Source organism: Panicum virgatum, chromosome 3K (genome assembly GCF_016808335.1).
Source record: "Panicum virgatum strain AP13 chromosome 3K, P.virgatum_v5, whole genome shotgun sequence".
In the NCBI taxonomy this organism is placed as follows: Eukaryota; Viridiplantae; Streptophyta; class Magnoliopsida; order Poales; family Poaceae; genus Panicum; species Panicum virgatum.
Genome location: NC_053138.1, coordinates 18,510,746 through 18,652,190, shown reverse-complemented (window position 1 = coordinate 18,652,190; position 141,445 = coordinate 18,510,746). Strand labels below are relative to the sequence as shown.

The 141,445-nt window shown below is 48.8% G+C and overlaps 8 protein-coding genes, 1 long non-coding RNA gene, 1 other non-coding gene and 1 pseudogene across 16 annotated transcripts in view; 6 read left to right on the top strand and 5 right to left on the bottom strand.

Annotated features, from left to right (window-relative positions):
- The window catches only part of LOC120698089 (GATA transcription factor 12-like), a 2,073-nt gene extending 934 nt beyond the window's left edge, over nucleotides 1-1,139 (top strand). The window contains exon 2 of the mRNA XM_039981570.1: nucleotides 1-1,139. This exon is cut by the window's left edge and continues 64 nt beyond it. Within this exon, the coding sequence (XP_039837504.1) occupies nucleotides 1-782 (782 nt within the window). The 3' untranslated portion in view covers nucleotides 783-1,139.
- Nucleotides 1,140-5,797: 4,658 nt separating this feature from the next.
- Nucleotides 5,798-7,623, bottom strand: LOC120698088. Of its 2 annotated transcripts, none has more exons than XR_005684713.1 (3): nucleotides 7,361-7,623; nucleotides 6,830-7,277; nucleotides 5,798-6,738 (listed from the first exon to the last, which is right to left on the bottom strand). It is a non-coding gene; the product is annotated as an uncharacterized LOC120698088 (long non-coding RNA). The 2 variants fall into 2 exon arrangements; XR_005684712.1 differs by having other exon boundaries at nucleotides 7,379-7,623.
- A 409-nt stretch (nucleotides 7,624-8,032) lies between these two features.
- LOC120700680 lies at nucleotides 8,033-8,799 on the top strand. The gene is made up of 2 exons (XM_039984926.1): nucleotides 8,033-8,071; nucleotides 8,225-8,799. Exons 1-2 carry the CDS (start codon nucleotides 8,033-8,035, stop codon nucleotides 8,663-8,665), a joined length of 480 nt encoding a protein of 159 aa, XP_039840860.1. The 3' UTR covers nucleotides 8,666-8,799.
- A 15,394-nt stretch (nucleotides 8,800-24,193) lies between these two features.
- On the top strand, nucleotides 24,194-27,168 carry LOC120698087. 2 transcript variants are annotated; one of them, XM_039981569.1, is made up of 2 exons: nucleotides 24,194-25,060; nucleotides 26,815-27,168. In XM_039981569.1, exons 1-2 carry the CDS (start codon nucleotides 24,332-24,334, stop codon nucleotides 26,845-26,847), a joined length of 762 nt encoding a protein of 253 aa, XP_039837503.1. In that variant the 5' UTR covers nucleotides 24,194-24,331; the 3' UTR covers nucleotides 26,848-27,168. The 2 variants fall into 2 exon arrangements, with proteins under 2 accessions (XP_039837503.1, XP_039837501.1); XM_039981567.1 differs by lacking the exon at nucleotides 26,815-27,168 and having other exon boundaries at nucleotides 24,197-25,512.
- Nucleotides 27,169-29,996: 2,828 nt separating this feature from the next.
- Nucleotides 29,997-30,069, bottom strand: TRNAK-CUU. Its single transcript has one exon. It is a non-coding gene; the product is annotated as a tRNA-Lys (tRNA).
- A 1,732-nt stretch (nucleotides 30,070-31,801) lies between these two features.
- LOC120698086 (kinesin-like protein KIN-14K) lies at nucleotides 31,802-39,050 on the bottom strand. Its single transcript, XM_039981566.1, has 21 exons — nucleotides 38,797-39,050; nucleotides 38,263-38,417; nucleotides 38,053-38,166; nucleotides 37,244-37,481; nucleotides 36,887-36,984; nucleotides 36,712-36,795; nucleotides 36,556-36,633; nucleotides 36,383-36,475; nucleotides 36,262-36,291; nucleotides 35,623-35,964; nucleotides 35,463-35,544; nucleotides 35,278-35,373; nucleotides 35,013-35,192; nucleotides 34,800-34,906; nucleotides 34,530-34,705; nucleotides 34,244-34,408; nucleotides 33,915-34,168; nucleotides 33,630-33,793; nucleotides 32,514-32,875; nucleotides 32,274-32,374; nucleotides 31,802-32,187 (listed from the first exon to the last, which is right to left on the bottom strand). The coding sequence occupies exons 1-21, from the start codon at nucleotides 38,834-38,836 to the stop codon at nucleotides 32,099-32,101; spliced, it is 3,048 nt and encodes a 1,015-aa protein (XP_039837500.1). The 5' UTR covers nucleotides 38,837-39,050; the 3' UTR covers nucleotides 31,802-32,098.
- Nucleotides 39,051-43,221: 4,171 nt separating this feature from the next.
- LOC120698084 (pseudo histidine-containing phosphotransfer protein 5-like) lies at nucleotides 43,222-48,928 on the bottom strand. Of its 2 annotated transcripts, XM_039981564.1 has the most exons (6): nucleotides 45,967-48,927; nucleotides 45,306-45,436; nucleotides 45,167-45,235; nucleotides 44,285-44,356; nucleotides 43,739-43,811; nucleotides 43,222-43,642 (listed from the first exon to the last, which is right to left on the bottom strand). In XM_039981564.1, the coding sequence occupies exons 1-6, from the start codon at nucleotides 46,024-46,026 to the stop codon at nucleotides 43,589-43,591; spliced, it is 459 nt and encodes a 152-aa protein (XP_039837498.1). In that variant the 5' UTR covers nucleotides 46,027-48,927; the 3' UTR covers nucleotides 43,222-43,588. The 2 variants fall into 2 exon arrangements, with proteins under 2 accessions (XP_039837498.1, XP_039837499.1); XM_039981565.1 differs by lacking the exon at nucleotides 44,285-44,356 and having other exon boundaries at nucleotides 45,967-48,928.
- Nucleotides 48,929-61,667: 12,739 nt separating this feature from the next.
- On the top strand, nucleotides 61,668-66,454 carry LOC120698083 (annotated as a pseudogene).
- A 775-nt stretch (nucleotides 66,455-67,229) lies between these two features.
- LOC120698082 (proteasome subunit alpha type-1-like) lies at nucleotides 67,230-79,396 on the top strand. Its single transcript, XM_039981563.1, has 2 exons — nucleotides 67,230-67,738; nucleotides 78,710-79,396. Exons 1-2 carry the CDS (start codon nucleotides 67,388-67,390, stop codon nucleotides 79,157-79,159), a joined length of 801 nt encoding a protein of 266 aa, XP_039837497.1. The 5' UTR covers nucleotides 67,230-67,387; the 3' UTR covers nucleotides 79,160-79,396.
- Nucleotides 79,397-80,415: 1,019 nt separating this feature from the next.
- LOC120698081 (probable pectinesterase 53) lies at nucleotides 80,416-86,861 on the top strand. The gene is made up of 5 exons (XM_039981562.1): nucleotides 80,416-81,235; nucleotides 81,330-81,519; nucleotides 81,623-81,829; nucleotides 86,211-86,446; nucleotides 86,576-86,861. The coding sequence occupies exons 1-5, from the start codon at nucleotides 80,808-80,810 to the stop codon at nucleotides 86,721-86,723; spliced, it is 1,209 nt and encodes a 402-aa protein (XP_039837496.1). The 5' UTR covers nucleotides 80,416-80,807; the 3' UTR covers nucleotides 86,724-86,861.
- Nucleotides 86,862-88,397: 1,536 nt separating this feature from the next.
- Nucleotides 88,398-91,626, bottom strand: LOC120698080 (protein IQ-DOMAIN 14-like). Of its 4 annotated transcripts, none has more exons than XM_039981561.1 (4): nucleotides 91,288-91,626; nucleotides 90,022-90,373; nucleotides 89,343-89,501; nucleotides 88,398-89,256 (listed from the first exon to the last, which is right to left on the bottom strand). In XM_039981561.1, exons 2-4 carry the CDS (start codon nucleotides 90,313-90,315, stop codon nucleotides 88,642-88,644), a joined length of 1,068 nt encoding a protein of 355 aa, XP_039837495.1. In that variant the 5' UTR covers nucleotides 90,316-90,373; nucleotides 91,288-91,626; the 3' UTR covers nucleotides 88,398-88,641. The 4 variants fall into 4 exon arrangements, with proteins under 4 accessions (XP_039837495.1, XP_039837494.1, XP_039837493.1 ...); XM_039981560.1 differs by lacking the exon at nucleotides 91,288-91,626 and adding an exon at nucleotides 91,018-91,281; XM_039981559.1 differs by lacking the exon at nucleotides 91,288-91,626 and adding an exon at nucleotides 90,670-91,011.
- Nucleotides 91,627-141,445: the final 49,819 nt, after the last annotated feature.

Here is a 141,445-nt window from a genome sequence, read left to right as displayed (position 1 = left end):
AGGACCTCAAGAAGCTGCAGCTCATCACCGGCATCCCGCCGGCCTCCGCCTCCGCCTCCGCCGCCACGGCCTTCGCTCCCACCCCCGCTCCCGCGGCCGCAGCGGCGCAGCCCGGCGGCGGCGTGTTGCCACCGGAGGCGCCCGTGCCAGGCAAGGCGCGCAGCAAGCGCTCCCGCGTCGCGCCATGCAGCTGGGCCTCCCGCCTGCTCGTGCTCCCGCCCACTCCCGCCTCGCCGCCATCCCCGGCGTCCGCGGCCATCTCGCCGTCCGAGTCCGGCACCGCCGCACCGGCGTTCCCGGCCAAGAAACCGTCGAAGCCCACCAAGAAGAAAGAAGCGCCGAAGGCCCCGGCGCCGAACGCCGCGGCGTCGGGCGGGGAGGGGAGGAGGTGCCTGCACTGCGAGACCGACAAGACGCCGCAGTGGAGGACGGGGCCGCTGGGCCCCAAGACGCTGTGCAACGCGTGCGGCGTGCGGTACAAGTCCGGGCGCCTCGTGCCGGAGTACCGCCCGGCGGCAAGCCCGACCTTCGTGGTGTCGAAGCACTCCAACTCCCACCGCAAGGTGCTCGAGCTGCGCCGCCAGAAGGAGGCGCACCTGCACCCGCACCACCAGTACCAGCCGCAGCCGCAGGCGCTGGGGCAGCACGTCGGCGCCGGGGCCGCCGGCGGGCTGATGTACGCGCCAGGCCCGCTGCTGTTCGACGGGCCGGCGGGGCCGCTCATCGGCGACGACTTCTTGATCCACAACCGCATAGGGCCGGACTTCCGTCAGCTCATCTAGGGACGTCGCCGCCGCCTTTGTTTTGCTCTAGAGTTGATCCAATAGACCAGGAATAATGCAGCAAAACCAGAAACTAATCCTGTTTAGGAGGGGTTTTTCTTCAGTTTTAATTATCTGCCAGCCTTTTTTGGAACCCTGCTTATTTTTGTTTCTCTCCATTTCTCGGTTTTTCGAGGTTTTTTAGACTCTTCTCAGTTCTTGAGTTTCTAACCCCTTAGAAAATAATTCTAGGGAGTTACTAGTTTCTTAGCCTTTTTTTTTCCTTTTTTCTCTTTGTTAGCATCTTTTGATTTGTATAATGCGGAGCTCCTAGAGGAAGAGTAAACAAGCAGTTTTTAAGTTCAAACTCCAAAGCTAGCATGAGACTTCTACTTGTTTATGTGAATCCCAATCTTGTCTGCATTTCGGCGAGCAAGATGATTCGCTCGCGCCGGTGAACCGGCCGGTGGTAACTGGCATGATAAGGTTCGCACAAGCTGTCACACAATTCACAGGTATGGTGTGTGCGGCCGAGCCAAAGTACGGAGCACTCCTTGTAGCTGGCTAGGGTGAGAAAGGCGCACATGACCATCAGAATCTTGCAGAACACAAAACACATCTCATGCTGAATTTCCCTTTTGCTCAGCCTTTTTTTTTCACAAAAGTCATCACCGTGACCCGCCGGGGTTTGCTTAGGGCCCACATGTCAGCCAGCCGCATACGCGGTGGTGAAAAAAGCATCGCTGCACCTGCAGCAGTGTGCTATTGTGTTGTCCATGTGCATGTGGGGCTGGATACGGTTGCAGGGCAGAGCACTCGCCATTCAGCATTGGATCCAACCCAACTCCAAGCACTTGGCTGTGAAAAAAGTTTGGTCGGGCTCCGTTGGATTGATCCTCCTCGTTTGGGCCCATTTTTGGGGTGATCGGCCGGTACGTACCTGACCACCGAAAGCTTCGAATTACCTGCTGGATGGATGCTGCATTGCTATCTACCCTCTGGAATTCTGGACGCGATGACGATCAGCGCTTCTACCTGCTTTGCCAAAGGCCTGACACTTGTGCGCAGAGCGCCCACACGACCATGGCAAAGAGCCAGCTGCCCAGGACATGCATGTCCTGACGCCGAGGGGTCGACGTCTGATGGATTTCGCCTGAAGCAAAGGCACTCATCAGTCGTCACTCTACTGCTTCTATGGTGAGAATTTGCTTTACTTTTTTTTCCAAAAAAATGAAAATAATTTGCTTTGCTCAATTCAAGATAGATACAAGCAGGACACTGCAGTCTTGAGACTTGAGAGTACTCCTACTCCTAGTCCTAGTTAGTAAAGATGGTCTAACACGGTATGATTGTACACCCGGTACATGTTAGGAAAGACCGCTAGGTCCTTATCGTACAAGAGAAGAAACCCTAGCGAGTGTCCTGGGTATACCCTTCGTGGCAGCTACTAACTTCATTGTCAGGGCAGTTGCGAGAATGCACCATGGTCTTGTTTGGTTGTGCTACGTAGCGCATTAGGAATAGTAACAACTTTGACCACTAATTATGGTGTCAAATAAAGTTAGTTTATAAAACCAATTTTAGAACCCCGCGCTAGTGACCCTGAAGAATCTAATAAGGCCTTTGACCGCGCGATTAGAGGATGATTACTGTAGCATCACTATAGCTAATTATCAATTAATTACTATCATTAGATTCGTCGCGAAAAATTACACCAATCCCTAAAAAAGTTTTGCAAATTGACTTCATTTAGTACAACAGCATCGGTTTCCTGAAACCGATGGTGGGTGCTCACTCTATGACCAAAGATGCAGAGAGCTTTCAGAAGTTTGACGCCACCATTAATCGTCAGGGTTCAGAGTTGAGATAGTTGGGTGAAGTATTGAAGTTGCTACCACAAGTTGTATGTGGCATCTTGAATTTCCGGTAGCCATCGTTGCCATGCAGTGGTGATGCAGGTACGGTGATAGCTGTATGCCTGTATGCAGCAGGCTGGAGAGATAGATAGCTACGTGCAGGACTGCAGGAGGCTCCGCTAGAGTCACTCGGTGTGACCCAAATTTAGTCCTCGTCCCAGCAACGGAAGATGGTTGACGCCCTTGCCCCGATGTGACACCAGGCGCGATGTTATGGTCAGACCGCGGCGGCGAAAGATGGAGCGCCTGCTTTCTGTGAAGCCGAAGGCACCGGTCCCCCGTCGCGCCTCACATGCATCGGGAGCCAGCGCCCCCGCGGCGCCCGTGGTGGGTCTGGGAGACGGCAGGTCGGCCGCGCGGCCGGCACGCGACGCGAGCCCCGCCCAGGCGCCCGCGTCCCCTGTTTCGCCTCGCGAGCTTTTGGTCGCCGCCCGGACGAGGGAAATTTCCTCCCACCGGCGATCAGGTTCAGATCGAGGCAGGCCCGCGGCAGCAGCTTTGCGAGGAGCCCGACGACCCTGAGCACGTGCGGGCACGTGACGACGCGCTCGGGCCCCGCCTTTCGTCGGCGGCGGTGTGGCCAGCGGAAGCACCCGCACCGCGCTGCCCCTGGGGGGAGGCCGGGAGGGCGAGCGAGAAGCCCATGAGCTACGCACGCACGGCACGCGACCAACGCCGCCTAGCAGCAGGCAGCAGCCTAGCAACTAGCGACAGGGCGCCGCGAATTGCAGGAGCCAGCCCAGCCCAGGCGTCCTTCCATGGCGGCGGGCCGGCAGCTTTCCCGTGACGCGCGCCTTTAACCGTCCCGTGCGGCCGTGCCTGTGTACGCATCGAGGACACCTGCGAACGACGTGTGTTCACTGAAACCGGGGGCTAGCGCGCTGCCTGCGACCTGCGTGCGTGAATGGCCCTGCTGCCGCGGAATACTTTCGGTTACTTCAGCCAGCGGGAGCAGGAAACCAAGCAAAGCCTGAAAACCGGGCAAGGTTACTCTACCAGGAACGCTCCCAGCAGTTCCATTAGCTCGAGGCGTCAGTTGGTCGCGATTTTCAAGGGTGGAATCGGTTTCCACTCCTTTTATGGAGAGATGAGCAGAAATTTGGTGCAGGAAAAGCTTCTTGCAATTTTTTTTTGATAAGATCTGAACAAATTTGGCCCATATTTCAATTCTGAAATTTTGGTTCATGGAGGGGCTAAAAGGGCACGCAATGTTGGTAGTTGTGTGTAGTAGTTGTTGTTGTTGTTTTGAGAAAAGTTGTGTGTTGCTGTTCATACAGCAGCCCGTCGGCTGCTACTTTCGGCCCAAGAGAAAAGGCCTATTAGCGCATTATCTTGGTGTTTTCTATTCAATCTATGTGCTGGAATCAAGGAAAAAAAATTCGGACGGTAAATCCGGTTTACCGGAAAATTTACCGTTACCGGTTGTGTCCGAGAAACGAATTCCGGCGAAATTTCGAATTTTTTGGTTTCAAAATTCAAAAAAATTCATAAAAAACGAAAACCGGATTTTCCGACCGGATTTCGTTGCTTTCCGGTCGGAAAACATTGTTTTAGCAATGTAAAAAAATATTTTGGTATATATGGTATTGCAAAGGAACTATTACACATGTATATATAATTTAAACACGAAATATCCATTCAAATTCCGTAAAAACAATATATCCCTCACATGACTAAACACATATAGATCCGTATATGAAATAGAAATGTAAACTCTTAATAAGTATCCCTCACATGACTAAACACACATAGATTCCGTAAAAATAATATATTCCTCACATGACTATTACACATGTTGGGTTTATTTAGCAAAACATGTCCTATATATGATCAGCTTGTATAACTTGGACAATGGACTTGGTATTGTATTATTGCAATGAACCTATGGCTTGTATGACTAGGACAATGGACTTGGTATTGCATTATATTGGATTTAGATTGTGTGTCTTGTATGGACAATTGGACATACATGTTTTAGGTGAATCCTATTAATATTTGGTGTGTGAAATATTTATTATGCTTTGTGAACTGTTATATATGCAAAATTAGACGAAGTGCTGTAAAATTTTTAATTTTTCCTCACTGATTTTACAATTTCCGATCACCAACAACATTTTCCGGTCGGAAAACACCGAAATCCGGTCGGAAAATGTCGAAAACCGAAATTTGAATTTCAAATCATTTTCAGATCGGAAAATCCGGAAAAAAACGGAAAACCGGTAATTTCTCGTTTCCGGGAACGTCCGGAAAATCATTTTCCGTCGGAAAAGTAAACCCTGGCTGGAATGAGGAGTGAACAGAGTACGCAATTTCACTGCCAGCAGTTTTTTCCTTTCTACAGTTGAGTTGTAGCATCGGTGTAGGTGGGTGAAGCACAAGATATCTCATGACACTCCAAATAAAGTGGAAAAAGTGAGCGTAAAGAGGATCATATTTATCGCTAGATACATCTCGTGAGTCTTGTCCTCCACTTTATTATGAGTTGTACGTCGAAGCAAGAACGCGTTGCGTATTCCTGTAGTACAGGGACATAAATTTATTATGATGTAGGCACCTGAAAAATTTACACCTTGTCACAAGTATACCTATCCAATGTTTCATAAGTGTTTGTCGCATGATTATTAGGTTGAAGAAGTTCTCATGGAACTACATTGTGTTACCTGTGTGGAATCTAAAGCTGACCCACTCGTGCCTTGACCATTGGTTCAATACAACATTGATCGCTTTTCTCATGCTTTTTATAACTACTAGGAGTCTAGGACAACTACTTCTAGGACCATCGAGATTCGATGCAATCTGTCCACTTTTGTCATGCTTTCTGTAGCTACTATGAGTCTATAGTACAACTACTTTTAAGGATATGGAGATACCATGGGCGCTACGCCAGAAAGACGGTAAGCTTTATAGAAGTGGTTTTCCTTTCCACTCATGTATATTTTGATGTTTACGTGACAAGTGTTGTGTTTATTCTGTTCCCAGCTCTCTTATAATCTTATTAGCTTGCACATAAGTCCACATCACTAAATAATTAGCAGGTCTTAGACAACGAGATATGAAAATTGAACAAACTTGAAGGCTCTGCGAGTGCTAGAAAACTGTTTAAATATGCAGACACAAAACTAAGGAAACTTCACTGTAATATTTTCATTTCAAGTACGGATCTGTATACTTTATGTAAGCACATTAATTCCAACCACTGTAGTCAAGTGTCAATTGCTGTTTACCTCAATAAAGAAATTGCAAAGCTGTTGGTGAATAATGGACTGATCACCTATATGTTTTAATTTCCAGTACACATTGGTAGCTCTAATTTCTGCTAACTATTGCTGTCCATTGCTATTGTTCAAGATCAGTCCTGCCTTATAACTTTCCTAGCCATTCAAATTTGTTATAGAAACGTCAAAGAATGTTATACACTACAATCAACACCCCTTTAATCTCATTCTATTGAGTGCTATCAGACTGTCAATTTCTATACGGTTTTTCCGCGGGTTCGGGGGGTTTTTTCTGCGGTCGGAGAAGCCGTGGTCGCTTCCTCTTAATGAAATACGGTGAGGGCCGTTTCACCTCCTCCGGCCGCGTTTTTAGACTGTCAATTTCCCTTCAAAATTTTCTCTCGAGCTCCACATGTCATTGAGGGTTGCTGCACTTCTTTACCAAAAGACTATGCAAAGGTGAGAACAAAATAGCCGTGGAGCTGCTTCAAACTTGTTCTAATAGTACCAGCTAATGTAATGACTAATAATGCCTAATAATACACGAGCATCTGGGTGGTAGGTTCAAGTTGTGATGAGAAATATGTTTAGGGATGCAAGTGGCTATTCGCCCTTAAAAGACGCAATGATGTTGTCATACAAGCTTAGTTAACTGTGATATGGCTGGTGTATGACGACATGGTTGCCCGTCCATGCATGTACAGCTAGCCTCCCGTCCGATCGGTTTTCCTCGTGTTTTTATCATTTCCCATGCCTTGTTGCCATGTGATTCCAAAGGACGGGTGTTGTTTGAGTCTGCAGATGGTGGGTGTGCTTTCCCTGTTGCTCCTTGCTGGATGGCGTGATCTGCATAAAACAAGCGCTCATCATGCGCGATGGGACGCACCGCGGCCCCGAAAGAAGCAATGGACCATCGATCACCTGCTACAGTAATTACCAATTGCATGCAGGAGACACCAAGAAAGCACTACAGCAGGAGGTCAGAGAGACTCGGAGCTCCACTTGATCGGGGTCACTTGCTCTGACACCCAGCTCCTCCTGCAGTCCTGCCTGCCTGCCTGCTCTGTTCGGGTATCTATCGTAGGTGAGTCGTCACCCTGGCCCCGGCGAAAGCCTCGTCTCGGCGAGGGCACAGTATAGCACAGATGAGCGAGGACGGCAAGAGTGATGATCAGAAAAGGAAAAAGAAAAGGAACGGGGCAGGGAAAAAGGCTCCTACTCATCGTCCAGCGGGGGAGATGAGGTTAGGCGATGAAGCTCTGTCATGGCAAGAGACCCCCCCGCCGCCGATGCGCATCCCGTGAGGCGCTTGCTGCGGTCACAGGCGCGCGATCTGCCGATCTCGACACCCCCTCCTGCTTGGATGCTCCACGCATCCACCATGCCTGCGAATGGGAAAGCCAATGAGCGCAACCTTAAGCTCACGATTAAGAGATTAATCATCAAAATCCCAGGTAAAGAATGATACAGTTAGCCTGGGGCTGACTCCAGTAAACAGTGTCCGCAACCGACGAGACAGAGATTGAAGCCAGCATCAGGCTCCAAGCCTATAGCTAGCTACTAGCTGATCAGCTAGTCAGAGGCTCAGAGCGAGCTCGATCGAAAAGATCTAGCAAGCACGACGACCGTGCGCTTCTTTTTCTCCCTCTGTAAGAGACGAGGAGGAGGAGGACGAACAGTCACAGAGCAAAGACGGCTGAACAGGATATTTTCGGATCCCGTGGAAAAGAGACGTACGCTTTTCGGGTAACAATTGCCTGGCCCAAGTTGCTCGAGATCGCCGGGAGAGGAGACGATAGATGGAGAGGTTCGTCCGTTCCTCCTCCGCTTTTGCGCCGCACAGGATTTCCGCTTTCCCGGGGGATGGATCTGCCTGCGACGCGATGCTGTGGGCGGGGCCGGGCAACAGACCCCGCCGCCGCCGCCGCGCGCGCCTATAAATAGGGCCCCCCGGGGAGACGTCGCCAGCCACAGCCGGCCAGCCCGTGCGCGCAACAGTGCAAGTGCAAGTGTGCAGAGGTGAGGTGACTGATCGGCCAGGCTAACTAACTACCTCGCGGTAGCAGGCCGTGTAACAGTGTTGGTTGGTTGGTTAAAGAAGCTTCGAGAGGTCGAGTCCGTTCCGTCGTTGGCCGCCGCAATGCCGTGGCGCCTAGCGAGGCAGACCGAGACCCCCACGGTAACGCTCTTCGATCACCTGCTTAATTACGTCGCGCTGGATCGAGCGATCTGCTTGATGAATTGATTGGGAAGAATATATAATAATTTGCACCACGTATACGTGTGTACTGACCTGGACGAGGTGTGCGTGCTCTTGCTTTGTTCTTCGCAGCGGTGGGGCTCGTCGGAGGGCGGCGACCCGGGGGCGGACGGCGGCGGCGCGGAGGCGCGGAGCGTGCGGTGCGAGTGCTGCGGGATGGCGGAGGAGTGCACGCCCACGTACATCGGGCGCGTCCGGGAGCGGTTCCAGGGGACGTGGGTGTGCGGGCTGTGCGCCGCGGCCGTCACGGAGCGGCAGGCGCGGGAGCCCGCGCTGTCCGTGGCCGGCGCCGTGGAGGCGCACGCGGCCATGTGCGAGCGCTTCAACTCCACCGTCCGCCTCAACCCCAAGCTGTCCCTCGCCAGCTCCATGCGCGACATCGCGCGCAAGAGCGGCCAGCACCGGAGGAGGAGCATCGACGGCGCCGGCGCCGCCACCGCGACCGCGCCGTCCGCATGCGGCGGCGACAAGCTGGCCCGCGCCGCCAGCACCTGCGCGCTGCCCTACGTCTGACGACGCAGGAGCACGGTCGACGACGGGCGCGCCCGCTCGCTCGGCCTCCTGCGCTCGCCTTGCCGTGATATATATAGTATGTGTATATATATATACTACTGGCTGGCACGCAACATGCATGTGCATGTGTATATGTAGTGTATGCCGGGGGGGGGGGGGGGGGATGCATGTAGTAGCCGGTAAGTATACTGTTGCTTTGAGAGGTCTTTATACATGGCGCATACATACGTTGTAGTTGTACGTGCAGTACTATACGATCGTGTGGCCTGCGTGCTGCCAGCGTCAGGTTAGCTAGCTGTAGTAGGTAGCATGCTCACATCCATCCATACTATTGTATACTTTACTCCCTCCATCCCACAATAAATGCATTTATTTGACTTGCACACATTGTGTTTGATCATTCGTGTCGGTACCCCAGGACTGGGGTACCCCCTCTTGCTGTGTCTAGGCAAGGATCTTGTAGTTATCCTTAACTACATCCAAACAGCCGGACCCCTGCGGTCCGGAATCCTGTTCTCCCAGCAACGCTCTGGACCGTTCCACAGTTGGGAAAGGTCCGGAGACACCACGTGTCCCGGAAGAGGCAGGAACTCGTGTGCAAGCAGCCGAGGCTCCGGACCTCCCACGGAGACCGGACCCCCGCGGGGTCCCGGACCGTCATGGGGTCCCGGACCCCCTGTATAATAACCGGACCCTCGCTAAGGGAAAAGATCGACGCCCCGCGTCGGGGTGGTCCGGGGCCGCCACGTGTCTGCAAGACATGGCCGTTTGGGTTTCCATACCAATGTTCACCCACCATTGCATTTATTGCGGTAGGTGAACGTCTGCATTGATATAGCAGAAGCTGAGGCGTTTTATTGACCAGGGGATACTATTGATCGCGTATTACCGAGGCAGTGGAGCCGCTGGCGCCGCCCATACTGCGCCTGCCAGTCTGCCGTAACAGATGGATACGACGGCTCAGCTTCGCCCATTATGACGCTGCATAATAGCCTCAGTAGGCCACGCCGCAAGCTACGCTACTCCAACGGGCGCCTAGCTGACGGGACAAGAAAAGACCCCCCTGAGTCAGAAGAGCATCAGTGTGCATATCGGAGGAAAGATTCGCTACCACTGTAGCCACAGTCACGTTGGGCCCACCTGTCGGGGCACCAACATCCTATGTATCCGCTCCCCCTTTGATCTATAAAAGGGGGGGCGCCGCTAGAGAACCTCAGGCTGAGCAAGAGCCAAGGCCAGCAGAGGATAGGTTCATACACACAACCAAGAACAATACATCTCACAGTGGACGTAGGGTATTACGCTCCGGCGGCCCGAACCACTCTAAATCCTGTGTTCTTGAGCCCTTATCCCAGCGTAGATTCAGCCTCATCGCCTAGTTCTTCCCCGAGTACTCCCTCACTGGGAATAGGCGGGTGCATTCCGCCACCCGGCTGTGGGTACCCCTAGAATCCCCACGACATTTTGGCGCCGTCCGTGGGGAAGATAGGCGTTGGCTGGATTTTCGGGCTTCTGGGCCGTGTTCATCCTCTGCAACGACGAGCGAGAAGATGAAGCAAGGCAGCGCCACACTCACTTCACATGCCATGGCACCGGCGCTCCAACGCCCTCGGTGCGGCGGCGCACGGCAGCGACGCCTGCTATGCGTCGCCACTGCGACACCTCAGAGCCGGCGTGGCAGCGCACAGCGGAGGCGCCGCTGCGCGCTGCCGCCCCTACGTCGACTCAAGGTTTTCTCTCAGGCAACGGCCACGCCTCCTCTGCGGTGGCATGGCGTCGGCTCAAGGCTTTCTCTCAACATGGAGCCTGGAGCCGACGGCCATCCCGGAGGAAGTTGACCGTGTCGTCCTGCCGTCTCCAGCGCCGGAGATCCACCTCAGCGTTGCTCGGCGCTGCTGCAGACAGGACCCCGCCTCCTCGTGCGGGGGCCCCTGGCGCTAGCACCAAGGACAAGCCGGCGATCGACCGCACTTCTCCACGCGTCGCGCCGGTCCATCTGCTGCGCAAGCGCTCTGGTTTCCATCGGCAACGGCGACGCCAGGGGGAGGGGGCCTCTTCCATTCAAAGCCAAAGAATTTGTCTCATGCCATGTAAGCATGCGACAGCTCTTAGGCAAGAAGGGGTCCCCCGAGCTCCCGAAGTGATGCTGGATGATGCGGTTCAGGCACGTCCAGGGCGCCTTCACCTCCGAAGAACACGCTGTATAGCATGCAGCCGTAGGTTACTTCTAAGAAAAGACTAAGAGAATTCCTCCTTTGTAATAAGCGTGGCATCTACGTGTGTGTCCAGAGCGGTCAAGGTCCGACCTTGTAAACCCGACCTCTGGCCCTATCACACAAACAGGCAAAAGCGGTCCGGAGCGGTGGAGGTCCGACCTCGTAATCCTGACCTCCGATGTATACCGTGACAACCACAATAATAGAGGAGACTTTCTTTCTCAGTTTTACCTAGGCTCCACCCTGATTATATCTATTCGCCTTGGTTTAACTATTCTTTCCTCTTGACCGGATTTTTCCTTATTGCTAACAATCCAAGTTAAGTTGCTGGCTTGTGGTCAGGTGAAGACACCCCTTCTAGCTGGAAGGCGGTCCGGACCCCTAGGGACCTGCTCTGGGGAAGTGGTATTTGTATCCTGGGGTAGAGAAGCTCCGCGTGGCTTAGCCTGGTAATATACCCTAAAGTTTACGTACTTCACTACCCTGTTACAAGTACCCTAGTATCCAAGACTGCTGTCTTTAGAGGTCCCGGGCTCTCTTCTAGTATAAGGCTTGGTTTCTTTGCACCTTACTATGAGGTCCGGTAACATGCTTCATCGGATTGTCAGCAAACGGTCGCTCCAAAGCCAGGTCCGGGAAGCAGTGCTTGCTCCCTGGGCGATCCGAAGTCTGTATAGCCGCTTAGCTTGGTTCCGTACCCTAAGCCTACACCTTCGTCGCCCCATGGAGAGCACTCTAGTACCTAAACCTAGCAACAGGCGTACCGGCCTCAGAGGTCCGGGATGCCCGCACTCTCCATGAGCACACCAACGCAATCAACTTGCGTAGGAGCTCATCACGATGGTGGCCCCACCTGCGGGTTCGTACCTCACCCGAGGTGGGCCCGGGGGCCACTGTCGGTACCCCAGGACTGGGGTACCCCCTCTTGCTGTGTCTAGGCAAGGATCTTGTAGTTATCCTTAACTACATCCAAACAGCCGGACCCCTGCGGTCCGGAATCCTGTTCTCCCAGCAACGCTCTGGACCGTTCCACAGTTGGGAAAGGTCCGGAGACACCACGTGTCCCGGAAGAGGCAGGAACTCGTGTGCAAGCAGACGAGGCTCCGGACCTCCCACGGAGACCGGACCCCCGCGGGGTCCCGGACCGTCATGGGGTCCCGGACCCCCTGTATAATAACCGGACCCTCGCTAAGGGAAAAGATCGACGCCCCGCGTCGGGGTGGTCCGGGGCCGCCACGTGTCTGCAAGACATGGCCGTTTGAGTTTCCATACCAACGTTCACCCACCATTGCATTTATTGCGGTAGGTGAACGTCTGCATTGATATAGCAGAAGCTGAGGCGTTTTATTGACCAGGGGATACTATTGATCGCGTATTACCGAGGCAGTGGAGCCGCTGGCACCGCCCATACTGCGCCTGCCAGTCTGCCGTAACAGATGGATACGACGGCTCAGCTTCGCCCATTATGACGCTGCATAATAGCCTCAGTAGGCCACGCCGCAAGCTACGCTACTCCAACGGGCGCCTAGCTGACGGGACAAGAAAAGACCCCCCTGAGTCAGAAGAGCATCAGTGTGCATATCGGAGGAAAGATTCGCTACCACTGTAGCCACAGTCACGTTGGGCCCACCTGTCGGGGCACCAACATCCTATGTATCCGCTCCCCCTTTGATCTATAAAAGGGGGGGGGGCCGCTAGAGAACCTCAGACTGAGCAAGAGCCAAGGCCAGCAGAGGATAGGTTCATACACACAACCAAGAACAATACATCTCACAGTGGACGTAGGGTATTACGCTCCGGCGGCCCGAACCACTCTAAATCCTGTGTTCTTGAGCCCTTATCCCAGCGTAGATTCAACCTCATCGCCTAGTTCTTCCCCGAGTACTCCCTCACTGGGGAATAGGCGGGTGCATTCCGCCACCCGGCTGTGGGTACCCCTAGAATCCCCACGACATTTTAAATGTCGTGGTGCGACAAACCACAGCCGGGTGGCGGAAGGCACCCGCCCTAGCCCAGAGGGTGTGTACTCGGGGGTTAGCTAGTCTTAGATCAATCTTCCTCAAGAACACGATGAACACAGCAGGATTTAGAGTGGTTCGGGCCGCCGGAGCGTAATACCCTACGTCCACTGTGTGTTGTATTGCCTTCCCACGAGAGTGAGAAGTTCGCTAGAGCTTGAGTCTGGATTGTGGAGATGATGTGTGAACCTCCTTGTGTTCTAGCGGGTGTGCTCTCCCTTTTATATGTCCAAGGGGAGCACGTACACTGAGCGGGGCTCCGACATGTGGACCCGGCGATGTATTATAAACTACACTTTGGCCTTCAATGGCTCAGATCCGGAGATCTTGTCGTCGGCTTCTGTGCGTAGCTTCTGACCAGGGATGGTCTTGAGTTGTCCTGTCAGAGTAGAGTCTAGCCTTTGCAGTCGCGCGTCGAGGTCACGATGAAGCGCCGAACTACTGACTCAGTCCACTGTAGCAGCGTGCACTGTTGCTTCAGTCAGTAGCTGGTCATCATGACTCGTCGCTCATGCGCGCAGCGCTGAGTCTTTAATGCTTGTCTCGGTATCTGGCGATCCACAGTGTGGACTGACAAAAGCTGCCCCGTGCCCAGAGGCAGCAGATCCCGCCTCAACCACTCGCACTTAATGCGGGTGGGTGAGGGAGCTTCCAGCGGAAGGCTGGCGCCCGCGCCCGCGTCTGCGTGACACGTGGCGGCTCCGGACCCCACCCGAGCAGCTTGCTGAGCCGAGAGCTCACGGGGGTCCGGGTAGGCACGTGGAGGTCCCGGACCTGCCTGCGGGAGTCCGGATGACACGTGGAGGTCCCGGACCCGCCTGCGGGGGTCCGGGTCCGCGGCCACAGGTGCTGAGCATTTCCACCTCTGGGACACGTGGTGACACCGGGCCCGTCCCCAAACGGGAAGCGGGTCCGGGACCGTTGGTCCGGTGAGATGGAGTCGGAACCCAGGAGTCCGGCTGCTCAGCTCCTTAGGGCGTAGTTACGGATAACTACGCGAGTCTTGGCACAGTAGGAGTGGGTACCCCAGTTGTAGGGTACCGACAGTGGCCCCCGGGCCCGCCTCGGGAGAGGCAACGAACCCGCAGGTGGGGCCACTACTGTGAGCAACTTGGCTGCTTCTGGCACCCAGCGGTGCGCGCCGCAAGGGTCTTGCCCTGCATCGTCCATCCCTTGGGTCACCTGCTGCATCATCACGTTTGGACCTGCACATGACTCAAGGTAGATGCTTAGTAGCGTGCCCACGGGTCCCAAATCCTGTTGGCTGTAATCCTTTGAGATGGATAGCTAGGTTCAGTGAACGAAGCTCAAGGGGCCGGCCTTTAGGTTAAGAGAAAGTCCGGACCTCCAGGTTCCCAGTCCTAGGTACTACGGCACTCATTCACAGGAGGTGGTGCGTGTAGGCTTAGGGTACGGAACCAGGCTAAGCGGCTACACGGCTCCGGACCTCCCCGGAGAATGAGTGCGCTTCCCTGAACCTGCAGGTTCCCAGGGGTCCGAACCCCTCTCTTCCATGAGGGGTCTCGAGCTAAGTCACTAACTAGCCAACTCAATTCGGACCACAATCACCGCACAAGAGTAAGAAGCCACGTGGGGGTTAGCGCAAACAGAATGCGTAGATCGAAATTGGAATGTAACATCCTTAGAGGCGAACTGAGAATAAACTTTTCCTTTATAACTAGATGTACATGAGATGTGCGATGTAAGCCAGAACACGGGTTTATGAGGCCGGAGCTGTCCGGACCTCCGGGCCCCCAGTCTTAGGTACTACGGTACTCACCCTAGGGAGGTAGAGCATGCAGGCTTAGGGTACGGAACCAGGCTAAGCGGCTACACGGCTCCGGACCTCCCCGGAGGGTGAATACGCTTCCCTGAACCTGGTTCGCAGAGGTCCGGACCCCTCCACGGGGGAGGCTCACCGGACTGGACCACACGGAAGTACTACATAGTTACAAAGGAAAAGATTTTATTCCCTGCTGGGCCTCTAAGAGTAGGACTTACAGAGATGTAGAGTCGGGGGTACGACCGGAGTCGGCTTTCCGCCGGAGAGAGCCACTAGAGCCGGCTTTCCGCCGGAGCGGGCTTGGTGCGACCGGAGTCGGCTTTCCGCCGGAGCGGCTTGGTGCGACCGGAGTCGGCTTTCCGCCGGAGCGGGCTTGGTGCGACCGGAGTCGGCAGTCCGCCGGAGCGGGCTTGGTGCGACCGGAGTCGGCTTTCCGCCGGAGCGGGCTTCCTCTCATGAGTGAGGTATGCTGTGAGCTGGGATTTGTCGCTCCGCCGCTCGCAGCTTGTGAGGGGGCCCTTGACGGGTGCCCTGACTCTTGCCGGCGGGCGGCGCGCGCCGCCGCCAACGGTGGCTGCTCCACAGGCACAGTTGCCCCTGGAGCAGGAACGCGAGAGGCATGTGGCGTGGAGGACGCCACCCCCTCCGTCATCTCCACGTCGTCCACGCGAACCATGGGGACGAAGAAGATGATGAAATGCGACCAGCTAGCGCCCCTACCTGGCGCGCCAAATGTCGTGGTGCGACAAACCACAGCCGGGTGGCGGAAGGCACCCGCCCTAGCCCAGAGGGTGTGTACTCGGGGGTTAGCTAGTCTTAGATCAATCTTCCTCAAGAACACGATGAACACAGCAGGATTTAGAGTGGTTCGGGCCGCCGGAGCGTAATACCCTACGTCCACTGTGTGTTGTATTGCCTTCCCACGAGAGTGAGAAGTTCGCTAGAGCTTGAGTCTGGATTGTGGAGATGATGTGTGAACCTCCTTGTGTTCTAGCGGGTGTGCTCTCCCTTTTATATGTCCAAGGGGAGCACGTACACTGAGCGGGGCCCCGACATGTGGACCCGGCGATGTATTATAAACTACACTTTGGCCTTCAATGGCTCAGATCCGGAGATCTTGTCGTCGGCTTCTGTGCGTAGCTTCTGACCAGGGATGGTCTTGAGTTGTCCTGTCAGAGTAGAGTCTAGCCTTTGCAGTCGCGCGTCGAGGTCACGATGAAGCGCCGAACTACTGACTCAGTCCACTGTAGCAGCGTGCACTGTTGCTTCAGTCAGTAGCTGGTCATCATGACTCGTCGCTCATGCGCGCAGCGCTGAGTCTTTAATGCTTGTCTCGGTATCTGGCGATCCACAGTGTGGACTGACAAAAGCTGCCCCGTGCCCAGAGGCAGCAGATCCCGCCTCAACCACTCGCACTTAATGCGGGTGGGTGAGGGAGCTTCCAGCGGAAGGCTGGCGCCCGCGCCCGCGTCTGCGTGACACGTGGCGGCTCCGGACCCCACCCGAGCAGCTTGCTGAGCCGAGAGCTCACGGGGGTCCGGGTAGGCACGTGGAGGTCCCGGACCTGCCTGCGGGAGTCCGGATGGCACGTGGAGGTCCCGGACCCGCCTGCGGGGGTCCGGGTCCGCGGCCACAGGTGCTGAGCATTTCCACCTCTGGGACACGTGGTGACACCGGGCCCGTCCCCAAACGGGAAGCGGGTCCGGGACCGTTGGTCCGGTGAGATGGAGTCGGAACCCAGGAGTCCGGCTGCTCAGCTCCTTAGGGCGTAGTTACGGATAACTACGCGAGTCTTGTTACAGTAGGAGTGGGTACCCCAGTTGTAGGGTACCGACAGTGGCCCCCGGGCCCGCCTCGGGAGAGGCAACGAACCCGCAGGTGGGGCCACTACTGTGAGCAACTTGGCTGCTTCTGGCACCCAGCGGTGCGCGCCGCAAGGGTCTTGCCCTGCATCGTCCATCCCTTGGGTCACCTGCTGCATCATCACGTTTGGACCTGCACATGACTCAAGGTAGATGCTTAGTAGCGTGCCCACGGGTCCCAAATCCTGTTGGCTGTAATCCTTTGAGATGGATAGCTAGGTTCAGTGAACGAAGCTCAAGGGGCCGGCCTTTAGGTTAAGAGAAAGTCCGGACCTCCAGGTTCCCAGTCCTAGGTACTACGGCACTCATTCACAGGAGGTGGTGCGTGCAGGCTTAGGGTACGGAACCAGGCTAAGCGGCTACACGGCTCCGGACCTCCCCGGAGAATGAGTGCGCTTCCCTGAACCTGCAGGTTCCCAGGGGTCCGAACCCCTCTCTTCCATGAGGGGTCTCGAGCTAAGTCACTAACTAGCCAACTCAATTCGGACCACAATCACCGCACAATAGTAAGAAGCCACGTGGCGGTTAGCGCAAACAGAATGCGTAGATCGAAATTGGAATGTAACATCCTTAGAGGCGAACTGAGAATAAACTTTTCCTTTATAACTAGATGTACATGAGATGTGCGATGTAAGCCAGAACACGGGTTTATGAGGCCGGAGCTGTCCGGACCTCCGGGCCCCCAGTCTTAGGTACTACGGTACTCACCCTAGGGAGGTAGAGCATGCAGGCTTAGGGTACGGAACCAGGCTAAGCGGCTACACGGCTCCGGACCTCCCCGGAGGGTGAATACGCTTCCCTGAACCTGGTTCGCAGAGGTCCGGACCCCTCCACGGGGGAGGCTCACCGGACTGGACCACACGGAAGTACTACATAGTTACAAAGGAAAAGATTTTATTCCCTGCTGGGCCTCTAAGAGTAGGACTTACAGAGATGTAGAGTCGGGGGTACGACCGGAGTCGGCTTTCCGCCGGAGAGAGCCACTAGAGCCGGCTTTCCGCCGGAGCGGGCTTGGTGCGACCGGAGTCGGCTTTCCGCCGGAGTGGCTTGGTGCGACCGGAGTCGGCTTTCCGCCGGAGCGGGCTTGGTGCGACCGGAGTCGGCAGTCCGCCGGAGCGGGCTTGGTGCGACCGGAGTCGGCTTTCCGCCGGAGCGGGCTTCCTCTCATGAGTGAGGTATGCTGTGAGCTGGGATTTGTCGCTCCGCCGCTCGCAGCTTGTGAGGGGGCCCTTGACGGGTGCCCTGACTCTTGCCGGCGGGCGGCGCGCGCCGCCGCCAACGGTGGCTGCTCCACAGGCACAGTTGCCCCTGGAGCAGGAACGCGAGAGGCATGTGGCGTGGAGGACGCCACCCCCTCCGTCATCTCCACGTCGTCCACGCGAACCATGGGGACGAAGAAGATGATGAAATGCGACCAGCTAGCGCCCCTACCTGGCGCGCCAAATGTCGTGGTGCGACAAACCACAGCCGGGTGGCGGAAGGCACCCGCCCTAGCCCAGAGGGTGTGTACTCGGGGGTTAGCTAGTCTTAGATCAATCTTCCTCAAGAACACGATGAACACAGCAGGATTTAGAGTGGTTCGGGCCGCCGGAGCGTAATACCCTACGTCCACTGTGTGTTGTATTGCCTTCCCACGAGAGTGAGAAGTTCGCTAGAGCTTGAGTCTGGATTGTGGAGATGATGTGTGAACCTCCTTGTGTTCTAGCGGGTGTGCTCTCCCTTTTATATGTCCAAGGGGAGCACGTACACTGAGCGGGGCCCCGACATGTGGACCCGGCGATGTATTATAAACTACACTTTGGCCTTCAATGGCTCAGATCCGGAGATCTTGTCGTCGGCTTCTGTGCGTAGCTTCTGACCAGGGATGGTCTTGAGTTGTCCTGTCAGAGTAGAGTCTAGCCTTTGCAGTCGCGCGTCGAGGTCACGATGAAGCGCCGAACTACTGACTCAGTCCACTGTAGCAGCGTGCACTGTTGCTTCAGTCAGTAGCTGGTCATCATGACTCGTCGCTCATGCGCGCAGCGCTGAGTCTTTAATGCTTGTCTCGGTATCTGGCGATCCACAGTGTGGACTGACAAAAGCTGCCCCGTGCCCAGAGGCAGCAGATCCCGCCTCAACCACTCGCACTTAATGCGGGTGGGTGAGGGAGCTTCCAGCGGAAGGCTGGCGCCCGCGCCCGCGTCTGCGTGACACGTGGCGGCTCCGGACCCCACCCGAGCAGCTTGCTGAGCCGAGAGCTCACGGGGGTCCGGGTAGGCACGTGGAGGTCCCGGACCTGCCTGCGGGAGTCCGGATGGCACGTGGAGGTCCCGGACCCGCCTGCGGGGGTCCGGGTCCGCGGCCACAGGTGCTGAGCATTTCCACCTCTGGGACACGTGGTGACACCGGGCCCGTCCCCAAACGGGAAGCGGGTCCGGGACCGTTGGTCCGGTGAGATGGAGTCGGAACCCAGGAGTCCGGCTGCTCAGCTCCTTAGGGCGTAGTTACGGATAACTACGCGAGTCTTGGCACAGTAGGAGTGGGTACCCCAGTTGTAGGGTACCGACAATTCGTCTTATTCAAAAATTTTATATAAATATTATCTATTTTGTTATGATTTATTACAATACTAAAGATACTTTAATACTAAGTTATTTATTTTATAATTTATATAAAAATTTAAATAAGACGAATAGTCAAACACGATATGTACAAGTCAAAAAAATGCGCTTATTGCGGGACGGAGGGAGTATATTTGTATGTGAAAAAAAATAGTTGTATACCTAAGTTCAGTTTGGTTCACATCCATCAGGTGTTCGTGCCTTTGTACGTACGACACCACACGTGATACCTGTGGTATCCGTGTCTCTCTGTCGTTCAGCTGTCAGTCACGTTGTGTTGACTCGCAGTTGGTGCGGAATCAAGCCCGGCTCTGCATACGGCCCGTTGTCTAAGAGGCTGGGTTCGAAAAGGATAACTGGGTTGGGCTAATTATCGGGCCAATTTTTTTCTCCTCCGGTGGGCCTCCTAGATTTTTTCCCCCTCTCCGGCAAAGAATAAGGGATGAAGATGGTGTATCTTTCGTGGTCTGGTTCGTAATTCAAGCCGTTAAACATTTGACGTGCACATGCGCGAAATGGCGCATAAATTTCAGAGATTAACAGGTGTCCACAAAGCCCTCGTGGGAAAAAAAGGTGTCACAACACAAAGGAAGGAGAGATAAAGGGTGCGAGCACCTCAAACTTTACGCAGGGAACGAAAATGACACAAAGTTCGAGCTCATGTTTACAATCCTTAAGAGGCTGGAAAAGACAAGTTTAAGTATTACGGGGGGGGGGGTCAAAAAACTTTGCTTCTATCAACCGGATCCGACTGTCCGAGTATTTTTCTCAAACCCTTCTATATATCTCGTGCATTTTTAGGCCGGCCATACCACTTTGAGGCTAGTAGCAACTAACCAACGCAGTCGTCGTATGGCATTTCCGGCAAACAAAATTAGTTGCCCAACAAGAAGAGACTAATAGGTTATAGCCGAGATATAGGATCAGCCAAACTTGGCTTATTTTTGGTAATACTGAACGAAGCCTCCTGAACAATCTGCAGTTGATCAGTCAGCACCCGGGCACCAGTCCCCGTTACGGGTCTAGAATCATCAGGGGCGGAGCCCAATAGTGGCCCGTGGGTGCCCAGGCACCCCTCTATTTGTAAAAATTATTTAGAAACTCTATAATTCGGCCCTATTAGCACCCCCAAGCCCAAGACGAGGCACCCCCAGCCCATCCAGCCCAAAAAGCAAACACAGGCAAAAGCCAACAGCGAGCTTCCTTCCAGTCGAAGACTCCCCAACCGTCGCAGGATCGCACGCGTCTCTCCGAATCCCCGTCGTACACGGCACGCTCGTGGCCTGGGCGCTCCGCCGTTCGCCCGTCCGCGACTCCCCCCGCCGGCGGCGCGGCGCCGCGGCCCCGCCAGCCGGTCCACCACGCCAACTCCAAGCCACCAGTCCACCCCTACGCCAGCGCGAGGCGCCCAGCGCGGCGCCCAGGCAGGAGGCCGCCGGCCGCCCGACGCACCTGCCACGCATCTCCACTCTACGACAATCCTATATTTTCTTTACTAAATAATTAACCTATTTGTTCTTTCTTTCTTTAGGTTCGACCATATATTTTGCTTTATGGAACATCTTTTGTCAACATTTTAGGCTTTCTAAAGTGATCAATGCCATATTTATTTAATTATTTTGCTATAGACTACAGAATGTGACCGGTGAGTATTATTTACTAGCATCTACTAGTTTGCATATCGTATGTATTGACTGTTGACTAAATTGACATTGGCATTATTAAAACACATTGTCCTTTATTTGAATATCATATGAGTCTTGATGAAGTTGGGCAGCCCCACCCATTAGCTCTAGCTTAGCCCCGGGTCTAGATCGAGATAGACTTGAACGAGCCGATTCAGAAATATCTAGCTGAAGCGTACAGATACCCTCGGGAAGGGGATCAAGGTGGTCGAAGCGTACGCATTTTACATGCTTGGCATTGAAGAGGTACTAATGGTCGGCGTTGCTGCATTTTTGTAGAGTTGGTTACATGTATACAGAACTTTCAGCAAGAATCTGAGGGGCCGTTTAGTTCCCAAAAATTTTCACCCAAAAATTTTCACCTCCCCTTTGAACACATATATAGAGCACTAAATGTAATTAAATAACAAAACTAATTACACAGTTTGGATGTACACGGCGAGACGAATTTTTTGAGTCTAATTAGGGCATGATTAGCCATAAGTGCTACAATAACCCGTATGTGCTAATGATGCGGTCAAAGGGCTCAAAACATTCGTCTCGCGGTTTCCAAGTGACTTCTGAAATTAGTTTTTTAATTAGTGTTAGAAAAATCCTCCCGACATCCGGTCAAAGATCGACATGACACCCAAAAATTTTTGGGTTTGGGAACTAAACGGGCTCTGAATCACTGCTTCAGTCTCGAACGAACTGTGGAAAAAAAAAACTCCGACTGTACACGAACTCAGACACAATGCGAGATACTGCTTGAATCCAATTGGTAGGCTGCTTATATAGATAAATAAAGAGTAATCGAAATCAAACCTGTATACCGTGGGAATAGGTGCATGCTCTTGGTCATTATATTATTATATTGCTCATCGGCTGTTGATTTGAGCTGGCCATTGGCTCTGGCTGTGTGGTGGGGTGCTATTAAATTTGGGCAGTGATTGTTATGGAGCTTAATGCTTTTGCGGTAGTGTCTATGGTCAGTGGCTCATAGGTGCTGTAACGCCTCCCAATACCTCCAAAGTTAAAATAAATTAGAAATTCATGGCAAATTTAATAGCACCCCACCACATTTTAGTAATTATTCTTACTACAAATAAACCCGTAGTGCATAAAATCTCTGAATGAATTAGTAAAGAACAACGGTTTTAGTACTACAGCTGGATCCATTATATTTTTCCAGGTGGTGAGTGGTGGCATCAAATCCTAACATAAACTCATAATTCGTGGAAGGGAGGAACATACCACATTTATTCATTTTTCTTTATGAGTATTTCTAAATATAAATTGGGTTTAAAGATCCAGTGAGACCCTGGTATGTCGTTTTGGCATTGACATCCTTCAACTATTAAGATCCTCATAAAAGTGCTTATCGCTACATATGTCTCCTGAAGAATGTCCTTTTTTTGAAGGGATCCTGAGGAATGTCCTTATTCTCATAGATCTGTATAGGGTCTAACCATGAACATTCATCATGGTGATCTCGACCGCATCGGCTGGCCACATCGGTAGCTCACGGGTACAAATGTCAACGGTAGCTAGGTCTCTTAGCACAGGGTGCTCTCTGGTTGTAATCTACGGCCGTATAGCCCTCTTCTAGTTTTGGTTGAGGTGTGCGTGCGCCCCTTTTGGACCCGCATTTTAAATTTTGAACAATCTTTTCTTCTTAGTGAAATGATACGTAGCCCTCCTGCGTATTCTCGGAAAAAAAAAAGATCTCGACCGCATGGACTAATCACACTACTAGCAATGAAAAGCTCAAGAGCCCTTTTCGCCACATTCCTATCAACGGGCCCAAATGGTCGATGACTTTCTAGCCGCTTCACCTCGATCCTGTGCTCGCTCGACGAGAACTCAGAAATACACTCATTGTCTTGACCCCAAGTAAGATGATGGAGAAACCGACACCATAGGAACGGAGGGCTCCTATATACGGAGGTAGTATTCCATTTCTTTCGATCAACCTCCAGAATATTTGGAAGCATCTAGTCAGAACAAGATTGCTTACTTCATCGTCAGAAAATCAATAGGATATATATATACACTAGCTCTGCTCCCGTCATGTTTTGGATATCGACGAACGAACATATCCAAAAAACATACGACAACACGCGCTCATATACTGATTACAAAAGATATAGTCGTATTAAAGCACTTACGAAAAAAAAACTACCAGAATCATTTATTTTTGTTCCAAAAATCCATACGTTTGGCCAATCTGCGTTTAATTTTTTAAATATAGTATTTAGTATTTTGACAACAAACTTTACTAGCTAACACGTGCAAGAAAGTTAATAACAGTACAAACACGTTTGTTCATTGTTAGTTGAAAACATTGCTCAAATATTGGATCAAATTAATATATTTTGGTAGCATTGCGTTGGCACAAAAGTATGTTGCTTGAGCCCACATCTCGAAATGACTGCTGGTTAAGAACCTAATGGCTCCTGATTCCTTAACATCTTCGTTTGAACAGATACGCAAGCTCCAGCGAAGCGATAGCCTTGCCGGATCCTATCTCAATCATGAAAAAAACAAATTGAACACAAAGAGGAACAATACAAAAGAACATTTTATATTATTGTGTTAATTTTTTTAGCTTACGCAGTACAACTCAGACAAAATGCACACACACTTACATCTATAAACGAAGATTGAACCGGCGAAACTCTCGAAATTGCTTTAATTATTTGGCCTGCATTAAAGCCAAAATCGATCGATCTGACCATCTTACTGTCCACCACTCAACAGCGTGGACCAGATGAATGCTCATAGTTCATATAACTATATTTTTAGAATTTACTAATATACTAAAAACTAAATAGAAAGGTATTAGTTTCGTAAATTGATGATATTCAAAATTAAAATGGCAAGCTGTCATGTCTTGAAAATGCGAGCTCTGAAATGTCGTGGTAATACAGGCTTAAAAAATAACTCTATTCCATGTGACTTTGAGAATAATTTACAATATTGATAAATGCTCTATTTTTATAACATATTTAGCAATTCTTGAGTTAAAATATAACGAAGATCATTATAGACAATTATGAGTATTATGGACTCTAAAAGATATTTTGAAAGAAGCTTACAGTAGGTACATAAACAAGATATCGCAAAAAAAAAGGTACATAAACAAGACTTTCTTGTTTATGGGTGAGATAATGGATTTGAATTGTTGTGAGAGGGTATTTTAGTTGTAACAAACTTGCAGAAACATGTCTTACTTGACCTAACTTATCTTTCTTGTTCCGGGAGACAGATATGGTACATGCGCTGCTTCTCTGAGCAATCAAATCCAGATGTTCCAAAAAGAAAAATTAAAAAAAGAAAAGAAAAGGGAGACGACAGATGCCCAACCCAACGTCCAACGCTAATTTCGCCCCTGCCTTTAAATACCTGTCACCTCGTCTGCTCTCCTCTCTCCTGTCATACACACGAGACAACCATTCCTGCGAGACAAATCCCAAGATCGCCGGGATTTTTCCAAGACGAGAAAAGAAACAAGGCGAGATCGATGATGAGCAGCGGCCATTCGTCCCCGATGGAGTCAAGCGGTGCCCCCCAATGCCGTCATGGCGACGGCGCCCCAGCGGTGAGCGCCAAGAAGCTGTGGCACGCGATGCAAGCCGTGTACCTCGTCGTCGTCAAGAAGCACCAGCCCAAGCTCGCCGCGCTCGGCGTCCACCTGCACCACCTCCTCTCCAGCAGCAGGCGCGACCGCCGCCGGCGCAGCAGCCTCGCCGCGGCGCGGGAGCAGCACCCGGCGCTGACGTACCTGTCCTCGCTGTCGTGCCGGTCCATGGAGCCGGACGCCGCGGTGGTGCACCCGTACCCGCGCGGGCGCGGCCACGGTCGCCGCCGCGCGTCGTCGAGGCCCGCGGCCCCTACCCTCTCGTGCCGGTCCATGGACCCCGCCGCCGCCGTGCGCCAGTACCAGTACCGCCCGCGCGAGGTCGAGTTCAGCTGCAAGAGCACGCCAATGCACAAGCGCCGCCGCCGCGAGCGGCGCCTCCTCCGCCTGCAGGACCGCGCCGCCGCCGACCAGGGACAGGGACAGGGACGCGACCACTGGTCGGAGCCGGAGTACTACTACGGCTCGACCGTCGCGGTGACGAGGCTGTTCGAGCTGATGGACGTCGAGGAGGCGGCCAGGGCGACGGACCTCGCGGATTACGACGACGGCGACGGCGACCTCCACATCGAAGCGAAGGCGGCGCTGACTCTGGGGCTGGCGCCGCGGCAGGTGCGGATCACGGACTCGCCCTACCTGTTGTGGGATGACGACGGCGACGAGGGGTGGGCCGCGGTGGACAGGCGCGCCGACGAGTTCATCTCGAGCTTCTACGAGCAGCTGCGCACGCAGCAGCCGCGCAGCACGACGCGCTACTTGGCCAAATAGATAGATAGGTTAGGGGTGCAGAAGCAGAGTTCTGCCTCTTGGTCTTGTGAATAGTTCATGCATCCATCAATGCATGGATTAGGTTACATCATCCCTAGAAGATCGATGCGCGATCATCATACTTTTACCTACCTTTTTGACAGTTGGTGTGTGAGTTGCAGTGCTTGATTTTTGTTGCCTTGAGGCTTGAACATAATACTTGCTGAACTTGTTCGTTGCTTCTTTTCAGTCCCCGTCTTAAACTAGGCTATGTTAATTTTAAGTATTCTTAGTTGGGGGATCAATTTTCGTTGAAATTGATGCTGCGTGTTTAGACTCTCCTGAGGATTTCAGTGAGTTTGTCTTTGTGGTTTGCACTTTGCAGTCAATTCTCGCCTATAAATTTCGATGTTACAGCAGTGACATCAGGAAAAGGAAGTAGGGAGAGACTCGATGAATGCTCTGAGGCTTCTGATCTTTTCTGAATGAAAACGTGCTTCGGAGTTAATACTGGGTTTACTGCTGCATCGATTTGTCATCGCAAAATTTGCACTGAATTTGTAGTATCAACGTATGCTTTTTTTTAAGAAGTAACGACATGCGTCAAGGTGCGCTGATCTGCAACGCATAATACCAAGTAAATTAAACAATGTAGAGAGGGCCTCGTGATCACGTGGTACATACATAGTCACAGGATTCGGGGTCGATGCCTCGTCCCTCGACCCGGGAACGTCGTTCCGATTCGAGGGTCGGGGTCGAAGAGGGTCAGTGTCCCATTCAAGGTTGGATCGTGTCCCGGTTTGAAAGGGGTCGCAGCCCCATTGCTAGCAGATTTAATTGGGATAAGGAGGTTAAGGACAGTGGATTGATGTGGTTTTTGTTAGACAATGAGCTGAGTACGTGTAGCATGGTCTAAATGTACTCTTTTATATGTTTCTTATATGCTTGTGCAGATTAGTTTCTTCATTAGTAGCATATATATAGTTTTTGTCTTTATCGACCCGAAGATATCGACCCCGATGAATCAGGGTCGCGTCCCACATAATAATTTATCGTTCCATAGATGTATACCCCCTTCGTACCATAATTTTATAAAGTGACGACCCTCGACCCTCGACCCCGTTCCTCGACCCGGTCGACCCAGGAACTTTGTGACCGAGTTATCATCATGCTGCACATATCCTCGCCCATCTGGTGATCCTGCTATTATATACGACCTGTTATCACTTGTTGAAAGTCTCTAAAACTACTTGGTCAGGTGTCACCATATGAATGGATGGGGATAGAATGGTAACAATTTTCTCATGAACGCTACCTTTGGTAAAAGATAAGATAATCAATCTTGTTTATCTATGGGATCGAACTGGGAAGAGACAGAAACTATCAGTATATAGGATGAAATGCCCTTTCACGGTCATACTAGTAAGTAGCAAGTGAAATCATGGAACCTGCCGTATTTCTGCTGAAAGAAAGTCATCACTGATTGTTAAAAAGAAAAGAAAAGGTCACGATCTTATTGATAGAGTATTTTCGATTGTACGTAATTCTTAATCTTTACAGTATTTCTGGTGTTCTTTCATGAGAGGTTTATATGGGTTGCTTTCCCTGATCCGTGACAGGGCAAGTTGAAAGTTCACGGCATTACGGCATAATGCCCGTGCATTATGAGTTTTGATCCTCCATGAAGAGAAGAAATGAAGGACGATAGCTGCTTTGAACCATACTATGCCTTAACTTCCACAACTCGCTGCTGTTTTCTTTTTCTTTTTTCTTTTTAAAAAAAAGTGCAGAGAGATGAGCTAACCATCTCATTGTCGTACAGCACGCAGATGATGAACAAGAACTGACACCATCTCACTCTGCTGTGTTTGATCTCCAGCAGATCTTCTCTATTTTGCCTGTATGTACTCTATTCGATGATGTGTTTGTACTGAACAGATGAAATCGATTCAGAAAACAGATGCAAGTTTCCATGCCTGGGCTCTCACTCTCTCAGTCAACTGCGTTTCGGTCTCTGGATTCGAAGCTGATCGCGAGCCCTCCTTCAGGGACCTGTCAGAATTCATTCCGATCTTATCGCGAAGCAGTCGATTTTAACTCCGACGATGGTTCCGCCGGACCTACAGCCGCACCTGCACGGCGCTAGCAAACGGCGAGAGACCTTTCCAAGCCAGGCAGGACCACACAGCGGAGGAGCAGCTAGCGCCATCAGCTGCAATTAGTCCGAGCAGACCCCTGACCATCATCCAGCCTCGCCGCCGAGAGCGAGTTCCTCCGTGCCGTCGTCGTCGTCGTCCCGGCACATGTCATGACAGGGTTGCCGGAGAAATATCGCACGAAAGAGCCGGCCGGGGGGGTCGAGAGAAAGGGAGCCGGTCGCCGGCGCTTGGCGCCGACGGAACCACCGGTAGCCCATCCCCGGCCGAAATTTATTTTCACAGCGCGGCTCCCTTCCCTCCACGAGTTCCTCGGCGCCATTGCTTTCTCACCCGCGCGGCGATGCGCGCTCTCGAGGCGGGGCGGCCGGCGCGGGTCGGGGTCACCCCCTGATTCGCTTGCGGGAGTTGGACGGGAATTGATGAGCGGGAACGGAAAGGGATCGGCACGGCGCGCGTGGAGTGGAACGAGAACGACCAAGCAGAGCAAGCGGCGCGGGGGCGCCGGGCCGGGCCGTTGCTGGGGGCGTCGCCTCGCGTGCGTCACGGTCACGGGCCGGGGCGCCGGCTCGGCGTTGCGTGGACTTAGTTCGGAGGCAAAAGCGAACCGTGATGAGAACTAGTTCCGGGTGGGTTACGTGGTTTGTGTGAGGATTACGAAATGTGATGATCTCAAACACTGGATCGGACCAAACCATCTGATGAGGCGAGTGATGGTGGCAGCGGCGTCGACCAATTCGAGAGACGGCAAAGCGTAAAGTGCAGGAGCTCGATGGTATTCTTCTCGGTCTTTTACTGTTTTATTACATGATGGTGCGATGCATCGACGAACATTATATATATTTTTTGAAAGGAGCAGCAAGAGTTTTGCCATAGTTTTCATCAGACGAAAAGAAGGAAAACAGCACATTTTGTGTGTGTGATACTCGGAAAGCTGCCTGCACGCAGTGACGCAGATTACGTTTCAAAGGCTCTCCTAAGGTCGCGCACTAATGAAAGTACGTCTTCTTAATATGTTTACAGCAACCAGTCCTCTTCGTCAAACAGCGCCCCCCCCCCCCACGCATTTACATCTTCTCCATTGTCGTGGTGTGGCAAACCACAGCCGGGTGACGGAATGCACCCGCCTAAGCCCAGAGGGTGAGTATTTGGGGGTTAGCTAGCGACTAGTTCGATCTCGCTCAAGAACACGATGAATACAGCAGGTTTAGAGTGGTTCGGGCCGCCGGAGCGTAATGCCCTACGTCCACTGTGTGTTGTATTGCTCAAGTCTGGAAGAGCTTGGAGCTGAGTCCAGCCTGCGTCTGAGTGTGCTCTGGATGGCCCCCCTGTGCAACGAGCGCCTCCCCTTTATATCTTAAGGGAGGCGCGTACATGGCTGCTGGGTACTCGACAGGTGGGCCCAACTATGTAGTATAAAATAACGTACTGTTCATGCATTATTGCGTTGCAGGCGAAGGAGATCTCTCCCTTGGATTTCCTTGCCTGCTCCTGGAATCCCCCGTTCAGCATGTCCAGGCGCTGTCTTGTCGGAACGGCGCCAGACGTAGCTAGCGGCGTCGCCTGTCACGTAGCTAAACGGGCAGTGTAGCTTGCGGCGTAGGCGGCATGATGGAAAAGTGCCGTGCCGTCGTATCCAATTAATGCGGCAGACGGGCTCTGTGCGGGAGCGGCGCAGGCGGCTGCATTGTGTACCTCGGTAATACGCGGTCTACAGTGAGGACTGACAAAATCTACCCCGCGAGCCGCAGTGGCAGAGCACGCCTCAGCCGTCCTCCTCCCTCCTCGCGCCAGGCCTCTCCCATCTCCGCCCCCACCCTCTCCCTCTCCGGCCCCGCACCGAGCGGTTGGGACATACCGGGCGTCCGCTCTCTCTCCCCCAGATCTGGCGTGTGGGAGGGCATCCGGAGTTTTACCGTAGACGATACCGGACACCGCTGCAGGCCTTTCATCCGGTAAATGCAAGTGCATGATGTTTTACCGGCCCCCGGTGCGGGTAGCCTAACATACGCCACAGGTCCCCTGTCCAGCTATGGTTCCCTATTGTTCTCTCATCTTCTGCTTCTGACGCAATGCCAATTTGTACAACTGTGGTCCATGGAGCAATATCTTTCGGCGCTTTCCCATCTAACCAACTTGACTCCTATAACTGAGCCTAACCATGTTTTGGTGGTAACCAGTAACAATGTCAACTTGACTCCCAAAACTAAGCCTAACCACATCACTCTGTTTTGCTGGCAACCAACAACAGTGACTTTTTTCTTACACTAAATCAGCACCAGCCACCAACCAACTAGCAGTACTTTTCTCTCATAGCAAATCAGCATCAGTCACATCCAGTCGAACGAAGCGAGGATGACAGTGAATAGAAGTATAGAACAACTGAACGACTACTGATCTCACTTGGGCGTGCTCTGCTTCGACGCCCCGGAGGGCTGCTTCTTCCTCCCGTGGGGGAAGTCCTCTCCGGTCTCCACCTACAGACTTGCTACTCAAATAGAAGTAATGAAACAGGGCAGAGAAATACCGTTACAGGATCTGGAGGAAAATGGCGGCCGCCCGTGATCCCGATGGAAGGTGAAGTGGACCTTCGCTGTCAGTGCCGCCGGACAGTAAAAAGCAGAAGGAAAAAAAAGAGTAAACAGCGCCCACCGTGGGGCTCGAACCCACGACCACAAGGTTAAGAGCCTTGCGCTCTACCGACTGAGCTAGACGGGCCTGGATGTTTAGCGATTAACTCTAATCATAGACTATGGTGGTTGTGGTTTCAATGGACAACCCCAGACCGACCTTGGGTTGGCTCTGAGCAGCCGGTGAATGCTGTTGATCGACAACTATTCAGAGCAAGTACAGTAGTGACTCTTGGCAATGGAGAAAAGGCAAGTTTTTGGCAATCAGCCTGGCTAAACGGGCAAGCTCCGATGGATCGTTTTCCTGATCTTTTCAAGTGGGCATGAAGGAAAAATAAAACGGTTAGGGAGGAGTTGCACAATTAGAACTAGACACGAGGGCCGTGGAGAATGCAAACGGTAGAGGAGATGGAAAGTTTTGTTCAGTTATGGGACCTTGTCCAGGGTGTGCAGTTGTCTGATCAGCAAGATCAAATCACTTGGAGATGGACGCCAGATGGAACATACACTACAAAATCTGCTTACAATGCACAATTTCTTGGATCTTTCAGCAATTTCAGAAGGGAGTACGTTTGGAGAGCATATGCAGAAGGCAAGCATAAGTTTTTCGCTTGGCTACTTATCCAAAGTAAGATTCTGACGGAGGATAAGCTACTGGCTCGCCAATGGCCATGTAATCCTTTGTATCCTCATTGTAATCTGGCACCAGAAATTGCGTCGCATCTCATCCTTCACTGCCCGTTTGCACAGCAAGTTTGGGCTCTGGTTAAAACCTGGACACATTCTATCGTCAGGAAACCGGTTCAGGGACTTGATGTCATGACCTGGTGGGAAAAGGAGCTAGCTCACCTACCTAAGAAGGATCGGCGACTCAAGGCAGCAGTGATGATCTATGGCGCATAGAACATCTGGAAGGCAAGGAACAAGAAGGTTTTCGAGCAGAAAAACATGAACCCAGGGGAGGTGTTGCAGGAAATAAAGTTTGAGATGCAGTGCAGGAGTTCGGCCGGTGGAAGGCCAGAGTTATCTTCGTTTAATGTTTAGTTCTTTTTCTAGTTCAGTGTTCTTCGAGTTTGAGTTTCAATTTATCTTTGTAAATCAGGCTATGTAATCTTTTGAACTTCTGCTTTCCTCTTCTTAAATGACAAAGCGGAGCTCCCGCATTCCTTTCAAAAAAAAAACTCTACTCATATTCACGTTAGTCCCTAGTGAGGCCTGAACTGTGTTAATATAGTATGTAATGTTGCACGCTAAAGAATCAAACATGCCAAAGCATTTGTAACCTTGCAAGGTTGCAGGATGTCAAAAAAAACATGTCAAAGCAACCAAATAACATGCATTGATGCATATTTGTTAAGCTCGTAGTTTTACACAATAAAATGTACTGTTAGCTGCAGAGAAAGAGGTTTCCATGAAATATACAAATATATGGGGTTCCAGATTCTGGAACACGTTTAAAAAAATAGAAAACGAAAAAGATATTTTTGTTGTCAGTAAAATCGAAATGTACTGTTAGCTGCAAATGAAGTGGACCTTCGCTGTCAGTCCCTACTTTTACTCTCCAGTCTGAACGATCATGATTACACAGGACAAGTTTACATTTCTCACGCGACTAGAGAAAAGATCAATGCTTGCACTTTTCAGATTTTTTTTTCTCATCAGTCTCAATGATCATGACAGGACAACTTTATGATCCTTTGTGTGACTGCCAAATTCCTTAGCAGAAACATATTAGAGAAAAGATCAATGCTACCAGGCCCTGACTCCTGCACGGCTCAAAGTGATGTGTTGTAAGCAGAATACACGAGTAAGCTCACTGCTTCCAGGCTCCATCAAAGTTAGGATATATAATATTAAAGCCTACTTAGTGTTGGTACACTGGTGCATTGATATACAACTCCGGAGGCACACCAACCTCTCCAAATGGTCACAAGTCAGAATGTTTCGCACGCAATAGAGCATTGCTTGGTGTTTGATCCGCATAAGCAAAAGGTCAAACATGCCCATCGAAATGTCTCACTTCTCCCCATTTCTAAAAGCTACAATCATATATGGGACCTACAGCTACCCCAGGAATTCACATTTGGATTACAATGGATATCAAACGAGCAACACAATCATGCATTCGTGCTTCGCAACTGCCATCTCTTAGAGCCCCTAGCTGAAGTGCCTCCTGTCAATTGGCTTGACGGAGCTTTTGTATTACCTATTCAATTAATATAACTCTTATTAGAATAGTAACAGTAGCATATCATGGTAAAGTTGTATGCCTGATTGGCTTAGAATACATACTCGGTGTCTTCAAAACAGCATCCTTTGGTTTCGACCTAGACATAGATGGTTGCCCATTCTTTGTGAGAGTGAATCTGGTTATTCTTGATGGAACTCTATGCCTGCAATTTTTTAACATTACCAGATAAGTAGTCACACTTTGCTATTATTGCAATGATAGGATCAATATAATGAAAAAAATAGAAATAACAAGCAAATGGTATTTCGTTAGAAATGATCAAGCAAGTCAAGATGACTTACCATTCCGCTGTCATCTCAGCAGCTTTATCTGAGTTGAAATTCTCGGTTTCACCTCCTGATAAACCATCATCGGATGCATTGCCCTCATATTCTGCTTCATCTAAGTCCACAGGTGCAATGTCAGTTGAATTATGGTTAGCATCTCCATTAGCCACAGCATAACTCTGAGGATCTGATAGAACTCTGTCACTAGACTTGAGCATTCGTTCACCAGAAAATAGTTGGCTAGGTTGGTTTACTGTGTTCTTTGTCAAACCAGCCCCATTTCTATCAGACAACAAATTTGGTGATTTTACTTTGATGAGTTGGAGCTGCTCGATTTCCATATCTTTGCGTGAAATTGTGTCTTTCAAAGACGCAACCTGGATAAAAGAGGCATCACAAGCAGAATATATTACAAAAAGTCACATCCTTACCAACATGCAAAGACACAATTTTCATGCACAGCTCCAACAGGTTGGAGATTATAAACTGCACTAAGTAAGAAGGTTCATTCTTGATATTTACCCTTTTAGTTTCCATTGTGTGATTGACCCAACACCCAAGAGTATGTCTATAGCACTGTGAATATTCTGAATCATGACTGGTTTGTCCATTTGTGTCATATTCTTAAACATAAGCAGTACAGAATAAATACTTAGAAAAAGAACTATAGAAAATTGAGCTAGCAAGAGCTTGCAAAGAATCTACTACAATTTCACAAAAAGACAGATGCATTCCACAAATATTGTGAAGACCAGTACTAACATCGGTTGATCATGCAAAGACTAATCAAAACCAGATCATACGTGCCATACCCTTGTGTAACTAGCTAATGCAATCACAACATCCACTTGACCTTTGAAATTCATTCAAAAGTTGGGACAAGAAGTGATCGTAGCATGCAAAACACATTTTGGAAGATGGACTCTGGTAAGTACTAACATAGCATTCAGATAAAGGCTTGCCTTTTCTTCAGCATGCTATTTTTGTAAAAATAAAATAGCTCAGACAGCATGGGAAGCAAACTAATAGAACATTCAGATAAAGGCTTGCCCTTTTTGTCAGCATACTAGTTTTCCAAAATTAAAATTGCTCAGACACAAACAGAAGTTGAAGTTGAAATTGTCAGCATACCTGTTCCAATAGCTCTTTTATATCCTTTCCCTCCTTGTTGCTTCTCGCAGCACCTAACTCTACTCCAGACACCCTTTCAGCAAACTTTAAAGTGCTTATAGTTTCTGAATATGACTCAACATCAGGATTTATTTGAACAAACATTAGCGTCTTTGCTTGTCCACCTGCAAGAATACAATTGTACAGAAACCACTTACAAGATGCACATAAACCCATTTCAACATCTATGATGTGATACGTACGAGTAAGTAAATACTTGCCCTAGAAAATGTAATAGTTGGTTACCTAAAGAACTTTGAAGAACTTGTGTTAGTTTGCTGTTTCTATATGGCACATGGGCACTTTTCTGTGCCAAAGCAAAAATCACATCACCTAAAGCAGAGAGTGACTTGTTAATGTATTGAGCTTCTTTCAATCTATCCCCAGTTACTTCAGACTTCTCCACTCTCTCACTCCCAGCAAGATCAATTAGATGTAGACAGCCCCTAGAGGTGGACCCATTCTTCAAATCCAGCCCTCGAACATGTACAGTTAGAATACTGCAAACAAATTTTCAAATAAGATGCAATCCTCGAGTCCAGATAGAAAAGTCTTTAGTAATTGATTCAACTAACCTGTGTGACCGACTACTACGTTCATTTAGAGCTGTTGAACCAACTGCTCTATTTGCTTGCCCAATTTCCATCAAGTCTAATACATCCGAAGTCGACTTAACTGGGTGCAAGCTTGCATCCGGGACAACAAGCCCATTCGGTTGAGAAGTGCTCCAAATCCCAAGTGTTTCTTTATGTCAAGAAAAACACTATTTTGGATGTGAATACCATCAAAAGTTCATACATGTTTATGATTGAAAATTATTGTGCGATGAAAAATATCATAGTGATAGTTCAAAAAGGATATCTTCTTTGTGCAATATCATTTGATAGAAGATCGCGAACTTGTTCATTGTATATCTCAACCATCTGTACTCCCACCTCATACGAGAAGGCATTTCTCCTACTTAGTGAAATATCAAACAAATCATTTAAAGCACGGAAATTGACACCCCAGTCTTGCTTCGATGTGCTAGGCCCACTCTAAAGAATAGTTAACAATAAAAACAAAGATTAAATCAGTAACACCACCCTTGTAATAATAGACAATATTTAATTATGGTTAAGACAATAGTACCATTGTGTAAGTTTTGCCAGAACCAGTCTGGCCATATGCAAAAATACAAACGTTGAATCCATCAAGGACTGATCGAACCAGTGGTTGTATGTCAGAGAAAACCTCAGCTGTGAAATTATAGAGAATAATCAGCCTACAAACAATCAAAGTGACAACTTTTTTCTCTAACAAGCAGGAAATAACCAACTAGTTTGAAATCTGAGGAAAACATACCTTGGGAAGCAAATGGATTAAACACTTTGTTAAACTTGAACATTCTATGCCCATCCTTTCCTTGCTTAAATGGATTTGTAATAAGAAGCTCGCCATTTTCCCCCATATAGTCAATTGTGGTAGATTTTTTATCTTGACCAGGAAGAAACGGCCTAACACGACAATACACTCTTATATTACCTGAAAGAAATGACAAATCAAGCCATTACTATCACATTTATACAAAGAGTTGAAGGTGACAAAGAATGTTTGAAAACCAAAATACCTTTTAGTTCTTGCACTTCATTAAACAACTTTTGGTTCTCTGCCAGAACTTTGTGATAATTTTCAGCGGCATCAACCAAACATTTTAACCCAGATCCTACACAGATTTTAGCAGCAAAAGAACTATGATATCAGACATGAAACTTGCAATGAACTTTTGTACAACAGAAAACAATAAATACATACCTAAGTTGGATATCTCATCTCTCCACTTCATTTGAAGTGCATACATATCATTTTTAATTGATCGTGATGATATCCTTATGTCCTACAATTTTTAAATGATAGCGTGTAAAGAAAATAAAAGGAGCAAAAATGAATTAGTAACAATTAAAGATAAGCAAACCTTGATATACAAGTGTTGATTATCCATGTAACTCTGAAAAGTGTGCTCTTTCTTGTCCCACAACTGTGATTTTAGCTTGGAGGCAGCCTCAACTTCTTCAACTTTCTTATTCGATTGTAGTAAAAGATACTCAACTTCTTTAACTTTGGTGGTGAACTGTTCCTCCATCTGCTTTGCCTTTCTTTCGATTTGCTCAAGCTGTTCCTTATGCATCCTATTCATGGCTTCCATATCTTTCTTCAGGCTTTCTATAATATTTTCAGAATGTTCTTTCTCTTTCATTAATCGATGAACATCTTGCTCACTGACTTTTCTTCTCTCTTCAATTTTTGACTTCTCATCCTGAAAGATGAGAAAAGATATACTAATATGCCAATCATATTCATATATGGTACCACAATTTCTTCTACCAATATAAATGGTAAAACACTGATGTTTACTGAGTCATCCTTTCTATGACAACAAATATTTTGTATTTGACAGTTCGATATCATCTTTATACTATTATATCTGCAACCATAAATTCAACTAACATATTAACAGTATAAGTAGTAAAGCAGCGATGTTTACTAAAATGAAGAATAAAGAGAAAGCTTTCAGAATTATAGGAAGTCATAATCTGTTGGATGAGGATCAAACCTTCAGTATCTGAAGTCTGTTTGTGGCCATCTGACAATAAAAAACACATATGTCAATATTAAAAGACAAAAGAACTTTTGAACAATCCTAATGCTGTCTTCTAACCAAGGATGACCATTACCTTATTTTCTTCATTTGTGCCATTGACCAATATTTCAAGTGCTTTAATTTTAGAACAGTACTTCTCTTCTCTTGTCTTGATGATAATATTTTGCTGCAGAATAGGATATGTAATTTAAGACTAAAAATTCTAAGACCAAATGGAAAATGCATGTTTTAGGAAGATTTCCTTACACTTCTTATATGCTCTGCTTGAATACAGAGACGGCGCTCAATCTCTTGAACGACCTTCCTCAGTAAGTAAACTACACGCTGAGATGAGTAGGTTAAAGTAATGCATTGTTGTAAACAATCATCAACAGAGAGTGACGTAGTTAAAAAAACACATACATGTGGTATTTCTCCCTTTTTCCTTTCTATGCTTTCATCCAGAATGCCGTTAACAACACTAATAAGTGACTGCGTCGGTGCATTCTGTAAGAAGATTACTATTGTTAAGACAGGGGTACCAAATAGCAGGGTAGCATAATTCCACGATTTTGGGTAGTATCCTTGAAGAACTTACATCTAAGCTACTAGAGTGCATCATTTCTGAAATCTTGGAAGCGGGAAGATCGGAATAGGATCCGCGTTTCAATTGGAAAACTTCTCGAAATTTTTGTCCTGCAGGATATATAACAATCCGCATTTGATTAAACAGATATAGAATCAGCACCCCATCATAATGGATGACAGTCAATACAAAGTGCAAAATGTATTAATATTGTGGATGTGAAGCTTGGAAACATACTATAAGAGTAATAATGATACTTGAGTTTGCAAGTTTGCATAAACAGTCTAACTATCTAAGGTTTAATCCAGATCTGAATATTTCTTTTCTAGATAATTCTTAAAACTGGGTGTGAAATAACAATCTGGATACCAGAAAAAACAGAAGTTTTCTTATGGGCCTTGGATTCTGGAACACCATTTCTCATGTCCTCTCCAGGGAATCTTTTCCCTAGTGCTGCACCAGGAACCTGAGGCCTGTCCATTTCCGGAACTCCCCATTGTTTCCTCAAAGGAGTTTTGGCAACATCTGCTGGACTATCATCACCCAATCTAGGATCGACACTGTCCCTCAAAACCAGGAGGCATTCCACTACCGAAGACATTGGTCCCTGTAATCATCAAGTAATGAGTTAATAGAATGTAGCAACCAGGGGTGTAGAAGTTAGTACATCACATTTTAAATGTACAAATGCAAGAACTGTGGAATTTTAGCCCAAGTTCCCATTGTTCATGAGCCTCAGCAACTTAAAAATATTGGAGTACAACAACATGTTACAAGGTAGTACAACTATATTGTGACATATAAAGCTAAAGCCATATTTGTAGGCTTGCTTCTTGGAAGCAATCGACAGATCAGAGCTGCAAGTTACCATTGTAGTTCAATCATAGCTACAAATTACAATGATATCAAGAGGGTATTTATCACCACGAATAATATAAAGAGATAGCCTCTAGAAATACATTCTATTCATTTATTTGTTTGTGATCACCGATGAGTAGATGAGTGACGAAGTGGCGCATGTCCAAACTACAAAAAAATGTCTGACAGTGCTAAGCACCCACTATGAAATAATGTACCAAAAACAGCAATCATGTAATATGAATGGACTTCAACAATTACGGCAATTCAGAGTTCTGGCATGAATACCAACTTTTTTTTTTTGACAATGGAACCCTCACCTCATTAAGTTCTGTCACACTGAAACCTGGCAACCCCATATCAGCAACTACTGAGAGGAACTTCTTCACATTGCCTGACCTCTGATCCAACGATGCATAACCACCCCATGACCCCTTAAAAAAATGCCCGCATTCAAAGCAAAAGGATCAGTATCTCTGCAGGGCAACAAAAATGAAAGTAAATCATATTATCTGAGAGCGAAGGCTCACCTCAAGAACACCAGGGATGAGGGTGTTCGCAATACGGCACAGGACCACACCGTCACTGAGCAGCTCTCTCAGCTCTTCATCCGATGAATCCGATGGCAAATTAAATTCCGGGAGCAAGGCATTGAGCCATTTGACCAACTCAGCACGCCGATTAGCTACAAGAATTTTATAGTACCGTAGATATAATTATGATACAAACGAGGGAGGAAATCAAAATTCCGAGCTCAAACAGCTCCAAACTAAAATCTCAGAGCAAACAAAAGCAAAACAGAAAGGGTCTCACAAACTGCTGCTACTTCAGTAAATATATTGAAAAAAAAATCAACAGTAGACCCGAGGAACGAACGAGGGCTCCTAGCTAAAATTCAGCTCAACATGCAGTAAACAAGTGCTTAAAATCAGCCGGCTTCCCATAGCTGACCAATTGCCAGCACAATCACCCAAAATCACGAGAAGCCTCTCCCCAACCCAAACATTGAGCCCCAAGTCCAGAATTCAACAACCCGGGCGCATCCAGATCAGCAGCCGGCTCACCTGAGTGGATCCCGTCGACCTCGCCGTCCACGCTCCCCATTCCCCACCGCCCGCGCCGGCGCAGATCGAGCCCGCCGCCGCCGAGGTTGCGCGGATTCGAGCTCGGCGCGGGCCGAATCGGAGGGTCCCGGGGGGCAATGCGGCGCGGGGGGGGGGGGGGGGGGGGGGGGGGTTGCCTCCGCCTCCTCCTCCGCCACGGCCGCCGAGCTGCGCCTTGGCCTCTGAGCCGGAGCGCTTTGTTTCCTTTTCGTTTCGGAATGGCTTGTCGCCTTGTTGTGTTCTCGCGTAGGTCGGGGGTTTCGAAATTTTTTTCTGTTGGCGTTGTGTTGAATTGCGGAATTGCCTCTCGCTCCTCCTGAACTCGCGCCCCCGTCGCCGTTACCGTTAGTTACGGTGAGCGAGGCCGACGAGAGTGATACTCTCCGTCTCGTTTTCCTTGTGTTTTCCAAGAATCTTCCTGATACTTTGTTGTGCCCACGGATTTAATTTACTTCTCTTGGATTTACAAGAGAAAACATTCGAAACAGAATAGAGCCTGAGCCTAATCCGCACCCACCAAAAGAAACCCATCAGTCATGAGTGGTCCATCAGTCATGAGTGGTATGGCTCAACTTCAACGGACAGGTTTGAATTTCCAATCGGTATGCCATCGAGTGAAATCATTGTTACCATGATGTGAATGCTTTTGAGATGATTACTACAATGATGCGGTGTCATTCTCCTTTTTTGTTGGTAATGAATGGACACATATTTAAATAATTTTATAGTTATACTTCATCGGTTCCAAATTATAAGTCATTCCAAGAATTTTGGAGAGTCAAAGTTTTTCAAGTTTGACCAAATTTATATAACAAGATAATAACATTTATGATACCAATTAAGTATCATTAGATTCATTATTAGCTATATTTTCATAGTGCACCTATTTGATGTCATAATTTTTTATATTTCTCTCTATAGTTTTGGTCAAACTTTGAGATGGTTTAACTCTCTAAGATTCTTGGAATGACTTATAATTTGGAAGATATAGAGCGAGTCGCCTGAAGTAATAAGAACACAAACTGATAGATTATGACATATATTCGAGGAAAAAATAGATTATGACATAAAAAGATTGAATTTTAAAACGAGTAATATCGATGTGCATGTTTTAAAATTACAAATATATATGGCATCTAAAATATTACTCGTTTTCCATACTTCTAAAATTATAGATTAATAATATCATACATACGTAACTGTTTAGATGTATGGCATCTAAAATTCATCTTCCCCCTTTGGCAACTATTAGAGTTTGACTTTCCGATTGAGGCTCCATAGCCCAAACTGAACTCGGAGAAAACTTGCGGTGTTAGTCGAACTAACAGCGATGATGGATGCAGAAAGGGTGAAAAGATAATGGTGTTTTGAGTTGATAAAGAAAATGTAGAAGGGGTATATTAGGATGGGGTGGAAAATAGATTGAATTTTAGTGACACATGACATGATAGATACACACAAATATTCTACCCTATAACTCTATAAGGTGTTTAAAAAAGAATCTTCCCTATAACGCCTCCAACAAAGTGTACCGACGGATTTTAAGGTCAGCCAAGTTAGCATAACCGTTTTGTTGCTAACAAGTATATCATCAGTTCATCATCTATATAAACACTCTTGCAGAAATTAAATAACAGCCAAAAGTGTGTGGATAAATTTCACCAAATGAAATCCAAACAAAACATGTGAGCGGGCTAGCTCACATTCACTTTGTTTGGCTGGCTGTGGCTGGTGGCTGGTGTTGATTTGTTGTGAGAGAAAAATATTACTGAACTGGTGGCTGATGCTGATTTGGTATGAAAGAAAAATACTATTAGCTAGCTGAATGCAGCCGAACAAAATATTGTGATTTGGACACGGGCCGCATGACTACATGGAGTGGAGTAGCTCATGATCAATTGATCACACAATCCCTCGCATCACAATTACGATCGGAGAATCACGTACACTAACTAGTAGTATAGTACTACTGCATTCTACCACGTCACGACGAAGAGCCCAGTGACGGCTCCCCGAACTGACGGTGTCAGATTGCTCCGGTGAAGGTGCGCCGTGCGCATGCCATTGGCTCCAGCATCCATACAACGTGCGCGCCAGACTCTTTTGAAGCTGCGGGGAGCTCAAATTTCAACGACCCTGGCTCCGCCAAGAATTGCGAGAACACCCCTCCGCTGGTCTCCCCACGTAGCAGCCGCAGTGGCATTTCAGTTAAATCCATCCAGTCTCCGGCCTAAATACGCCGCGCCCAAAGAGTAGGCTGATTTTCCTCGGCGACAGGGACGCAGGCCCCTCCGCGTTGGTGGCCGGCACATTCGGCAGAGCCAGTCGACGGCGTCAAACAATTCCAATCGTGCTCCCGCTCGTGGCTGCTTGTGAAGCCGACCGTGCCGAGCCAGGTCGCGTGACGCGCGCCGTGGTGTGGATCTGCGTTCCGCGCAACGCTTTTTCAAGTGGTTGCCACTTCACGGTCAGGTTGCAAAACAGGGCAACCTTAGGGCTTAGGCTGTGTAGGCTTTTTTTTTAGAACATAGGCTGTGTAGGCTTTAGAGATGAGAGAGTATCATGTTCCGGTTAAACATTTTTTAGATAATAGAATATTCCGAACTCTACAGTTTACAGTTTAGAGTACACAACCTTCAATTATTACATTTTTCAGCTTCAACCGCTGAATTATCAGGAGACTTAAAAAGCAAAATTAAGCATAAAAAATCTATTATTATACTTCCATCCATGGCTCGCAAATCTTTATCTATTTCTAAAGTGAGGAACGTTTTCTTCGTCCGTTACCTATGTTGGTGCTGATAGGGTTAAAAACGGACGGAAATATTTCCGTTCCGATCCGTTCCGTTTTCTATTTTTGTCCGTCCGTTTCCGTATTTGTGGGATCCCATTTCCGTATTTACGGAAGTAGAAATGAGGTTTCTCTATCCGTTTCCGAGAAATCCCGTTTTTACATAGAATTGACCCGTATTTATTCTGTTTTTCATCCCGTTTTTAATCTATATAAGATATGCCTAAAAATTGATATGTTCAAAAACATACCAATCACTAAGTATGCATGTTAACATGTTAACACATGACATACTAGTGAATATTGGACTAATAATTTCGTATGTGTATATTATTTTATGACTTTGTTAATGTATACTCGAGAATATTTGATCGCGTTATTCTTTCCGGCTCAACGTCCGTATTGGTTCGTTTCCGTACTTCCGCGTAATCCGATCCCGTTTCCGTACCCGTATTTTCCGAACCCGATTCCGTTTCCGCCAAAAAATATAGAAACAGAAGTAAAAATAAATTTTTTCCGTCCGTTTTCATCGCTAGGTGCTTATAGGTGGACCACCACCCCTGTTTCCTACACGAAGACAGACGAACGCACGCGGAGGAGGAAAAAACTAAAGTTCGGTATTGCGCCTCCACACGTCACCGCTGGGCTACTTCGGTATTGTGCCTGGTCGACACGGCTCATGGGCCAAACGCTATGTGTGCATCAATAAAGTTCATTTTCTGATCAACTGTGCTTAAGTGCTAAGCATTTTTATCAGGTTTTTTTTTGCGGGTACATTTTTATCAGGTTGCTCGATCCATTTTTCCAGAGATAAAGTTAATATTGTATTTCTTCAGGTTTGTAACAAACTACAAACTGCACCGAAGAGAGAGAGCGCGAGTTAGCAGGATGGGGGTATAATGTGAATTTTTTTTGAAGGAAAGTATAATGTGAATAAATCATAAAGAACTTTCAAGTAAACAAAGATGCATCAAGATTGTTCTGCACAAGCAATAACGTGATTATCTTATTTTAGCATGCCTGCAAAGTTGACGTTGGTTGGGACTAATAATATATCTTTGTGATTTTCAATGTGGAAAGGATTGAGTAAAACATCTAGATGTGCCAAAAAAAAAGTAGGATAAAAAAGCAGACCAAATTTAAAGTCTTCAAGGCAAGCAATACTATTTATTTAGTGCTAACCGTGGCAATGCACGGGCATTATGCTAATAGTTCTAAGGCTACCATCTCCAAAGAAGTGCTGGCATTCAAGAACAGATAATCATTTGTTCTCTCCTCATACCGCAACATTGACCAAAATCGCAGACAATAGGTCCCTCTGAAAATAGCCTGCAACATGTTCCGGTTAATCATAGCTCAGTCAAGCCCTTCACACAGATCTCGATCGCATGACATGCCCATCCATCAGGGTTACCGACACGGATAGCCGTGTCATGTCCCCCCATCCGTGTTAGTTCAGTGATGTCCATCAGGTCCTGATTGCAATTCATCACAACATCGATGGTCACAGGCAGTTTTGGGCAGCTGCAGATCGCAGCAGCGTCGAGACATCCCAAATTCCCGATCCGGATGGCAGCGTGGACAAAGCAAAGGTCTCATGATGCAAATTGCAAACTCCATCGAGTTTATTTGACCATGTATACTTAACTGCTTACAATAGAGACATAGAGGCAGACATGGCACACCTGAATACCTGATGGTATGTCAGGCTACATCGCCGTGGGGCGCCAACAGGTTATTCTTATTTGCCAAACCTAGCTAGTCAGCAAACACCAGGTTAAAAGATTATCTGGAGATTTGAGAGCCTGGATTTTTGTAGGATATATGGTCACAAACTTGTAGTAGCTCAGAGAATTCCACCCATAGGAATCTGGAAAATTTCTTATTCGTGGCCCGCCTTTACTGATCGTGTGCAACGATCGCGTGGAGGAGCGCCTGCCCTGACCGCCAGCAGCCAGTTCCTTAAGCGCCCCCAGGCCTGGTTGCAGTCTCGAAAGGACCGGCTTGTCGGAGCAACTGCTCGCAGTACGATTGTACAAAGGTGAGATGAGCAAGGTGATGAATGGTTCTCAAGAGATGAAGCTGGGTGTGCTGCTCATCGACAAAGATTACCTGGAAGTAGGACTCCAGCTTCTGCCTGAGTACACCATGCTCCCTCTTCAACTTTTGGAAAGACCTCATGCAGCTGGGTAGACAAAAAACGCAGGTGTATCAGTAATGACCAATTAGCAAGTCTCGATCACAGAGAAAAGTTATTGGCCCTCTCAGACAAAAGGGTACCCTGTGAAACTATCGATAGCCAAGCCAAGAAGGGCTAAAGCCGATCCAATTGGAGTTAATGTTAGAAGAAAGAGTGGCATAAGAGCATGTGTAGCTAGTACAGTTCCACATGCCATGGCCAAAGCCATGCTTACTCCATCAAGGTGGCATTGGCCGTCTTATTGCTTTCTGCAAAAGTGCCCACTGGTTGCCTGGTTGGATACTCGAACTCGAATATCAATATGGGAACTAAATTACTTTAGCATGCCTTTTTTTAGGGAAGTGTGAGGCATTTGGCTTAAATAGTCATCTTAAGACTCACTATCCAAAGTTATAAATTCCCAAAAAAAAAAAATCACAGTGCAAATTTTAGATAAGGACAGAGAATGGGAGAGAGACCCTTCAGCATTCTCATCTCTACAGCTATTCCTGAATGATGCGCACTCATTCTTCATCCTGGAAGCACCAATGCTGTGACCAATTGTTATGTTAGGCATGGATCATAAAGACACAAAGTTGCTACAATAAAAACACATGTCAAAATGTCTATGCATCTTATGAAATAAGCAGTAACAGCAATATTCATGACATGGGTTGCTTCTATACAACTTGGTATTGCGTCAAATCAATATTTGCCTTTGCCTTAGCAGATCTCATCAAAACAAAATATGCTTACACAATATCTACCATTTAGCAAGGCATTCAATAGATGCATATCAAAATCAACCAAATATGTTTAAGCGTTCAGGAAAGCATATGTTGTCATTGTTTCCAACAATTGAAGATGAAGAATTGCTCAGGTTCTTCGCCTATCCAGGCTATATAAAGGGTAAAAATATTAAGCCGGTCTAGAATGCAGTTTATTTTTTCTTCCTTCAATGGAAGTTTGTCAAATGCATTGATTTCTTGGCAAAATAAATTACGTCCGATCATAAATTTGCTATACACTTGTTAATATTTGAAAATTAACAGTAACTTCCTGATAACATATGAAAAACAGTACAAAACCTAAGCATTACGTTTCCAACCCATGAAAATGACCTGGGCTGCATGCGGCTCTCCTCCACTTGGCAAAGTTTTCCCAGCTAAGTTGGGCCAGTTGTTGGAAAAAGCAGGACTTCTCCCCCTCACCAAACAGGTAACTAATATTTATCATGAACTTTCCTAGAAGGGCAAGAAGTTCAAACAATCTCTAAAAGTCCGTGAGCAATAGTTGTTACAGAGGCATGCATCATATATGCAGTCAAACAAACACAGAAGAAACTATATCGGTGGACCAACCTAGAACAGCTTCCTTTTAATTGCTGCATGTGTGCATCCCATCTATTGAAATCTCTGGGGTTCTTCTCCCTGCAAAGTGTCGCTTAACATGTAAAGAGAACAGAGAGTCATACTACTTTATGACATTGCTTATACTTACATAGCTTGCTCAATATTTGTCATTAGCCGGGCTGAGTCCTTGAAGAACAAGGAAACAACTTCTTCTGTAAAATTAGGACTTGCTTCATCCTGCAAGTCCTCAATCTGATAAAATTGTTCATCCAAGTATCCCTGTCATTATAAATTTATAATATGAAAAAGTAGGAAATGATTTATCAGCACGCATTAAAGTAAGGTAATTAGCAGTATTTGAAAAACGCAGAAGTGGCCATGAAAATCTTAGCATCAATTTGCCAAGTGAAGGTTCACACAAAAATCTAGTGGAATTCTGAACTCTATATAAATATCATCAACGCACTTAATTCAGCATTTTGAGTTTCAGGTTTTTCTTAGCTTTCTGTCAACTAATATGAAATGACTGCAAAATGATAGACAGAAAGGATTGAAAAGTAAAGTTGCATGAACACTGATTTCTACTCTTTGCTCAAAGCTGAACAAAAGATAACACAAATAAATCATAGATAGAAAGGATTGAAAAGTAGAGTTGCATAGCCTCAGAAGTGAGTTGATCTCAAAAAAAAAAAGAAGTGAGTTGCTCCTATAGCACAAAGGATATATTGGTAGGAATACTGCAATACTTGAACAAATACGAATAACATTATTTTCTCAACCACAGTGCTTGAGAAGAATAGAATACAAGCCTGATCAAAGAGGCTCCTTTTCAAGCATGCTGCCTGGCGTTGTAAATTATAACACTCCATTTACAAGTGTTAAATGAGGGGAAGGCAAATGAATGTCTTCAAGGTAGAGTAGGCACAAAATGCATACACAACTGGTTGATCACTTTGCTTGTAAAAAGTTGGAAATGAGGTTCACTTATATAGCTGAGGAGGATGCTACTATCATACAACATAGATGAAAGTGAATACATTTCAAAGTATGCACAGCAAATATTAGCATGACACATATACAAGGTGTGCAACGTCTATCCACATTTTGGACAGTGACTTTAACAGCGGCATTTCTGATGCTCCTTTGAGGTGCATGTTGAGCACATTTTTCCTAACACATATGGCCTGCGGAATAGCTCTTATTTGAACTATGCACATCGATGACTAGGAAGATTGCCATTTTGTCCTAACCAATGTTTATGATTACTTGTGATGGGAAATTGCTATCATTTTTCCATTGTTGGTATAGGTGCTTATATTACATTAACAGCTCAAGTATTACTTTATTCATCAACTCTAGCATTGAGCTCCATACACACTCTGATGTTTATGAGCTGTTTTTTCATGGAATAATGCAAAGGAACGGAGGAGGCCCAGGTTACAGCTACCAAAAGAGGTTTATATTCCTCGATTTGAGAAGAAGAATATATTAACTCCTTTAAAGTAATTAGTTGTGTGTGGGATAACCCGATGAAGTATCTAAATTGGAAAGTTTCATAAGTTAGTCAAGTATTCCCAATGCAAGGAGGAAAAACAGATGAACCTGAATATATCACAGAATTTGATAAACTACTGTCCGGATCAATCAAGAATTCAAGGGGTCAAACTCAAATCAGAAAGACAGAAGTAAATGACAGCTGTTGGATGGTGAAGCAAAACAGCATTTTCTTTCAGTGGTTAGCGGGGCAATTTTTACACAAAGTCATGCATCTAGGTTAAGTGTCTGCTACAAATGTTAATAAGCAAAAGAACTATCGCAAAAAATGGTTCATCCATTATCATGTCTAATATGATGTTGTCTGTTTGTCTTTTACAATCAAAGGGTTTACTTGTGTTAAATCTAAATTGACGACTTATCCTAGCATTTGTAGGAATGAATATGTTGTCTGATAGATACAATGTAGCAGTCAAATCAAAGACAACGGTGGAGAATTAGAATTGTGCTAAGAGATGCCTACTTTTGCACAGACATAAAAAGTTCGACAAAGAAAATGACTTCGATAGTTCCTTTCAGCAGTTACAAACCATGACTCTCACAAATCACTGGACCACGTGGCAGAAGTGGTAAAATATATTCACTCAATGATTGGTCCAGCAAGTGCCCTTCACCCCTCCAATCAGCATCACATCTTGATAAGAGAATCTGACGTGGAGTGAAACAGCCAGAAAGCCTAGTGATGGAACAGATCAATAAAGTAAATTCTAGTATTCTATGTAGATCAAACTTTCATGGCAATGAAAGTTGAAACGAGTGGACAAAAATAGTCTACATACAAGTTAAGCAGTTGCCACCGTCCCCGAATGATGCATGTGTTCATAAAAGATCCTATAGCATGTTTTCACTACATCGCTACAGCAGCATCGCTTTCACTTTATCAATGGAAAATTCTCATGTCGACATCCTTAATTCCTTATTACAAGAATGTACCAACCTCAACATACAAAAGGTGATGAAATATCTCATCAGCAATTGCATAAGCAGACAATATTAGCTATATTTTTGTACAGCACACTGAAGACACGACAAATGCATAGCCCACCTGTTGTTTTTCGATACAAAAACAGCAACAGCAAACTCATTATGATGAATGTTTAAGTTTAACCAAGTGATCATATTTGTACCTAGAAATAGATGTGACGTACAGGCCTGGAGTATTACATAACATGTCACTTATGTTGTGATCTTATATGAGAAATACAATTAATCATAATGAGTGTGAAGCCTTGCTGTCACTGTATTGTGAAAGAAATGAATGACACCATGTGGTAATTGCTTGCTATCTACCTCTAATTAAAACAATAATCACTATACACTAATTGAAACAGTATTCAGTTCGTCTTTTGTTTATTTCGGTTTTCTGAAAACTCTAAGAGAATGGTTTCCCGAAAATTTCTGCATTTCTCGAAGTTGTTAAGTGTAACACACTTCACCTTAGATGTTACTTGATACATCCTATGAGCAGCAGATCATAGATGGTGGACCACGGTCATATGATGAGATTCTTTGATTGTGGCCTTAGGAAGCACCATACATGGAATACATATCCTCTTGCATGCGTGTGCCAAGTCTATCTATACCAAATTACCAATGGATTGTACCAGTTGAAAATAAAAGGCATTCAGCATACCCCTAAATCCTTGATAGCACTATAGCAGGCTAGCAACCACAAATACAACTTTCTATAACTTAAACAACCACCACTTAGTGCAACATAAGATTTATATGCTTAAGATTTATATGCTTGGTGTTAGAATTACCCTCCAAAAAGGAAAAAAAAACTCTAGTTTGACGGATGTAAACGGATCGGATAAGGACGGATATTACTAATATCGTATTTGTTTTCATATTTGTGTTCGGATACGGAGTCGGATACAGATAGTGTTAGTTTTTGCCGGATAAGATTGTAATGGATATCGACATCATAAAAATGTAACTTTTGAGCATTCGGATACGGATCGGTTACGGATATTGGATACTCGGAATCGGATACAGACGGATAAAAACCCTTCCAGACCAGATCAATTTCGAATACGGTCGGGAAATATCCATACCATTTACATCCCTTTGGAAGATCCTACGGAGTACTGTATGACTGGTAGTACTCGTAAGCATTTGAAGACTTTTGTGTAAATGTATTGCTCCCGCAGGAACTCGGAATCATTGAGGCAGCATCACCAATAGGAGCCACATAGCACACAATTCAGATCTTAGGGCGTGTTTGGCACAGCTCCAAGCAGCTCCAGATCCAAAAAAACAGCTCCACTCCCAATTTTTCTAGCCAAACGCCTCATCTCCGGGAACTCCAGATCCGCAAAAAATATGGATCTAGCTCCCAACTCCACCAATTCTATGGAGCATCTCAATGGGTACTCCACCAACTCTTGTTTTGTGGAGTTGGTGGAAATTACCCACCTTTGCCATCCATTACACAGATAACGCTTCAGTTTCATTTTTTTCCGTCGATCCCCTTCCTGCATCGTCGTTCCCCTTCCTTGTTATTTCCAGGAGGGCGCCGGCGGCGCCACCTTGCATCTCGCCGGCGGCCAAGGCGAAGATCGTCGACGTCCGGTGGCCGGCGAGTAGCAGGGATGATTCCTCCTCCACCGCCGCCTCCGTTTTCGTCCTCCAATCAACCCAGAAGAAACCCTAGGATAGATCTTCCTCATCCGGCTATTGGTGCTTCCATGGACGGCGGCTTGGCCGGCCACGACGGCCTGGGCGCGGCCAGCCTTACTTGCGTGCGCGGGGCCGGCGGCCTTGGCGTGGGCGCGGTCGGCGGCCAACACGGGCTGAGCGCGGCCGGCCTTCTTCATGGGCGCGACCCACGGCCCTGACGTGCGCGCGGCCGGTGGCCCGTGGGCGCGGCCGGCGGCCAAGGCGTGGACGCGGCCGATCTTCACGACCTAAGCGTCGCCGGTGGGAAGCAGGGACTGGGCGCGGCCGGCCTTCATGGCGTGGGCGCGGCCGGCGGCCACTGCCTGGGCGTCGCCGGCATTCAGCAGGGTCTGCACGCGGCCGGCGGCCACGGCCAGGGTCCGAGCGACATGGCAGGAGAGGCCCAGCAGCTTGCGCCATACACCAGCCGCAACAAGAAAAAAAATATGTCCCAGCAGCTTGCGCCATGCACGAGCCGCAACAAGAAAAAACCAGCCAACAAAAAAAAACAAGGGCAAAAAGGGGAAATCTGATCAAAATCTCTATTGCGGAGCTGGAGCTGTTATATCTGCCAAACACATTGCAATTCAGAGCACAGCTCCACGCTAGAGCTACTCTGTGGTGGAGCAGCAGCTCCAGTGGAGCTCTGCCAAACACGCCCTTAGTGGTGCATACAACTTGTGTGGCAGAACCGCCTAAATTATCCCGGCTCAAGTGCGCAGGCCATTACCATAAAGGCAACATTAGCTTAAACGCACTTCAAACGGAACAATTCTGGGTCTGTCGGGTAACGTCCCGATACAACCACCGGTTCTCGGATCGAACAAGCATACCCCGCACGAAGGCGAGTTCAGAGATATTACAACCACAATTTTACAACACAGGCAAGTTTAGTAGTGATTACAAATCAGTTCAAACCATTATTACAAAACCAACTTAAGTAAAGCAGTTATACAAACTATAAGTGTATGATCAGAGTTTAAACAGCGGAAGGTAAAACACGGCGGCTACACACGTCGCAAAATGGTACCAAGCTAGCCCAAGCAAGGTATCACTCGTCATAGTCATTGCCGGCCGAAGACGTATCCCACTCTACGGACCAGCCAGGAGGCAACGAGCAAGGATAGGTCAAGCTAGCGATCTGATCCTCGAAACTCATACCTGAAAAAAAATTTCAACAGCAAGGCTGAGTATTCTAATACTCAGCAAGACTTAACCGCCAACGGGTATAAGTAACCCACCTTAGCTAGGCTATGCAAGGCTTTGTGAGGTTCTGGTTTTCTTTTGCTGAAAAGCAATAAAGAGTATGTCCTTACTTTCAAGTTTTAGCTTTCAAGATTCTAGTGGATTAACCATTCTATGTAAGCAACTACTATTCAATCATGGTAGAAAACTAAGCAAACATCAAGATTGATAAATAATATTATTGCTCTTATTACTCTGTGTGGCAAAGAGATCAAGCAGTCTCATTTCATCGTGAGAGGCGGACGATTCTGAATCGAAATTCAACCTTGCAAGGACAACCTAGCACACACGTCTGGAACACCGTCGGGTCATTCCCAAACAACCGTTGACCTTTCTTTCCGGCTTGTGGATAGTGCCACTCTCCCCGACTACAGGGCTCCAAGGCCGAACCTTGTCCCTCGAAGTCGTAGTGTTGCGCAACATAAAATAAAACCTATCCCTACTGAGAGAGTGGGAGGTATATCCACTCCCCGGTCCAATCGGCTACTAGGCTTGCCGCGTACCATATTTACGGCATGTGGCTAGTACATTCAAAAACTTAACCAGCACTACCACACACCGCGACCTTAGCAAGTTTATCAACACAGACGGGGTATCACCTGAGGTCATGATATCGAACATAACCCCGTCCGTCGTCCTTATATTGATAACAGAAAGTAAACAGGCAATTCCTATAAAGCTCGCGAGTGACAGGCAATCACTCGACTTTTACCGGTCCTATAAGCTTAGCAAGTAGTCGAACTCAAGTCTAGTGTTCAGTATATAGGTTCCTAGGTTCATGCATCTAGGGTTTCAAATCAAAATCCTAAGAACTGTAAATGCACAAGTAATAATAATAGTAAATGATAATAATTTGAAATATAGGTTATGTCCGGGGCTTGCCTTCTCGGTAATTGCTAACTATTTCAGCGCTAGGCTCTTCCGAACTTTGGTTCGGGGCTTCAGTTAGTTCCGCAGTGTTTACTTGAGCTTCTAGATCACCTCCGTCAGATTCCGGGATCAGCTCGTACGTCCCGTCCGATAAGGCAGTCGTGTCTATATGTAATGCAAGAACAAAATTATAAACAAATATGGGCAATCGTTTATAGAGTAGTTAAATAACAAATTTAACTACACAAGGCATCATGATCAACAGCACAAAAGAAGTTAACTAACTTCATAAAATGAGTGGTGGTGATTTCCTATACGATTAAATCATGGTTTGTAAATAAAACAACAACTCAGAGTACAAAAAGTAATAAAATCTACCAAAATTACACTAAACAGAACATGAACAAAGTAATCTACCCTACAAAAATCATATCAAGACATGTAACTATTTAATCACAATAAATCATTTATGCAGGCAACACCTAGTACAAGCTTGAATTATACAGATCCAAATAGATCAAAACAGAAGCTCAAAATTTAACAGGAGATCTACACAGGGATGATATATCTACTGTGAATTTTTCATGATTTTATCTACACCGAAATAATTCTGAGAAAATAAACAAAACAGACATCAGTTTAGAAAGATTAAATTTTAGCTCCTGTTCTAGCCATTAACTGATGCTCAAACTTCCTGGACAAGTTAAGATATTCTAGATGAACACTCAGGAATATTTTCAGGATTTAACAAGAACAGAAATTATTTATCATAAATAAAGTATACTAAACAAGGATTAAATCAAATAAATAGCTACAACAAAGAACTGATCATGAAATTTTTATAGAAAAGCTAGTGTAACAAGAGTAAACTACCACCCAAATTTCAGAGCAATATCAGCTTTCAAGTATCACATAAGAAAAAGATTAAAGAACTAGTATTTATACACCTAGTAACACAAAACAAAATCTACAGCAAAAACTTGCAACTAAAGCCTAACATATTATGGTTCTACTGCATAGAGCTCTTCAAGAGGATTCCAAAACATCAGGATTTGCTATTTTACGAATTTTCTATGAATTGATATTGAATTGCAAAGATCACAGAAAACTATTACAAACAAGTCCTTAGAGCACTATTCCTCTGAGTCTATAGCTTCGCAGACAGCCCCCTGGGCTTTCTCAAATTCAAGCACGCGGTCCTTGGGTCGGGTCAGAGAGGGGAGGCGAGGTTTGACCCGCCGTTTCCCGGCGAGGGGCTCACCGGCGGCGAGAGTGGAGGGGTGCGTGAGCTTCACGGGTGCAAGGCGCACCTCTGGGTGGCCTAGGGTCGCGGGGAGAGGCTCGGAAGCGGCGGCTCGGCGGAGCAGGGCGGGTCGGCGGCGGAGGCGAGCGACGGCGAGGGTGCTCCGGTGAGGATTGGGCGAGGGGAAACGGTCTGGGAGTTGCGCGAGGGTGAGGCGCGACTAAAGGTGGGGGATGTAGGGGTGGAGCGGGCTTGCAGTGGCGGCTCCGCGGCGGGGTGGAGCTCGCCGGGGTTCAAGCGGGGCGGCGGCGGTGTTCTGCGGTGTGGGAGCGAGGAGAGAGCAAGAGAGCGAGGGGAATGGGTCTCTGGGGTTCCTCTATTGCTCGGGCGCTCGCTAGAAGAGAGCGGCGGGCTCTGCAGGGGGCGCTCCACGGCGACGTCGCGGTGGCGGCCGTCGGGGAGGTTCTGGGCGCGGCGGGGCGCGTGGCACGGGAAGGAGAGGGCCAGCGCGAAGCAACAGGAGGGGGAGGAGGTTGTCCGCGACGCGTGGGCGCCAGCGCACGGCGGAGTAATGGCCGGGAAAGCCGGGAAGGCGTCGGCGGGCGGCGCTGTCGGTGGCCGGCGACGAGAAGCAGAGCAGGGAGGGGGAGATGGTCATAAGAGTCGATTTGTAATTACCAAAAATTCCAGGGACCTTGCTGTAAACAAGCAATAACTTTTAAACCAAAGCTCAAATGGAAAAGTGCTCAACATGAAAGTTGTTCAACTTTTCAAGATCTCCAACTTTGATGTTGTGCAAAAATTTATTTGACCAAAGACTCAAGAGCTAAAATTACAAACATTGAAGGGATTTTGAATTCTAGGAATTTTGTCTTTTTCAAAGCAAATTCACTTCAAATGTAGACTTAAAAGTAAATTTTGCTGCCATGCATTAAATGCACCGAAATTTTGCAAAAACACCCTTCACTAAAGCTATAATTACACAACCTATTCAACACAACTGCAGAAAGGACCTTGCATAAAATCATAATTACACATATAACCTTTCATAATTACAAAAAGATCCTTTTTACGTAAATCAAGCACATAAAGCATAGCAAACCTCCACAATTACTGTGCAAACACCTAATTAAAATACTGTGCAAACACCCGGGGTGTTACAGCCTTCCCCCCTAAAAGGAATCTCGTCCCGAGATTACAGTAAGAAAAGGGTGCAAAGAATTGGTACCTGGATTGGTCCTAAGAAAGTCGGGAAAGTTTCTTTGGAGAAAATTTTCAGTTTCCCAAGTAGCTTCTTCTACAGTATGCTGATTCCACTGGATTTTGTACATTTTAACTTTCTCCCTTCTAGTACTTCTTTCTTTTGTGTCAAGAATCTTGAATGGATACTCCGTATAAGATAGATCGGATTCAATTTCGATATCTTGTGGTTCAAGGATTTCAGTAGGTACCCTGGTGCACTTCCGAAGTTGTGAGACATGGAAGACATCATGAACGGCGGCCAATTGAGATGAAAGACGGAGTCGGTAGGCAACGGGTCCACAAGTTTCGATAATTTCAAATGGTCCGATATATCGGGGTGCTAATTTCCCTTTTAAGCCAAAGCGTTGAACACCTTTAGTAGGAGATACTCGCAAATATACGAAGTTTCCTACCTCGAATTGTAAAGGATTTCTTCTTTTGTCTGCATAACTTTTCTGTCTTGATTGAGCTGCTTTAAGATTAACCTGGATAACTCTGACTTGCTCCTCTGCCTCCGAGACTAAATCTGGCCCAAAAATTTTGCGTTCTCCAGCTTGTGACCAATTCAAAGGAGTCCGACACCTTCGACCGTATAATGCTTCAAATGGTGCCATTTGCAAGCTGGATTGATAACTGTTATTATATGAAAACTCTGCCAGAGCTAGGCACTTAACCCAGTTCTTGCCATATTGAATAACACATGCTCTCAACATGTCTTCAAGGATTTGATTGATTCGTTCAGTTTGCCCATCTGTTTGTGGATGATAAGCTGAACTACGAATCAGTTTTGTTCCAAGGGATTCTTGCATTTGCTCCCAGAAACGTGCTATAAACTGAGGCCCACGATCAGAAATAATCGTCTTTGGAATTCCATGTAAACGAACAATCTGATCGAGATAAATCTCTGCGTACCTCTTGGCAGAATAAGTGGTGTGTACTGGAATAAAATGAGCGGTCTTGGTGAGTCTATCAACGATTACCCAAACAGAATCATGCTTATGAGGAGTAGTGGGTAAACCAACGATAAAATCCATACTGATGTCCTCCCATTTCCAGGATGGAATAGATAAAGGTTGGAGAGTACCAGCTACTTTCAAATGACTAGCTTTAACTCTTTGGCAAACATCACATTCAGACACATATCTGGCGATCTCTCTTTTCATTCGAGTCCACCAGAAATTTTGTTTAAGATCGTGGTACATCTTGGTACCTCCGGGATGAATCGAAAACTTCGATAGATGTGCTTCATCAAGGATTTGCTTTCTAAGCTGATGATCCTTAGGTACCACCAGTCGAGATTCGAACCATAGAACTCCTCTATGATCCACTCGGAAACATTTATACTTTGCTTCTCCTAGTGATAACTTTTCCTTGATGATCTTGATACACTCATCATGTAATTGCCCCATGACGATGCTATCATGCAGTGTAGGCTCAAGGGATATATGGTTCAAACTTCCTTGAGGTACCATTTCTAGGTTTAACTTCATCATTTCCTGGCATAGAGTTTCATTGAATGGTTCTACAGATAGACAATGGCATTGTGACTTGCGGCTGAGTGCATCCGCAACCACATTAGCTTTTCCTGGATGATAGTACACCTCTAGATCATAATCCTTTATCAACTCCAGCCAGCGTCTCTGTCTCATGTTGAGATCAGCTTGAGTGAAGATATATTTGAGGCTCTTATGGTCAGTGTAAATATTACAGTGAGTTCCCATAAGATGATGTCTCCAAATCTTAAGAGCGTGAATGACAGCTGCTAACTCCAGATCATGGGTTGTATAATTCTTCTCATGATTCCGGAGAGCTCTTGATGCATAAGAAATAACCCGGTTGTCCTGCATAAGCACACAACCAAGTCCTGTACCCGAAGCATCACAATAGACATCAAAAGATTTGGTACTGTCCGGTGTAGACAATACTGGAGCGGTAGTTAATCTTGCTTTGAGAGTTTGGAAAGCTTCTTCACACTTATCATTCCAAACAAACTTCACTCCCTTCTTCAATAACTCCGTCATAGGCTTGGCTATTCTGGAGAAATCAGTAATGAACCGACGATAATATCCAGCTAAACCAAGAAAACTGCGAATTTGATGAACTGACATAGGAGATTCCCAATCCATCACTTCTTGTACTTTAGTTGGATCAACAGATATACCATCACTGGAGATAGTGTGACCTAAGAATTTCACACTGTCCAACCAAAATTCACATTTGGAGAATTTGGCATAAAGATGATGATCTCGTAATCGTTGAAGAACGATACGCAAATGTTCAGCATGATCTTCTTCATTCTTGGAGTAGATCAAAATATCGTCAATGAAAACCACGACGAATTTATCCAGCTCCGGCATGAATACTGAATTCATCAAGTACATAAAATATGCTGGGGCGTTGGTAAGACCAAAAGACATAACCAGATATTCATATAGTCCATATCTGGTAGAGAAAGCAGTCTTTGGAATATCACAAGGCTTGATCTTTATTTGATGGTAGCCAGAACGAATATCAATCTTAGAGAAAACATTAGCTCCAGCTAACTGATCAAACAGAATATCAATGCGGGGAAGAGGATACTTGTTTTTAATAGTGACCGCATTGAGTGGTCGATAATCAACACATAGCCTCAAACTATTATCTTTCTTCTTCACAAACAGGGCTGGACATCCCCAGGGTGAAGAACTTGGACGTATAAAACCTTTGTCAAGAAGGTCTTGGAGTTGGACTTTCAATTCTGCTAACTCATTTGGAGGCATTCTGTACGACCTCTTAGAAATGGGGGCGGTACCGGGTTGAAGCTCAATAATAAACTCGATGTCTCTATCAGGAGGCATTCCAGGTAAATCTTCTGGAAATACATCCGCATACTCCCACACAATAGGGATATCTTCAAGTTTAATTTCTTTTGCGGCAAAAGCACAAGAGTTAAAGCACTCTCGTGGTGGTAGATAGAGTATGGTGGCTCCTTGATGTGGTGAATCTATCTCGATAGCTCGGGAAGAGATATCTAACAGTACTTTATGTGTAGTCATCCAATTCATGCCCAGTATAACATCCATGCCTTCTAAGTTCAATAAGATCAAATCTGTCTTTATCAATTTGCTACCCAGCTTAAGTGGCACACATCTAGTGATTTGATTGGAAGCTATCTTCCCACCAGGGGTTGTTATCATAAAAGATCCCTTAGTATGACAAAAATCCAATCCTATTCTTGCTCCAAATTTTGCACTTATAAAACTATGCGTTGCACCAGAATCAAATAATATGACTGCGGGTTTATTGTGGATAGAGAAAGTACCCGTCATAACTGGTGCTCCTACTGGAAGGTCTGCAAGAGTGGTGAAGTTAACTCGCCCTTGCCGGACTTGCACCATTTGTCTCTTGGCCTTGCTCTTGTTGTTGTTGTTGTTGTTGTTGTTATTCTGATTAGAGTTTTGCCCTGGATTATTCCTTCTGGGTTGTGGACAATTCTTGGCAAAATGAGAAGCACTGCCGCAGTTGAAACATCGATTATTACTATTCCCACTATTGAACTGTGAGGCATTCTGCCTTGGGCTAAATTGCTGCTGCTGCTGCTGTTGCTGTTGCTGTTGCTGAGGCACTGGAGGTCTGAATCCTCCTTGTTGCTGAGGTGGCCTAAAGACAAACCTACCCACTGGGGCATTTCTTTGTGGAGGCCTAGGTGGAGTATTTTGCACTAGACGATACCTCGGTGGCTGGGCACTCGAGGGTCCCGTTGGTGCCTTTCGCTTTTTCTCAGCACGATGTGCAGCAATACAGTCCTCTTGCGTAATGGCCAGGTTGACCAGCTCATTGTAGGTGTTGGGCTGAACAAGGTTCAGGCGTTCCTTGAGCTTGGTAGTGAGGCCACGACGGAAACGATCACGTTTCTTGGCATCCGTATCAGCATGATGGCCCGCATACTGGCACAGATGATTGAAGGTCTGTGCATATTGTAAAACAGTGCGGGTTCCCTGATCTAGAGCCAAGAATTCATTCAGCTTTCTTTCAATTAGTCCATCCGGAATATGTTGTGATCTGAAGGCAGTCCTGAATTCCTCCCAAGATATGATATGTTCAGCAGGCTGCATTGCACAATAATTATCCCACCATATACGTGCAGGACCACGCAGCTGTTGGGCGGCAAAGGGGGCCTTGTTTGCATCAATACATGGTACCGCTAACAAAGCAAACTTGGAATTGATTGTACGGAGCCAAGCATCGGCATCCAATGGGTCATCAGCTTTGCTAAAAAGCGGAGGTTGGGTACCAAAGAATTCCTGGTAACCCGCTGGTTGTGCCTCCCTTCCTCCATACTGTTGGCGTGGCTGATTTTGTTGCCCATGGACTAGCTGGCGAAGCAACTATGTTTGCATGGCCATTAACTCGGCCAGATTCGACGGGGGGTGGCGGTGGTTGCTGAGATCCACTGCCAGTTTCACAACCAAAGCCATCAGGCGTTCCGCGTGTATGACCAACCATCTGTAATCATGGAAGACATCCATTAGATACATATTTCTCGCTTCCAAAATCAATGGTATGTGCAATGATCATACATTGGATAAGACAAAAATCAGCAAAATTTAACTAGATGCGGCGTAGCACAATATGCCCAACACATAACTGTGCAACCCACAAAAATCAAAACTGGTCAGCTGTTAAATAGTTTCATGCTCCATCGTATAGAGACTCAATGCTGAGAGCAAAGGGTAAAGAAAATGATCTATCAATTCGCTCTTCATCGCTATGTGCTATGTTGCTAAACAACAGAGATCACAGAAGTGATTGGACTAAAATTTAGTCTCACAGATTCAACATGCTAACATTTGATGAGCACATATGCCACAAAATTTGCAACATCGTTAGTATTCATCAAACAGCGTGAAAATGCACAAAATAGATTTGGTAAGTCGGAAGATCACGATTTTCAAACTGGTAGTCGCTACTTATATTACATCCAAAGTAGCATTTTTCGTACAACCTAACATCACTCACCCTTACCACATATAATACAACAAGTGGTACTCCTCCCTAGGGCTATTTTACAACATCTCTTCCCTATGTACATAAGCTACAACAAGAGAAAACATGAACTATCTAGGACTAGTCTAAGACGCCTAGAAGTCGTCGAGGTTGCCCACAGAAGAGGCACTGCCGGAAGAAGAGTCATCCGGCTGAGGGTTAGGCTCAGCAAGTGCGTGCTCTGAATCTAAGTCAGATACTCCCTCAATCTCCTCTGGGTCCTCCTCTGCTGCTGCAGGCTCAGCTGGGGCATCTAGTTGCTCTTGGAGCATATCAACATGTGCTAAAGCATCAGCCCAATCTGCTTGAAGCTCATTCACCTGCCCCTGAAGAAAACCAATAACTATGTTGCGCTGCTCTATCTCAGCACCATGCTCCATCGCCTGATGCTCAAACTGTGCAATGGCCAGATCCCTCCCAGCAACGGCATCCTGAAGTCCCTGAATCTGAGTATCCCTCAAACGAAGGCCTCGCTGAAAACTCTGGGCCAAGTCTATCACCTGGTCCATGTGTCGCTGCTGGAGTATCTGGTAGTGAGACTGAGCATTCATATATCTGACTACTGCCTCGATAGTCTCATCCGCTACATCTCCAATCAAGTGCCCAAAGTGTGTGACCCTGAACAGTCACTCTGCATCGCCAGTACGGACTGCTGGAAACAAACCAATGGGATATGCTACTACCTCCTCAGGATGGTGCTCACAAAAAGTGGTGATAGCGTTGAGAGCTGCTTTCTCAAACGCATCCACAAGACGGTACCCAATCACCTCGATCTCAATCGGTGGCCACTCCAAGGTGGGGTGCTGAGGAATGGTCATCTTAGCTCTGTTCTTCTTAATTCCATCCTCCGAAAACTGGCGTCCCGTGTACTGGGGTGGATCTGGGTAGTGGAAGATACGAAGTGAATCCCAAAGAATCCTCGGAAAACCCTCCCAGTACAGACAGTCGGTATGAGCATTTCCCTCCTCATCCCAAAAGATCTGGGAACAAGTCGCCATCTGAATCAAAAAGGATTCAAATGTGAGTAATGCAATTATCTCAAGACTTCTCAAATAAAGCTTTAAGAAGACTGCGGTAAAACAAATGTGATTCTAATTCACAAGATGATATGATTCCAACTCAAAGAATAATAAACCACAATTGGTACTGGTTCATCATTTGAGATTCTAAGGAATGAAAAGATCCTTATAACAACAAGATGGGGCTTAGGAGGAAGACATGACTCGAAACCATATTTTTCATCTAAGGAAACCTAAGCATTTTACAAACATGCTACTAAAATCAGAGTTTCACTCACTCATGTTTTAAGCACACTAACACTTATCTTATAAGGATTCATACTAGAAATTCCTGAACAAGCTCATGTAGCAACTTCAACTATTATGAACCAATCAAACATCAACCAAATATGCATGCACGTCCTAACCGTCCTCACAAGATAGATAATTGCCAACTATGGTTGGGCTTACGTGGTTAGCACGGTGGTATACATAAATACGGCTCTCCCTATATAGCTAGTCGATACATTCTAACCGTTCTTATCTTAACAAATCGCGGTTAGTGTTCTTGCAGAAGATTGACAGAACATATATATATATATATATCCAATGAACCTTTCATGCCAGCACTCATGAAAGCGTTCCCAAACATCACCGCTCACTATAGAAGCGGCAGCCATACAATTTCCGCCGTATGGCCAACGTTAACATACGCTACTCAGAGGCGTATTCACAAGTTCCTTTACTCCCAATATAGTCGACCGAGGTCGGTATATTGGCAGCAGCTCAAGTAGGCCACTGCTTGAGCACAGCGTTCGGTTCGCATCGCCGACGGGAAGGTCAGACTCCCTCAGCTGACTGAGCACACTTTACTTCCAATATAGTCAACTAATAGTCGGTATATTGGAAGCACCTCAAGTAAGCCACTGCTTGAGGGCAGCGTTTGGCTCGCATCACCGACGGGAAGGTCAGACTCCCTCAGCTGACTGAGGATCCTTACCATCTTACCTCAACGTAGGTGCGTCGTTACAAGAATTAAGAGTTGCTTGTGAGTATGGTTTGACAAAATGTAAAGTGCTGGAAGTCAGATAACATAAACCATACAGAAATAACCACCTAGTAATTCCCATAAATTCCCTAGGACTTTACGTTCTAAGCACAACCCTTAACGAATCCAACGTAGCTTTTCGAAAAACCCTGTTGTTCCAATTTTATACGGAAAGCGATTTTTAAGGTTCCAACACCTCTGGTATACGCTTGTAGCTCTGATGCCAGCTGTGGCAGAACCGCCTAAATTATCCCGGCTCAAGTGTGCAGGCCATTACCATAAAGGCAACATTAGCTTAAACGCACTTCAAACGGAACAATTCTGGGTCTGTCGGGTAACGTCCCGATACAACCACCGGTTCTCGGATCGAACAAGCATACCCCGCACGAAGGCGAGTTCAGAGATATTACAACCACAATTTTACAACACAGGCAAGTTTAGTAGTGATTACAAATCAGTTCAAACCATTATTACAAAACCAACTTAAGTAAAGCAGGTGGGCCGCAGTTCATTTTCTTCTGAGAGGAGTGGGCCAGGAGGCCCAGGAGTGATGGATGGGCTGTGTTCATTTGGGCCCCATGCGAGAGGAGGAGAATGAATGGGCCGCGATACAGCCCAACAGAAGGGCCGGGAGACGAACCGAAGGATCCAAATCTCGCTTGCGTTTTTGGCGTGGTGTCCTCTCTCCGTCCCCAGCACCGGCGGCGAGATGGTGGACTGGGACGGGATCACGGAGCGGGAGCGGCGGCAGATGGAGGAGATCCTGCAGCTCGACATGGAGGAGCTCAACGTCGAGGTGGTCGAAGACGACGACGACGACGAGGAGGAGGAAGAAGAAGAGCAGGGTGACGGCGACGAGGACGAGGACGACGTCGATGCCTTCCTCAGGTGACCCGCAGGCCACAAGCCACGGCACAACCCTTCCTTCAACTCCATGTGCATGTATTATTATTCATATTCCTTCTCCAACATAAGGGTTCCCACTGCGCTGTAGTGCAATTTGTCGTACGGACACTCCCTACGCATTTCTGGTAGAGTTGATTTGCTGAAGGCTCTAATCAGTGGCAATCAACGTGCCGTAACAGTTCGAGGTTACGATATGGAGGCTGTTATCGGTTATAGTTAAGCTTATGAAGATCTTTAAAGGCCCCAATTTGGTCTTGATGAATAGTATTTGTCTAGGTTGGGGAGTTGGGGATTTCAGTTCAAGGGGAAAACGACTCTGAAAAGCTGGGGAAATGTTGAATTTGCATCCTTGACCAAATTTTAATTCGACTATCCTGAACGCTTGGTCTCTTTTGCAATCAAGTATTCATTTTTTTGTGTGCTTGTGATCTGTTGCAACTGTAGACTTGTAGTTCATGATCAAATGTAGTGGCTGCTGAAGATTGCAGTAGCTTAGAGTGATGCTCAGCCTTATATTTTGTCCATATTCACTGCTTCACTATGTATAGAGGTTGGTGCCTTCAAAGACATTCGTCCCAACTCATTTAGTTATTTGTACATTTCTTTATCAGAGCTAATGATGGAGATGGAGTGGCTGGCACCTCTGAACCATTCACATTCAATACATCTCTAGCCTCACTACACACATACCTTGGTGGTAAATGTCCTTCCTAATCTTAATATATTTTATCATGCTGATTGCAAATTGTGAAGTTCTCTTTTTGTATCACTCAGAGGTTGATGATACCCGGGGTAGAGTTTCTCTCTTAGATGGTGGCACGGTCGTCAACTTACCAATGTTCTATCTTCAGGGTAATGTCTGATTGTCTGTATTCGCCCTCCTACATTCATGATGGGACACAAATAACATTTGCTCCAGTTTCCACCATACTGCCCTTTATAACATTTTTTATCAGTTCTTCTGAGTTGTGGCTTGTATTTGCCTCTTTGAGTTTCCACCATCCCCCCCCCCCCTATATAGCTGTTGGTACTGTTAGTGAGTATGTAGAAATTTGTCTTGTTCTGTAATATTATTATCATGTCACAACTTTATTCATAAAGCAAATACAACTGTGCAAAAATCAACATGCTTTTGTGTGGTGCCTAGGGACGTCCAGAAGGATGTGTGTGTGTGTGTGTGTTCAGCAATTATTTTCCAGTCATGTGGATCCTGGAATGGATACTGAATATAAGCTCTGTGAAAGAAAAAAAAAAACACACACTTCATCTTAGCTGCAAAGCCTGTGCGTTGGAGATGAGACACATTCCACCATTCTTTCACTTTGACTCATGTGGGACTATGCATTAACAGGTTGCAGCCATAATGTAAAAATAATATTTTTCTTGAATTTCTAAAAAGTAATGGTTCTATACATTTTCTTTTTGCAGGCGTTGTTCTATTTCCTGGAGCTACCCTGCCTCTCAGAGTAATTCAATCTAGATTAGCAGTAACTATTGATAAAGCTTTGGGACTAGTCGATGCTCCATGCACATTTTGTGTGGTGCGTACCAATCATGTTAAATTTAGCTCCAACCTTGCTACTTTTACTTGTGGATTTTGTTTTTAATGATTAAGATCCTATTCTAGGTTCTCATGCGTCGGCTCCCAAATCATCGACATTATGCTACTGCTTCAGTTGGAACAACAGCAGAGGTCTCTAACACTTGTTTCTATTATGCTTTCTGTTACATTTTGCAAACCGGTTAGCAATTATTCACCAATCTTCCATGTGATCGGATAATGTTTAGAGAACCATGAATCACGTGCATGCACTGCGATGTCTCAATCATGTGTCCACAGGCTAAATATTATTAATCTTGCATGCATTTAGCTTCAAGATTATATCATACATAGGCCTCGTTTGCTTTCAAAGCGCTAGCTAGCGCTACAAAAGAATCTCGCATGCATGGTGTGCTAAATGAAGTCTATTTGCAAAATCTTTTCAGAGATGGGTGTAACTTTTCGCGACGAATCTAATGATGGTAATTAATTGATGATTTGCTACAGTGATGATACAGTACACGTCCTCTACCCGCGCGGTCAAAGGCCTCATTAGATTCTTCAGGGTCACTAGCGCGGGGGTTCTGGAGTTGGTTTTGTAAACTGGCTTTATTTGACACCGTAATTAACGGTCAAAGTGTCACTATTCACTAGCGCTAGGATTCTAACGCGCATCCAAACAAGGCCATAGTATCTCATGGACTTCATTTCCTTATGGTTATGTTGTCAACATCACAAGTTGCAACAACTTCTTCTGAATACACTAGCTAGATGAGCTGATAACTTTTTGGTCACCATACAGATACGTCAGCTTGGAAGGTTGGATGATGGTTCGTTAAATGTTGTTGCCCGCGGCCAGCAACGATTTCGTCTGAGGAGGCATTGGATTGATGTTGATCGGGTGGTATGTCCACCATTTAATTGAGAGTAACATGTTCTCATTCTTTTGAAAGAGGAACAGGAAAGAACTTGGCTTCATTTCATTTTTACTCTTCTCAACAGGTGTGGGTTGAAGTCCAAATCATTGAAGAAGATACTCCCTTGAGAACTCCAAGAGATGCATTTGCTCAGCTAGCTGCATCTGATAGGTTCAATCTGCATTCTTCTTCATCAGTCATCAGTTTGGATATGTCTCCTATCAAACAAGATCATATAGATTCAGAACTAGAGTGTAGTACTCCATCACCTAACATCAATGGATACAAAGCTATGCCATCTAGGTTCACAGTCTAGTGATTCAATGAAATCATCCTCAGATGAAGAGGGAGATTTGTAGCACCCGCAGTGGAGGCAGAAGCGACGTTCTGTAAGGAAAAGTGGTGCATCAAGTCATTCAGACAAGACCAACATGAGCAATGAGGACGATCTTTGCTTGACTCCTCTCCAATCATTGCTAACTGCAAGAACAAGAGATACTAAATGGCGGCGACAGTACCATGCTTACTCAAAGCAGGCTTCTCAGGCCCCATTATCATTCTGGCCTCAGTGGGTGTATGAAATGTATGATTCATATATACTTGCTCGTAAGGCTGCAGGTAGACAAATGCTCCAATCTCATCAAGATATTTCATATATAACTGTAATTCTGTTCCTGTGACTAAGCTGAGTGCAAACAGCCTTAGGTATGCTGGAATGTTTCGTCAATTGTTTTGCTTACATCGTGACCTTTGTTGTAGAGTTGTGGAGACAGATAATTGCAAAACCAAACATGGACGATCATGTAAGGAAGCCGGATATCTTGTCCTTTCACATTGGAAGCAAACTTCCAGTCTCAGAATCTGTGAGACAAAAACTTCTGGAGATCGATGGAATTTCATATCGTCTACAGAAAGAAATTCAGCTTCTCAAGGCCTTTAATGTTATTAAATGTAGAAATTGCCAGGTAAAAATCTACTGTTAGTGGTAGTGCTATTTCAACAAGTATCCTAATCAATGAATCTTCTAAGGGATTCTATCCATAACAAAAGCTTTGCCAAATTGTATCACAGCAGCACTGCTTATGTTGTACGATCCTGTTAGATTAGCCTCTTTGGCCCCTTTTGTTTCCCCTTCTATATTTGTCTTTATGGTTGCAATAAGAGGCTAGAAGTCCCATTGGTTGGCTGTTGCATGGTGCAATGATGATTTAGAGAGACATCAACAAATAAATCAAGATGTTCATATTCCATATCGCATATGGTGGCCATCATCATACTACATCAGACTAAGAATTTCGAGAATGCTTTTATCACTCCAGTGTGCTGACATGTTTGTTACATCTGCAGTCTCATATAGCAAAGCGTAGTGACGTGGTGGTGATGTCTACTGATGGGCCTCTGGGTGCCTATGTCAACCCTGATGGTTATGTCCATGAGACGATTACAGTGAGCAATGCAACTGGGCTTGCTCTCACTGGCAGTCCTTCCACGGTTCACAGCTGGTTTCCAGGGTATGAACCTGTATCCGGTGTTCGTTGTTCTTTTGTAGTCTCCTACCTGTATACCTTCGACTCTGAAAATTAAGTCGGCATATATGCCTCTCTCAACTTTGTAGCACGACTTTTGCTGTGCAGGTACTCGTGGACGATTGCATTGTGCGCAGCCTGCGAGTCCCACATAGGCTGGCTATTCAGAGCCACAAAGAAGAACCTGCGGCCGAGGTCCTTCTGGGGCATCCGCAGCTCACAAATCGCAGATGACGCACAAGTAGATCAGAGCGAGTGATGCTCCAAGCTTCCATGCATACGGAGTTATAGACCATTGTAGCTGTGGAATACTAAATTATGTATGTGACCTAGTGGTCCCAGTCCATCTCTTCCTCTGGCTAGCCGCCTTTTTATTTCTGTATACGGGAGGGTGAAAGTTCCTTGTGAAAAAATCACTTTCTCAGGTGTGTTTGTTGTTATAAAATAATCCTTCCGTGTTGTAAAATAATCCTTTTTTCATGAGTAAAATGACTTGATACTTTTGGCAGCCAGACGAGCTACTATTATCTTCTAGCTCTTTTTATTTTTATGTTTTTTTAGATTAATTTTTATGTAAGCAGGTGGATTGCTAAGGTCCGGGGGGCTCCTCTCTAAGATAGATAAGTTATTTATCTTTAAAGTCCACTTTGATCCAATTATATACCGCAAATACGTTCAACATTTTGATAGGATTAACTCAACATTTTATTAAACATGTTCAACATTTAGCTTTTAAAACATTAAAATTGTAAAAGTAAAATGTTGAAATTGAAAACAAAAATGTTGAATATACTAAAATAAAAATGTTGAACATTTTTTCTCCGCGAACTAGGCGTTTCTTCTCCGGCGGTGGCGTACGCGGACGCGGCGCGCGAGGGTGGAAGCAGCAGCAGCAGCACGCAGCGCGGACATGCGGGCTAGGGCGGCAGCGGCGCAGGGTGATGAAGGGGACAGGAGGAGGAAGAAAGATTAAGATTGTGAGATCCAACGATTGAGATGGTTTGCACGAATCTCAAATACTGGAAGATGGGTAAAAAAAAATCTTGCGGAAGATATATATAGAATTTGCCGAGGTGCGTGGGCGAATAGGCCCAGCTCAATTTCACATCGAACGGCCCAGACAAACAATTTCCCTTGCTAAAAACAGAAACGGCCCCGACAAACAATTTTCCCTTGCTAAAAAGAGAAACAAAAACGAAGGGCCACGTGGACCCGCCTCGCTGGCATGTAGGCCCAAATAAACCCTCCCCCCTGGCCCCTCCTTCCTCGCTCCCTTTCCGTCTTTCCGTCTTGCCGCCCAAGAAGAAGAGAACTCCGTGCCCCAGCAAATTAAAGCACCCCAAACCCGACGCGGCGACGCCGCGCACGACCACCAGGGGAGAGGGGACCAGTGGCCCGGGATCCCCAAATTGCGGGGGAGAAATCGAAGGAGGTGGAGGATTAGAAGCTTCGAGAATGTTCCGGAACCAGTACGACACCGACGTGACGACGTGGAGCCCCGCGGGGCGGCTCTTCCAGCTGGAGTATGCCATGGAGGCCGTCAAGCAGGGCTCAGCCTGCGTCGGCCTCTGCTCTCTCACCCACGTCGTCCTTGCCTCCGTCAACAAGCCCGCCTCCGACCTCTGCTCCCACCAGCGCAAGGTCTTCCGCGTCGCCGACCACGCGGGGGTCGCGCTCGCGGGGCTCACCGCCGACGGCCGCGTCCTCTCACGGTTCCTCCGCAACGAGTGCATCAACCACTCCTTCGCCTACGAAGCTCCGCTCCCGGTGTCCAGGCTCGCGCTACGCCTCGCGGACAAGGCGCAGGTCCGTCTTGATTGTTCGATCTGCTTTATATGTTTTAAATAAGGTTTTGATGAGGTAGAGGGGATCGGATTGACCGCAGGAGCTCGAATTTGTGCGTAATCTCGTCCAGAATTTTAATTTAGTTTTAGGGTTTTGATCCGTTGGATCGCCGCGAGCTCTCACGGGTGGTAGAGGGTCCAATATTTTGTACTAAAAATTTAAGGGCCGGATTTTAAAAGAATCGGGCTCTAATTTTATGTAATTTTGAATTAAAAATTTTAAGGACCTTATTACCACCCTTACGTATAGCTGATATTAGCCTTCCCATCGTTTGGTTCATGTACGGGTCGGTAGATATAGACTAAAATTTGAGTTATACATCGTGTTTGGATTAATACGTGCATTGCGTATTAGGTGAATTCCTTATTCCTTCTGTTGGGATCTACTCCCTTCATTTCAAATTATAGATCATTTAATTTTTTTAACCTCAAATTTGACTACTGTTTTATTTAAAAAGTTTGTGTAAACAAAATTAAATTTAAGTCATTTTTGAAGAACTTGTATCGGCAAAGCAATCTACAACAAAAAAAAGTGATATTTTACATAATTTTTTAAAATAAAACGCATAGTCAAAATTAGGATCAGAAAAGTCAAACGACTTATAATTTGAAACAGAGAGAGTATAAGAATTTTACTGATTTAGCATCGTCAAAGTTCGCTGTGAAAAGTCCTTACTGTACACAGTTCACTCCAAAGGCAGAATGTTGCATTGCCAAGATATGCTCTTGTGTGTTCAGGCTGATATAGTGATATCTAATCGTGGAAGTCTACTAAGGATATATGGTGTTAGACTTCGTGAAATTTTTGAACTAGTTGTTGGATGGAGCAGCTGTGAAGTATTATTTGCAAACATTGCTGCGAGTCTAATGTTACCGGACTTTGACTTAGTATCTGGATCACTTCCCTCAAAAAATGTATCTGGATCACCAATTGGCAACTTCATTCTTATGTTTTGCTTCAAACAAACGTAGCTCCAAGTAAGCAACATACTGTCCCCTTAAGAAACTTTTTTCTGCACATATGCTGTTGTACATGAACATATAAGTTTGACTACTGGAGGGGGTCAAGTTGTTCCCGGTATTACGAAAGCTTGGTGTAATAAACTTTTTGAGTTAATTCATTACATAGTGTCGGTACACTCAAGACAGGAGTACCCTCTCCCACAGCAACAAGCCCAAAGAGGCGCGAGGTTATCCGTAACCTAGCACTAAGCCTCTGGGCAGCTGGGCACAAAAGCCCGGACCTGACAGTTGGGGACAACGACCTCCGGGTCCGCTCCCCACGAGGTGGCAGGTCCGGCGCTGCCACGTGTCCACCTGGACGAAGTGCTCAGGGCCGGCTTCCACGGGTCCGGACTCCCGCGGACAGGTCCCGAACCCCCGTGGGCTGGTCCTGGAACCCCACATGTGGAAGCCAGACCTCCAGGAGGCCTGAGCCTTCGAGCTAGTCAGGGCGCCCGGACCCCGCTCCCCGCTCGGGAAGGGGTCCGGAGCTGCCACGTGCCCCTGTAGGCGCGACCGCCAGACCCCCGGGTCCGGCGCCGCCACGTGTTCCTGTGGGCGCGACCGCTGACCTCCGGGTCCGGTGCCGACACGTGTCCCACAAGCGCAAGCCTTTTGCCGGAAGCCAACCCGCCTGCCGCATTAAATGCGGGCGGAGGAGGCGTGCGCTGTCAGAGCAGGGCATGGGCCGCCCTCTGACGGGTTGGACAGGCACGAATGACAACACGGTAAGCCCGCCAGTTACCGAGGCGGCTCGTCAGTTACCAAGGCAAGTATTAAAGACTCAACGCCGCGCGCATGGGCGACGAGTCATGATGATCAGCTACTGACTGGAGCAACAGTGCACGCTGCTATAGTGGACTGAGTCAGTAGTTCGGCGCTTCATCATGACCTCGACGCGCGGCTGCAGAGGCTAGACTCTACTCCGACAGGACAGCTCAAGACCACGCCTGGTCAGAAGATTCGTACGTTGTAAGATAATATATCGCCGGGTCCACATATCGGGGCCCCGCTCAGTGTACGTGCTCCCCTTGGTCATATAAAAGGGAGAGCACGCACGGTAGGATGACAAGTTCACACAGACACAAGTTCTCGGGACTTCTTCTAGGTCTCTCTCCTCCTCCACACTCTCGCTCAAGCCCAGGGCTCTAGCAAGCTCTCATACATCACTCTCTAAGCTCTGGCAATACAACTCACTGTGGACGTAGGGTATTACGCTCCGGCGGCCCGTACCACTCTAAATCCTTGTGTGCTTTTCGTGTTCATACGCCTCTAGATTGAGCATTCCTTGGCGGTCCCCAAGCTCATTCTGCACTTAGGATTAGGTGGGTGCAATCCGCCACCCGGCTGGAGCAACCCTCCGACATTTGGCGCGCCAGGTAAGGGACTGCTTGGCTTTCGCTTGATCATCGGCTCGACATCACCATGTTTCATGTGGCGAGCGCCCGGGGGCCAGAACTCGCGCGGCAAGCGCCCGCGTCAGCAGGACGGCGACAGCGGGTCATGCTCTCCCAGCTCGTCATCAAGCAGGTCTGGGGGGAGCACAGCTTCAACAAATCCCAGCTCGCAGCATACCTCACTCATGTGAGGAAGCCCGCTCCGGCGGAAAGTCGACTCCGGTCGCACCAAGCCCACTCTGGTGGCACGCTCCGACAGAAAGCTAAACTCCGGTAACGGCGACAATCCCCGTAAGTTTAATCCTTGGGGGCCCGACCGAGAGTAAAACCCTTTCAGAGGGGTCCGGACCCCTGTGAACCTACAGACCCGGGGAAGCTCACTCATTCTCCGGGGATGTCCGGAGCCGTGTAGCCGCTTAGCCTGGTTCCGTACCCTAAGCCTGCATGTTCCACCTCCTGTGAATGAGTGCCGTAGTACCTAGGTCTGGGAACCTGGAGGTCCGGACCTTCTCTTAACCTTTTCCTTTGTAGCTAGGGAGTACTTGCGTGTGGTCCAGAGCGGTGGAGGTCCGTCCTCGTAAACCCGGCCTCTGGCGTTCATCGCACGTCTCGTACACACCAAGTTATAAATGAAAAGTTTACTCTCAGCTCGTCCCTAAGATTGTTACATTCCAGCTTCTATCCTTGCATTACACTAACCCCCACGTGGCTCCTTACTCTTGTGCGGTGATTGTGGTCCAAATTGAGTTGGCTAGCTAGTGACTTAGCTCGAGACCCCTCATGGAAGAGGGGGGTTCGGACCCCTGGGAACCTGGGAACCTACAGGTTCAGGGAAGCGCACTCATTCTCCGAGGAGGTCCGGAGCCGTGTAGCCACTTAGCCTGGTTCCGTACCCTAAGCCTGCACGCACCACCTCCTGTGAATGAGTGTCGTAGTACCTAGGACTGGGAACCTGGAGGTCCGGACTTTCTCTTAACCTAAAGGCCGGCCCCTTGAGCTCCGTTCACTGAGCCTAGCTGTCTATCTCAAAGGATCACAGCCAGCAGGATTTGGGATCCCGTGGGTACGTTACTAAACGCCAGTTCTAAGTTGTGGGCGGGTCCAACGGAGGTCTTCCTTCCCCTGCAGGTCCGGCTTGTCGTCAGCCAAGAAGGTGGTAGGGACATGGCTCCGGAAGCGTGTCCGGATGTACGGCGTTTCCCGACAACTGCGATATGGTTCTGACCCCACCTGCGGGTTCATACCTTTCCCGCAGGTGGGCTCGGGGGGCCTCTGTCGGTACACTCAAGACAGGGGTACCCTCTCCCACAGCAACAAGCCCAAAGAGGCGCGAGGTTATCCGTAACCTCGCACTAAGCCTCTAGGCAGCTGGGCATAAAAGCCCGGACCTGACAGTTGGGGATAACGACCTCCGGGTCCGCTCCCCACGAGGTGGCAGGTCCGGCACTGCCACGTGTCCACCTGGACGAAGTGCTCAGGGCCGGCTTCCACGGGTCCGGACTCCCGCGGACAGGTCCCGAACCCCCGTGGGCTGGTCCTGGAACCCCACATGTGGAAGCCGGACCTCCAGGAGGCTTGAGCCTTCGAGCTAGTCAGGGCGCCCGGACCCCGCTCCCCGCTCGGGAAGGGGTCCGGAGCCGCCACATGCCCCTGTAGGCGCGGCCGCCAGACTCCCGGGTCCGGCGCCGCCACGTGTCCCTGTGGGCGCGACTGCTGACCTCTGGGTCCGGTGCCGACACGTGTCCCACGGGCGCAAGCCTTCCGCTAGAAGCCAACCCGCCTGCCGCATTAAATGCGGGCTGAGGAGGCGTGCGCTATCAGAGCAGGGCATGGGCCGCCCTTTGACGGGTTGGACAGGCACAAATGATAATACGGTAAGCCCGCCAGTTACCGAGGCGGCTCGTCAGTTACCAATGCAAGTATTAAAGACTCAGTGCCGCGCACATGGGCGACGAGTCATGATGCTCAGCTACTGACTGGAGCAACAGTGCACGCTGCTATAGTGGACTGAGTCAGTAGTTCGGCACTTCATCATGACCTCGACGCGCGGCTGCAGAGGCTAGACTCTACTCTGACAGGACAGCTCAAGACCACGCCTGGTCAGAAGATTCGTACGTTGTAAGATAATATATCGCCGGGTCCACATATCGGGGCCCCGCTCAGTGTACGTGCTCCCCTTGGTCATATAAAAGGGAGAGCACGCACGGTAGGATGACAGGTTCACACAGACACAAGTTCTCGGGACTTCTTCCAGGTCTCTCTCCTCCTCCACACTCTCGCTCAAGCCCAGGGCTCTAGCAAGCTCTCATACAACACTCTCTAAGCTCTGGCAATACAACTCACAGTGGACGTAGGGTATTACGCTCCGGCGGCCTGAACCACTTTAAATCTTTGTGTGCTTTTCGTGTTCATACGCCTCTAGATCGAGCATTCCTTAGTTGTCCCCAAGCTCATCCTACACTTAGGATTAGTCGCGTGCAATCCGCCACCCGGCTGGAGCAACCCTCCGACACATAGCATCCTCAAACTTAATTGTGACCCTACTTTCATATCTGTGTAAACAAACCATGTTATTATGATACCTATTTTAGGCTGTTATCAGTACTGAACACGTTTTTTTTTCTCGAAAAGGGAAATTTTATTAATTTCAAGTGGATACATCAAGATGATACATTGACTTGAAATTTTTCCGGCCTCTGCTATAAGAGCACATAGCCTTTTACAGAAAAAAATGAACAAAACCGACACATTAATGATTGCCAATCCTATGACTAGACCGCCACCCATATGCCCTGGCAAAAAAAATCATGACCACCTGAGCGAAGAAATGAGACGCCGCTACAAGCATATCCTGTGAGGTAGGCTGCTGAAGAATAGCCCACATACGGAGCTAGTGAGTAGTCGAGTAAATAACCTGCAAAAAGAAAAAAATTTTGTTATAAAAAATCAAAGCATTTCTGTAGAGCCAGACAGACCAACACAAGGCTGCCGCACCTACAAGAACTAGCTATTTAAGATTTTTTGTTAATCCGTTCAGCCAATTCCCAAACATATTAGCGAAGCTGCGTGGTTTTGGGATACCCCAAGCTGCATAAACCGTTGTCCAAGCTAAACGCACCATTCGGCAATCAAAGAACAAATGTTGTATCATTTCATTTTCATGACAGAAACAACACTGTTGATTTCCTTGCCAGTTCCTTTTAGCTAGATTGTCTTTAGTTAGTGTGACACCTCGCTTGAGGAACCAAAGGAAAATTTTTATCTTTAGCGGGGTTTTCAGTTTCCAAATTCTCTTATTCATATTATTTGGGATTTGGTTTATTAGACCCAGATAATGTGATTTAACCGAAAAAACACCATGCTGGTCTAGGTTCCATGTGAATTCATCCCTGTCGTGCGTTAGCACCACATTTGCAAGCCGTGAGACAAGGTTGTTCCACATCACCAACTTGCTACCTATTAGGTCTCTATGCCAGGATAGATTAGGACTCGGTGTCCTCATTACCTCAGCTACCGTATCCTGCTTTTTTCTAACTATATTATAGAGTTGAGGATATTGTTCGCGAAGAGGGCTGTTCCCAGGCCAAATATCCTCCCAAAATCTTACTTGTGACCCATCTTTAATTACAAAATTTCCGAACCTTAGAAAATCTCTTTTCACCTTCATTAGACTTGCCCAAAAATGTGAATCTCCGCTCTTCCATTGGACTTGCACCAGAGGTTTAGTCCCCAGATATTTATTGCGTATGATCTGCTGCCAAGTACCATATGTTGTTAACAGACGATATAGCCATTTACTGAGTAAAGCTATGTTCTTTAATTCTAAATTTTGTATCTGTAAGGATCACCGGGGTGTCCGACCCTAGAGGGGGAGGGGGTGAATAGGGTCGCTAATCGCTTTTTGTCCTAGGGCTCAAACTACTTGCATAAGATAAACCTAACACGTCCTACACATGCTAGTTATGACTAAGGTTTATCTATGCTACTCTCTACTTACCCCTAAAAACTTGCAACCTATACCCAATCCTAATCAAACTAACTAGAAAAGTAAAAGCATGCAAGATAGAGTAAATGCGGAGCGTAATACGATAAGTAAAGAGGTAACTGCAAGAGGGATGCAAACTCCCGAGTAGACACGGTCATGTAACGTGGTTCGGCACAAACACCTACGTCCACGGGACACTGAGGCTCTTCCGATCACCATCTTGCACTACGCCACCAAGGCGATGCCGGCAAGCAAAGGCAAGTGCCCCTAAGACACTAAGTCTCGTGCACCGCCATTGTCTCTCTCGGTCACCCGGCCGAAATCCACTACGGAGCTTCTCCACCAAGGAGGGGGTCTCCTCTTCCCCCGCACAAAGTGTCGTTGCCACTCCACACCAAGTCGGAGGGTCACACGACGGATCACAAGTTGCTTGCCGCAGCAAGGCTTTCTCTCAAGCTAGTTCTCTCAAGAACTAAGCCTAATCAAGCACTAAGCACTCTCACAAGTGTGCTTAAGCCTATATGATGTACAATGAAGCACTATGGTGGTTGGAGATGATCTTTGGCTCTTGTATGCTTCAATGGTCTCCAGCACCCTCAAATGAGCCGTGGGGTGGCATATATATAGCCCACACACCCCAAACTAGCCGTTGGAAAAAGGCTGACAAAAAGTGATATCACCGGTTAAACCGATGCTCACATTTTTGTCATCACCGGTTTAACCGGTGAGTGCATTTTCCAACTATCCGTTATACTTCAACGGCTACCTCAATCGACCGACATAATCAACCGTTGCAGCGTCGGTTTAACCGGTGAGTGTAGTTGCTGAAAAACTAACTCTCTGGATAACTGCACCGACGTTCACCAATATCTAATCGTCGGTTTAACCGGTGTATAGAATTTCCTCTGTCTTCATCTGTCAACTCATCGACGTATGCAATTTCTTTAGCGTCGGTTAATCCGGTGTAAAACCCTAGCCCGCAGACCTTCTCTGTGATTGCACCGGTGAGTTCATTTTGCCCTATGTCGGTTTAGCGGAACCCCCGTAGGGGCGGCCCTTCGGGCCTAGCTACGCCTATCTTCTCTTTGTCATCACTTGAACCTAAAAGCCTGGGAAAGTTCATCTTAACAATCATATTAGTCCAAGTGTTGTGTGTGTCATCAATCGCCAAAACATTATATTGAAATATGGCATGAGAGGCCATTTTCGCTACAATCTCCCCCTTTTTGGTGATTGATGACAACACAACCAAAACAAGCAAGATGAATTGCAAGAATATGAAATTGATACCAATTTGAAAAGTTAGAAACTACTTAGTTTGCTTGGATGACATTTCAATGCTCATTTTAAAAGCCCTTGATACCAATTGTAGAAAAAATTGTAGAACAATGGCTTGTGTGTGGTTTGAACCATATGAGCAATGAAAGTTTTGTACCTTAGTCCATGTGATCATCAAATTGCACTTCTCCCCCACATTGACTAAGTACCTCCCCCTATCACCATGCATCCTTAGTCCATGGGATCATCAAATTGTACTTCTCCCCCACATTGACTAAGTACCTCCCCCTATCACCATGCATCCTTTTGCATTTCATTTTCCATTCCTCCCCCTTGCTAATGGCATCATTTGCTTGCTTTTAGGGTACATTTCTCCCCTTTGTCATCAAACACCTAAAAACTTCATAACCACTAGCAATAAAGAGCATTAGTAGCAAAAAGAATTATCTTGGTGAGAGGTGTTTTACCTAGCCATGCCTCCCAATACCATTTATCTCTTTAACCTTTGGGAGTTATGGCTTGGTCTTCTTCTTCCCTTGTCCAATCTTTCTTGATCAATTGATACCAAATGTAGGGTTAATTGCAAAGTGCATCATCTTGATATCAAAAGATTGAGTGTATTACCAAATGGACTAAGGGGGTGTGACTACAACAAATAGCACTTGTAAAGCATGTTAGTCACAAAAACACAAGCTATAGAGTTAGCTCCCCCTAAGTGTGAGCATTAGTGTTTAAATCACTTTAAACAAATGTATGCACTTGTAATTCAAATAATGGGGATCAAACTCAACAAATTGAAAACATGACACCAAATGAATACCAAAAAAATAGGATTGATACCGATTGTAGACTTTGGTATTTTCTTTCGAAAATATGTGTCATGGAGAAGCAACGGTTTTTCACCCATGTAGGTTGCACTAGATAAGAAGTAAGTACCAAAACAACCTACCATATGATTTTTCTAAGAAAGCATATCAAATAAAAGATACCAATTGTAAATACCAATTGTAAAGATAAGATCATGCAATCCTAGAGAGGCATTGAGCTACAATGATGCATGAAGGATGTCAAATGAAATTGAGATCATCCTTTTACCTTGCTCATTACCTCATATGTAGGGGAGGGGAATTTGGGTCACTAATCTTTAATCCACAACTTGGCTTTCCTTTATCTTTGCATGATGCATCCCTACTCATGCATCCCAAACCTTGCCAAACCTCCAAATTCCCCGTCACTTGGATGCTTACCACCATCCAATGATGGTTTGGCCTCCTCCTAAAACCATGATTCCCTCTTTGATTCTCCCTCATGACTTGATTCACTTAGGTATTTCTCCCTCTTTGGGATATGCTTCCTCTCCTTGAGAAAATACCTTGCTTTGATCCATATTTCTCCCTCTTTGGAATCAAATCACTTAAAAGGTCTTGCTACTAAAGAGGTCTTGCAAAATAATATAGCTCAAAAGAAGATTAGTGGCCTAGAGAGTTAGTTTCATGACTCATGATCCAATTGTATGATATCAATGAAGATACCAATTGAGAATTTACTATGGTGGATCACAAAATCACGAAACTAGCATGACATGAGCTAAACTTTCCACAAGTATGTGCACAAAATGATAATGTGAAAATCAAGTGCACAACTAGATGTTATAACTAGGAAGCTTAGTTCATATCATGCACGGAAGTAGCTCTAAAAAGGATAAGAAATTGACAATTATACCAATTTGAATGAGTTTAGAACCTAGCATACCTCCGGGGGAACAACTTAGTTTACTTTGCATGTACCAAATTGAAAGTGACTTGCAACTAATTGAAAGTCTTTGAAAGAAGAGTACTTGGTACACCAAGGTTAAGCTATGTTCCAAAAAGAGGATTGTGTCATTGGCGTATTGTAGTATAGATAATCCACCATCCAAAAGATGTGGTACCACACCACTTAACTGATTCTCTTCTTTTGCTCTATTAATAAAGAGTGTGAGCATATCTGCAACTATATTAAACAAAATTGGAGAAAGCGGATCACCTTGTCTTAGGCCTTTCTTTGTTTGGAAAAAGGGTCTACTTCATTGTTTACATTTATTGCTACACTTCCGCCAGAGATGAAGGACCTAATCCACTCAATCCACTTGAGTGAAAATCCTTTCAACCGAAGCGTTTGAAAAAAAAATCCCATCTCACCTTGTCATATGCCTTCTCAAAGTCTATTTTGATTATAACCCCACTAAGATTTTTACGATGTAACTCATGTATTGTTTCATGAAGAATAACAACCCCTTCTAAAATATTCCGGCCTCTCATAAATGTTATTTGTGTAGGGCTGATTAAATGCTCTACAACTGAGTTGATACGAACTGTCGCGACTTTCATAAAGATTTTGAAACAAACATTAAGCAAGCAGATGGGTCTAAATTGCTGAATTTTACTGGCTTCATTTGTTTTTGGCAATAAGGTTATGACACCAAAATTTAGGCTGAAAAGGGAAAGGTCACCATTATGCAAGTCATGGAACATGCGCAAAAGGTCCCCTTCGATGACATCCCAAAAATGCTAATAGAATTCAGCCGGGAAACCATCTAGGCACGGAGATTTATTATGTACTGAACACGTTTGTGGTGTGATTCTTTATTTTTTTAATCTATTATTTTATTATTTGGCCAACAAACGGAGCCTCCACATTCGTTCTCAAGGCTTAGAAATTTTCACGTTAATCGGAGAAAAAGAGAAAAATAAAAATTACCCACCACTGCCATTACGATAAAAATTAGCCTAAAATACCCTTGTGCCTAATTAAAAATCACCCACCAATGTCATTATGAAAAATTAAATATAAAATACCAATTAGCTATGTATCAGTTACAAATATATACTATTAATAAAAACTAAAGCTAACAACAATCAATCAAAATAAAATGAAAATAAGAATAATTATCTACATAATATTATTAAAGCTCAACAAATCAAATTATTATTATAGGTAGATCATAGTTGAATTGTTTTAATCAATAATAAGACATAATTTATGATAATGAATAGGATGATGTATGGTAAAAAAATAGTACAACCTTTAAGTAAGAATACAACGACATGCAAATTTTTAAATTTTCAATACTAGCCGCGCAAATGCGCGGATTATACGCCTAGTTCTTATGCATACAACAAGATGAAATTCCTTATCACCTTCATCACGCATCTTTATAATACTCCTGTAATTTTGTTTTATACTTCAGTTGGCTTAATGTCTTTACCTTATTTCGTTAATGCTGTTGCAGGTTTGCACACAGCGTTCATGGAAGAGGCCTTATGGTGTTGGGCTCCTTGTGGCCGGACTGGACGAGACACGATCTCATCTCTATTATAACTGCCCCAGTGGGAATTACTTTGAGTACCAGGCATTTGCTATTGGTTCTCGCTGTCAGGCCGCCAAGACTTTCCTTGAGCGCAGATTCAAGGGCTACAAGGACTACACCCCGGAGCAACTCGTCAAGGACGCCCTGTCTGCCATAAAGGAAACACTGCAAGGCGAGAAGCTGAGCAGCTCCAACTGCACGGTTGCCATCGTCGGCCGAAAGGATGATGGCACAGGAGAGCCTTTCAAGCTGATTGACGCAACGAGGATCCAAGAAATAATTGACTCCATGGAGGCGGCTGAGGAGGCGCCCACGGAGCCGAGCTCCATGCAGGAGGGCAGGGGCTCAGATGCTGCGCCCATGGACATCTAGTGCCGGCCTCTGATGACCTGATTTACCAGCCCTGCACCACAATTCTGAGTTCGTAAGGAGTAGCTGTTTTAGAAAGTCGATGAGTTGCGAGTGTTGTTGTGGACTATTGCTACCAAGCTCCCTGCTCCAGCTTTGTGGTGCTCTCTTCGACCTGCCTTTGTTTAGGGGTTGTTGGACCGATTATCCAGCGACGCAAAACAAAAATCTTTTGGTTCCTGGGACCAGCCCAATTCTGCCTATCCGTTTGTGGTTAGAATGATTGTCGGCCTCGCTTGATCCAACAAGGTGCCTGCCATGTGTACAAGACTCACTCTACAGAAAAAATGCGCTTGTGCACTGGTGTTGCGGTAGACAATTCCACCGGCTGGTGCTTGTGGGCCGTGGCCAATTGGCCATGCCATGCAGGGGGGCCAATGGCGCCCGCATAGCCTCGCTAGCTCGCGAGCGGCAGCCAACGCGCATGGCACGTAGCGATTTCTGCGTGTTGTCCTCTTCCCCAGAGGCAGAATCTATGGAGCCGCTAGCGATCGCGCAGAGCGAGCTCGCGGTCACGGGTGGCTGCAAGCACGCACGTAGAAACGAACAGGAAGTTAAGGCCATGGGAGCACTGACTGGAGAGGAATCCATCAGATGGGGGGAATTAAAGAGGAAGCACTTCCCCCCGCGCCCTGTCTGTATCTACCTAACCTGACCATCACGATTCGCTGGACTTGTTCTGAGGTGCTGAGAACACGACAGGTCACAAGGAGTGAATTTGTGACACTGCTTGCTTAAGCAAGCAGCTCTGCTGGTGTTGCTGCTTCACGCTAACAGCAATGCGTCGATTTACCCCGATCAGTGGCAAGCATGGTGGAAACGTGTAGCTACACAAGCTATCTGATTGTGGAGGAGACATCCCAATTCCCAAGCGGCGACCTATCTTTTTGTCTAGGACACTGTACGTGTGAGCGATACAACATTCCAGCGGGTCTTGTAGAGGAACCGCCAGCGATCTCGTGGTTCACTGCCGGTTTCATGCGATTTGACCCCCGTGATCTTTGAGTCGCCGAAGCGAACACCGTGACGACTCGACCGCGAGAGGAAAGATTGGACGCAGCACTACGTTCGTGGTAAGGAACAGTACTCCAAACAAACTCAATCACGGGGTAAAAGCCCGCGTCCGCACACACCACCAACCCCCCAGCAGCTATTTAGTCCGGCGGCTTTCCCTGACGCTGTCGCGGCCCCCGAGACAACTCCTGCGCGAGAAATTCTGCCGAGGCGGCACGGAGGCAGCGCGGCGCCACTGTGCCGTGCAACGGCCTTCCTTTCTTTGCTAGTAGTGAAGATGGGCAGAGGACGCGAGGGGCACATGCACGCGCCACGCCGCCGCCGGCTAGATGCGCGCGCACGCGGCCGCAACCAACCAACATAAATAGAGGCCGGCGTCCCTCTCCGTCCGCGACTTGTGAGCCATGTCATTCCTCGTCGCCCCTTCGCCTCGCCACGCGCCCGCCACGCCCGTGATCCCCATAAATTCCCCCACGGCGCTATCCCCGCCCCGGAATTTATAGCCCCCCTGGCCGTCGCAGGCAGATCGCTCACCGGCGACCACAGCTCACCGCGGCACCGCCACCGCGCGCGGCTGCCACACTGCGGCCGAGACACGATGGCCGCGTCGCCGCCGCGGGCGCGGCTCTTGCTCCTGTGCTGCTGCGTCGCCGCGGCGCTGCTCGCCGGCGCGGCGGCGGCCGGGGGGAGGCACGGGCACGGGAAGCCGCGGCACACGCACACGAAGCGGCTGCGGCCGGGGAAGGGCGGCGCGGCGGCGGCGGCGGTGGCGAAGCCGTACCCGGTGAACGCGACGCGGGCGGAGGCGATCGAGCGGCAGTTCACGCGGTGGGTCCGCTTCATGGGCGCGCCGGGGCACAGCAGCTACAACCGGGCGCTCAACCGCGCGCTCCTTCCCACGCGCACGCTGGTGGTGGACCGGACCCCCGGCGCCGGCGACTTCACGTCCATCCAGGCCGCCGTCGACTCGCTCCCGCTCATCAACCTCGCCCGCGTCGTCATCAAGGTCAATGCCGGCACCTACACGTACGTACATGCGTCGCGCCGCCTCTCGTAGCTTTGCTTCATTCCCTTGCTCTTCGTCGGGTCTCTGGTCAGCGCTTAGGCAGCGTGGGTGCAGGGAGAAGGTGAGCATATCGCCGATGCGCGCGTTCATCACCGTGGAGGGCGCCGGCGCCGACAGGACGGTGGTGCAGTGGGGCGACACGGCGGAGACGGTGGGGTCCCTCGGCAGGCCCATGGGCACGTTCGGCTCCGCCACGTTCGCCGTGAACTCGATGTTCTTCGTCGCCAAGAACATCACCTTCAAGGTCTCATTCCCCTGACCTGTCCGTGTGGAACCGAGTGGCACGCACGCTGTGCACGGCGAGTGCCTGGGCTGACCTGACCTGACATCCAATTTGGTTTGCCCAGAACACGGCCCCCGTGCCGCGGCCCGGCGCGCTGGGCAAGCAGGGCGTGGCGCTGCGGATCTCGGCGGACAACGCGGCGTTCGTGGGGTGCAACTTCCTGGGCGCGCAGGACACGCTGTACGACCACCTGGGCCGCCACTACTACAGGGACTGCTACATCGAGGGCTCCGTCGACTTCATCTTCGGCAACGCCCTCTCCCTCTACGAGGTACGCACACGTTCTGTGGGTCTCCTTGCGTTGCCATTGCCTTGCGCGGGCAGACAGAGCTCCAGCTTAAAACCAAAGGCACGATGCCAGCAGCCACAGCTTCCGCGCAGCAGAGCATCTTCTTGTGCCCTGCGTGGCAGTGTCCGAGCAGTCACGGACACGGAGGCCGCGTCATTGCAGTCTCTCCCTGGGACAGAGAGAGGCACTGTTAAACCCCGGAGCGGAGCGGAGTTCCTCCTTCCCAGGCATGGCACTGTGAATCTGTGACCCCCCTGTCCCAGCAAGCAAAGCACCAACCCCACTAGCTCCATGCAGCGCCATGTCCGTGCACCCAGCGCCACCGATGCGCCGCTCACGGTCACGGCATCACATCCCGCATCCTCCCCCGTGCTCTGTCCTCGTCCGGCCCGGTCTTGTGACTGCCCGGGCCTACATGGCAACATTACATTCCACAGCACGTCCAGCCACGGACAAGATCACAACAGGATGGTACAGTACGGGCGCATTATTATAGGCTTATGGCATGCAGGCAACAGTTTTGTGCTCCGACCAACACGTTTACTGTCAGGGAGTAGCTGAAGAGCAAGTGCAAACGGAATGTCGATGCCCATTAATTAAGTAATGCACAAGCCTCCTCTCAGTTTTTAATGGGGCACGGTGGGGGTGAGGTGAACGACCCTTCATGTGGTGCCCCCTTGTCGTTGGCGCCGGCACGGTTGCGGCGATGCGGTTTCCTGAGGCCTGCCAGGTTCCTCTGGCGGCCTGGCCTGGCCTGGCCCCGGGGTGCCGGCCGATGGAGCACGGCTGCCCGTGACGCCGCAGCTGGACGCGCTCGTCGCCTGCCTGCCTGCATCTGCCTGCTTTGCCTTTTGCTTTCTTTTTCTTTTTTTTTGAAACATATGTCTTGTGAGAATCACCTAATTTGATACTATTTTAAACGAATCGACAGTCATTATCATCCAGATGAGAGTTAATACGTGGTTGCCGAAGAGCGTGCCACGTGCTATCTCACATCTAGGGACACGAATAACCGACACGTCATTCATCCAAAATAATATCAAATACGGTAGTCCCGGTATGTGCTCCAACATACGCCCAGAATCAGCATATACACATACCGTTTACAATCGAATACATCACCAAAAAACCACAAAGAGCAGTTTTTACATTACAAGAGTTCGAAACTTAAGATTACAAGTTCAATATAGGAGGGTTCAACTAACTTCCATTACAAGCCTTGAGCTCACGAAAGCCATCTTAAACAGGAACTTAAAATTTATTGTATTTACATACTTTTACGGAGTTCGACTACGATAAAAACATACTAAGATAATGATGCCTTGCTCAAAGACATCATCACAGCCACAACGACCTACTCCTCCCCCGCATCTGGATCAGCGGGGTAGAAGTGGCCGAACACCACTTCCGGCTCACCTGCAACTAGGTTTAGAAAGCAACCTGAGTACAAAAGGTACTCCGCAAGACTTACGCGATTAAATAAACAAGGATCATGCAATGGCTCAAGTAAAGACTTTAGGGTTAAATAATTATTGTATAAACAGGAGCTGTCTAGACTATCAACTAGCAAACTTAATTAATCTTGCCCAACCCCCAGAATATTTTAGTTGATTAAGAGAGTAACATACTAAACATAAGGTCATCACTATGACATGAATCCAAAGCCAACAACACCGAAACTCTCTATGAAGAATTCGACGAATCAAGAGCTTGCTCATATCCGAGAGCACGGCAATTCGAATTGATTATAACCTTGCAAGGGTGTACTACTTTACCCACACGACGCGAGGACCATGCGGCTCACCCAACCGATCACATCGGGCAAGGGGGTACTCCCGTCAACCGTTCCCAACAAGACTCGATCATTGAACCTCACACCTAGCTTACGAGTAGAGACTTAGTTCCACCAGGGACATCTCTAAACTTTCCTACACGTAGGTCCACCTGGGGGCACACTAAGCCTCTCTGCATAGCCCGTAGCCACGTATCTAGGACTGCACATCAATGATCAAGTCAAAGAAGGTAATTGGCTCATCCGTACCATTATATTGGGTATGTAGTAGCACGGAAAGGTGCTCAAGGCCGATGGCATCCACTCGGTCCTTAATCGGTCCAAGTGGACTATGCCCATGTGATTTCATTCTCTAGTCCCTACCATTCCGCTCGAATCTCGATACTACCAAACCCTTACCACTAAACCGAACAAGTGCGATCAAGGGTAACCGGTAAGTGTCATACTCCAAACTATCCTTTTTAGTAAGCGAAAAGATTATTCTAAGCATAGCTTAGCATCTAGTCGAGTGAGTGTCTGACTAATATGTGGCAATGACATGGTTGAACAATTCAAGAAAGGATAGTGCATCAAAGTAGGTACAAGAATGCAATACATACATAATATATATATATATATATATATATATATATATATATATATATATATATATATATATATATATATATATATATATATATATATATATATATATATATATATATATAACCCAACATTACCCAAGTGAGATAACTAAGCTAGTCAAATTAGATAGGTGCAATGAATTATGCTTAGCTGCTTGCCTTGATTAACTTCGGGCTCGACCACGAACTGTACTCCGGGTTCAGGCTCGACGGACTCGGCAGGCTCAACGGGTTCGTTCTCCGACGGTTCAGTCACTATAATGCATGAATGAGATGCCAGAATTAGCATGATGCCATGATTGTGCAAGAAATGCTATGCATGAAATGAGATGCATGCATTAGTGTGATACCCTAGATTATGCAAGGGTGATAAGACATGCATAATGAATGGCACATATGCAATGATGCACAAACGTAACACACGCGACGACAAACAATCACTATCGTACACGCGAACAGAAAAGCTAGATCAAGAATTAGCAAATAAACTTATACAAGAAGCATAAATCACAAATTAAATTGAACATGCAGAGGACATTACAAGGAACTCATAAAAAATTGGATTTGCAGCAAAATCATTTTCCTATATAATTAATCATAAATATATTAGTTTTCATCGGTTCAAAACAAGATAAATCAGAAAAGACATACAAACTTATCTAAACAAATCCAAAAAAATTATCTTAGATACTAGGCATGAAAACAAAGCTAACAAAACTAGTTTTACTATTTTCTCACTTTCTAGCAAAAAGTTCTATATTAAACCATTTTCAGACAAAGCATAAGAAAACAAGCTAAAACTTTGATAAACAGCAAGGAAGCATGTGAACAAGTTGCACCACTGAAAACTACACCTCACAAGGAGTCCAACAAAATTTAGTTTGAAATTTTTAGAGCAATACTCAAATAACTAAGCATTAAGCTCATTTTTTGTAAAATAAAACTACAGATAAATTTACAGCAAAGTAACATACAAAAAAATATTTTTCCTAAATAGATCAGAGCGATACGAACCCAACAAAAAAAATTTCATATTTTTTTGAGCTACACACGAATTTCTATGGATTTTGCAAGATTGCAGACAAGTAAAACCTAAGAAAACCCTAGCCAAAATGTTAAACGCACCCCGCAGAGCTGGCTCAGAGGCCGACAAGCGGGGCCCACGGGCCAGCAGCCCACCTAGGCCGGGTCAAGGCAACGCCGGCCTTGACCGCGGCGTGGGCGCGGCCACGGTGCGCGTGGCGCGTCGCGCGCGCGACAGTGGCGGTGGCGTAAGGCGGCGCCGGCGTGGCAGGGCCGGAGAGGGGCCGGGGGCGCGCGCACAGCGTGAAGGGGACGGCGGCGATCCTTACCGGCGGCGGCGCAGGCAGGGAGCTGCGACGAGGCGGCGTCCCAGCGGCGCTAGGAGGCGGCGGGCGGAGAGCTCCGCCGGGGAGGCCCTGTGGGAGGGGAGGGAGCCGGGTGAGGAGGGGAAAGGGTCGAGGGGAAGGGGATGATGCTCCCCAAGCGAGGAATCGAGGAGAGGGTGACCGAGGGCGGCGAATCACGGCCGGTAGCGGAGCTCCAGGGGATGGCGTCAATGGCGGCCGGCGGCTCTGCTCTGCTCGAAGAAGAAGAGGTGGAGAAGGGGGAACCCGTGAGAGAGAGGGGGATAAGGCCGGCGACAGCGGCGCGGATAAGGACGCGCGAGGGAGGGCACGCGCGGCACGGCATCCAAGGATGGCCGGCGCGTGGCGTTGACGAGGCTGTGCGCAGTCGCGGAATGGGCACGACGTGTAGTGAACGGGGATGACCGACACGCGGCTCGTGGATGGCCGACGGCGAGGCTGACGCGTGGCATGCCGCGATGCGTGCGCCGGCGCTCGACGCCGGGGGTCGTGACATGCCTTTTGCTTTCTTCTTGTGTTCCCAATTCCCATGGCTGCTGCTCTGTGACAACATGATGCAGGGCTGCCATGTGCACGCGATAGCGCGGAACTACGGTGCGCTGACGGCGCAGAGCCGGCAGAGCCTGCTGGAGGACACGGGGTTCTCGTTCGTCAACTGCCGGGTGACGGGCTCCGGCGCGCTCTACCTGGGCCGCGCATGGGGCACCTTCTCCCGCGTCGTCTTCGCCTACACCTACATGGACAACATCATCATCCCGCGGGGGTGGTACAACTGGGGCGACCCAACCCGGGAGATGTCGGTGCCTGCTTGCTTCTTCTACCTCCTTTCTTCTCCGTCCTGCTCGCGTCGCCGGTCGAGCTGCTGCGGACGATGTGCTGACTGACGCCGGTCTGGCTTTGCTTGTGCTCTTCTTCGCTGCTGCAGGACGGTGTTCTACGGGCAGTACAAGTGCACGGGGCCGGGCGCCAACTACGCCGGCCGGGTGCAGTGGTCGCGGGAGCTTACCGACGAGGAGGCCAAGCCCTTCATCTCGCTCGACTTCATCGACGGGCTCGAGTGGCTCCGGTTGTAGCAGCACGGCACGGGCTCATTGACACAGGCGCCATGACTTGGATTGTTGTAATTTGTGAAGAGAGAGAAAAACAGAAGGAACATACTAATCCCACATTGTTGCCATTCATTGCACGAGATTGATTGGTGTTCACTGCGATCTCCCTGCTTGGTTCCGTTTGGTTGTCCCGGTGCTGTGCCTGTGCAGCTTTTTTTTTTGAGGGGTACTGTGCCTGTGCAGCTGAGCTGCGGCGGCTACACGTCCGGGCCTTTGTGGGCTCAGAAGGCCTAAGACCTGGTCTGGGCCCTCTCTCCCCCACAGCATGGGCCTGCTGCCAGCCTTCTACTTCCGACTATCAACGGGCCCGATAGCTTTAGCCGCCGGCAAGAAAGCATTTGCAGCCCAGCCCAACACTGGCCTCGGAACTTCATTGCAGGTCTGCAACCAAAAAAAAAATACAGTAAAAACTTAGCATTTCGCAGAGAGCTGAGCATTCATATTCACAGTCAACTCGGTGAGCCTACCCACACTGTCCTCCGTTCCAAGTCCCAACACGTTCCAACTTTACAAACACAAAAAAACTCTGCAGATTTCACTCCATTTCTACGGCATACTGACATGCCCCCCGCCGCATTGACCTGAGCCACTCGCCCTCTGGCACCGTCAAGCGCTCGCGTACACACTTCACAGCGCGGCAGGAGCACGCGGGCGGATCGGGCCACGCCGGGCTGTCGAGGGCCGCGGGTAGCTGCGGGATCCAGATCGAGGCGGCGACGGCGTCGCGGCGTGCGGGTGCGAACAAATCCCAGCCCCACTCCCGGCGCCTGGCCCTCCGGGTCACGCCGCCTTCCCGGACAAAACCGCCAGCTGCGGGGTCATGTGATGCCGTCCGCGACGGGGAGAGGTCTTCGGGTTTCGTCGTGCCCTCATGTGCCCCCGGCGTCCAATCCACGCGTCGGACCTCAAAAGCATGCGAGGACAGAATCACACAACATTCCTTTCAAAAAAAAGAATCACACAACACACAAAAATTTTGCATGGAGAAATGGTTTGCTCGAAATTGGTAACGCGATCCTGTCATTTGGGGCGTCCATTGCCGAGATCTTGGAGCTTCGCTTGCACTTGCACCAAACAGTAGTGGGCGCACATCTTTGGTGCGCTACAGTATTCGGCTACAGGACACCTCCCAAACGTGCGGGGGGCATTGAATTCTTTTGCAAACCCTTTGCGGCCGAAACCGGGCTCCGCCGTGTCAAACGCTCAACAGACGCCTTCGTACGCGAAGCTGCAGGCGCAACCAAGCCCAACTACCAGTTTCAGACGCTCAGCTGTGCCTGTGGTACGCCTTTTTCAAAAAAAAAAAATCACGATCCGTGCCTGATGCTTCACGCCAGAGCACGGCACGTCAACATTGAAGCCATCTGCGATCCATAAACACGGTGCAGTTGGGAGGAGCGCGAGGACGGGAGGAACCAGACAGCCACAACCTTTGTCTTCACTGCAAGGGATCTCAGCCCAGTGCCATGCCAAGAACTCGCATCCGTAGTTCCGTACTAGCCACAGGCTTCGTTTCCTTCGCTCCGACTCCAGGCTCCATGCCATTCGTACTGCTACTATAGGCGCATCAGATCCTTCGTATCAGCATTGAAGTTGCAGGGGGGGGGGGGGGGGGGTACGGCGTCAGAGGTTCAGAACTGGAGCACGCAATTGGTAATCACGAGCTCACAGCTGCACGAGCTGCGGCGTTTTTCGACATAGGCACGATCTGATGACGCTGCTCGGCTGAGCTACATAATAATCCTTCTAGATTAGTAGTCAGATCTTGGCATCTTGCCGTGGCCTAAGGCATCTTGATCCTAGTAATCCTACTGCTAATATGTACCGAAATGTTAAAGCTTTTCTTCTCCCGAACCAGCTGGTGGCGCCATGGCGGAATCAATCACCAGAGCCGGTCCAGGTAGTAGTCTCTGGTGACCTCGTCGCTGAGCTCCGAGTCCTCCCCGCGGCTGGCCTCCGAGCTCTTGAAGCTGAAGCTGTCCGGCGCCTGCGGCTGCGGCCGCGCCTGCTTCCTGGACCCGCCGCTCCCGACGCTGGGCCTCGGCTCGGCCGCCGCGTGCTCGCCCTGCCGCTGCCTGGGCGCGCTCTGGCACCGGGTGCGCGCCACGGACGAGGCCGTGTCCGCCATGTACCGCGGGCTGCTCCCGGCGTCCCGGCACGAGGCGCCGCGCCCGGGCCTCGCCGCCGCCGGCGAGCCGAGGTAGCCCGGGAACGCGCCGAGGCGGGGCGTGTTGTGGGTCGTCTTCGGGTGCGGCGGCTCCACCAGCTCCTGCCCCTGGAGGCGCAACGCCGGCTTCAGGAAGTAGAGCAGCGGCGAGGCGGCCGGCTGGTCGGCGGCGTACCGGCTCGCGATGCGGGACGACCGGCAGCGGAGCTGGCACGTGTCCATCTCCACGATCCTCGGGCTGCGATCGAACCCAGTGTCCCCGCCGTCGGACAGCCGCCGGCGGTGCACCACCGGCAGCGTCGCCAGCTTCGCGCGCCCAACAATCCGCTCCTACGCACAGGCACAAAAAAAAATGGAGATTTGTGAAATGTGAATGATGCTTGTGCAAGGCCATCACGTAGTACCAAAATCCTCACTTGCTCAACGGATTTCCGGGACGACGCCGTCCTGGCCTGGAGCCTCATGAGCGCCTGCAGCCTGCGCAGCGTCGTGGCCGCCTGCTTCCTCACGAGGTAGCCACGCACCAGAGCCTGCAGCTTCACCAGCGACTTGAGGGCACGCAGCGCCTTCCTTGCCTGCACATGCATTGCAAAATTCAAATTTTTACAGTCACATCGGAATGCATCGGAAACCGAAAAGAATTAGGCATTAAACAGCTGCGATGACGACTAGGTGCTTCACACTGAGCTGTTCACGAAGCGCTCTACAGTCTACAGTACTGCTCTAGCAATAAACATTAAACAAGACTATCGCTAAAAGTTTATGAATAATCTAAACGGATTAAACAATGAGCAGTAGCTAACGACTCAACGGAAAGGAGCAGCAGCAAGCAGCCATGGATGGCATGGCAGCAGTTCGTGAAGTCAAATCTCTTGTCCAATGCAAATGCAGCAGAATCTGCCAGAGTTCATCGATTCGTTGCTCAGAACTGAAAGAACCGTACCAACGAAAAGCAATCGAGTGGCCAAAATCATCTCCTAGTTCAACGATGCTAGATATGCAGCGGAAACATTGCTTTTCGTTGAAACAGAGAAAAATGGCAGTAAATCATCATGAACACGAAGAACCGGTTTAATTTGGTTTGCAGCAACTTACCAAGTACCCTCTGAAGGCCTTCTGGATGACGACGGCGGCTTCCGCCTCGCGCTCCAGGCCGCAGTTGCACGGCCGCACCTGCGACAGCTCCCCGGCGGCGACGGCGGTCACCGAGGGCCTCCGGCCGCCGTCTGCCACGCTGTGCCTCGGCTTCGCGAAGCTCCACCGCCTCTTCTCCACCGGCGGCAGGCCTCCGCCTGCGCACGCGGCATTGTGCTGCTCCTTGCGGCCCCTCTCCCCTTCCTTCTTGGTGCCGGCGAGCACCTTCTTGAGCCACCTCATCGCGCGGCCCATGGCGTGCGCCGTGGTCCGCCTAGCTGCACCACCTGCAGGGGGAGGAGCTGCACTGCACCTGCAGGGGGGAGAAGGTGCTTCAAAAAGAGAAGCAAGCTTCTAAAAGGATGCAGGAAAGGAACTTGGCTGGGGAAGCAACGAGATGACAGAAAGGTCTCTGCTGGAGCAATGGCTCGACTACAGTACGGGAACTCTGGGGAGTTCTTGAAAGCTACAAAGTGCAGATGCAGAGAGGCCGAACGGCAAAACTTAGAGTTTGCAATTTGAAATACGAGGACGCCAGCCGGACGGACGCGGGGGGGGGGGGGGGGGGGGGGGCGGTGAGGAACTCGAACAGGGCAAGAGAAGCTTCACCAGAACAAACGGGAAGGAGCTTTTTACAGAGGCCTGCAGCCTGAGCCTGCTGCAGCCAAGAAACGTGGGAGGGGACTGAGCGGAGAGGCCAAAACCGAGAGGGGCCTCGCCAGAGCCCGGCCGAGTAAATGCAGAAAGCGTAGCGCCAAGGGAGGAGAACGAGCGGAAGTGGTGGGTCTGTGGGTGGTAGCAGCAGCAGGAGCAGGAGCTCGCAGAGGCGCCAGCAGCCAGTAGAAGGGAACGGAAGCGGCGAGGCCTACGTGATGCCCCCGAAGAGGAAACCTTTTCCCGAGAACCCCTTCCCGCAGCCAACAACCAACCACCGAGCAGAGGAGATGGAAAACCAACCGGCCCACTGTTCTGTTCTCACGGCGCAGGCGCAGCCGGCTCGGCGGGGGGAGGGAAAAAGATAAAGATTCCCCCTGCTTGCGCGCCTCGCGCCCCTAGCCTAGGCTACGGCGACTACGAGCCCCGGCGGCCGGCCGAGAGAGCTACTAGCAACAAGGCGGGCAGCGCCAAGCCAAGGCCACCCCCGGGAAGGGAAGGGCTCAAAACACGCGCGGCACGAGCGACACGAGGCGCGGGGTGGACGCGAGGCCCGCCAGCAATCATTCGCACCTCAAAAGGGACGACGACGACGGCGAGTGAGGAGGCGCGGGCGCGGTAGGCAACCGCCGCGAAGCGGCCCCCGGGGCGCGGCTTTTGGAGCCGACCCGGCCGCGTCCGGCCAAGGGGCCGCGCCAAGATCCGATCCGGCAAACGATTTTTCTCTCTGGGAGAGGTCACGAGGCCGAGCTGCGGCTGTTCGGGGGCTTCTCCGGCTGAAACCCCCACCCCTTTCTACACTGAACTGTACCGCGTAGGCGTGTTACCAGCAGCACGGCGCGCGGCGCGGGCTGGTACTGGGTACTCGCTGATCCGATGCGGCCGAGTAAATGGGCGAGCGGCCGGATCTGGCGCCGTCGACGGGTGCGTGCGGCAGCGCCCGGCGGGGAGCGCGCTATATAGGGCCTGCTCGGCTCGGTTCGATTGCAGTTGCAGTCTTGCAGATACCATACCGGGGCTGGACCATGCTGCTGAGTGAGAACGAAGCTAGGGGTGGACGGGTGGTGATGCGGCTACAGCTGCAGGCCGGACGTAGTACGTAGCAGAGGGAACCCGTCGCGGCGCTGCGCGTCCATAAATGCCGCGGAGTACACGAGCGTTGCTGGGAAAGCCTAGTATTGCCGAACCCACTGGCCAATGCGAGAACGATGGTGGCTCATGGCTTCCGTCCTCCATGTGGTAGTGGTAGGCTGGTAGCATCGCCGACGGGCGACGGGGACCTTCCAGCGGGAAGTTTAATGGCCGGTTGTTGACTAGTACTCCGTAGTAGCTGTTGTGATGCGGTGTGGTATCTTTGCTGGTTGTTCACTGCACGAACGAATTTGAAAACAGGTATAGTACATCAGTACTGCCATGGCCTTGTGAGCTTATTTAGAACCGCAAAATTTTAGATGCTCCAGCTTCACTGCACGAACAAAGGATGCTCTTGTCTGTATCCATCCGGAAGCCAAAGCCCGAACGGTCCCGGATCCGTGTCCGTAACCCAAACGGACATAATGCCCCCTTCCGTCGTAACCACCACGGGCACGTGGTCCCTTCTCGTCGTCGCGTCCCTCGCCGCGACGCAACCGGCAAACGGCGACGCGCGATTGCCCCCCTGCCCGCCGCGGATGGACGCGTGACGCAGGGCGCGTGCGGCGCCGTGAAAAGAGCTTTTGAAATACTACCAAGCCAGAGGGTACGGCCTCGCCGGACAAGAAAAAAAATATATCATGGCACGGCTGCTGAGGCGGCCGGACGGCGGGTGATGTCATCTCGACGAGGAATAAGGTTTCAGACTGCGGTCGCAGCGTGGGTCCGGCGAGGGAGGGACCGAGACCGAGAGCCCAGGCTTCGGAGAGCAGGACCTGGGGCGCTGTAGGCGGCCGGGGTCCGCTGGCACGTCGGGCACCGGCTGCCGGCGTGTAGCGGTACAGGCAGCCTACGTACTACGGTACTAGTACGCTAGAACTGGAGCACATCACACTGTATAGGCGTCTACCCTACCGTATGCGCGCGTGCCCGTCCTGGAGGGAGCTCGCGGGCGCACAGGTCGCAGCGCCAGACATGAGGGCCAGCGAGCGGATCACTGGCTCGCGTGCGCCCCCGACGCGCGCAGGCGCGCAGCGATCTGATCCGTGCCCCGGTCCGGCACTCTACGCCCGTCGCCGAGCCCACGATGCGATGCGCCGATGCCCGTTCTCCCCGAGCGAGATTCATGGCGTGGCGGCGGAAGCAGTTACGCCATACACGAAAGAGATCAAGAGAAGCGGTGGCTATGGCTACAGTACTGACGTACGTTGCTACCCTACTGCTGCCGGCGCGCCAACCGCTGTGTACGCGCGCGTGGACCCGGCCGGGAAGCAATGCGACTGCGAGGGGCGGCCGCAGAGATTGAAGAAGGCCAGCAAGATTTCTTTGGCCAAAACAAGAAGAAAAAACAGAGAGAGCAACGGCAGGGGCGCAGGATGAAAGAGGACCGGGGGAATTGAAGGTGCAGTCAATGAGTCAAGGCCGCGATACGATACGATAAAAAGCCACGGGATCCCTGCCCGCGCCTTTTTTATTTTTGCATTTTCAAAAAAAAATTACAAAAATATATTTTTGGATTTAGGTTTTACAAATCTATACCCCTACCGCCCGGCAGGGGGGCGGCAGGGGGCCTACCGCCCGGCAGGTGGGCGGTAGAGACCTATATGTAAATATAAATAAATTTTTTTTACACAGAGGTCCTTGGAGGGAGCCTGCCGCCCGGCAGGGGGGCGGCAGGCTCCCTCCTCAAATATAAAACTCTAACCCTTCCCTCTGCGACCTTATTTTCTGCCCACGAGATCCAGAGAGGGGAGAGGGAGAGAGGAGGGGTGAGGGAGGTAAAAAAACCGGCGAAGCCCTGCAGGATTTTTGATCCGAACCGCAGGTAACCAATATTTCTCAACTATTATGGACTTGTTTCTAAAATAATCATGAATTAGAATAGATTTAGATTTTGGATAGTGAAATATAGAATAGTAAACTTATTATGACAGTACCTTACTGTTATTGCAGCATAAGGCAATGTCTGCCTCCAATTCTGTTGGATTTTCATGGACCGAAGAAAAATCCAGTATATTTCTTGAGATCATGACACGTCTTGTAATCAGTAAGAAGTTGGATCCATTAGCAGATGGTACGATAGAGATGGTGTTGTCCAAATTAGTTGAGTTTAAATATTTGACATTGTTTCGAGGTATTACAATGCAATATTTAAAGGAATACCTGCTAGAATGTAGGAAGATATACATGAGGGTATGTGAACTAGCGAATCATCAACATGTTATTGGATTCTTACAAACTACTTGTAAGATATGGATGCGGCCAGAGGTGTATGAGATGCACATTAAGGTAACTCTTATTCAGTTCTAATCACGTCCGTTATTTGTAATCCATATTTACGAAATAGTAAAATTATTGTGTAATTATATGCTAGGATTACCCCGAGGATACGGAGTTGATTAACAAATCGATACCAAATTTCAAAAAATTGGTATGTATCTTCGGTGGAGTTATGCCGCAAACTAGACGAAGGAGGTGGAAAAGATCTTCGGGTCATAATTCTCGGCCTCCGCAAGAACACGTGACCGGAGGTTCGTCAAGTCGTGCTGCACCACCTCGAGCACCTAGTTGTGTAAACTGGGATGACGATATGGATGACTTTATGCCCCCCAAATCGTGGCCTCGAACACCTGATGTTCCTCCCCCTGTACATGAAAGTAGAACCATAAAAGAGAGAAAGGGAAAGTCAAGAGGTTCGTCAAGTCAAACTGCACAACCTCCAGCACCAAGTTCTGTTAACTGGGATCACGACTTAGATGATTTCATGCCCCCCAAACCATGGCCTCCAAGAGATGATGTTCCTCCCCCTGTGCGTGACTACCTAGATGATTTCATGAAATAATGTGTAACATATATTGTTCATCGGTCTAGATTGTGAAACAAACTGTACTGAAATAATTTGGATTCTTCAGTATCATGGATGTGTACTCATTTAGCTATCTTCTATGTGTCACATTATGTGTCCAAGCATTTGGGGCTAGCCAATTTGATACAATGAACGATATATAAATATAACGTTAAACAAGATACCACATAAGATATTACATTAAAGGTTACGTTCATTACAACCAAATTCTATAGAAATACGCACTGCCAACTAGTTAAACAAGACATTTAGACATAGTACATACACAATATACTTAATTTCGTACACACAAATAAATGCACAACTAGATGCGGCGAATTCTTGTAGGTGGAGCCGATCCATCCGTCGGATTCCCGGAAGGTCCAGCCTTGGCAGCAGCATTGGGTACTGATAGCTGTGGGCACTTCTTGTAAGTGTGACCGTCCGCTCCACACAAGTTGCAATGTTTTTTCTTCTTTCCAGCCTCGGCCTCGTCCATTCCGTTCCGGATACGACGTGTCTGCCTTCGGCCTATGCCCCGCTTCGTAGCTGCATCAGGGATGAGAATTGGATGCAGATTTTTTTGAGTGAATGGGCCTAGACTACCAATGCCGTATATCTCATGACACCAAGTCTGTGCTGCGGCTTCTTTTGTGAAATATTGAGAAACATATGACACAGCATCTAACCCAGATACAGAACAAGCCGCGATGACATGGGAGCATGGTAAGTGATGCACCTTTGGCTTCTGACATCGGCAGAACACCCTCCCGTCAATGGTTATCAAAACTTCTTGAATTACCCTTTGTCTGCGGACACCCTGTCCGGTCCTGTCCCTGCATGATACCTCAAATCTTTGCTCCTTTGTGCCCATCGATATGACTGAGTGAAATCGAGCCTTTTCAACTTTTTTCTCCATGTACTCATTGACCCTTCTGCAAAAATGCACTCCTGGATCATTAAGTAAGGGAGCGGCTGATGTGTATCGCTCCCGAAAATACCTTATGCATCCATACATGATGAACTCAACAATGCCAACAAGAGGAAATCCATGAACACGACGCATTACCATATTGTAACATTCAGCATGGTTGGTCATCTCGATCCCATAACGTCTCCCATCTGTGTCATACAGAAGTGACCACTTCTCTTTAGGTGCACCATCAATCCACTGTGAAAATGGCTTAGCATGTCCAACTAATGAATCTGTAGAACGTCTCCTGCTGGATGATGAGGCCTGGCTCTTAAGCAATTCAGCACTCATGTCATCAATTATAACCCACAAAGCATCAAACTTCCTCTGTTGATTCTGAGTGCACAATCGCTTGAACAAATTCATCAGATCCTTATTCTTGAACCGCTCATAAAAGTTAGCAGCCATATGCCTCACACACCACCTATTGACAACATCTGGCCATATAGGAGGTGAAAATTGACTACCTTCTTGGAGCTGCCTTATAGCTGCAAGTAGACCTGCATGCCTATCACTGATAAGGCAAACATTAGGCCTTCCAGCAACAACGTGAATCTTCAGACGTTCAAGAAACCAGTACCAGCTTTCTGTGTTCTCATTCTCAACAAAGGCAAAGGCGATGGGAACTATCTGCTTGTTGCAATCAATTCCGATTGCCGTCAATATTGTTCCCTTATATTTCCCTGTCAGGAAAGTGCCGTCAATACACAGAACAGGAAGGCAGTAAATGAATGCCCTCACTCATGCTCCAATGCAGAAGAAAGCTCGCAGCAGAATGCTTGGCCCCCCTGACAAGCACGGTAAACTGTATGTATCAAAAGCACTTCCAGGATTTCTTTGCACAATTGCTTCAAGCATACGAGGTAGGTTGTCATATGATGCTTCATAAGTGCCAAACCTCATCTCAAATACTTTTTGTTTAGCCCGCCAAGCCTTTGCATAGCTGATCACATACTGGAAATTCTGTTCGATGTCCCTAATTATCAATGCAGGCTCATAATCCATTTTGTCAAGAATCACCCCATACATCTTCTTAGCCACGAAAGTTGATGTGATATTACGATGATGTCCCACTACACCTGTCATTCTACAAGTATGTGGTGTAACAATTGAACATTCCCAGTGTGTCTTGAACTTTCCCTTGTATGCATGCGCTCGCCATGTACAGTCTCTATCTGCACACCTCACCTCGTATTCTTTGCTGCTAGACTTCAGTACTCTGAATTCCTTCCTCAGAGATACAGCCCAGAGCTTCACAGCATCCTTCACATCCTCAATGGTACGATACTTTGCCCCTTGTATGACCTCATTCACTCTGTATTCAAACTCCGGACATCTAATATCTTGTACCACTGGATTACCAAAACCCTCTTTACGCCATTCACCTAGCACTGGGAAGCGCTCATCGTCCTCATCGTCCGATGAGTCCCCACATTGCTCTATTATTTGTGCATCTTGGTCTTCTTTCTCCATATCCTCCACAATTCCAGGTATCCGCTCGCCTTCATCTGCTAAACCTTGTGGTTCTGGTTCTGGTTCTGGAGCTTGCACGTTCTCTTCTTCTTTATCCTCTTCCATCTCTTCATTGCAGTCAGATGTTGTGTGTGTTGACCCTTCACCTAAATCACCGGTCTTCTGGTGATTCTGAATTACCATTGCGAGAGGCCACCCACTTTCAAGAGCTGCGTGCATGTAATGTTGCCATTCTTCCGTACTATTTATATGCGTCAACTCCCAGAAATCCCCATTAGCTTCCCAGGAAGTCAAGGTATGAACCGTAAGCAAATGAGTCTTTGAATTCACATTGAACATCTTGTGAAGACATTTCCGTATGGACTCAAAACTCCTCTCTAGGGGTTTGTCTAGACTGCACTGTCTTCTTTCCAATGCTGATAGATTTACTCCATAGGAATCATGAGTAATTCTATAGAAGTCACCGTAATGAACTTGAAATGCCACTTTGCTCGACATATCTGGAAGTGCAAAGACTTCATTTTAATTAATCTAATATCTACAAATATACTATGCCTTCAATTATAACCACTAATCCGAACCCTAAGTGCTTACAACAATAAAAAATACTAATCATAAAATTAAATATAAAAAAATCTGGAATGACAAAGTTGAGAAATATTGGTTACCTGCGGTTCGGATCAAAAATCCTGCAGGGCTTCGCCGGTTTTTTTACCTCCCTCACCCCTCCTCTCTCCCTCTCCCCTCTCTGGATCTCGTGGGTAGAAAATGAGGTCGCAGAGGGAAGGGTTGGAGTTTTATATTTGAGGAGGAAGCCTGCCGCCCCCCTGCCGGGCGGCAGGCCCCCTGCCGCCCCACCAGTTGGCGGCAGGGGGCCTGCCGCCCGGCAGGCGGGCGGCAGGCTCCCTCCAAGGATCTCTGCGCAAAAAAAATTTATTTTTATTTACATATAGGTCCCTACCGCCCACCTGCCGGGCGGTAGGGGTATAGATTTGTAAAACCTGAATCCAAAAATATATTTCTGTAATTTTTTTTTTGAAAAATGCAAAAATAAAAAAGGCGCATCCCTGCCCGGCCCGGGGGAATTGAAGGTCAAGGCAGGCCGGTGGAAGGGCACCACGAACACCGGCTTCGATTCGATCGGTCCTGTTCCTGTTCTGCGCCTCTGACGCTGCTCCTTCGGGCGGTTGACCTAGGCCCGGCCCCGGCCCTGTCGCGTTGGACGGCTGCCAAACTGAGGCCTTGTTTAGTTCTCCTACATAAATTTTTAAAATGGAATTTTTTCATATTTAAAATATTAAATATAGACTAATCACAAAACTAATTACAGAACACGTTTGTAAAAATAAGATAAATTTATTAAAACTAATTAGTCCATCAGTAGCACATGTTTACTGTAGAAATTCATTGTCTAATGACGAACTAATTAGGCTCAGAAGATTCGTCTCGCAATTTACTAGCAATCTGTGAAAAACAATTTTTTTCTACATTTAATAACATATGTCTATGTCCAAATATTGATGTGATTGATATGTAAAGTTTTTGACGGGGGCTGAGGCCTTGTTTAGTTGTAAAATTCAAAATTCCAATACTATCACATCGAATGAGAATCTTACATGCATAGAGTATTAAATCTAGATGAAATAAAAAAACTAATTGCATAGTTTGCTTGTAAATTACGAGACGAATTTAATGAGCCTAATTAGACCATAGTTAGACACTAAATTGCTATAGTAACCATGTACTAATGATGGATTAATTAGTCTTAATAAATTCATCTCGTAGTTTACATACGAGTTCTGCAATTAGTTTTGTGATTAGTCTATATTTAGTACTTCAAATATAAAAAGATTTTATTTCAAAAACTTCACATGCGCAATTAAACAAGGCCTTAGCAACGTAGCAGCGCTCCTTTGCCATAATCCAGGCAGCACGTGAATGTTTGTAAAAATACCCTCTTTGTTTAGTTATTTACCAAAACCATCCCGTAATCCATGTCTCCAAGGCACCCTCAAGCTACAGAAAACGCAGGAGATGACTAGGATGGCAAGGATAGAAATATGGAAATAGATGATGATGATGGAGAAAATATTGGCAACAACAATGGTGGATCAATCAACAATGATTTTCAATAGTTCTGCAGTAAACATGACATATGGTAAGCATAGCTGCTAGTGCAATCATCAATCAGCTGTAAATATGGTGCCAACTGATTTTTCTGTTTTGAACACAAATGATTGTTGTCTTCTGAACCGTATATGACTGAACAATGATAACTCACGAGTAGAATGATCATGGACTTGTCTACTCTATGTAGTGATGGCAAAGACATTTTTGTATCTAGTTGCCAATGTATTTGTTTGAATTTTTTTGTTGGATGCTAGTGATGTGAAATTGTGAACCATATAATGTAGATCCAATTCCATCAATACCACACAAATTATTATTTTTTGTCTTCAATGCCAAAATATTTTTGGAAGTTGTGACACCTCAGGTGTTAGCACATTTAAATACAATCAATGTACCTTAGTTAAAGTTAAAAGAAAAATTTGAGAAATTAATTCAAAGAGAAAGGATCAAATAAAAGACAAATCATACAAAAGAAATTAAAGGAAAAAGAAAAAGGAGTGAAAAGCTACTCAAAATTTAATTCAAAAATGTGCACAAATTTTTTGTTGGCTCATGAGAGGTGTTTCAATTGACATGTGCTCAATTGAACTTCAGCCAAATTCAAGTCAAAAACTGAATAAAACTAAAGTCCTTTTGTGCAAATATGCAAATGTACCAATAGTTCAAAATGTGGGGTTCAAATGAAAATTTGCATAACACGAAAGTTGTAGATCTTGAAAAGTTATGCAGAAGTGGTATTCAACACTTTTCCATTTGAGCCCTCCAAATAGGAGAAAATTTTTGTTTATCGAAAGGTCCCTGGAATTTCAGAAATCCCAAATAGGCCCTCACCTTCACCTCTCTCTCTCCCGGTGCTCTGTTTTCCCGCCGCCCGCCGTACGCCGCCGTTGGACTTCGTCCACCGCGCGCCCACGGCCAAATGGACCCAGGGGAGTCTCTCAGCGCCACCTGGCCGCCCCTTGGCACCTCCTCACGCGCACACGCGTCTCAGACCCCTTCCCGAGCCGCCACGACACCCCCGGCCGGCGCAGCGCCGCTGCAGCTCCGCCCGCTTGCCGTCGAGTCGCCCAGGACCAAATCGACCTCCCCCAGTCACTACATTCCTCACCCAGGAGCTCTTTGGCCTATAAAGACCCCCAGAACTCCACAGTCGCGCACCTTCTTCCCCTTCTTCCTCCTCCCGCCGCTCCGCCATGGCCGCCGAGATCCCGCTCGCGCGGACCGGCTAGCCCAGCCCCACATTGCCCCCTCCGACCATCGCAACAGCTTCGCCACCTCCTAGTTAAGCTCCACGCGCGCGGAATCGACCCCAAACCTCCTCCCGACGCCGTTCCCCTTTTGCGCCGCCGCCGGCGAGCTCAGGCTCACCGCGGACCGGCCAGCTCCGAGGGAGATCGAGCACAACAGCTACCCCAGAAGCATCCACGAGCTCACGCCGTGCTCGTGCGCTCCCTGTTCCCCTACCCCGAGCCCTCCTCCACCTCCAGCGCCGGCGAACCGAACAACCACCCCGCCATTGACGCCGACGAGCTCGAACCCGTGCACTAGACGCTCGAACGTCGACCAGGGTAGGTGTTCCTCGATCCTTTCTCTCCCACGCGCCTCCCCGTGGCAGCCCCGGTAAGCCCTGCACCGCAGAACACCACCGGCAAGATGCCACGGCGGAGAAGGCCGGCGAAGGACCCGGTTGTAAATACTTTTCTTCGTTCAAGGGTGTTTCTGCAAGTTTTTCAGTGTATACCAGTGAACTCCTAAAATGCGAAACAAATCACAGAAAAATCGGAAAAATGAAAACTCAACTGATCTGGATTCCTTGTAACAAGATCTACAAATTTTGTAACATTCACATTTGCAGAAACTCAACCGAATTTAATCTAGGGAAAAGAATAAGAAAACCACCTTATGCATGTTCATGAAGTTCTGCCCATCAAATGACCTTGATTTTTGGATATGTTATCACTAATGGAATTTTAAGATCACATTAAAAAAGATGGCACCCAACCAAAACAGTATCATATTGGAACAATCAAGATTCTCTAATCTGTTGTTAGCTTTCTCGATTTAATTCTGGAAAATATGCACATGAACTTGCTCTGAAATTTTTACTGAGTGCATGTAAAACTAAAACACTGTTAATACCTAAATTTCAGATTTATTAGAGTTCATTTACTATATACCATGATTTATGCTTGTGTAATCAACTTAATTCCTCATATATAGTTGTTATGCTCAGAAAAACCTATATTTATTTCTGGAGTCTCTTTTTAGCTCTGTGTTCCTGTATAAAAATTTTTAGCTGCAGATACTGAGTTTTGCTTTGTCGAATAATCATGCTTAGCATCTTAGGGCTAGGTTTACTATTTTTGTTCTGAGTAATCTACAATGTTTCTGATCGTTATTTTTGGGCATGATCTTTTTTTAGAGCATTCTCTACCCTTAATAAAAAGTTCATATGCAATACTAGTTAAATGCACCTTGAGAAATTTATGCAAACTCATGCTAAGTTAACTGAATAACTAATTTACCATAGTGAGTTAAATCTTGAAAATTTTTCTGGAGTATGTCTAACTCATGAATAGTCTCTGGTAAAAATTTGAGATCCATATCTCTAGTAAAACTCTCTGTAGATTTAATCTTAGTTAAAAGCTTGCTGTTTTTGTTCTTTTTATCACCTCAGTTATATAAGTGAATAAAATCTGGAAAAATTTCAGTGCTGAGTATATGCTTTGAGGTTGCTCCCATAAAATTTGTAGCTCCAGAACCCATGTTGAACGCTCTGTACAAAAAGATAAGGTAACTAGAGTAATCCATTTGCATGAATAGTTATAGTTTTTGCTCTATGGTAGATGCTGAATTTATGCCATGAAGGTTCAAGTTTGGATCTGAGTTACTTTAGTGTTTCATCACTAACTCTTTAGTAGTTGTGTTGATAAGAAATAAGGGGAGCATGCTATGTGTTGAAATTCAAAAATGAAAACTAAAACCCCCACTCATTCATGAATAAACATAGTTATGTGTACTACTCTATAAACGATTGCCCATGCAATGAAATGTGAAATCGTCACTAAATTAACTTTCGTTGGACTACCACTTTATCGTGAAGGAAATAAATTGTTATCCATGAATAACTCATAATTTTCCATTGCATATAGAAACGGTTAATCTCGCGGACGGTGACTACGAGTTGGTGCCCGCGGACTCTCGTGTGGATCAGGAGGTCTCCTTGAACTGTACTAACTTGACTCAAGACCTGGGCCAAGCCCCAGAAGCTTTTCTGCCTGACAGTGCCCAAGAAGGCAAGCCCCGGAGCATAATCCCACTATTTTCCGAATTATCCTTCAGCTATCTATTTATTAATGTATTGTAATATTTTGTTTTCTGCATTTAAGTTTTCTAGGCGTTGATCGAAAACCTTAGATGCATGATCCCTAGAAACCTATGTTTGATACCGGATCTTTTTATCGACTAGTTGCCATGCTAAATAGGTACGGTAGAAGTCGAGTGGTTCCCTGCCTCTCGCGAGCAAATAGGAATTGTACTGACTTTAATTCCTGTTGAAATGTAAGGACAACGGGGCGGGGTTGTGTAGTTGTGATACCCCGCTGGTGTAGTCAAAAATGGCTAAGGTCGCGGTGTGTGGCTCATTTCGTTAAGCGTTTGAAAGTACTAGCCACATACCGAGAAATATGGTAATCGGTAAGCTGAAGTACCTGATTGGACCGGCGAGTGGAACGATCTCGCACCCTCCTGGTAGAAGTAGGGTTTATTTTTATGTCACGACGTATGGGTACAGAGTGGTCGGACTCTGTAGTCGGGGAGGGTGTGCCGGATCCACGGACTGGAAAGAAAGGGGAAATGTTGTGTGGGTGACTTGGTTCCCATACGTGTGGTCTAGGTTCCCCTGGCCAGGTTGAAATTCGATTCGGAATCGTCCGCCTCTCACGGCATGAGATTGCTTAATGATTTCGGTCACATAGAGTAACAAGTGGAACATGATGATGATAATACTGCTGGTTGATTAAACGATTGCTCTACCATGTTTGTGTAGAGTTAGTTGCAAATTTAGAATGGTTAATCCCACTAGAATCCGGATAAGTAAAACCTGAAAGTAAGGATCAACACTTAGCGGCATTTTTGGCAAGCTAACCCCACCAACCAAAAAGCCTGGCATGTCTAGTTATCGGACTATGTTATATCCGGAGACGGGTCAGTCTTGCTGAGTATTAGTATACTCAGCCTTGCTTGTGGCATTTTTTTTAGGTACTAACTTTGAAGATCTGTTTGCAAGTCTTACTTGGCCTTGTACCTTGCCTCCGGGTTGGTCTGTTGAGTGGGATGGCCCTTCAGCTGGTGCTAATCGCCCTCCCGCTGAGTGATGCATTCGTACGGGCTTTATCGATGCGTCACTATATCTCGCTAGTTATCTTTTACTGCTTCCGCTGAACATGAGACTTGAATAATTGAGTAGTTGGAACTCCGTAGTACTTTGCTACTCTGAACATGGTTTGTAATAAATTTCCTTTCAGCTGCAATCACTCTGAGATGTATGAAATATTCTGTGTTGTAATCTCTGGGCTCACCTTCGTGTGAGTGTTGTCTGCTGATCCTGGAATAGCGTGGCTTTTATTGAGGCTTCACTCGAGGAACTACCGGTGAGTGCCAATTTGGGTCAGAGTTGCTTAGCAACAAAGATCAGTGCACCCGGGCCCAGTAGTTTTGGGTGGTTCCGCCACAGCTGGCATCAGAGCTCGCAGACAACCTACCGGAGATGGCAACCTCGGTTTTCAAAACAACAATTTAAAACTGGACTTCAAAACTATTAAGGTTTTTGAAAGAGTTTAGGATCTCTAAGGACAAGTCTAGGACGTAAAGCCCTAGGGGATCTTATGGGTATAATCAGGTGGCTTATTTTGTATGGCTAACTTCCAGCACATTACCTTTCAGTATTTAACTTCTGCAATTTAAATTCTGCAACTACATCATCGCCACGAAGGTATGCTTACTCAGTCAGCTGAGGGAGTCTGACCTTCCCGTCGGTGATGCGAGCCGAACGCTGGAGCTCAAGCAGTGGCCTACTTGAGCTGCTGCCCATATACCAACTTCGGTTGAATATATGGGAAGTAATGGTTCGAAATTGGAATTCAATTCCCCGTCAAAGACGGTACTCAGTCAATACGTTATTTCGATAACGTATGATTAACGTTGTCCATACGGCGGTAATTGTATGGATGCCGATTCTATAGTGATCGGTAATGTATGGGAACACTTTCGTGAGTGCTGGCACGAAAGGTTCATTTTATATGCTGTCAATCTTCTGCAGGTACGCTAACTCGAAATCGAATTATAGGATATCTAGCTATATCAAGTAGCTATATAGTGAGAGACGTAATAGGTATGCCACCAAAATCATTGCGTAAGACCAAGGTTACTTGGCAATTTTTCCTTGGTGAGGACGTATAGGTTCTGCATTCATTCTCAAAAAGGTTAGCAAATAAATCTCTGGAGAAATCGCAAGCGAATCAGCTAAAACATTATCCTAAGGATTATCCAGAAAGTCTGCAACCTGGTTTCCACGAATTTTAACCTTCTGTTAAGTTACTCAAATCACCTTGGGGTAGTAAGACTAAATGGTGTTTCCTAAGTTATCAAGCTGCTGTAAAAATTTGAAATTTTTTGAAGCCATCTAGCATGGTATTTGTATTTTTGGATCAACCCTGTGTAAAACTGTTAACTCTGAACAGTCTATACAACTGAAATTTTTCGACCTTTATAAGTTGTTCAAACGAAAAATCGTTCAACATGAATGTTGTAGACAACTAAGTAATGATCTTACCATAAAAATTTTAATAAGTTTTGACAACTGGTTTGAGAGTTATGGTCCAAATACACCCTCTCTGGACACTCAGTTTTCCTGGTTGACATCACTCTGAATACCTGAGCATATCATCCCCATGGAATCCGAATTGAGCTTAGTGATGACTAGATGAATCGTTCCTTAATATCAGAGGGAGCTTGTGTAATTTTTTGAGAATTTTTGAAGCAAGTTATCTACAGTTTTGGCCATTTCTTTCACTGTCCAGAGTTAGTAGTTCTTGTTACCATCAGCTGATCCATCGGTCTTTTATTGGGACAGATGGAAGAGCTGCTGGTCGTTGACGCGCAGGGACACGTGCACTCCGCTTGCCTGCACTGGGACGGGTTTCCCCGCCGTCTTTGGGAGCTGTTGAGTGCAGCCGGTTACCTCCAGCCACCGGTTTACGATGGCCACGAGTTTGTGGAGGACGGAGTTCGTCGCTGCAGTGTGACGATGGTGATCCCGCAGCACCCGCTCAACGGGTGGGAGCCGATCGTGACTCAGATGGTCGGTCACTACCTGCTGGACACTTGGGAGCTTACCGCCATGAGGGCGATGACCACCTTTTGCTCTTTGCGCCCTCTGGAGGTGGTTCTGACCGCGTTCGGGTTGTTCCCTGCACCTGACCCGGCAGACCCGCTTTGGCTCGACCGGATGGCACACGTGGACGTGGTAGCTACCCTTGACCCGGTCGGGGCACTTCGGACGACAGCGAGGTGCTTGGACGGTCTCTACAGACTTCACACTTACCAGAGTTACGCCGTCGCTCAGTTGGTGGACCACGCTCAGGCCCTGCACCTGGCGGTCCAGCTGAGAGATGGGCAGCTTCAGGAGGCTAGTACCGAGCTCGAGAGCAGGGCTACTCTTATCGCCCAGCTCCACGGCCAGGTTCACGAGCTTCAGGACACTGTGTCAGATCGTGACGCTACGATCAACTTCCTGGAGGACCAGTTTCATGACCTGCAGCTTGAGATGGACGAGGCCCAGGGGCAGCTTCACGCGATACAGCACGCGCAGGATGCCCTTCACGCACCTCCCGACGAGATGCAGGTGGATGAGGAGGACGAGCCCCAGGAGATCGAGGGCGTTTCAGAGATGGACTCCGAGGACCAGGCGCTGCAGCCCGCACCGGTTGAGGTTCACACTCCCGCGGCGAGTGAGGCATCGGTCAACATGTAGACCGAGGCGCGGTTGTCTAGCTTTTGTAGACTCCTCTTAGTGTGGCCTACTTTTGGATCATGGCTACTAGGCTAACTTAGAGTTGAGTAACCCCTTAGTACTGATGTTAGGAGTAACCAAGTAGAAATGAGAGGATGATGGATGTAATGAATCCCTAATGCTACTAATGTGAATTATCAGTGATATGTGAAAAGCTGAAGGCAGCAGCAAGTTCGAATTTTTATCCTCTGTTCCTTTCAGATTTAGCTCCTGAGTTGAATACCAAAGTTGTTCCAAATTTCATCGTGTAAATACTCGCAAAATTTCAGCCCGAACGGATTAGTAACAAGGGAGATAATCGCCAATTACAGAAGCTCTGTTTTCTGTGAAACAGAAAAACCAGAGGAGAAGTAAATGAATTTTTCGACTAACCTACTCTGGAAATCTGACCTTGTGATTACTACCAAAGTTGTAGATCATGAAATTATCTACCTCCTGTAAAAATTTCAAGTTTATATCATGTACGGAACTCCAGTTATGAGCGTTTTTGTATCACTGGTTTGCTGCACGACGTGATTAAGCAATTCTGAATATTTACATGTCATCTTGAGTTGAAATTCCCATTCGAGATGATGATAATGATGAATCTAATGCAAAAGTACTCACATTTCAGATGGTGGGATCGACTCGAGGCACCCCTAGTGGTTTTGGAGCCGGGGGGAATGGCGATCCACCTCCACCTCCTCCACCAGTGGGTATTGCTGAGGTTCTTGCCGCCCAGACGGAGATTTTGCGGCAGTTGGTTCAAGCTCAGCAACAACCGCGGGGTGGGCATCATGCTCATCACGGACAGGAAGCGAGCTACCAAGATTTCCTCAGTACTCAGCCTCCGCTATTCAATAAAGCGGATGAGCCTCTGGACGCGGACGCTTGGATTCGCACGATCGAGTCCAAGTTTTCTCTATTGACTACTCCTTGTTCCGAAGCGAACAAGACTCGCTATGCCGCGCAACAGCTTCGCGGAGCAGCTCGTATGTGGTGGGATCATTACCACGGGATGCTACCGGCTGATCATGTGGTGAATTGGGATGAGTTCAAATTGGCTTTTCGAGATCATCATATTCCAGCTGGACTTCTTGACCGTAAGCTCAACGAGTTCTTGGCTTTAACACAGGGCACTCGTACTGTGATGCAGTATGCCCAAGTATTTCATCAATTGTGTCAATATGCTGGACATCACGCGGACACCGACGCTAAGAAGCGTGAACGCTTCCGTCGAGGCCTTTGCACCAAGTTACAAGAAAGGCTAAATCTTGTCCGTGCGGACACCTTCAATGAATTGGTGAATATGGCTATATCCCTGGAGGATCTTATTTCTGCTCACCGCGCTGAAAAGAAGCGCAAGGCACCTGCTGGACCCTCGAGTGCCTCTGCACCGAGGTATCGTATTGTGCAGAATAACCCACCCGCACCCTCTCAGAAGGCCCCTCAGCCAGGGCGTTGGATTATTCGGCCTCCTCAACAGCAGCAACAGACTTGATTCGGGTTTCCTCAGCAAGCTCGAATTGCACCTCAGCAGCAGCAGAACGGCCCTAGGCCGAATGCTTAGCCAGCCGCTCGCCCCGATAATAATAACCGCTGTTTCAGATGCGGGAGTCCGGATCACTTTGCCAAGATGTGCCCCCAGGCGGGACAAACTCAAGGGCAGGCTTCTCGCAGAAATGATCAGAACAAGGGCAAGAGGCAAACCATTCAAGTCAGACAGGGCCGACTTAATTTCACCAACTTGGCTGACCTTCCAGAAGGAGCACCAATTATGTCGGGTACATTCTCCATAAACCATCACCCCGCAGTTATTTTATTCGACTCTGGTGCATCTCATAGCTTCATTAGTTCTAAATTCGGAGCAAGGGTTGGGTTAGATTTTTGCCACACAAAAGGGTCATTCATGATATCTACTCCGGGTGGCAAAGTTGCATCAAACCAAATCGTTAATAATGCACCACTAAGTTTGGGTAGTAAAACCGTCCCTACCACTTTAATATTGTTGCCACTAGAAGGTATGGACATTATCCTGGGAATGGATTGGATGAAAAGACATGGGGTAATGTTAGATATCTCTTCCCGAGCTGTTGAAATAAATTCTCCAACTCATGGTCATTCGGTTCTATATTTACCTCATCACCAATGCAACAACTCTTGTGCCTATGCCATGAAAGATATTCATCTCGAAGATATTCCGGTAGTCCGTGAATATGCAGATGTGTTTCCGGACGATTTACCTGGTATGCCGCCAGACCGGGATATCGAATTTGTCATTGAACTTCAGCCTGGTACAGCCCCCATTTCAAAAAGGCCGTACCGAATGCCGCCTAAAGAATTAGCTGAATTAAAGATCCAACTGCAAGAACTTCTGGACAAGGGTTATATTCGCCCAAGTGCTTCACCTTGGGGTTGTCCAGCATTGTTCGTAAAGAAGAAGGATGACAGTCTGAGGTTGTGTGTTGACTACCAGCCTCTCAATGCGGTGACCATCAAAAATAAATATCCACTTCCCCGCATTGATGTACTGTTTGATCAGTTGGCGGGAGCAAAGATCTTCTCCAAGATTGATCTTCGTTCGGGTTATCATCAAATTAAAATCCGGCCTTGTGATATTCCCAAGACCGCTTTCTCAACCAGATATGGACTCTATGAGTACCTGGTTATGTCTTTCGGTCTCACCAATGCGCCAGCTTATTTCATGTATCTTATGAACTCGGTATTCATGCCGGAACTTGACAAGTTTGTCGTTGTTTTTATCGACGACATTCTGATCTACTCCCAGAATGAGGCAGAACATGAGCAACATCTGCGCATCGTTCTTCAACGTCTCAGAGATCATAAGCTGTATGCAAAAGTTTCCAAGTGTGAATTTTGGCTGGACACAGTCAAGTTTTTGGGTCACACTATATCCAAGGAAGGCATCTCAGTTGATCCGGGCAAAGTACAGGAAGTGATGGACTGGAAGCCTCCTACTTCAGTTCATCAGATCCGCAGTTTTCTCGGCTTGGCGGGGTATTACCGCAGATTTATTCCGGATTTCTCCCGAATTGCTAAGCCCATGACAGAACTACTAAGGAATGATGTCAAATTTAAATGGAATGCAAAGTGCGATGCTGCATTCCATACGTTGAGAGCACATCTAACCACTGCACCAGTCTTGGCTCAACCTGACAACAATAAACCCTACGACGTTTATTGTGATGCTTCAGGTACTGGTCTTGGTTGTGTTCTAATGCAAGACAATCGGGTTATAGCATATGCTTCCCGCGCTCTTCGGCCACACGAGCTAAATTATCCCACTCATGATCTTGAGCTAGCCGCAGTTATTCATGCTCTCAAGCTTTGGAGACATTATCTTATGGGCACTCATTGCAATATCTACACCGACCATAAGAGTCTCAAATACATTTTCACTCAAAGTGAGCTGAATATGAGGCAACGAAGATGGCTGGAATTAATCAAAGATTACGACCTGGAAGTTCATTATCATCCGGGCAAAGCCAATGTTGTAGCCGATGCGCTCAGTCGCAAGGTTCACTGCAATTGCCTTTCAGTAGAGTCGTATAATGACACATTGTGTGCTGAAATGCAAAAGCTGAAATTAGAAATCATTCCTCAGGGCTCCTTGAATCATATTTCGGTGGAACCGACACTCTATGACAAGGTCATCATGGCACAATTACACGACAAAAGTGTTGGTATCATCAAGCAGCAAGTAGTAGAAGGTGAAAATAAATACAAGTGTTTTCGAGTGGACCATAAAGGAATTTTGTGGTTCGAGGATCGCCTAGTCGTTCCAAAGAATCATGAGCTGCGGAAACAAATCCTGGACGAAGCACATCTCTCTAAATTCTCTATTCATCCGGGTAGCACCAAGATGTACCAAGATCTAAAACAAAATTTTTGGTGGACCCGCATGAAGAGAGAGATTGCTAAATATGTCGCAGAGTGTGACACCTGTCAGAGAGTGAAAGCTAGTCACTTGAAGGTTGCTGGAACTCTCCAACCGCTACCAATTCCGTCTTGGAAATGGGAAGATATCAGCATGGATTTCATCGTGGGCTTACCAAATACTTCTCAGCACCATGATTCCATTTGGGTCATTGTTGATAGGCTCACAAAGACTGCTCATTTTATCCCAGTGCATACTGAATATCGAGCCAAGAAATATGCTGAAATCTATATTGATCGGATTGTCTGCCTACACGGTATACCCAAAACCATTATATCGGATCGTGGTCCTCAGTTTGTGGCAAGGTTTTGGGAGCAACTCCACGAGGCTCTCGGAACCAAATTAATTTGAAGCTCAGCTTACCATCCACAAACTGACGGACAGACCGAAAGGGTGAATCAAATTCTTGAGGATATGCTTCGAGCATGTGTCATCCACTATGACAAGAACTGGGACAAGTGTTTATCCTTGGCTGAGTTTTCTTATAACAACAGCTATCAGGCCAGTCTGAAGATGGCACCATTTGAGGTCTTGTATGGTCGGCGGTGTCGAACCCCTTTGAGTTGGTCCCAGACTGGGGAACGTCAAATATTTGGACCCGAATTAGTGGTCGAGGCTGAGGAGAAAGTAAAAATAGTACAAGCTAACCTCCGAGCAGCCCAGTCTCGGCAAAAGAGTTATTTCGATAAAAGAAGGGATCCTTTGAAGTTCATGGTTGGTAACCACGTCTATTTACGAGTGTCCCCAACTCGAGGCGTTCAACGTTACGGAGTCAGGGGTAAGCTCGCACCTCGCTATGTCGGGCCATATGAAATCATTGAAGAATGTGGACCCGTGGCTTATCGTTTGCGACTTCCTTCACGACTTGCCGCCATCCATAATGTTTTCCACATATCCCAACTCAAGAAATGTGTTCGAGTTCCTACGGAAATCATTGATCAACAGGAAATTTTAGTGGAGCCCGATCTTTCCTATACCGAATATCCACTCAGAATTCTGGATCAAAAAGAGAGAGGTACTCGTCGAAAGGTGGTAAAAATGTATAAAATTCAGTGGTCTCATCACACTGAAGAAGAAGCCACCTGGGAGACGGAGGATTATCTTAATCAACATTATCCAGGTTTCCTTAGCTCTACCTCAGGTATATCATTTTCCCCCACCTCAATTCAATCATCCAATCTCGGGACGAGATTCTTTTTAAGGGGGGTAGGTTGTGACACCTCAGGTGTTAGCACATTTAAATACAATCAATGTACCTTAGTTAAAGTTAAAAGAAAAATTTGAGAAATTAATTCAAAGAGAAAGGATCAAATAAAAGACAAATCATACAAAAGAAATTAAAGGAAAAAGAAAAAGGAGTGAAAAGCTACTCAAAATTTAATTCAAAAATGTGCACAAAATTTTTGTTGGCTCATGAGAGGTGTTTCAATTGACATGTGCTCAATTGAACTTCAGCCAAATTCAAGTCAAAAACTGAATAAAACTAAAGTCCTTTTGTGCAAATATGCAAATGTACCAATAGTTCAAAATGTGGGGTTCAAATGAAAATTTGCATAACACGAAAGTTATAGATCTTGAAAATTTATGGAAAAGTGGTATTCAACACTTTTCCATTTGAGCCCTCCAAATAGGAGAAAATTTTTGTTTACCGAAAGGTCCCTGGAATTTCAGAAATCCCAAATAGGCCCTCACCTTCACCTCTCTCTCTCCCGGTGCTCTGTTTTCCCGCCGCCTGCCGTACGCCGCCGGTGGACTTCGTCCACCGCGCGCCCGCGGCCAAATGGACCCAGGGGAGTCTCTCAGCGCCACCTGGCCGCCCCTTGGCACCTCCTCGCGCGCACACGCGTCTCAGACCCCTTCCCGAGCCGCCACGACACCCCCGGCCGGCGCAGCGCCGCTGCAGCTCCGCCCGCTTGCCGTCGAGTCGCCCAGGACCAAATCGACCTCCCCCAGTCACTACATTCCTCACCCAGGAGCTCTTTGGCCTATAAAGACCCCCAGAACTCCACAGTCGCGCCCCTTCTTCCCCTTCTTCCTCCTCCCGCCGCTCCGCCATGGCCGCCGAGATCCCGCTCGCGCGGACCGGCTAGCCCAGCCCCACATTGCCCCCTCCGACCATCGCAACAGCTTCGCCACCTCCTAGTTAAGCTCCACGCGCGCGGAATCGACCCCAAACCTCCTCCCGACGCCGTTCCCCTTTTGCGCCGCCGCCGGCGAGCTCAGGCTCACCGCGGACCGGCCAGCTCCGAGGGAGATCGAGCACAACAGCTACCCCAGAAGCATCCACGAGCTCACGCCGTGCTCGTGCGCTCCCTGTTCCCCTACCCCGAGCCCTCCTCCACCTCCAGCGCCGGCGAACCGAACAACCACCCCGCCATTGACGCCGACGAGCTCGAACCCGTGCACTAGACGCTCGAACGTCGACCAGGGTAGGTGTTCCTCGATCCTTTCTCTCCCACGCGCCTCCCCGTGGCAGCCCCGGTAAGCCCTGCACCGCAGAACACCACCGGCAAGATGCCACGGCGGAGAAGGCCGGCGAAGGACCCGGTTGTAAATACTTTTCTTCGTTCAAGGGTGTTTCTGCAAGTTTTTCAGTGTATACCAGTGAACTCCTAAAATGCGAAACAAATCACAGAAAAATCGGAAAAATGAAAACTCAACTGATCTGGATTCCTTGTAACAAGATCTACAAATTTTGTAACATTCACATTTGCAGAAACTCAACCGAATTTAATCTAGGGAAAAGAATAAGAAAACCACCTTATGCATGTTCATGAAGTTTTGCCCATCAAATGACCTTGATTTTTGGATATGTTATCACTAATGGAATTTTAAGATCACATTAAAAAAGATGGCACCCAACCAAAACAGTATCATATTGGAACAATCAAGATTCTCTAATCTGTTGTTAGCTTTCTCGATTTAATTCTGGAAAATATGCACATGAACTTGCTCTGAAATTTTTACTGAGTGCATGTAAAACTAAAACACTGTTAATACCTAAATTTCAGATTTATTAGAGTTCATTTACTATATACCATGATTTATGCTTGTGTAATCAACTTAATTCCTCATATATAGTTGTTATGCTCAGAAAAACCTATATTTATTTCTGGAGTCTCTTTTTAGCTCTGTGTTCCTGTATAAAAATTTTTAGCTGCAGATACTGAGTTTTGCTTTGTCGAATAATCATGCTTAGCATCTTAGGGCTAGGTTTACTATTTTTGTTCTGAGTAATCTACAATGTTTCTGATCGTTATTTTTGGGCATGATCTTTTTTTAGAGCATTCTCTACCCTTAATAAAAAGTTCATATGCAATACTAGTTAAATGCACCTTGAGAAATTTATGCAAACTCATGCTAAGTTAACTGAATAACTAATTTACCATAGTGAGTTAAATCTTGAAAATTTTTCTGGAGTATGTCTAACTCATGAATAGTCTCTGGTAAAAATTTGAGATCCATATCTCTAGTAAAACTCTCTGTAGATTTAATCTTAGTTAAAAGCTTGCTATTTTTGTTCTTTTTATCACCTCAGTTATATAAGTGAATAAAATCTGGAAAAATTTCAGTGCTGAGTATATGCTTTGAGGTTGCTCCCATAAAATTTGTAGCTCCAGAACCCATGTTGAACGCTCTGTACAAAAAGATAAAGTAACTAGAGTAATCCATTTGCATGAATAGTTATAGTTTTTGCTCTATGGTAGATGCTGAATTTATGCCATGAAGGTTCAAGTTTGGATCTGAGTTACTTTAGTGTTTCATCACTAACTCTTTAGTAGTTGTGTTGATAAGAAATAAGGGGAGCATGCTATGTGTTGAAATTCAAAAATGAAAACTAAAACCCCCACTCATTCATGAATAAACATAGTTATGTGTACTACTCTATAAACGATTGCCCATGCAATGAAATGTGAAATCGTCACTAAATTAACTTTCGTTGGACTACCACTTTATCGTGAAGGAAATAAATTGTTATCCATGAATAACTCATAATTTTCCATTGCATATAGAAACGGTTAATCTCGCGGACGGTGACTACGAGTTGGTGCCCGCGGACTCTCGTGTGGATCAGGAGGTCTCCTTGAACTGTACTAACTTGACTCAAGACCTGGGCCAAGCCCCAGAAGCTTTTCTGCCTGACAGTGCCCAAGAAGGCAAGCCCCGGAGCATAATCCCACTATTTTCCGAATTATCCTTCAGCTATCTATTTATTAATGTATTGTAATATTTTGTTTTCTGCATTTAAGTTTTCTAGGCGTTGATCGAAAACCTTAGATGCATGATCCCTAGGAACCTATGTTTGATACCGGATCTTTTTATCGACTAGTTGCCATGCTAAATAGGTACGGTAGAAGTCGAGTGGTTCCCTGCCTCTCGCGAGCAAATAGGAATTGTACTGACTTTAATTCCTGTTGAAATGTAAGGACAACGGGGCGGGGTTGTGTAGTTGTGATACCCCGCTGGTGTAGTCAAAAATGGCTAAGGTCGCGGTGTGTGGCTCATTTCGTTAAGCGTTTGAAAGTACTAGCCACATACCGAGAAATATGGTAATCGGTAAGCTGAAGTACCTGATTGGACCGGCGAGTGGAACGATCTCGCACCCTCCTGGTAGAAGTAGGGTTTATTTTTATGTCACGACGTATGGGTACAGAGTGGTCGGACTCTGTAGTCGGGGAGGGTGTGCCGGATCCACGGACTGGAAAGAAAGGGGAAATGTTGTGTGGGTGACTTGGTTCCCATACGTGTGGTCTAGGTTCCCCTGGCCAGGTTGAAATTCGATTCGGAATCGTCCGCCTCTCACGGCATGAGATTGCTTAATGATTTCGGTCACATAGAGTAACAAGTGGAACATGATGATGATAATACTGCTGGTTGATTAAACGATTGCTCTACCATGTTTGTGTAGAGTTAGTTGCAAATTTAGAATGGTTAATCCCACTAGAATCCGGATAAGTAAAACCTGAAAGTAAGGATCAACACTTAGCGGCATTTTTGGCAAGCTAACCCCACCAACCAAAAAGCCTGGCATGTCTAGTTATCGGACTATGTTATATCCGGAGACGGGTCAGTCTTGCTGAGTATTAGTATACTCAGCCTTGCTTGTGGCATTGTTTTTCAGGTACTAACTTTGAAGATCTGTTTGCAAGTCTTACTTGGCCTTGTACCTTGCCTCCGGGTTGGTCTGTTGAGTGGGATGGCCCTTCAGCTGGTGCTAATCGCCCTCCCGCTGAGTGATGCATGCGTACGGGCTTTATCGATGCGTCACTATATCTCGCTAGTTATCTTTTACTGCTTCCGCTAAACATGAGACTTGAATAATTGAGTAGTTGGAACTCCGTAGTACTTTGCTACTCTGCACATGGTTTGTAATAAATTTCCTTTCAGCTGCAATCACTCTGAGATGTATGAAATATTCTGTGTTGTAATCTCTGGGCTCACCTTCGTGTGAGTGTTGTCTGCTGATCCTGGAATAGCGTGGCTTTTATCGAGGCTTCACTCGAGGAACTACCGGTGAGTGCCAATTTGGGTCAGAGTTGCTTAGCAACAAAGATCAGTGCACCCGGGCCCAGTAGTTTTGGGTGGTTCCGCCACAGAAATCTCTTCGATGCAATAGGAATTTTAATTCATCCCTTCGGTGCCATTTTCGTCGCTATTCCGTCAATGGGGTGTTAGCTAAGGTGGGAAAACACCATTTTGCCCCCACCTCTTTCTCTCTCTCTGTCTCTGTGTGTGTGTCTATCTCTGCCCCAATGAGCTCCCAAATTCAGGTTGAGATTTGAGCATGTTTCTTCTCCCACGCTGTAGTTGCAAGGACGCCGCTGGGGGGTCCCAAGGAGCTGCGCATTAGGCTGACTCCAACAAGGATAGGCATACAGAGCATGCAAATGGAGGATATAGCTACCGGTTGGGAAATGGCTACCGTAGGCATTTTGGCTTTGCTCCAACAGCATAGGCAAAGAGGCACCTCCATTCCCCTGGCAGTTAGCTCGCGGGCTCTGGTGGAAGTCCGCCGCACGCCGCCTGCCTGTCACCGGATCCGGCGATTCCAGGTGGCGATTCCGGTAGCCATGGTTGCTATTGAATCGAAGGTGGAGGAAGGTACTGACTCTTCAACTTTTTTTATTGCAGCACATCGCCTCTTCACTCTTGAACATGGCTTGGAGGTACATCAAGATGGGGATGTGTGGTACGTCTACCGCAAACCGTCGGGAAGAGGAAGAACTCAAAGCCGCCGCTGCTGCAGTGGCATTGGGAGTAGGCAATAAACGGCGGTGGGGACGATCTTTTTTTGGTCATGCTGTGAAGAATCGAAAAAGAGAAGAGGTGAACGAACAAATCATGCGAGATTACTTCAATGAGAATGCATTGTTCGGCGAGGAAGATTTCAGGCGCAGGTATCATCAACCATCACATATGAATTCATTTTACTTTGTGAAAATGTTGGTTCAACATGTCGGCATATGTTTCCTGAAGCATTGCACACGTACACTTTGTAGGTTCAGAATGCGGAAGTCTTTGTTTCTACGCATTGTTGATGATGTCACAAGAAGAAACAAGTATTTCAAGCAAAAACGAAATGCAGCAAAGAAGTTAGGTTTCACTCCAATTCACAAGTGCTTAATTGCAAGCAGAATGTTAGTGTATGGCGGCGCTGCAGATGCATTAGATGACACATACAAAATGGCAGAGACAACTGTTCTCGAGACCCTGATGCACTTTGTCAACACTGTCAATGATGTGTATGGTGAAGAGTACTTGAGTCCACCACGTGCTCATGAACTTCAAGTCATTCTACAACAGAATGAGGCCAGAGGTTTCCCAGGCATAATTGGAAGTATAGATTGTATGCATTGGGAATGGGAGAATTGTCCCACAGCATTGGCTGGGATGTTCAAGGGTCATAAACCCAAACCTACTCTTATACTTGAGGCAGTAGCAACTCAAGATCTTAGGATTTGGCATGCTTTTTTTGGGCTACCAGGTTCTCACAATGACATCAATGTCTTGCATCGGTCTCATGTGTTTGATGATTTAGCTAATGGTAGGACACCAGAGGTTGAGTTCTGGGTAAATGGCAATCCCTATACCATGGGATACTACTTGGCTGATAGAATTTACCCAGACTGGGCAACTCTTGTTAAGACTGTGAGTGCTCCGGTGACCATGAAACACCAAGTGTTTGTAGCTACACAAGAGTCATGCAGGAAGGATGTGGAGAGGGCATTTGGAGTACTTCAATCAAAGTTTAAGATCATCCATAACCCTGCTAGGCTATGGAGGCAAAGAGACCTGAATGCCATTATGCGTGCATGTGTTATTCTTCACAACATGATCATAGAAGACGAGTGCAACAGTTACCTCAATGCAGCTGACACACAGGGATTTGAAGGGCCAGCAGATCCTCCTGTACTACAGAACCGAGATGTGCCAGAGATCCATCACCTCATTGATGCATACAACTGCATAAAAAGCAAGGAAACAAGTCGACAACTCCAGCGGGACCTCATAGAACACATATGGAGTCATTATGGTGCATCAACAGGCCCATTTGCAGGAAGTTAGTATGTAGTAACGTCTTTGATCTGATGTAATGCTATTAAGTTGTTGCAAATGTTCTTATGTGTGCTGAATAATGGTTGCCCCAATAGCTATGTTGGCCATCAACAATAATGGTTGCCCCAATAGCTATGGTTGCCAATAGCTACATTATCTGCCCCTGCTCGACTTCGACGCTTCTTGGAAGTGTCCCTTCCATCTGGACGAGGAGGTTGATCGGTATCACCATGTTCTGACTGTACCTGCTCGGCTGGACTGTTTGCTGCCACTTGCTGATTCACTCTTTTACTTGTCCCACCCGAGTTGATTTCCAACATTTTATCATTCCATTTTGCTTCATAGCGTAGAATGTTCTAGCAGTGCATGAAAGTCCATGGCTCCGAGTCCTCGTACATCTTGACTGCATCATCAATCTGTATGAACCAATGCTCACACTTAGTAATGGAAAGAAGGGGTTACATAGTGTTAAAGAGTGGACTGCTCACTTACTCGGTCCTGTTCTGTTTTTCCACTCTCATTCCTCCTTTCAACAACAGAAAAAAAACCACAGAATTTATTAACAGCCTTTTGTATGTTGAGCCACCGGTTAGATATCGCAATCTGACTTCTTGAAGTAGGGAAATCAATGTTCTCCACAAAATATTCATGCAATCTTTGATAATAACCTCCACTAGATTGATTGTTTCCTACATATGTAAACATAATAAGTTTACTAACATCACAACTGTCAAATCTTTAAAATTTATCAAGTGAAGGGGATACACCAGTAATTAGGTCTTTGCTCACATTCAGGAAGGCCGAACAAATAATTCTATCTTCCTCTTTGCTAAATGCTTTACCTCTTTGTGATACCCTCTTGCCATTTCCTCTGGCAGTCTTATTACCTTTCCCTCCTCTTTTGGACTGACCAGGAATGTTTACTGCTGCTGCTTGTGCAATTACCTCGGCATTTTCATTGTTGGCGTCCACAGGCACAGCTACAGCTTCAGGTCTGGGAGGTTGAAATGGCATTTGACGCCGCATGGCTTCCTGCAACTATTGCGTTTAACAGTCAAAAGTCCAATACAAGCATTTAGTCCGGCCCTGCTAAATTGCGTTGTTCAAATCATCATCAACTTACTTGATGAGTTGTAGCTTGCTCAATCTCAGCCAATGATGCAGACAAAGGGAATTCCCATTCTTGGGAGTCAGGGTATGCTTGACTGGTAGCACCAGTGAATCCATAATTCAAGTTGTGTTCCATCCTGCAGGAGTTTAACTTTATAAGCAAAACACGCTTCATTCACGACAAACTGTTCCATATACAATAAGGCTACAATAATTAGGATAATTCATTGATACAAGCAAACAGAAATTGAGTCACAACTGAAGCATGCATGCCATTTATTTGGTAGAAACATTGCTAGTTCGTGAAACTAAACTTACATGCCCGGCAATAATTGGGAACATAACACAAATACTCTAGAAAGTGCCAGCACAATTGTTGAAACTAAGCACGCGATACAGGAGCTTGTTTGTGAACAGATCAACAAGCTGCTTGGAGATCTGTTGCATTTTGTGAACAGCTATTTCCGCGACATCCTCGGCCTTGCTCATCTAGATCGATTAAAAAAGTTAGCTACATCAAAGAACTCAGCTTTGCAACCACGAGGCCAACAACGCCAACCTAATCGCGCAAGATCCGGCCGCTATGAGCACGGATCTGCATACAAACCACCATTGTACGGATCAAGCTAACAACGGGCCGCTTCAACAAATCGATCGATTCGATAACAGGGACGGGTGGAGGGCAAGGGGAAGAGCGGAAGGGGACGGACCTCGTCGTCGGAGTCCCTGGAGGTGACCGCGCCGCCGAGGAGCTCGTTGTCCGCCGCCGCTGAACGACCCCAAACTGGCGGGTTCTCCCCTGCCGCACGAGTTTCTCTCTCCCTAGGAATTGACCGTTGCGCGCACCGCCGATGGCCCTCGCGGATGGAGCACGCATTTTGGCTTGTCTCTCTCCTCGCCTGCAAAATGCCGGTCCCTTTTGCCCGCTCTGCTGTCGGGTACCACGATTAGGGACACCCTAATTGGAGTACTAAAATCACTCTGAAAAACGCAAACACATGTTAAGGCAACTGGGCCCACGAAAGCCCACGGCCTCCTTCCTATCTAGAAGAAAGTAAAGGACTCAAAGAAGCCCAGCATGCGGCCCATTCGCACCCCTCTCGGGCCTGCGGGACGATCTCCGCCTCGCTCGAGGGCTCCCATCGGGACCCCCGACTGCGCCCCGCATCTCCGCCTCGCTCGAGGGTAGCGAATCTACCCTCGAGCGGGCAAATCATCTCCGCCTCGCTCGAGGGCAGTGAACCTCCCCTAGGGAACTCATCTTCGCCTCGTTCGAGGCCACCCCTCGGCGCAAGGGACAAACGGCCCTGCCGCTCAATCGCCCGTCGTGCGGAGGCATTGAATGCCAACCACTCCTCCATTGTGCTCAGGAGAGACGGCGTCAGGCCGCCATTCCCCACAGTGGTTGTGACCAGAGTCCCATCCGCCAACTCCGGTCACTGCTCCGCCATCCCGGACTCTGTGGCAGCATTGTGGGACCTATGACGCGGGACACAACGTGCTCGACACTGCTCCCGTACTATTCTGCCAACTCCGGCCGTCCGGACTCCACCTCATCACACGAATGGCCCCAGACCAGTCTCCTGCTTAGGAAGGGGTCCGGGGACGCCACATGACCCTCCAGGGGGGATGCTTAGCACACACAACCGGAGTCCCGGACCTCCCCCCTCGAGGGGTCCGGGACCACCACGCAACCCTCAGACCTCCTTAGTGCGCGCACCGGCACTTTATCAAGGGGGTCCGGGACCGCCGCGAGCCTCGCCACCGCTGGAGCATGCAGGACCCTGACCTACAAGACCCACGGGACGCCACATCGGGTGGACTGAACATCCTACAGCGATGACCACACCGCCTGCTGGGGTTGGCAGGACACCGGCGCGATCTCCGCAAGACCACGAACGACATCTAGGACGATTGCCAAGCCCGACGCCATACCCTCACAGTGTACTTTCCACAGTACTCGGTTATTGTACCCCCGCGATTCGGGGGAGGACGACGACTTCCACGTTCCCCCACTCATGTACTCTGCCCCTCCTTATAACTATAAAAGGAGGAGGCGGGCTTCCTTTAAGGGGGATGGTCACCCACACTCGCGATCATCGTCTCACTCTCTAGGCACACTCCACTCAGAACACACGCACTCCGACATCGCTATTCGCCATGCTCAACCCCTCTTCTAGCAGGGACTTGGGAGCTTCCCTCTCTCTCTCGCCTCGCTTGTACCCCCTACTACAAGCACTCCGGGTGCAGGATAATACAGTGCCCTCGCACACCCCTTTGCTAGACGTACGGCCCCGTGGCCGGAACCAGGATAAACCCGTGCGTTACTGTGTTGCCTCTTGCATCAACATTTGGGACGAGGAAACACGCAGCATTTACTAGTTGGGATCCGGACCCCCGGGTCAGGACACCGACAGTTGGCGCGCCAGGTAGGGGCTCGCTGCGTGACATTTTCTCTCTTTTGTTCCCATTTGATCTCCAGGGATGGCGAGCAGATCCAACCCATACCCCATGGGTGTTTCGGATCCGCTCCCAGCAGGATTCATGATCTGGTTCGGGAGTCTTGAGTTCAGAGCAACCGGTAACGGTTACCTCATGGAGCTCTTCTCACCCAGACGCAACTCCGTCACTCCGACTTCACCAGCCCAGCGCAACAGGCGCTCGGGCCAGTGTTCGCGACAAGCGCGCGCGGAGCTGCGCCGTGCGTCACGCCCCAGCTCCCCCACGTGGGTTGAGGTTGGCATGTCGCAACTCAGCATCGCGGCCAACGGGGCCACCGCTTCATCATCACATGCATCGGCGTCGTCTGCGCCAGCACCATCATCTACTGCAGCGCCAGTGCCTCCCAGGGGGGGCTCGACCTCGCCGTCGCCCTTCCCCTTCGGGATGCGCAACACTGCCACCTACGCTTCTTCAATTAGCACTAACTTCACTGAGTATGAGGATCTGCCGGGTCATCATCTTCTGTCGATCCGCAACCTCATCGTGTCGTCTCCTGACGAATCCTACCCCGAAACGGCGAGCTCAATCGCCGACGACGTCAACTTCTTCATGAACAACTTCACGGCCTAGGAGGCCGAGGACTACTCCGGGGTCCGCGACCCCGACGCATTCCGCTCGTTCCAGCTCGTGACGGCCTATTGCCTCACCTGCTCTGAGGACTCTAGCGAGGGGGATTATGATCCCGCCCGGTAGTGTTTCATGGCCGACCTTGCGGACGAGCAAAACAATAACGCCCCGGGCGACGACGGGGATGGCGGGGCGGACGCACAGGCGAACCAACCGGTGGTGCCGCCTGCGGCCCCTTCTTCTTCGTCAAGCTCAGTGGCGCGGCAAGCCCAGCTGGCACAGCTCAAAGAGCTTCAAGCTAAGCTCGACGAGCAACACGAGCAGACACAGGAGCTGCGCACCGCACTCGAGCAGCAATGCACCGCACGTGGTGCACATGCCCAAGCGGCGGCGCGCGTTGCCCGGGAGCGCATGCTGGCCGACGACAACATCGACAAACCTCCGGAACTGAAGACGGCCGGGGAAAAACTCGTCGCTGCGGCCTACCTACTCCAAGCTATGCCCGAGCCATCGACGCCTTCGGGCCGCAACCTGCGCCGCGAGGCACAGGCGCTCATCGAGCAAGCTGCCGTGCAGCAAGCCGAGAGCTCTGCGTCTCGTATGCGCTCGAAAGCCCCGGAGCAGCCCGGTGGGAATGCACGCCAGGACCACGAGGCTTCTGTGCACACTCCACCGGCAGGGAAGGGCAAGGCAGCCGTAGCGCCTGGTGCGAAGGCACCCTCGGTGCACGACCACATAGGAAGGCCTCCCGCGAGGGAGCGGCTCCACGACACACGCGGGCACGCCGAAGACGGCGACGCCCGCTACATCGTCGGCGGCAGGAAGTACACCCCTCGACGGGGTGGACGCTTCGACCCCGAGCACAACAGGGGTGAGCCACCGGAGCCTTCGGGCACCCGGGTGTTCAGCCGGGAGATTCGAACTGCTTCTTTTCCTCCGCGCTTTCGACAACCCACCACCCTCGTCAAGTACTCGGGTGAAACTAATCCTGCAGTCTGGCTCAATGATTACCGCCTAGCGTGCCAGCTAGGCGGTGCGACGGAAGACGTGGTCATCATCCGCAACCTTCCTCTTCACCTTGCTGATGCCACACGAACGTGGCTCGAGCACTTGCCCGCGGACCATATCCACAACTGGGCCGACTTAGTCAAGATCTTCGTGGGCAACTTCCAGGGCACATACGTGTGCCCTGGGAACTCTTGGGACCTCAAAGGGTGTCGCCAGAAGCTCAACGAGTCCCTGCGCGACTACGTGCGGCGCTTCTCCAAGCAATGCACCGAGCTCCCCAGTGTCACCCACGTCGAGGTCATCAATGCCTTCCTCGAGGGTACGACGTGCTGGAACCTGGTGCACGAGCTTGTGAGAAGCCGACCCGCCAACACCAATGAGTTGTTCGATGCCGCCACCAACTACGCCGCCGGTGAGAAGGCTGTTGGTGCCATCTTCGATGACAAGCCGAGCAAGCGCAAGGACGATGCACCCGCAGAGGGCAGCAATGTCAAGCCCAACACCCCCGCCAAGAAACAGAAGCGGGGGAGGAAGGGAAAGAAGCCGGTCCCATCGAACCAGCGCGGATCGGGGCGGGCAGAGGACTCTGAGGAGGCCTTCGCTGCTGCCCCAGACCGAAAAGGACCTCGAGGCCCCCCTCGAGGTGGTGGTGGCCTATTCGACGACATGCTTAAGAAGCCGTGTCCTTACCACAAGGGCTCGGTCAATCACACCCTCGAGCAGTGCGAAATGCTCAAGAAATACTACAACCGCGTCGCGCATCGCGACGAGGATAGGAAAAAGGATGCTGGCGACAAAGGTGGAGACGACGAGTCCCCCCCAGTGGAGAACGCCTTCTTCATCTTTGGAGGACCAACGACGAATATGACCTCTCGGCAGCGCAAACGTGAGCGCCGGGAAGTTTTTTCCGTCACCAAGGCCACGCCATCCTACCTCGATTGGTCGAAGGATACCATTTCCTTTGGCCGCGAGGAGCACCCCGACTACGTCCCGCACCCGGGACGGTATCCCTCGTTGTCGACCCCATCATCGGCAACACCCGCTTCTCCAAGGTGCTCATGGACAGAGGCAGCAGCCTAAACATCATGTACGCCCACACCTTGGAGGTCATGGGGATCGGATTGAACAAGCTTTGCCCCAGCAAGTCGCCATTTCATGGCGTTGCGCTGGGGAAGCGCGTCCAACCCCTCGGCCAGATCGACCTGCCTGTCTGCTTCGGCACGGCAGCCAACTTCCGCAAGGAAGTACTCACCTTTGAGGTGTTGGGGTTTCGGGGATCCTATCATGCCATTCTTGGTCGTCCCTGCTACGCCAAGTTCATGGCCATCCCCAACTACACCTACCTCAAGCTGAAGATGCCGGGTCTGAAGGGCGTCATCACCGTCGGCTCTTCGTTCGAACACGCCTACGAGTGTGACGTCGAGTGCATTGAGCACGCGGAGGCTCAGGCGGAGGACGAGGCCCTCGCAGCCACCCTCGACAAAATGGCAAGCGAGGCCTTAGACTCCATGCACCGACACGCGGGAAGCTTCGAGCCCGCCGAGGGTATCAAGAAGATGCCCCTCGACCCGAATCGCTCCGACGACAAGGCGTTGCAGATCAGTGCCACCCTCGACGGCAAATATGAAGTGGTGCCCGTCGACTTTCTCCGCGCCAACGCAGACATCTTTGCGTGGAGCCCCTCGGATATGCCTGGCATACCAAGGGAGGTCGCCGAGCACTCCCTTGATATCCGACCCAACTCCAAGCCGGTGAAGCAGCGCCTGCGACGCTTTGACGAGCTCAAGCGCCGGGCGATCAACGAGGAGTTGCAGAAACTTCTGGCAGCCGGGTTCATCAAGGAGGTATTCCATCCCGAGTGGCTAGCTAATCCTATATTAGTGAAGAAAAAGAGTGGAAACTAGAGGATGTCTGTAGATTACACTAGTTTAAATAAGACATGTCCGAAGATTCCCTTCCCTTTACCACGAATTGATCAAATTGTAGATTCTACTGCGGGGTGTGAACTTTTATCCTTTCTTGATGCTTACTCCGGTTACCATCAAATCAAGATGAAAGAGTCCGATCAGCTCGCGACTTCTTTCATCACACCTTTCGGCATGTACTGCTACGTCACGATGCTCTTTGGCCTCAGAAACGCCGGAGCTACGTATCAGCGGTGTATGCTCCACATTTTCGGGGACCATCTCGGGCGCAACGTAGAGGCATATGTCGACGATATCATTGTAAAATCCAGGAAGGCGGACAACCTGGTTGCCGATCTTAGGATCGCATTCGATTGCTTGCGGGCCAAAGGGGTAAAACACAACCCCGAGAAGTGCGTGTTTGGGGTGCCTCGAGGCATGCTTTTGGGTTTCATTGTCTCCCAGCGGGGCATCGAGCCCAACCCTGACAAAGTCTCGGCCATCACTCGGATGGGACCGATCCAAGACCTAAAGGGGGTATAGAGGGTCATGGGACGCCTAGCATCCCTCAGCCGGTTCATCTCGCGTCTCAGCGAGAAAGGCTTACCCCTGTATCGACTCTTAAGGAGAACCGAGCGCTTCACGTGGACCCCCGAAGCCCAAGAAGCCCTCGACAGGCTGAAGGCATCGCTTTCTCATGCCCCTATTCTCACACCACCCACGGATGGCGAGCCCCTCTTTTTGTACGTAGCTGCGACGACCCAAGTGGTCAGCGCGGTGGTCGTTGTCGAAAGACAAGAGGAGGGCCATGCTCTGCCCGTCCAACGGCCAGTGTACTACATCAGCGAGGTGTTGTCTGAAACTAAGACACGCTATCCGCAGATTCAGAAGCTGCTCTATGCAGTAGTTTTGGCTCGGCGCAAGCTGCGCCACTACTTCGAGGCCCATCCCGTCACCGTGGTCTCGTCTTTCCCTTTGGGGGAGATAGTCCGCAACCAGGAAGCCGAGGGTAGAATTGCCAAATGGTCTGTGGAGCTGATGGGAGAAACTCTCACCTACGCCCCCCGCAAAGCGATCAAGTCCCAAATCCTGGCTGACTTCGTGGCTGAGTGGATGGACACTCAGCTACCCCCATCGCAAATCCAGGCCGAATGCTGGACTATGTACTTCGACGGGTCGGTGATGAAAACCGGTGCAGGTGCCGGCCTCCTTTTCATCTCGCCCCTCGGAGACCACATGCGCTACGTGATACGTTTGCATTTCCCTGCGTCTAACAATATGGCGGAGTACGAGGCCCTCCTCAGTGGCCTCTGCATCGCCATCGAGCTCGGCGTCAAATGCCTCGACGTGCGCGGTGACTCTCAACTTGTCATCGACCAAGTAATGAAAGAGTCTAGCTGCCACGACCCGAAGATGGAGGCATACTGCAATGCAGTGCGCCACCTCGAAGACAAGTTCAACGGACTAGAACTCAATCATGTCCCGCGCAAGTACAACGAGGACGCCGACGAACTAGCCAAGATTGCGTCTGGGCGGACCACCGTCCCCCCGAACATCTTCGCTCGCGACCTCCCCAAGCCCTCCGTCGAATTCAAGGATCCGGCGGAGCCAGGCCCCTCAACCGCCGGGCCCTCCGGCGGGAACCCCCCGGCGGATGAGGCCGAACCCATGGACATTGACTTCGGGACCACCTCCGCGGACGAGGCCGAAGCAATGGAAATCGATGAGGTCCCCACTTTGCAAGATTGGCGCGTCCCGTACCTTGACTGGATGATTCGGGGTGATTCTACCCTCGAAGAGCGCTCAGGCGTGGAACCTTGCTAGGCGGGCCAAATCCTTCGTTCTAATCGACAGCGAGCTATACAAGTGCAGTCCCTCGGGAGTCCTGCAGTGATGCATCCCCATCCTCGAGGGCAAAGAGCTGATCCGCGACATCTACGCAGGCGTCTGCGGCCACCATGCCGCGCCACGTACCCTCATGGGTAACGCGTTTCGGCAAGGTTTCTACTGGCCCACCGCGGTCGCCGACGCCACCGACGTCATGCGGACCTGCGAAGGCTGCCAATTTTACGCTCGAAAAATGCACCTCCCCGCGCACATTCTACAGACCATTCCCATTACATGGCCCTTCGCTGTGTGGGGGCTGGACCTCGTCGGTCCACTGCAGAAGGCGCCCGGAGGCTTCACCCACTTGCTGGTGGCAGTAGACAAATTCTCCAAGTGGATCGAGGCTCGACCCATCGGCAAGATCAAATCCGAGCAAGCGGTTCTATTCTTCACCGACATCGTCTTCAGGTTCGTTGCCCCGAACTCGATCATCACCGACAACGGCACCCAGTTCACAGGCAAGAAGTTCTTGGCGTTCTGCGACAGTTTCCACATACGTGTGGACTGGTTGGCTGTGGCGCATCCGCAGACGAACGGGCAAGTGGAACGTGCCAATGGCATGATCCTCCAAGGACTGAAGCCAAGAATCTTCAACAAGTTGAACAAATTTGGCCAAAGATGGCTCATGGAGCTTCCCTCGGTCATTTGGAGCCTGAGGACGACCCCGAGCAGAGCCACGGGCTTTACTCCGTTCATCCTCGTCTATGGTGCCGAGGCCATACTCCCCACGGACTTGGAGTACGGGTCGCCGAGGCTCAAGGCATACCAAGAGCAGCAAAACCAGCGAGCCCGCGAGGACTCGCTGGACCAAGTGGACGAAGCTCGAGACGTGGCGCTCCTACACTCTGCACGCTACCAGCAGTCCTTACGATGGTATCAGGCGCAGAGAGTTCGGCGCCGAGAGCTCGACAAAGGGGACTTGGTGCTAAGGCTTCGACAGGACAACAAGGGCCGCCACAAGCTCTCACCACCATGGGAAGGACCGTACATAATCGCTGAGGTGCTCAAACCCGGCACGTAAAAGCTGGCAAACGAAAATGGCGAAGTCCACACCAACGCTTGGAACATACAACAGCTACGTTGCTTCTATCCTTAGAATTCTGAGCTATTTGTACATCGTTTGTACTCGTATTTTCAATTTCTTGAAATAATAAAGAAGTACGCTTTACTTGTTTATTTTTGGGAACCTTCTGGACCCTCGAAGGCTCGGATGCGCACGAACACTGAGGTACGCATGGCTTTACCCTCAGCAAAGCCAAGCCTCCCTCGGGGGCTATTACGGGTGGAACCCCCGAACGTCCCCAAAAATCGCCAACGTTTTTTCGAAATATTTCTGTCTCGCACCTAAGCTTCTCGTATCCTTGGAAAAAATGAATGCGAGGCGTAAGCAACTACGGTACGGGGCCGGCCGAGTCGTGGGGGCGCCTATGCCTCCGGGATACGGCACCCCCCTCACCACCCCACGCCTACGTTGCTTATGAACGCGAAATTCCTCGCAGACGTTTATCTAAGTCGCATACGAGAACACGGAAATAAAGTAAAGAAAACGAAGGCTCGAACGCACAAGGCCTCGATGGGCCACACAGTCGATTTAACGAAAACGAATTTCTATATTCATAGATGCGATTACAAAGTATGATTACAATAAACGCTAATCTATTACATGGGCTTCGAGGCCCAGATTTCCTACAGGCTAACATGCCCCCTTGCGGGTCTTCAATGGCGTCGAATTCGGCGATGGGAGGGATGTCTGCTTTGAGCTTCCCGGCGAGGATGGTGGCGAACTCCTCCACGGCTGCGTCAGCATCATCCATAATGGCTGACGTGGCGTCCGCATCAGCGTCATCAGGAACGACGTACCCCGACGACACCCTCTGGAGATCCATGAGGTAGTGTGTCGAGGCCACGGCAAGGGCCCGTAGGACACCGAGACGGAAGGTACTCTTGGCGTGTTCGGCAATCCGACCGCCTAGCGCTCGCAGGCGGCTGATCACCGAACTACCCGAGACGGCATCCTCCCCCTCGAGCCCTTGACACACACTCACGGCGGTCTGTTCCAGCTCAGCGAATTCCACCTACGCCGCCGTAAGTGCGGTGTGGACCGCTTCCTTCGCCGCGGACTCATCCGCCACCTTCTGCCTCAGCTCTGAGCAAAGGAAATCAACGTAAGCTACGAAAAGAAACAAACCAATGAAAACTCAAAGGTACTTACCAGTGATACTCTTCTGCGCCTCTTCCCTTTGGACTCGGGCGGCCTCTTCGAGCGAGGACAAGGAGTCTTCCTTCTCCTTAAGGGCGGTCCCCACGTTCTGGAGGGCCACCTCCTTCTCCTCGAGGGCCTCACCCTTTTCCCGAAGAGTCCCGGTGAGCGTGACAACGGTCACCTCCTTGTGGATGAGCTCTGTCTCCTACTGCTCGAGCGCTGTTCTGAGGCACCGCAGCTCGGCGCTCTGCGCCTCAACTTCCCGAGCCTTCTCCTCGAGCGCCGTCCGGAGGGGTTGCAACTCGGCAGCCTGCGCCTCAGCCTCCCGAGCCTTCTGCTCCACTGCGGCCCTCTGGACGTCCCGCTCACCGGTAGCCCACGCCAAACACTCTTCCAGTGCCTGCTGACGCGCTCCCAGATCCGCCATTTTAGTGTTGGCCTCGATGTTCTTGAGCACTAGCTCGTCGTTGTGCTGCCCAAGCTGGCTCATCTGGGAGTACATCCGGGTCATCTCGGCGCTCTTTTCGCGCGAGATTTCCCTTAGCCGCTGCAAGTGGGAGGGCGTGGGTAAAAGCACGTTAAAGCCAAATCGAATCTGAGCAATTTTCAGAGGAAAGTATTTACCTTCCTGACCTGGTAATCTGTCCCCTTATGGAGTTGGAAGGCGTGGTCGAGGGCTTGTAGGATCTCACGGCCGACGTCGAGATGCGCATTTCAGGCCTCCTCCTCCTCTTGCTCCTTGCGGAGGAACTCCGAGGGGAGCCCGGACGGGATGATCGCCCCGTGGTGAGGCCCCTCGGACATCCCCGCCTCGAGCGCATCCGCGCTGGCCGATGCGAACTCGGCGATGTGCGCGGTGGCGCTTGCCGCAGCTGCAGGGTCGATGTCCATCGAATCCCCGTATTCCTCGCTGCTGTCTGGCAGCTGCACCACCGGCACCATGCTCCCCTGCGCCGTTGACACCGGCACCACCGCGATGGTACCCTTGTCCCGGGCCTCGGTGGGCTCCGCCGTCTCCTCCTCCGCGACGCTCTCGACCTCAGCCCTCGGGGGCTCGAGGACGAGGGTCTCCACCTCCACATGGTCGGCGGGGCGCTCTTTGCACCCCCACCAGTTTCCTCTCTTGTAACTGGCCGGGCGGCGCTGGCCGCGTCACCCTGACCGGCCTCAACTTCGATGTCCGGCCGGGTGGCGCCATCCGCACCGCCCCGGCCGGTCTCCTCGGCGTCGTCAGCCTGAGCGGCTGCTTTAGCACCACTCTAGCCGACGTCGCCCTCCTCCTCCTGTGCTCAAGCTTGCTGGGCCGCCTGGGCCCCTCGAGCCATCGCCTCCCGCAGCTTCGCGGCCTCCGCAACGAGGTCCACGGCAGGCAGGGGCTGCGGTGCCGTGTGCAGCGTACTGCGTGCCCCGGCCTTGAGGGCCTTAGTTGGGGCGAGCTGGACCGCCTCCTTGGCAACGGCCCCGGGGCTGGAAATCGAGGAACAAAAGCTGAGGACAACGGGTTCGAGAAATCGACCAAACAGACAACAGAAATAAAGTCCAAGTCCACTTACTCGGATCGAGCGCTCATGCTCCGCTTTCTCGTACCGCTTCTTCGGGCCCGCGGCACCACGCCGCCCCTCGGAGACTGTCCCGAGGGCACCCCCCCTGGGTCGGCCTGGTGCCTCGAGGCTGTCAGCACGGGCGCCTCCGCTCCCGCCGCAGACTTGTCGCCATGAATCAGCACCTGGGGCGCGGGCGTCTCCTCACCCGCCGCCGGAGGGGACGACTCCCGCTCCGCCCCCTCGAGGGACGGATCCGCCGACGACTCCGCCGCAGTCCTTGTTTCTTCCAGCGCTGCTGATGCCCCCTCGTCGGCATCCCACTGATAGGTGGGCGGGGAGCTCGCACCCGCTGCCGCCCCATCGTGCCCCAGAAGGTGCCCCTCGGCATCCGAGGTGTCCTCCTCCTCCTCGTCCGTGGACTCGGGCGTGGCAGGCCGCGACTTCCCCTCCGAGCGTGCAATCTTGCACGCCTTGTCGTGCTTCGCCTTCCGCTAACTCTTCCTCTCGGTCTTCGCCTCCACTGCGTCCTTCCGCCTCTTCAACTTCTCTGTGTGCAGGCGGTTGATTTGGCGTTCTTCCGGGACCGGAGGCCTCGAGAGGTGGCACTTCAACCCCTACAAAATGCAATCGAGTCAGAGTCAGGGGCGAGGAAAAGGAACGCACAAGACATAGCGAATTCGGAATCGAAACTCACCAGAGAGATGTACCCTGTTTCGGGGCGCATCTTGATCCTCCAAAGATCTTCGGGGTCGTGGGCGAACTCCGCCATCGCGTACCTCGCCCTCCGGGCGGCGGTGTTAAGGGGAAGCAGTTCGACCGCCGTCCTCGAACCCGAAGCCTGGGTCCCGGGGGTGAGCTTGAATATCGGCAGGGCTCTCTCCATGAGAGGGATCACCTTCTGCCGGTGGAAGTTTGCGATGACGGCCGCCGCTGTCAACCCCTTCTTCGCCAGATGCGCCAGCGCGTCGGTGAGGACTCTGAGCTTGGCTTGTTGCGCTGGGGGTGACACCCCCAGTCCCACTTCGGTGGTCGCTCCCGGAGTACCCTGTTGGTGAACGCCGGGAGCGCGCTGCTGTAGTTTTGAAGGTAGAACCACCCTCGACTCCACCCGGCGTTGTTCGTCGTCATCTTGCTTGGGATGTATAAGTTCTTCCGGTACAGGCGGACGTGCAGCGTCAGGCCACCGGCGCGCGCGAACCGCTTTGGCTGGCCCCGCGCGTTCTCGACGAAGAGTTCGATGCGGAATAGGTGGATCCATAAATCCCAGTGGGCTTCGATGCTGTCGGTACCCTGTAGCAGGGATACCCACTCCTACTGCGGCAAGGCAGGACCCGCGTAGTTATCTGTAGCTATGCCCAAGGGACGGAGCAGCTGGGCCCCACGGGTCAGGCCCTTACCTCACCAAGCCAACGGTAACGGACCCGTCCCCTGCTTGGGGGCGGGTCCGGAGAAGCCACGTGTCCCTGAGGAAGGGAAGCTCCGAGCTGACAGCCGAGGCCTCGGACCCCAAATAGGGGTCCGGACCTCCCGCGTCCATCTGGACCTCCCACGCGGTAGAACCAACATACCGCCGGGGGGTCCGGAGCCGCCACGTGTTCCGGAGGCACGGACGCGGGCTCAGGCGCGAGCCTTCCACTGGAAGACTCGCCCACCTCCGTATTCAATGCGGGTGGTTGAGGCGTGCTCTGCCGCCGCGGTACGCGGGGCAGCCTTTGTCAGGCCTCACTATGCACCGCGTATTACCAAGGTACACAGTGCAGCCGCCTATGCCGTACCCACGAAGAGCCCATCTGCCGCATTAATTGGATACGACGGCACGTCACTTTTCCATCATGCCGCCTACGCCGCAAGCTACGCGGCCCGTACAGCAACGTGGCAGGCGACGCCGCTAGCTACGCCTGGTGCTGTTCCGACAAGACGGCACCTGGACATGCTGAATGGGGGACTCTAGGAGCAGGCAAGGATATCCGGGAGAGAGGTCTCCTTTGCCTACGATGCCATAATGTATGAACAGTACGTTATTTTATACTACATTGTTGGGCCCACCTGTCGGGGACCCAGCAGCCATGTACGCGCCTCCCTTGAGATATAAAAGGGAGGCACTCGCTGTACAGGACAAGCTCTTCAGAGCGCGCACAGACACACGCTGGACTCAGCTCCAAACTCCTTAGTCTTGGGCAATACAACACACAGTGGACATATGGTATTACGCTCCGGCGGCCCGAACCACTCTAACCCTGCTGTGTTCATCGTGTTCTTGAGCGAGATCGAACTAGGGCTAGCTAACCCCCGAGTACTCACCCTCTGGGCTTAGGCGGGTGCATTCCGCCACCCGGCTGTGGTTTGCCACACCACGACAGATGCCGAGGTACCCCTCGCAGACGGCGACAAAGACCGCCGCCTGCGAGATGGAGTTGGGGCTGAAGCTATGCAGCTCTGCTCCGTAGTACTCGCACAGAGCCCGCATGAACCTGTAGACGGGGATGCCGAAGCCCCGCTCGTGAAGATGCACGAAGCTCACAATGTAGCCTTGGGGGGGATTCGGCTCGGTCTCCTCTGGCAGCGGGGAAATCCACGCCAGCGCCCCCGAATTGGGGTTCAGCGGCAACAGTCGGTCGTCGACCAACTGCTCCAGAACCGCCACAGTGGCGGAGGACCTCCCCCACGGCAAGGGCTCCTGGACATCCGACATCTCTTCGAGTTGAGGGGGGGTGTGGGAATGAGGGCTCCGGGAAGGCAAAGGTGCGCTCTCACTCTCCTTCCTCTTCCTCCTTTCGCTCTTGGCTGTGCGCTTAGGATGCAGGGGAGGCGGAGAAGGCGAAGTGAGACGAAGGCAAATAGCTATGTGAGCCCAAACAACCCCTTTCTCTTCGCTTTTATTCACCGTGACGGGTGGGTCCGCCGCCATAGCCCGAATCTACCGCATTGAATGCGGCAGATTTCGCCGTCGATGACGGCTGGGCCCCAAGGCCGCAGAGTCTCCCACGTGCGCATGCAGCAATAATTGCGGCACGGTAACCGGCGAGCGCAGCGTGACTGTTGCACTATCCCATCCGTCAGCCGCCGCCCACGCCGCTTTGTCTGCCCGAGGCTGCCGCCTGAAAAGGCGTGCCCACACCGCACCGCACGAATCGGACCACGTCGCCCACAACCAGCGGAAGACCCACGCGCATGACTGACGACTCCGCACCGTTCTCGAATCATGACGGAATATTCCTTCCGGGGTTTCGTTATCCTCGAAGGAATCGCATTCCGAGGCCTTACTGATCAGGGGTTCGAAGCCTGGCCCGTCGGGGGTTCGACAGGCGCCCCAGATCGCCAGAGTCAGGGACTGCATGGATGTGCCGTACAAGCTACCCTCGAACGCGGTGTTCGAGACATCCTACGCAGTGTTCAAGGCCAGTCGAGGGTGCCTAGAAGGGGGATCCCATCGAGGGAGAGCATCGAGCCCTCGGACCCTATCGAACGAGTCCGAGCCCCGCCTAGCGAACCTTCTCAAGTGCTTTATGAGACGTGTCCATGGACCACGAGCTGACGCTTATCGAACGGGGCACGGACGTCCGCTTGAACTACCCGCTAGTAGCTCACCGAAGCAGCCATAGCTCGCGGCCCGGGCATGGGTAGCATGGTGCGCTTCACCCCTCCTCCCTGCGGAAGGGCGACGAGGGTCGTAATCAAAGTCGAGGGTTCCCCTAAACGTCTTCACATGGGCCTGGGCTCGGGGGCTCCTCGCACACCACGGTTCAGACCGCACCCTCGAATAAGTCGACAATCGTCAATTGTGAAGCTCCAAGTGTCCGAACCAAATCCCCCGCTATTAATGCGCGCCCGCCTGATGGTTAAGCTGAACGCCGGGTCGTAGTACCAGCGCCAAGAATGCCGAGGGCGGCTGAAAGAGTGCCGATGCCGGCTAAAAAAGACGCTGGACGGCCACCCCAGTGAAGCAACACAGCGGGGCGATGTTTATAGCCCTTGGACGAGTACAAACACTCCAAGGCCTCGGGGGCTACACCCGCGGGTGCGCTGACGCGCCCCCGCGAAGGAAACTTCACACATATTCGAGGGTTGTAACCCTCTGTACGTCCCTATACCCTCGGTCATCCTCCCCGTAAAGGAGAAAGGGACTTTATTGCTCAATGCAAATAAAGATTACTAAGGGTTACCGGCGCGAAGCCGTCGAAAGGTACAAACACATTGCCACATGCGTGGCGATTTTCCCTGTCTTGGGGAGGAGCAAGCGACGAAGAAAGGCACCGAGCCCCTGGCTGACACGACGGCCAGGCTGCTAGGGACGCGAGGAACAGCCCCCAGACCTCACGGGTCCAGCGGGATGCTCTCCTCACAAGCTTTCTTCTAGCATCTCCTCCACTGAAGACTATGCAGGGGGTCAAGCTGGCAGACAGCACCCTCCACATCGTCTCCCGGAGAGCAACCTTGTTGCCGGGGGGAACGATGCGAAGAACAGCCACCAGACTTGGCACCAGCACCATGGTCAGGCGTCTCCATCCCCCTTCAGGCTAGGGGACATCGCAGAAGCAGGACCTCACGGGCCCAATGCTCTTCTGCCAATCCCACTGAAGCTGAGGGATGGTGCGCACGCCCTCCCCGATCTTCCCCCGCCGCTCGCAAGCATTCTCCTAGCACCAAAACCTAAACAAGCCAGGCCACCCCATCTGGGGGCCGGTCACGAAAGGCAAAGGAAAACATTACAAGACTTAGGCGATGCTGGAAGAAGAGTAGGGAAGTTGGAGAGGAAAGGGAACCCCACGACCCCTATTTATAGCTGCATCGGGCGCCAAGCTTCAAGCCTGTCAAAGAACAGAGGGCTTGTACCGCCCGTGACGGCACGGCACTCCACGAGCAAAGGATGCCTTCGGTTACCGCGCCGAGACGCGACCGAACGAAATAAAGCGAAGCTAAGCCCCTGGACGCTAAGCGGCGCAGCATCGGCTCAGGCCGACCGCCTTCGAACAGCGCGCCGCAAGGCAACCAGGGAGACTGAGACCAAGGCCCTGAACATGGGACAACGCGACGAAAGCTCCAGCTGCCGAGCAGCAGGTGCCATCGTCGCCCTGGCCCCCTCAGCGCGCGGACACGTCTTGTCTCCGGAACAAACAAACAAAAAGGTGTGCACCTCGAAGTACTCTCCCTGCAGGCGCATTACCCCGACCGACGAGCTGTCACATCCGCCGGGCTGGCGCTCAGGCGCGCCTGGCGGGTGCACGACATTGACCGATCACGTCAAGGGAAAAATTGCCGAATTACCCTTTGGCCGAATCCCTTGACTCGACCAAAGCCTCGGGGGCTACTGTCGGGTACCACGATTAGGGACACCCTAATCGGGGTACTAAAATCACTCTGAAAAACGCAAACACATGTTAAGGTAACTGGGCCCACGAAAGCCCACGGCCTCCTTCCAATCTGGAAGAAAGTAAAGGACTCAAAGAAGCCCAGCATGCGGCCCATTCGCACCCCTCTCGGGCCCGCAGGATGATCTCTGCCTCGCTCGAGGGCTCCCATCGGGACCCCCGACTGCGCCCCGCATCTCCGCCTCGCTCAACCTGCGTACCATGTCACAAATTTGTTGAATTGCTCATCTTCATGTTTACCTTTGCGGTATCGTGGCCTTGGCGGTAGAATCTTGGTGTCTATATCATCTATTTCAAACTCGGCTCTTCGGTGACTATCTCTGGCGTAGGAGTAGGCGCCTTCTCCTTGATGATGGTCTCCACTTCAACTATTGGCTTAGGCTTCCTTGCTCCCGCCGCATGTTCGGGTTCTTCGGTCTCCTTTCCCGAGTGAGTTTGAATTGCCTTAGCCGTCTCCGGACCTTGAGGTTGCCCGGGCAATTTTCCTTCGTTGCTAGATAAGCGTCCGGCGAGCTGGGCTACTTGCGTTTCTAGCATCTTCATCATGTTGAGTACTTGAAGGTTAGAGCTCCCGACCTCCGTCACCTTGCCATCAATGTTCTCCAAGATCTTGTCCATAGCCTTGAACTTGGTGACGGTGTCCTTGTTGATCTTGCCTTGCTCCTCCATAAACTCCTTCAATTGTATACGAAGAGGCACCGAGATTTGAATGGAAGAGCTTGCATTAAATTGAGGTCTACCTTGCCCGTAGCGGAAGTTGGGTTGCGGGATTCATTCTCCCTTCTTTATGTTGTCGAGCATCTTGGCTTCCTCCGGGCAATTCTTTTGGACATGCCGTACTCTCCACATTCTTCACATGTAGACCTTGCTTCGGCTGTCTTCAAATCAATAGCTTATGCTTCTCTCTTTTCCACTTCCATCTTCTCCAACCTTCTCATGAGCGAGTTGATCTTCCCTTCTAGAACTTCTTCACGTTCCACTTGCAATACACTCTTCGCGGCGCTAACGGCTTGGTGTGGTTGTAGGCGCCCCGATGATGCCCATGCGTCATTGTCCGCCACCTTCTTGAATAGCTTGAAAACTTGAGTCGGCGTGGGTTTAATGATCGAACCTCCGGCCGATGCGTCAATGATCCCCCTTGATGCAGTAGTGAGGCCTTGATAGAACTTCTGGACCACATCTTCCCTTGAGAACTTGTGATGAGGTACGACGTGGATGTAGTCGTTGAAGTGCTCATAGGCTTCCGCAATAGTCTCCGTTGGGGCTTGCGCGAATGTAGCAATCTTGTTGCGCAAAATTTGGGTTTTGCCCGACGAGTAGAACTCCGTCATGAACTCCTTCATCAATAAATCCCAATTTTGCACCGTGTGTGCCGGTAGAGAATGAAACTATTGCAGCGCTCTCCCAAGTAGAGAGAACGGAAAGAGACTCGTTCTCATTTGATCTTGAGTCATCCCTTGCATGTCGAAGGTGCGACATAGTTGGAGGAACGCTTGAAGATGTAGATTAGCGTCTTCTTTTCCAGTGAAGGGCGAGCTTTGCACCATCCTTATGATTCAAGTCTTGATCTCGAATGTAACTCCAATGTTGTCGAGATTTGGGATCGGCAAGTCCCGAATGTCCGAAGTGCATAGCTCTCCGATTGTACGCTCCTGCTCCGGTAGGGCCATCCCTCGGTGAAGTGGCGCCTCCTTTGGACTTGTTGGTGGAGTCGCTTGAGGTGAAGACGATGAACCAGCGACTTCTTCTTTTGTATCTACTAGTTCCAGCTTCCTTGATCGTGCTTCTCGTCTCCTTTGCCTGTAAATTTTTTCTGGAACATCCACAAAATTTTCGGGTTTGTTGGAGAGGCACCCGTCCATTTCCTGTTAGGGGTTAGTGAAAAGAAAAATATATACGAGATCTAAAAGATGAATATACAAGATCTAAAACATAAAAGAAAAATAAAGCAAAATAAAGCAAACTCTAGATTAGATTGATTTTCATGGAATAGATCCATTTTTTTAGTTAGCACAAAAAATAAGAGACATAAAAAGGTCAAAAAGAAAAATCAAGAAAAAAATATTTATGAATGCAAGTAAGATTGGATCTTAAATCGATGGTTCCCCGGCAACGGCGCCAGAAAACCTTGTTGACTCTCCTTAGCACCCCAATTTATATACCGCAAGTGCACGGGATCGTGTAGCTTTTCCCTTAGAGTATTCCCCCAAGGTTTATCAATCCACGGAACCAAAGATACAAGAAACAATCTACTAACATAGAGAATCCTTTGTGTTGAGGAGGTGTAAAACGAATCTAATCTACTAAAAACAGCAAACACCGAAGGTAGCAAGAGAAAGTTAGAGATAACTAATCTAGATCACCTAGATCATGCATATGTTGTAGTTCAAGCCAGATGTAGTGAAGCAAGACAGATGTGAATCTCAATGAAAAACATCTTTAAACCAAAATCTCCAATCCGATCCTTCGATACCCCATCTACTTAAAGCAACGCCCTGTCACGACGCCCCCCTTTGGACGAAAGCACCCTGAAGCAAGTCGAACCCCATTTGGTAGTTCCACCATGAACCTCTAGCCACCATGACTATAAGATCATGCTAAGCGATCTATCTCGATAATAGATCTAGGATGAAGCAAACCTGTAAGGATCGATGGACCAAGAGGGGGGGTGAATTGGGCCTTTTTCAAATTCTAAAGCAAGGTAAAGCAACCTTAACCTATGCAATACTAGTAGGGCACCAATTCACCAACCGGATAACTAAGCTACCTACACAAGCTAAGAGAGATAAAAACAAAGTAAAGCCTAGCAAGGTAGAGCTAAGTTATGATCTCTAAGTCAAGCTCATGAGTAAATTGCATGAAAGAAAATGCTTGAATAAAGAGAGTGGACAAGAGACGACCGGATTTTTTCCCGTGGTGTCGATGTGTTGGCACACACCCCTAGTCCACGTTGTGACACTCACTAAGAGTCTTGTCACCTCTCATGTCACCGAGACTTGGGCGCTCACTAAGAGTCTCCGTTCACCATCCCGGCGTGGTGGAGCTCAAGCCACGTACAATCTTCTTCTCCGGGCTCCCACAATCCTTGGCAAGCTCCGCGAGAAACACCCCGATCACCAAGATCGCCTAGGTGATGCCAATCACCAAGAGTAACAAGCTAAGGCCTTGACTTGAGCAAGAACCGATCACCAAGAACGGATGCACACTAGCTTCTCTCTACTCAAGTCCTTAATCTTGCTTCTTGATTGATTGAATGCACAAGTATGTGAATGATGAAGCTCAAGGTGGCTCTTGACTATGGTATGAGTGTTTGGATGTTGCCTGGTGTCAAGAGTGGGCGAAATGACCCATTGGAGGGGTATATATAGGCAGCTCACACAAATAGAGCCGTTGGAGAAAAGCTGCCAGAAAACTGCGTAGCGCCGGTTAATCCAACGTACCCCCCATTGTCATCGTCGGTTTAACCGGTGAATGTAAACTGCCTCTTCTGAAAACTAGCCGTTACAACTGGGGTAGATTAACCGACGTAGCATCGGTTTAACCGGTGAGTGTAGTTGTCCACTGAACCACTGAAAAACCAAGTCTCTGGACAACTGCACCGACGTTAACTCAAACCTATCGTCGGTTTAACCGGTGAGTACAACTTTTAAATTCCTCTGAAAAACCATCTCACTGGTCAATTGCACCGACGTCTTGATTCAAACAGCGTCGGTTAATCCGGTGAATAGAACTTGAATTTCCCTGGAAAAACCAACTCTGGACCAATGCACCGACGTTAAATTCAAACACGTCGGTTTAACCGGTGTATTGAATTTGTCAAGACTCTGCTGACTTCGTTTAACCGACGTATAGAAAATTGAGAGCGTCGGTTAAACCGGTGTATAGACTTTTTCTTATTTTGTCTTTTCTGATTTGAGTCTTGAATGAAATCCAAATATTCTTGAGATACAGTTTGAGAACCACTTATTTGAACTTCTAGAAACCTGAGTGACCATAGTGTGCATCCATTTTCAAATGATCATGTCCATGCTCAAGTTACTTAGCCTTAACCCCTCTTAATAGTGCGATCACTACAAAACTATAAAACCTATACTAACCTAAGTGTCCTTCTCAACCTTATGACACTTAGGACTAGAAAGATCCTTAGTCTTGACATAAAATTGAGTTAAATACCGAGATCGCCTTTTTGAATAATGAAATTGAGGGGCCTCTTTTGACATATGACCAAATGAGCGATAATGATCTATTAAGCTGCACAAACTCATTAGTCACAATAATGGTTGTCATTAATCACCGAAACATACCTTGAGGGCCTAGATGCTTACAAAACCCAAAGAAAAGAACGAAATCGAAAGAGAGAACATGGTCGCTAAAAATTCGGAATCACAAGTAACTTCACCATGAATGATTGTACATCACAAGATCACAACCGGGGCCCTACCTTGATCTTGATGATCCTAGCTCCAGAACTCTGACGTGGTCTTCCTTGCAAGGTTCCCACGTCGGCTAGGGAAGCCCCTAGACAACTAGCACGACCCTCGGCTCTCCGAGAGGTGTCCCTCTATCTTCTCTGCTCCTTGGCGTCGTCTCCCGAATTGATCTCTGCGTGAGCCTGGGGGAGGAGTCTTTAAGTAGCCTCAAGAAACCCTAGGTCGAAGGGGAGGCCGAGACTCCCTGAAAAGGGCCCGGGCCGGCCGGCTCAATGGGCTCAGGCCGGCCGGCCTGGCCCATTTTCTCGCCGCCTCGCGTCCTACTTTCTCCCCAAGTCTTCTGGAGTCTTCTGGAGTTTATACCTTTCACGATTGCAATCCGTTGGACGTCGTTATCTTCGAGATTTCTTCGAGGGAAAGGATAGGACGGAGAATCCTTCCTTAAATCTCTCTTTGGTTTGCTTAGCCCCGAAGTATCTCGATCTCATCTTGTGGGCTTTGTCATTTGGGCTTCATTGGAGGGTGGATCTGCATGAACGGGCTTCTAGTCGTCATGGCCTTTGGTCCTTTGTTTGGGCTTTGGCCTTTGTCTTTCTTCGTGTTATTGCGTGATCAAGGGCCTCGTCATTTCATGCTCCAAAATTGGTCAAAAACGAAGTACCTCCAAAATATATGTGCAAATGCGAAAACGACCAATAATCGGGCCGAGGTTAGGATGGTTAGTGATTTTGATATTAAATTCATGTCATTATCAAAGTTAAACAGGGGATAAAATGGATACTTAAGGAGCGCCAACATTCCCCCCATGCTTAAACCTTGCTCGTCCTCGAGTAAGTCTTTGATAAAAATCAGTATTGCCTTTCGGTGTCCAATCCCTGCACTTGATCATACACGAGAAAACACAATGCTCCCAAAAATATTTTGCAGTTAATAGTTCAAGTTGTAACCAGCTTTTTCAATGTGGAAGGTAGATACAAGTTAAATGCTTCACCACAATTATTAAACACATGCTCTCAAAATTAAACAAGTCTCAGAATTAAGAAAGTAAGATCCATAAATAATGTTAAACCAAGATCAATAATTTAAACC

Excerpts from the sequence above, each read along its gene's own strand:
- LOC120700680 (XM_039984926.1), top strand. The coding sequence starts at position 8,033 with ATGCCGTGGCGCCTAGCGAGGCAGACCGAGACCCCCACG. Across the intron at positions 8,072-8,224 it reads GGCAGACCGAGACCCCCACG|CGGTGGGGCTCGTCGGAGGG; the intron begins GTAACGCTCTTC and ends TGTTCTTCGCAG.
- LOC120698087 (XM_039981567.1), top strand. The coding sequence starts at position 24,332 with ATGATGAGCAGCGGCCATTCGTCCCCGATGGAGTCAAGCGGTGCCCCC.
- LOC120698086 (XM_039981566.1), bottom strand. The coding sequence starts at position 38,836 with ATGGGGAGCGTGGACGGCGAGGTCGACGGGATCCACTCAG. Across the intron at positions 35,193-35,277 it reads TGAAGTGCAAGAACTAAAAG|GTAATATAAGAGTGTATTGT; the intron begins GTATTTTGGTTT and ends CATTTCTTTCAG. Across the intron at positions 33,794-33,914 it reads AGTTCTTCAAAGTTCTTTAG|GTGGACAAGCAAAGACGCTA; the intron begins GTAACCAACTAT and ends GTATTCTTGCAG.
- LOC120698084 (XM_039981564.1), bottom strand. The coding sequence starts at position 46,026 with ATGGAGTGTTATAATTTACAACGCCAGGCAGCATGCTTGAAAAGGAGC. Across the intron at positions 45,437-45,966 it reads AAAGGAGCCTCTTTGATCAG|GGATACTTGGATGAACAATT; the intron begins GCTTGTATTCTA and ends TTATAATGACAG. Across the intron at positions 45,236-45,305 it reads ACAAATATTGAGCAAGCTAT|GGAGAAGAACCCCAGAGATT; the intron begins GTAAGTATAAGC and ends GACACTTTGCAG.
- LOC120698082 (XM_039981563.1), top strand. The coding sequence starts at position 67,388 with ATGTTCCGGAACCAGTACGACACCGACGTGACGACGTGGAGCCCCGCG. Across the intron at positions 67,739-78,709 it reads GCCTCGCGGACAAGGCGCAG|GTTTGCACACAGCGTTCATG; the intron begins GTCCGTCTTGAT and ends ATGCTGTTGCAG.
- LOC120698081 (XM_039981562.1), top strand. The coding sequence starts at position 80,808 with ATGGCCGCGTCGCCGCCGCGGGCGCGGCTCTTGCTCCTGTGCTGCTGC. Across the intron at positions 81,236-81,329 it reads GTCAATGCCGGCACCTACAC|GGAGAAGGTGAGCATATCGC; the intron begins GTACGTACATGC and ends GCGTGGGTGCAG. Across the intron at positions 86,447-86,575 it reads GGCGACCCAACCCGGGAGAT|GACGGTGTTCTACGGGCAGT; the intron begins GTCGGTGCCTGC and ends TCGCTGCTGCAG.
- LOC120698080 (XM_039981561.1), bottom strand. The coding sequence starts at position 90,315 with ATGGGCCGCGCGATGAGGTGGCTCAAGAAGGTGCTCGCCGGCACCAAG. Across the intron at positions 89,502-90,021 it reads AGGCCTTCAGAGGGTACTTG|GCAAGGAAGGCGCTGCGTGC; the intron begins GTAAGTTGCTGC and ends ATGCATGTGCAG. Across the intron at positions 89,257-89,342 it reads CCCGGAAATCCGTTGAGCAA|GAGCGGATTGTTGGGCGCGC; the intron begins GTGAGGATTTTG and ends GCCTGTGCGTAG.